Source organism: Microcaecilia unicolor, chromosome 4 (genome assembly GCF_901765095.1).
Source record: "Microcaecilia unicolor chromosome 4, aMicUni1.1, whole genome shotgun sequence".
Lineage (NCBI taxonomy): Eukaryota > Metazoa > Chordata > Amphibia > Gymnophiona > Siphonopidae > Microcaecilia > Microcaecilia unicolor.
In genome coordinates this window covers 129,078,462-129,222,640 of record NC_044034.1, presented here as the reverse complement: position 1 = coordinate 129,222,640, position 144,179 = coordinate 129,078,462, and the positions used below count along the sequence as shown (strand labels likewise).

Genomic DNA, 144,179 nt, shown 5'->3' with positions numbered 1-144,179 from the left:
TAGGATGTACTTTTCATGAATTTTTGCTCACGTAGGCAGCTAGTACTGACAAAACCACTGCAGACCTAAAAAGACTGCAGCTGGTATATGTTTAAGTAGGGAAGATAGCATGTGTCATGTTAATTTCACAATTCCAAAACTGAAAATTGTGCCATTATGTTGCATGACATCTTTATTCACCTTCTCCTGCAAAAGCTGCAGGGTGGAAACTAGAATGTGAAACTACAATATTCAGCTGAAATATCAACAACACCTTTCAATCCAAAGCAGAAGAATCATCTGAGAAAGATGCAATTCAGTCAGATATAATACACATAGGTCATGATTCACCCAATTTGAAACCAGAAAAAAAGCCATGGCAAACAGCTATTTAGAAAGAATGAACAGCCAGCTCATTTTCAAAGAGAAGCTGTTCTGGGACCCTTGGCTTCCCTTTGAAAATGCAACCAGCAAGCAATTTTGCAATGAATGTCATGCACTTCCAGCACTTCCACTTCTGTAACCGATTCTTACCCTTTCGTAAGGAGGAAAAGTATGAGCATTGTGTACAGCAATTATAGCTACGTCATGCAAGGTTCCACGTTAGGAGTTACGGACCAAGAAAGGGATCTGGGTGTCGTCGTCGATAATACACTGAAACCTTCTGCTCAGTGTGTTGCTGTGGCTAGGAAAGCAAATAGAATGTTGGGTATTATTAGGAAAGGTATGGAAAACAGGTGTGAGGATGTTATAATGCCGTTGTATCGCTCCATGGTGCAACCGCAACTTGAGTATTGTGTTCAATTCTGGTCGCCGCATCTCAAGAAAGATATAGTAGAATTGGAAAAGGTGCAGAGAAGGGCGACTAAAATGATAGCGGGGATGGGACGACTTCCCTATGAAGAAAGATTAAGGAGGCTAGGGCTATTCAGCTTGGAGAAGAGACGGCTGAGGGGAGATATGATAGAGGTATATAAAATAATGAGTGGAGTGGAACAGGTGGATGTAAAGCGTCTGTTCACGCTTTCCAAAAATACTAGGACTAGGGAGCATGCGATGAAACTACAGTGTAGTAAATTTAAAACAAATCGGAGAAAGTTTTTCGTCACCCAACGTATAAACTCTGGAATTCGTTGCTGGAGAAAGTAGTGAAGGTGGTTAGCTTAGCAGAGTTTAAAAAGGGGTTGGACGGTTTCCTAAAGGACAAGTCCAAAAACCGCTACTAAATGGACTTGGGAAAAATCCACAATTCCAGGAATAACATGTATAGAATGTTTGTACGTTTGAGAAGCTTGCCAGGTGCCCTTGGCCTGGATTGGCAGCTGTCGTGGACAGGATGCTGGGCTCGATGGACCCTTGGTCTTTTCCCAGTATGGCATTACTTATGTACTTATGTATCTGTGATGTGGATGGGCAACAGTAAAAGCTGTATGGTCTCTATCTGCTGTCATTTTCTATAGGGTCAATACTTAACCCATGGCAGTCAGCGTTTTTTTAAAACACTGGCTACTTTGAGTTTTTCTATACCAGAATATTCTGCACTGAGCCACAACAGGCTACCAACACTAAATATCTAGGTATTAGGAAGCCACTGGGAGTTACCTGTGTACCACTGATAATCAGCAGAAGTACGCGGACAGTTACCCCATTAACTTCAGACAAGCTGTTTTTCTGTCCTCTAATTAATTGTATAGGTAACTGGGTATCACCCCAGAATATCAGTGGTGGCCAGATAACTTACAGCTTCGCCCAGACTCCATCTCCAGACCACCCTGCACTACCAAGATACTGCCAAAGTAGTCTGCCCAGATTTTAGGTACGTAAACATAAGCACATAAATGTTGCCATACTGGGACAGACTGAAGGTCCATCAAGCCCAGTACCCTGTTTCCAACAGTGCCAATCCAGGTCACGAATTCCTGGCAAGATCCAAAAAGAGTAAAACAGATTTTATGCTGCTTATCTTACATTGAGTGGAGTTAGCTGCATTGTTTGGCAGTATCTTAGAAAAAAGCAGTGGATTTTCCCAAATCCAGCATAATGGTTTATGGGCTTTTCTTATAGGAAATTATCCAAATCTTTTTAAACCCTGCTAAGCTAATGGCTTTTACCATATTATCTGGCAATGAACTCAAGAGTTTAATTACACGTTGAGTGCCACTGAAAATTTGGGTTAGACCTTGTCAGCATGATATAACCAGTAAGGAGCCCTCCTACCCAATTAAGGGGAATTTTTACTAAAGATTAGTATATGTCATTTGCAGCAGAGCCCATAGAAATACATGGATCCTGTGGCAGATAACATGCACTAATCTTTAGTAAAAGTCCCCTTTAATGATGTTGAATATTTATTTATTTAATACATTTATACCCCACATTTTCCCGCTAGTTGCAGACTCAATGTGGCTTACACAAAACTGTAGGGAAGGCTACAGTACAGAAAAGTACAATTAAACAATGTAAAAGTAGGATAGTACATAAGTACATAAGTATTGCCATACTGGGAAAGACCAAAGGTCCATTGAGCCCAGCATCCTGTTTGGTCTATGGACTTTTCCTTTAGGAAGCCGTCCAAACCTTTTTTAAACTCAGCTAAGCTAACCGCCTTTACCATATTCTCTGGGAACAAATTCCAGAGTTTAATTTCACGTTGAGTGAAGAAACATTTTCACCGATTTGTTTTAAATTTACTACATTGTAGCTTCATCGCGTGCCCCCTAGTCCTAGTATTTTTTGGAAAGCGTTAACAAACGCTTCACATCTACCCGTTTAACTCCACTCATTATTTTATAGACCTCTATCATATCTCCCCTCAGCCGCCTTTTCTCCAAGCTTAAGAGCCCTAGCCGCTTTAGCCTTTCCTCATAGGGAACTCGTCCCATCCCCTTTATCACTTTCATCGCCCTTCTCTGCACCTTTTCTAATTCCACTATATCTTTTTTGAGATGCAGCGACAAGAATTGAACACAATATTTGAGGTGCGGTCACACCATGGAGCAATACAAAGGCATTATAATATCCTCATTTTTGCTTTCCATTCCTTTCATATTTGCTTTCTTAGCCGCAGCAGCACACTGTGCAGAAGGTTTCAACGTATCATCAACAAAGATCCCTTTCATGGTCCGTGACTCCTAACGTGGAACCTTGCATGACGTAGCTATAATTCGGGTTCCTCTTTCCCACATGCATCACTTTGCACTTGCTCACATTAAACGTCATCTGCCATTTAGACGCCCAGTCTCCCAGTCTCGTAAGGTCCTCTTGTAATTTTTCACAATCCTCCCGCGATTTAACGACTTTGAGTAACTTTGTGCCATCAGCAAATATAATTACCTCACTAGTTACTCCCATCTCTAGGTTATTTATAAATATGTTAAAAAGCAGCAGTCCCAGCACAGACCTCTGGGGAACCCCACTAACTACCCTTCTCCATAGAGAATATTGACCATTTAACCCTACTCTCTGTTTTTAATCTTTTAACCAGTTTTTAATCCACAATAGAACACATTATTTATTTATTTGTTACATTTGTATCCCACATTTTCCTACCTATTTGCAGGCTCAATGTAGCTTACATAGTACCGTAGCAGAGTTCCACGGTTCCGGTCTGAACAAATACGTGATAATATGCACAAGTACAAGGTGTGATTGTGGTAGAGTATGGTCCTATCCCATGACTCTCCAATTTCCTCTGGAGTCTTTCATGAGGTACTTTGTCAAACGCCTTCTGAAAATCCAGATACACAATACCAACCGACTCACCTTTGTCCACATGTTTGTTCACCCCTTCACAGAAATGTAGTAGATTGGTGAAGCAAGATTTCCCTTCAATAAATCCATGTTGACTTTGTCTCATTAATCCATGCTTTTGAATATGCTCTGTAATTTTGTTCTTAATAATAGTCTCTACCATTTTGCCTGGCACCGATGTCAGACTCACCGGTCTATAATTTCCCGGATCTCCTCTGGAACCTTTTTTAAAAATCGGCATTACATTGGCCACCCTCCAATCTTCCGGTACCACAGTGTTATGTTCCTCACCTGGTTCCAGGCCAGTGCGGCCGAGTTGCTGGCGAGGCGTGGTCCGGCAGAGATAGCTGGCTATCTTTGTGGTGTTTCTCCAGGATAGGTCGGCCATCTTGGGATGGGCATCTCAGCTTATGGCGGCCATCTTGGGGTTGGCCGGCTGCAGGAAGGAAGCCCATATTTGGGCGGTGTGCTTCTCTGCTGATGGGGGCAGCCATCTTGGATCAGCTGCACATGTTTGAGACTGATTCCTATACTATTTAAAGCCCTGCCTCCAGTCCTTCATTGCTTCGGCCTCAATTATGTTTGAGGTCCACGCCGGTGCTCCTTATCTTCAGTTCCAGTGTTCCCAGACCTCGCTTGTTTTGCTGCCTGCCTTGACCTTGGACTATTTTTGACTACTCTTTGCCCTACGGATTTACCTGGCTTTTGGACAGTGTCTGTTTGCCTGCCTGTCTGGTCAGTGGTCGTGCAACCCCGCCAGTTCCAGAAGTCCTGGTGGCTGCCCGAACCTGGGGGCTCAACGCCCAGGGAACGGCGGTCGCTCCCCAGGTGAAGCTAGGGGTTGTCTGGCTGCCTGACCGAGTGCGGTGTCACTCCATCCTAGCCGTGCTCAGTCGGGGCACAAGGGCTCACATTCCTCCAGTCATAACAGTAGGCCAAAGCCATGAGCTCGCCAGACAATACCGAGCGTTCCAACCTGGCTCAGGTGCTACACCAGCAGCAGGCTCAAATCACTCGCTTGTCCAGTGCATTGCAGGAGGTCTGCAATCAGATTCCAGTGCTCCAGCAGCAGGCAGTCCCGGATCCTCTGGCCCCTGGGACGGGGTCGTCCGCCGCCCGACTACGGGTTCCAGAGCCGCCTCGTTTTGATGGTACCCCCGCAGCGTGCCGGGGGTTCCTGAATCAATGTCAGATCTTGTTCGAACTACAACCTGAGGCCTTCCCATCTGACAGGATTAAAGTGACTTACCTCATCTCTCTACTGACTGGTCCCGCGCTGGCGTGGGCATCCCCGCTGTGGGAACAGCAGAATCCGGTCCTGGCGAATCTAAAGGAGTTCTTGCGGCAGTTCCGGATGGTGTTCGACATGCCTGGCCGGCCTTCTTCAGCCTCGGGGGAGCTGCTGCGGATTCAGCAGGGCTCCGGATCAGTCGGGGCGTACGCCATCCGGTTCTGCACTCTGGCCGCGGAGCTCCGGTGGAACCAGGAGACGTTGACGGCCATTTTCTGGCAGGGGTTGAACAGCCAAATAAAGGATGAATTGGCATGCCGAGAGATTCCTGCTACTTTGGACGGCCTTATTGCACTCTGCACGAGGGTCGACATCCGGTTCCAGGAGCGAGCCCAGAAGAGGGCCACGCTGCGGGTGGTGCAGAGATCCAGAGGCCTGCCCCGTCATCCAGAACTGCCTGGGTCCCGTGAGGAGGGTTCGGAAGGAACCATGATAATGGCCGGCCATCGTCTGTCCAAGAAGGAGAGGGTCCACCGTCTCTAGAATCGGCTATGTCTGCATTGTGGGCAGGACGGCCATTTCACGCGTACCTACCCAAACAAGTCTGGGAGGTGGGAAAACGCTCTGGTCCAAGCCCTATGAAGGGGGTGGCTCTGAGCTGGTTGTCTGCCCTTCCTGACCAGTTGCTCTCCATTCCTGTACTACTCCAAGGTGAAGGAGGCCAGGTTCATGCTGAGGCATTACTGGACTCCGGGGCCGGAGGAAATTTTATCGATGCTGAGTTCCTGTCCCAGCTGGGTGGCTCCACTGTGCCCTGCCAACCAAAGCGCCGAGTGACCTCCATCCAGGGGGATAGTCTTCCCCGGACCACCACCAGCATCACCGTGCCCATGCTTTTGCAGGTAGGGGTACTACATCAGGAAGACATTCAGTTCCTGGTCCTCACCCGAGCCATTCATCCGGTGATTTTGGGACTGCCCTGGCTCCATCTACCCGCTCCAGTGATCGACTGGTCCACCGGTGAGATCAGGCAATGGGGTGCCCGGTGTGTCAAGCAATGCCTACAGCAAGTCAAGTCTCCCCTGTCGCTCTTCTCGGCTCAGCTTCAGACCCCGCCGAAAGAGCTGCCTGGGCTGCCTAGGGACTATCAGGACTTTTGCGATGTATTCAGTGCCCGGGCAGCTGACACGCTGCCTCCGCATCGGTCATTCGACTGTGCCATAGACCTCCTGTCAGGAACCGATCCTCCCCAGGGGCGTCTTTACACCCTATCCCGTGAAGAGTCCTGCGCCATGAGGGAGTATATCCAAGAGAATCTCCTCAAGGGGTTTATCCGAGCTTCTACGTCGCCGGCAGGAGCTGGGTTCTTCTTTGTATCAAAGAAGGACGGGTCTCTCCGTCCCTGCATTGACTACCGGGGGTTGAACAAGATCACGGTGAAGAACCGGTACCCGCTTCCACTCATCCCGGAGTTGTTTGACCGTCTTCAGGGGGCCAAGATTTCCACCAAGCTGGATTTGCGCGGAGCCTACAACCTGGTGCAGATCCGGGAGGGAGATGAGTGGAAGACGGCTTTCAACACACATGAGGGACACTTTGAATACCGGGTAATGCCGTTTGGCCTCTGCAATGCCCCTGCGGTATTTCAAAATTTTGTGAACTTCATTTTTCAGGATCTACTTTACACTTCTGTAATCGTGTATCTAGATGACATTTTGATTTTCTCTCCCTCACTGCCCAGCATGTGCCCCACGTCCGCACAGTACTTCAGCGCCTCCGGGAGCATCGGCTATATGCCAAATTAGAGAAATGCTTGTTGCACCAGCAGAGTTTTCCGTTCCTGGGGTATATCGTGTCCTCCACCGGATTGCAAATGGATCCTGGGAAATTGACTGCAATCCACGACTGGCCGGCTCCCCAGGGCCTGTGGGCCTTGCAGAGGTTCCTGGGGTTCGCCAACTACTACCGGCAGTTCATCAAGGACTACTCCCTCATCACGGTTCCCCTAATGGCCCTCACAAGGAAGGGCACTGATGTCAATGCCAGAGGCAGTTGCTGCATTTACTACCCTTATGAAAGCGTTTCTTTCTCCACCACGCATCCGCAGTCCGGATCACACCCAGCCCTTCCTGGTGGAAGTGGACGCCTCAGCCTTGGGGGCATCCTGGACTCGAAGCTGCAGGGAGGAAAGCTATTCTTCTTGCTGTCCTGGAAGCATTTCGGACCAGAGGACAACTCCTGGGAACCAGCAACCAATGTCCATGCTCCAGACCTGGTCCGTGAGTACCATTCTCATCACCGTACTCGGCCCGGGCCATGGAGAAGGGGGAGGCTTTTGGGGGGGATACTGTTACATTCCTCACCTGGTTCCAGGCCGGCACACCCGAGTCGCTGGCAAGGCGCGGTCCGGCAGAGATAGCCGGCTATCTTGGTGGTGTTTCTCCAGGATAGGTCGGCCATCTTGGGATGGGCATCTCAGCTTATGGCGGCCATCTTGGGGTTGGCCGGCTACAGGAAGGAAGCCCATATTTGGGTGGTGTGCTTCTCTGCTGATGGGGGCAGCCATCTTGGATCAGCTGCACATGTTTGAGACTGATTCCTATACTATTTAAAGCCCTGCCTCCAGTCCTTCATTGCTTCGGCCTCAATTGTGTTTGAGGTCCACGCCGGTGCTCCTTATCTTCAGTTCCAGTGTTCCAGACCTCGGCTTGTTTCCCGGACCTCGCTTGTTTTGCTGCCTGCCTTGACCTTGGACTGTTTTTGATTACTCTTTGCCCTACGGATTTACCTGGCTTTTGGACTGTGTCTGTTTGCCTGCCTGTCTGGTCAGTGGTCGTGCAACCCCGCCGGTTCCAGAAGTCCTGGTGGTTGCCTGAACCTGGGGGCTCAACTCCCAGGGAATGGCGGTCACTCCCCAAGTGAAGCTAGGGGTTGTCTGGCTGCCTGACCGAGTGCGGTGTCACTCCATCCTAGCCGTGCTCAGTCGGGGCACAAGGGCTCACATTCCTCCAGTCATAACACATGGTTGATTTTAAGGATAAATTACATATTACTAACAATAGCTCTGCAAGCTCATTTTTCAGTTCTATCAGTACTCTGGGATGAATACCATCCGGTCCAGGAGATTTGCTACTCTTCAGTTTGTAGAACTGCCCCATTACATCCTCCAGGTTTACAGAGAATTCATTAAGTTTCTCCGACTCGTCAGCTTCGAATACCATTTCTGGCACCAGTATCCCACCCAAATCTTCCTCAGTGAAGACCGAAGCAAAGAATTCATTTAATCTCTCTGCTATAGCTTTGTCTTCCCAGATCACCCCTTTTACTCCTCAGTCATCTAGCGGTCCAACCGATTCTTTTGCCGGTTTCCTGCTTTTAATATACCTAAAAAAAATTTTACTATGTGTTTTTGCCTGCAACGCAATCTTTTTTTCAAAGTCCCTCTTAGCCTTCCTTATCAGTGCTTTGCATTTGACTTGACATTCCTTATGCTATTTCTTATTATTTTCAGTTGGTTCCTTCTTCCATTTTCTGAAGGATTTTCTTTTAGCTCTAATAGCTTCCGTCACCTCACTGTTTAACCACGCCGGCTGTCGTTTGGTCTTCCGTCCTCCTTTTTTAATAGGCGGAATATATTTGTCCTGGGCTTTCAGGATGGTGTTTTTGAACAGCATCCATGCCTGATGTAAATTTTTAACCCTCGCAGTTGCTCGTCTAAGTTTTTTTTTCACCGTTCTTCTCATTTTATCATAGTCTCCTTTTTTAAAGTTAAACGTTAACGTATTTGATTTCCTATGTATACTTACTTCAAAGCTAATATCAAATCCGATCATATTATGATCATTGATATCAAGCGGCCCCAGCACCATTACCTCCCGCACCAGATCATGTGCTCCACTAAGGACTAGGTCTAGAATTTTTCCTTTTCTCATCGGCTCCTGTACCAGCTGCTCCATAAAACTGTTCTTGATTTCATCAAGGAATTTTACCTCCCTAGCATGCCCCGATGTCACATTTACCCAGTCAATATCGGGATAATTGAAATCACCCATTATTATTGTGTTGCCCAGTTTGTTTGTGACCCTAATTTCCTTTAACATTTCTGCATCCGTCTGTTAATCCTGGCCAGGCAGACGGTAGTACACTCCTATCACTATCCTTTTCCCCTTTACACATGGAATTTCAATCCACAGTGATTCCAAGAAGTGTTTTCTTTCCTGCAGAATTTTCAATCTATTTGATTCAAGGCTCTCGTTAATATATAATGCTACCCCTCCATCAATTTGATCCACCCTGTCACTACGATATAATTTGTACCCCCGTATGACAGTGTCCCACTGGTTATCCTCTTTCCACCAGGTCTCAGAGATGCCTATTATATCTAATTTTTCATTTAGTGCAATATATTCTAACTCTCCCATCTTATTTCTTAGGCTCCTGGCATTCGCATATAGACATTTCAAACTATGTTTGTTGTTCCTATTTACATCATGCTTAGTACTTGACAGTATTAATTTGCAATCTTTTTTTTTATTTTTATTTAAGGACACCTGATCTACAACAGTCTCTTTTGCAACCTCACTATCGGGATACCCTATCTTCCCTGTTTTGGTGATATCTTTGAAAGATACCTTATCCTGAACCATGCGCTTTTGAGCGACTGTCGGCCTTCCCCCCATTTCTAGTTTAAAAGCTGCTATATCTCCTTTTTAAAAGCTGATGCCAGCAGCCCTTTCCCACCCTGGTTAAGGTGGAGCCCATCCTTTCAGAATAGGCTCCCCTTTCCCCCAGAAAGTTGCCAAGTTCCTAACAAATCTAAAACCCTCCTCCCTGCACCATTGTCTCATCCACGCATTGAGACTCCGGAGCTCTGCCGCTCTCTTGGGTCTTGCGCGTGGAACGGGTAGCATTTCAGAAAATGCTACCCTAGAGGATCTGGATTTGAGCTTTCTACCTAAGAGCCTAAATTTGGCTTCCAGAACCTCTCTCCCACATTTTCCTATGTCATTGGTACCCACATATACCAAGACAGCCAGCTCCTCCCCAGCACTATCTAAAATCCTATCTAGGTGACACGTGAGGTCCGCCACCTTTGCACCAGGCAAGCAAGTCACCAGGTGATCCTCACGTCCACCAGCCACCCAGCTATCTATATGCCTAATGATCGAATCACCACCTACAACAGCTGTCCTAACCTTTCCCTCCTGGGCAGCACTTGGAGACATATCCTTGGTGTGAGAGGATAGTAAATCTCCTGGTGTGCATGTCCTGGCTACAGGAGTACTTCCTACTTCACCAGGGTGACGCTGTCCTTCTAGGAGACCTCCCTTGTCCAAGGTAGCACAGGGGCTATCAGACTGGAGATGGGACTTCTCTACAACATCCCTGTAGGTCTCCTCTATGTACCTCTCTGTCTCCCTCAGTTCCACCAAGTCTGCTACTCTACCCTCAAGAGAATGGACATGTTCTCTGAGAGCTAGGAGCTCTTTGCATCGGGTACACACATATGACATCTCACCAACTGGGAGATAATCATACATGTGACACTCAATGCAAAAGACTGGATAGCATCCCTCTCGCTGCTGGACTGCTTACTCCATCTTAGTGTTTTTCAGTTTTTCAATCATTTAAAACTTGCTACAGTAATAAGGATATTAGCCTAATATAAAAATGTCTTTTAGTTTATATAGAGGCTCATTTTCAAAGCACTTAGCCTCCCAAAGTTCCATAGAAACCTATGGAACTTAGCCTCCCAAAGTGCTTTGAAAATATGCCTCATAGTATACTAGTAAAACAGGCCCGTTTCTGACACAAATGAAACGGGCGATAACAAGGTTTTCCTCGGAGTGTGTATGTTTGAGAGAGTATGTGTGAGAGTGACTGTGAGAGAGAGAGAGAGAGTGAATGTGCGAGTGTGTCTGTGAGAGAGAGAGTGTGTGTGTGAGAGTGAGAGTGTTCCCAGGGCCCCCCCCTTCCCAGTTCCAGTGTCACCCCTTCCTCCCTGTTCCAGGGTCATCATCGTCCCCCTCCTCCCCTCTTGTCCCCTCCCCTGAGTTCCAGACACCCTCCCACCCTGAGTTCAAGCCCCCCCCCCCCCCTAGAGAGAGTGACATGAAATCAACTCTGGCTAGTCCCCACACCACCGCAGCCCAACCCTGCACCTTATCACCTCCTGATCCAAAAGTTGTTTTTGTGGTTTGGATTTCTTTTACCTCGACAGCAGGTAGGCACAGTGATGGAGCCTGCAGTAGTGTAGGAGGTCCAAGATGAATACAGGCAAGGCAGAGCAGGCAGTATCAATGCCTGCAACACACAGGACAGGTTTTCTTCAGTCAAGAGGTGTGCTGCTGTAGCGACGGCCATTGTCTTTTCAGCTGGAGCTCAGCAGTGCTCCGAGGGCGGGAGGGTGGAGCGAGAGGGGTGGGAGGGTGGAGCGAGAGGGGCAGGAGGGCAGGACACGGCGTGAGAAACTGATCCAGGTGGCTCTGTCTTCAGATTAGCAGGGCTCTGAGGGCAGGAAGGCGGAGCGAGAGGGGCGGGAGGGTGGGACACGGCACGAGGAACTGAGCCAGGTGGCTGTTTTTTCATATCAGCAGGGCTCTGAGGTGGAGCGAGAGGGGCGGGAGGGCGGAGCGTGTCATTCACGTTCGGGTACACTGTTTGGGCTGTTTTTTCAGTCCATTGGTGTGCCTTGTGCTGCTTTCATGTGGTTGGTCAGTGTCGCTGGTGACGTACCAGGAAGTACTGACGTCAATTCATGAGATAGAGAGCACGAATGCCTCAAGGTTTAAGTGCCACGGAGTCAGCTTCAGAACATTGGATGTGCTTTTTATTATATAGGATTGTATGATTTATTTAGTGTTTCCTTCTCAGATGGTAATGAAATGTATTTAAAACTCTGTAAGAGCACTCCTTGCTTTTACCCTAATTACAATAACTGACTATAAATGAAGAGTTGACCTAGGGGTGGGCGGGAAGAGTAAACTAGATCCTGCAGTGCCTGCTAGATTCTGTTAATGCTGTGGTACAAAGTTTTTAAGACTAAGTAGAAAAGACTATGGAGATTAGTTGATAAAATTTAATTTTTATATTTTTATTTTGCTTAACAGTAACCTGCAATTCCTCCTTTAAATTCCAATCTTTAAGTTCCCAAAGCACAAAGCAAACTAGCGTTCACTTACCAGAGAAATGTCGTCTTCTCTCGGAACTTCTCAGAAAGAAAGTTCAGTGGGACCCAAATCGGGAGATGAGCGTCTTTCTCCCGTGGGTGCCCAAATCGGTATAATCGAAAGCCGATTTTGAGCGTTTCCAACTGCAATCCGTCGCAGAAACGGGTAACGTTGACGGGGATGTGTCGGAGGTGTGGTGAAGGCAGAACTGGGGCGTGGTTATCGGCCAAGGAGAGATGGGCGTCTTTAGCTGATAATCGAAAAAAAAGGCGTTTTTACCGCGATTTTGGGTCACTTTTTTTGGACCTTTTTTTTCACGAACAAGTCCCAAAAAAGTGCCCCAACTGACCAGATGACCACTGGAGGGAATCGGGGATGACCTCCCCGGACTCCCCCAGTGGTCACTAACCCCCTCCCACCAAAAAAAACCCACTTTACAAACTTTTTTCCCAGCCTGTATGCCAGCCTCAAATGCCGTACCCACCTCCATGACAGCAGAATGTGTTCTATCCTCTGACAGCCTTTCCTTGATTCTGATATGGCTCTCGGGTGAGTGTGACACCTTTTCTGTTAAGGGCACTGCAGAGTCACATCAGCAATGCATTGTGGTGGGTGTAGGATATTGGGCTCCGTGATTCCACTAGCTTGTGCCACATGCTCACGATGTTGGTAGTTGGTAGGCTTTACTCCCATGGTGCTTTTCCCTCTGCTGGGTCAGAGTGTGCCCTGTTTTGTTTCCGGTAGTCCATGAGGTAGTGGCCATTTTTGTAAGCCAGTTTTAGATCCCTTTCACGTGTTAGCCACGTTAGAGAACTTAGTTCTTCCCTTGAATGTGGCTGAAAAAGGGCATTGTACACCATTCTGCCAGCTCTGACCTACTGCTAATCTCAGTACCAGGGAGACTCGTTGCCAGTGGGGCACAACCTCTGATCTGCAGTTAACTGTGAGTAAGCGTGCTTATTCCAATAAAGGACGTTTTCGGAGAGATTAGTCTTCAGGTGTCAACTGGTATGCCAATGTTATATAGCAGCAACAAGTCCTAGAGGCCTGCGTGTATGCAGGTCCCTGGAGCACTTTTAGTGGGTACCACAGTGCACTTCAGGCAGGTGGACCCAGGCCCATCCCCCCCTACCTGTAACACTTGTGCTGGTAAATGGGAGGCCTCCAAAACCCACTGTACCCACGTAGGTGCCCCCTTCACCCCTAAGAGCTATGGTAGTGTTGTACATTTGTGGGTAGTGGGTTTTTGGGGAGGGGGTTGGGTGCTCAGCACCCGTGGTAAGGGAGCTATGCATGTGGGAGCGTTGTCTGAAGTCCACCGCACTGACCTCTAGGGTGCCCAGTTGGTGTCCTAGCATGTCGGGGGGGGGGGGGGGAGTGTACTATGAATCGTGGCCCCTCCCACGACCAAATGGCTCGGATTAGGACGTTTTTCAGCTGGGCGTTTTTAGTTTCCATTATCACTAAAAAAACAAATGCCCAGCTGAAAAACGTCCATTTTTTCAAAAATACGGTCTGTCCCGCCTCTTCACGTACCCGTTTTCGGACATAGACGCCCAAAGAGATAGGCGTTCGCGTTCAATTATGCCCCTCTAAGTGAGTCATTGTCTGGGAGTTTCAGGTAGATTGGCTTTGTTAAATCCAGCCTTTTTGATTGCTGTCAATATGCAGACTCTGTTCTTTGGAGAATGGTGGTGATGAAAATTCATCATATCATGCTACATATTAACTGCTCTGGAAGAACTGATTGGACTTTTTTTGCCCTACTCACTCCTCTATTATTCAGGAAGTAATGGAGTTGGGAAGGTTCAAAAAAGGGGAAAATAATATTCTGAAAGCATTCAATACATTTACAGGGAAATCTTAAGTGGAAAGAGGCACCCAGAAAGAGTTTCTTGGTGGATGGCCAGACACAATTTCTTTCTTGTGTTCTTCATTTACAGACATTAGGGATAACTATAAATCTTCCAACTCATAAAACCCTTATCACAGTTTTAAAGTATAGGCTTAGCATATGGTGACCATTGAGCAGCCCCCTCCAAGATATCCTCTTCAGAGCCCTCTGATACAGCCATCACATTGAAACAGACCTGAAAGACGTCTCCAGGCAATGAGTCCCTAGTGATCTTGCAGCTGTAAACTTCTTCCAATCCCTCCTGAAAGATAATAAATATGCTGCATTGGTAGCATTGAAACATCAGAGAGATTCAAATTCTCTATTAGAAACTTAGAGAACAACTCACTAGGAGACCAGGAAGGGTAGTTTTGATATGACGTTCAAATGGCGAAATAAACATTTATTGGAAAATGTTTAAAAATGCAATTCCATAATGGAAGCAATAAATAAACATGTTCCAATATTCAAAAACACACAGAAAAAGTTCAGGAGGACACACTGCAAATGCCATAGATGTTCTGAGATAAACATCTCCGCTAATCAAAAATACACAACACAAAATGCGCAAAGGTGTTACTAGTCCCCACATCAAGAAAACATCTGCAGCAATGGCAGCATGTTCTCTCCATGTGCAAAACATGCATGTATACCTCCTGCATGTGGAGGAACGTTTCTCAGTATGGATAGTCATGTCTCTTCAAAGGAAGCCTAGTTTCACTGTGCCAGAGATAGAGCTCCTGGTCCTCCCGTGCCTGACAAATACCTGCAACCCCCCCCCCCCCTCCACACACACACAACATCTCCATGAGGGTATGGAGATCCATTAGAGGTAGTCTGGCAAGGTGAGTGTGAAGTAGCCCCCCCCCCCCCCCCCCCCCCCCCCCAGGATCACAGCACCACTCATGTGCAAGCACCATGCATAGGCAGGGCCACATACAGTGAGGTGTCTTTGATGTTACAATACATGTTATTTACTTTTCATAAGAAATAATAATCCACACTAGAAAAAAGAGCACAACTGGGCCTTCAAGACTGAGACAACAGGAGTCCTTTATTAAGATAAGACCCGACACGGGCCGTGTTTCGGCGTCAACAACGCTTGCCTCAAGGGTCTAGGTTTAATTACGAGATATACAAGTAGGGAGTTCGATTCCCCACTTAGGAAATATATTTGGTAAAAACAAAACATCAGTCAATGCAGATAGTCACAGTAGAAACTCCTGAAAAACGCCGTCGGTTAATTAGAACCGCCAAAGGACTCCTGTCGTCTCAGTCTTGAAGGCCCAGTTGTGCTCTTTTTTTCTACTGTGTGCTGTTTGTGTATACTGTATACCCTCTCTTTTGGCTTTGTGCATATAAGAAATAATAATAAAATATTGGTGAAATTAGAATGTCCAAAATATCTAATGATAAGCAATTATGGGACCTCCCTCTACTAATCAGTCAATTCTGAACTGAGGGGCTACACATATCTGCCCCCCCTCCCACACCAGTATCCTGCCCCACACTTATATACTGATGGGATTTTTGGCAGCAGCTCACTAAAGTACATTGAGCCACTCAAACGTACACCTACTTTACCCCACTGCCTATCCCCACCTCCCAGCACCAATATACATGCTCCACATAAAGGCCACCACGCCATCCTGTGTCCTTATGACCACCTCAGCTCACACAGCACCTGTGCCTATGTACTGTATACCCACCCCTCAAGCCCCCCTCCCAAAATCTGGCTGTAGCCATCTGTCACAGGCTATGTAAAGAGCATTACATGCGTCTTAAAAGAATAATTATATATGTGATGCCAAGAAGGCCCGTCACCTGAACCCTGCTCCATCAAATCTTGTTTTGTAGAAGATTCAGCATACACAGGGTCCCTGAGACGGTCAGGCATCAGTACCGTAAGATATGGCGTGAAGATCCAGGCCTCATCCAATGCATGAGGGAGAGCCTCAGGGCCTGACATAAGTACCACTGACATTGGACCCCTGGAACAGCTCTGTTCTAGATCAAGGCCTGAGTATGCAGCTACTGTCATCACAGTGTGTCCCCAATCCCAAATCCACTAGAATGTGCTGCAGCCAAACCCAGACCTGGTATTGGACAGATTTTTATTGCATTTAACATTAGTGGTAAGTGAAGCAGACTTTGATCCTGGGGAACTGGGTTTGATTTCCACTGCAGCTCCTTGTAACTCTGGGCAAGTCACTTAACCTTCCATTTCCCCAGGTACAAATAAGTACCTGTATATACTATGTAAACTGCTTTGAATGTTGTTGCAAAAACCACAGAAAGGCAATGTATCAAGTTCCATTTCTCTTTCCCTTTATTTATTTTTCAGATACAATGTTCACACTTATTTCCATACAAAGGTCTCTGCCTACACTCTCTAAAATATGTGTACATTCCCTGATCTGCAAGGCTGACAACTGCTGTGATTGAAACACTCCTAGGCAAGCCATGGGAAAGGGAGACTGTAGAGCAAGGGGGGGGGGGGGGGGGGAAGATGTCCAAAGGCCCTCAGTGGACATATTCAAAGGAGCTCCTCCTTAATATCAAGTGCTCTACCAGAGGGCTGTCCAATTGAAAAGAATCCAATCTGCTCTGCATCACAAGAAGGCCCAGTTGGACTAAAACCTACCACCTCCATGATGTCACACCACACCCCAAACCATTATGCCATGCCTCCAGTAGAAAGAAACAGGGTGCCAGGGAATGTATAATGGGCTGCCTTAGCCAGCCATAGTCTTTAACCTTAGGTTGCTAACTCCAGCACCTGACACAGGTATAAGGTATATGGAAGTTACAACCTGGTTCCACACTGGGGAAGAGAAGGGGAAGCACACATGACTGCAGTCTCCTTTCCATTTTCCTCTCCCAGATCATGGCTGTAGGGCATCTGTGAGTGGGGCCTTTCCCGAGATGAGTCCTTGGGCCAGAAATGCTCCTGCCAGTTTCTTGGGGCACCCCGGCGCCTCAAGTGGAGAGGCGATGCCCAAGGAGTCTGTCTGAGAGACATGTGCAGGCACTGGCAGCAATGCCGGTACATCTCTCTCAGACAGGTTCCTTGGGCATCTCCTCACCACCTGAGGGGCTAAGGTACCCAAGTTACTGGCAGGATAGGGCTGACTGCCCATCTACATCACCATTTCACTCTGTAGCTATCTGTCCTCTGGGGGTTCACATTTTACATTACATTACAGGACACTTATACTCCACACATGCCTCATGAGTTCAGTGTGGCTTACATAGTAAAGAGACTGGGCATTCCCTGGTATAAATTACATCACTGAGACTATGTCATGTTAAAACAAACAATTTAATGAAAAGAGATGCCAAGAGTAATGCACAATTAGTAGCTTCCTAAAGTTGGCCTAATTAGCCTGACCACTAATATTGCAGTGAAGACTGTTCCAGAGATTGGCAGCCTGATATGCAAATGTGCTAAGATGATAGCTATTATATTTAATTCTCTTGGGATTAGGGAAATGAAACAATAAAAACTCCCTAGAGTCAAAATTGGAATGTCTAACAGACAGATAAATAAGAGAGGCCATATAATGGGGGGGCCAACTCACGTAAGATTAAAAAAAAAAAAAACCATGGAACACAGCTTAAATACTACACATGCCTGCATAGGCAACCAGTGTAACTGTACCAATAATGGAGTGACCCTCTCAAACTTTGGTACCTTATACAAGTGAGCTGTTGTATTCAACAAAGTTTAAATTCTCTTGATTATCTTATTTCTATTACCTATTTAGATTATATTACAATAGTCAACCTAGGACAGTACCAAAGTCTGAGCAATCAGTTTAAACATTTCAAGAGAAAAATTAGATCTTATTCACCTCAACTTCCAAAGTACCTTCAAACTCTGCTATCTCCTGAGCCTGATATTCAAATGTAAGGTATTTATCAAAAATCACACTTAATATTCTCAATTTAGACTCCAAAGGAAATGTTACGCCTTCAACATTTATGGCTTCCTCATTAGTAGAGTTAAAAGGAGAATTAAAAACCATAAACTTGGTTTTCTCCTTATTCAGTTTCAACTTATAAGTTGCTGCCCAGTCTTCTAATATTTCTAGTCCCTTCTTACTATGAGAGACTAAACCCAAAAGCTCTCCCCCAAAAGGGATAAACATTGTAATATCATCTACATAAATTAACAATTGGAAATTATGTCTAAAAACACATCTTAAGGGGGCCATCTTAAATCATCTTAAGTCTTAAGGGGGCCATTATCAAATTAAACAAAGTTGGTGATATAGGGCACCTTTGAGGAACTCTGCAACTTGGGGTCCACATATCAGATAGTACTCCTTTCATTTTCACACTATAGTTTCTACCCATCAAGAACCCACTAAACCACTCCAAAACTGAACCACCTATCCCACAGTGGTCCAGAATGACCAACAAAACCTCATGGTCCACCAGACTGAAAGCGCTTGACATATCGAATTGCATTAGTAGGACTCTATTATCCAGACTAACATCCTGCCTGACTTCCGCTGACAGTGTTACCAATACTGTCTCGGTGCTATAACCACTTGTAAAACCTGATTGAGAATCATGCAAAATATCATGCTGGTCTAGGTAAGTAGTCAGTTATTCCATGACCACACCCTCCATAACTTTAACCAACAAAGGTATGGATGCAACCAGCCTATAATTAGACACAACACCCAGTTATAATGTTGGATTTTTTGAAATGGGAGTCATTATTATATGTCCCTTTGCCTCTGGAAATCTATCCACACCCAACAAATTTGTTATTCCTTATATAAAGAGGTCAAAAATTCACAGGAAGCATTTTGTAGCAGATATGCTGGACAGACATCCAGTGAGCAATGGGACCTAAAATAATGATGTAGAAATGTTCTAAAGAGAGGAAGAAGTACTAGTGCTAGTGCTTCATTGTAACACAGCCACTGTGAACCATACAATATAGAACCTCAATCTACCAGTATTCTTAATGATATATGTTTACAGGTCTGCTGACCCCTGAGGCAGGATAACATGCCAAAACACAGATGTTGGGTCTTAGATTGGCTGAATCTATGACTACATTAAAAGTCCTAGAAATCTTGAACTTTTGAAGTCCTCATATCCTTTGCTTCACTTCTTTGCTGTTTGCTAACTAAACAGAGAGCAGGATGAGAAAGGATATCACAATTTCTGTCTACATGAACAACCTTAGACACACCATCCAGTTCTTGAATATAATCTAATGGACGTGCACAATGTGCATAATCCTATAACTATGCAACCCTTAGAGATCTGGTCTGTGGAATAGTGGGGGTTAATGGGGCTGGATGTTAGGTGACATAAGTATTTGTAGAAACCAGCATGCTGGGCCTATAGTCCAGCTCCATGATGGAGCCTGGAACAAAGTTCCCATCACAGTTGTCCCTTCACAAAGAGGATAGGTAGACCTATGCACTGTGGCCCCCAGGAAGGGGGCAGTAGCTACTAGTGTTGGCCACATTTGGCCTGCCCCACGCATTACCATGTCTGTGCCAATCAGCTAGCAGCAGGAGTCCAGTCCTATATATCCTCTACACCCTGCAGACCCACACCCATTTGCCAGACTGCATACAGCTAATCTTAGTAAAGGTTTGTTGTTTCACACTAGCCACCAGTGTGGTACCACCCAGCCGGTATTCCTAGGCAGTGCCTAGACTAAAGTTTACTCCCTGTTCATCATGTTGCTTTGCCCACAACCAGCATAGCTGAGGGCTTAGGAAGATGCACAAACGGCTTCTTCCTATACACATATTTACATATTTAAAACAACATATAAAATTACAGGTGAGGGAAGAGAAAACAGCTATATACAAATATGGGGAATATATAAATGGGGAGGGAAAGGAATTATTATACACATTTCTGTTGTTTCACAATAGTGACTAGTCAGGTACAAACCAGCAGGCTGCCTTTGCCATAGCACCCTTTCTCTCCACACCTCTGGTGACCCTTACCAGTTGCTCATCAGTCTCTTGCCCCTGCAATATACCTTCCAATTGTCATGCCATTCTTTTGAGTCATATCAGGCCGAGAAGAAGCTTTCTATATCCTGGTCTGGCCTCCCAACATTGGCAAACTGTGTGTCTCTTTCAGGTGGGATGTTAGCATTCTGTCTCCAGGACGAATGCTGCTCAGCAGGGGAGTCACAGGGCCAAAAGGTTGAGTGAAACTTTGCTCCCAAGATTGGAGCCCTGCCACAGCTCTGACATACCAGCTCCATCCTATTGAGGATCTGGCCATATATATATTGCATCATCATTGTTTGCCACATCAGCCCAGAGGTCCCTTCAGCAAAGGGAAGAGGGACATGGGTCTTCTTATATAAGCCTTGCACTTTGGCATCCAAAGAAAAGGTCAAATTCAAAATGATAATGAAAACCATAGCAAACAATAAGAGCTCCTATGCCACCATCTTGGCTCCTGCACATGTACATTGTTTACCAATGCAGGGAGCTACAGAGCTACCACCTTAACACATTTGCTCCTCAGATGGTCCAATCATCATATAGGATTTGATAAAATATATTTCATGCACTTTTGTGAATGTGTTAAATTGAAAAATGAAAGCCCATTGAAATGAAAGCATGCTATTCACATCCATGTAATGCCCTTAGCTTAATGCTAATCAATCATACTGTACCCCCATAGGCAATCATTTTCCAATATTGTATGTATAGATGTTATACTTTCTTACAAAATTACTATTTAACTAAAGTATCAGAAGATATTTTTCATTAACAATTCTAGTTCTGAAGAGTTGGCCAACAAACAGATGTACCTCATGCTCACTATCAACTGAATATAATATTTTATTACACAAGAAATGCTAAAAACAAGTCAGCTGCCACTCAAGAACATGATGAGTTTGTGCAGGGTAGCTCAAGTTGAGGCTTGGAGCTGCCATGCTGTGCCTTTCACAGCTGCTTACAATTCTGGTCATTAATAATCAGTAAATAAGACCTGCAGGTGGGCATATAAGGCATCCTGAGCCAAGAAGCTGTAGCTATGGCTTCTGTCTATAAGACTGGTAGCCAGGCTCATTTGCACATCTCTGCTTATGTTTTCATGCAAAAGTGCATCCCTACTTAGCATAGCTTAGGGGAGGTAGTTACAATACAGGGAATGCTAATTGCTGTAACCAACTGGCAGCAATGCTTGCAAAATGAAATGGCCTGTGACTGAACAGATGAGCAATTTTTATAGCCCTAAGTTGCAAGAAAAGGAATGTGTCAAATTAAAGGACTAGGCTCTTTAGTTTGAATCTTAAAGTCATTTAAATGACCTGTTAGGTTTTGCTCTATGATTATAAGCATGTACAGTAGGCTTACACTGAAACAGTTTTTAGGATCTCCTCCTGTGAAACTTCATTTCAGCAATTTTATCGGAGGATTAACCTGCACCAAATACCACATAGCAGGAATGAGCCTTTATTTTGGAATTAAATGAAAAATGCAACAATTTAGTCTTGTTTAATATCAAAATTAACTGAAAAAAATCAGCAAATTTGTTTTGTCTTTTTAAATGCCTGTTATTTGCAAATGATACAAGTTAAAATGAAATGTAATGAAATGAAAGCAAACAAATCTAAATGAAATTCTTTGGGGGAAAAAACTAGCACGAAAAGGAAAAAGATCTTTGAATATAACCTTACTACATAATCTACTTTGCTCACTGTCATGCAAGTACATGGGGAATGGTTTGCATCTCTTCAGTAGGTGATTTACAATTTCACATCAGATGTTTATTCAACAGAAAAGGCTTAGCCATCCAGCCTAAGTCAATCTAGCCTTTTATGATGTGTAAAAACCCATTGAATCCTTACCATTGAATATGTATTGCACAGTAAAGTAATGCTGTAGTCTGAAACAGTAGGCAGAAATGGACCAAACATTTCTTTCAGGAGCCATCTGTGGGAAGGTGTTTGAATGGATCATTCAGGTAGACTGAAATAGAGTCATCCAGAGTCTCCTGGAAGGAAAGAGACTTTACAGACAGCATAGAAGCTGTTATGTGCAGGCAAGAAAACTGCAAGACCCAAAAAGAGTTGGCTTATGTATTTTTGGAGAGGAAGAAGGTGAGTCTCAAGCTTTTCATTGCTATTTTCTCCTTTTTTTTCTTTCTTCTTCTTTTTTTTGGCCAATAGTAACCTTTTGTGACATTGCAAGATTAAAGGAATTTTGCATTATGTTATTTATGTACTTCTTTATGGAATTCTAGCCAATTTATCTAAAACAGTCCTAGGCAAGGAAAAATGAAACATCATTACCTATAACAGGGGACGTGAGACCATTCACTCTCCTTGCCCAACAACAATAAATAAGACAACAACATAGGTCAAGATAACAACATTTATTGGAAATACTGGGCCGGAGCTTCACCTGTTGGTGGAAACTTGCCTTACCTGAGCTATGAATAAGGATAACAAAACATCAATGGACCTCCCGCCATTCCCAGCTAGGAGGCCAACACAGTAACCAGACAAGAATATCCTTAAGTCCGCCATGCCAGCTAGAGCAAGGTACAGGCCTAGACCTCCAGCCCTGTAGTGCAAGCACAGACCTAATGTTGACCTTCAGGAGACTCACTAAGATGCGGTTGTGATCTAGTCGGTGGGAGGAGGTGCTAGTGTAGAGCACAAGCAGCCCACCTGCACCTGCCACTTGTTCTCTACACTAGCACCTCCTCCCACCGACTAGGTCACAGCCGCCTCTGGACGAGTCTCCTAGAGGTCAACATTAGGTCTGTGCTTGCACTACAGGGCTGGAGGTCTAGGCCTGTACCTTGCTCTAGCTGGCATGGCGGACTTAAGGATATTCTTGTCTGGTTACTGTGTTGGCCTCCTAGCTGGGAATGGCGGGAGGTCCACTGATGTTTTGTTATGCTTATTTATAGCACAAGCGGCAGGTGCAGGTGGGCCTGAGCTGTGCTGGTGATAGACTCTCTAAGTGGCTGCTGGGTAACCCCAGGCGAGTGGCTAGGTGTTTTGTGACCATGGGTATATTTTATACCACACTATTACTATAGTACACCATTGTGGTGTTATATATTCGATAAACATTCTTGATATCAAACAGAAAGAGATCAAAAGACAAGACACAACTCATGGAAACAAAAGGAGGGATAAAAGCATAGCACAACAATTTCAATTCAAAATACAATATATATATATATATTAATGAATAAAACAACCACAACACAATAGCATGGACTAAAAATGTTAAGGCACACAAATGAATGCACATCACTGGCAGGGCATGTTAATAAGGAGATTAGTTAATAATGTGCATAAAAGCCCAAATTCTATATATTGTGCCTGAAAAATTGGTACTGAATAAAAGCATGCTAAGTGTGATTCTATAAAGACTGTGCAACCTTTATAGAATTGTGCTTAGTGTAACTTTTCTGAGTCATGTTTTTGTGTGTCATGTTATCTGCCTAAAAGTCTGTGCTATTTATAGAACATGCCTACCTTTTTCTGCGATGTAAATAGAATCACCTAAATTTCTGTGCACTGTATATAAACTCATCAGTGCTGATTTGATGTCAGGGTGCAAAGTGTGATTAGCAAAAATGGCAGCCTAATTTTTCATATACTGGTGCTTATCAATATTGTTGAGATATCCCCCCACACCTTAGTTGAATACACTGTAAAACTACAAATCTTAAATCAGTGACATCATGTAGAGCCTCAAGCAAGTGATTTACAAGGGGTGCTACCAAGTCTAAGATTGCTCAAATGTTGTGCTATCCTATCTTTAATGGGTCTTTTTGTTTGGCCCAAATACCATTTGTCACAAGGATATTTGATCCCATATATGACCTGCTTAGTTATGCATTTCGTCTGTGTTAACAAATAATATTTTTTTACCAGTTTTAGGAATTATAATGTAATCTAACTACAGCGAATTTGCAATATACACAATGGCCACATCTATAATGTCCAATGTATTCTGTTACAGTAGCTACTTGATTTTTTAAATTCAATAATTCTCCCAAATTTCTTCCCCTAGTATATGCAAATCTTGGGATTCTTTCAAAACCTGAGTATAAAGATAATAATCTCCAATGTCTACATATAATTTTTTGAATCTGATTAACCTGTGAAAAATAAGGTAGCACACAGGTGATCCGTTGATTCTCTTGCTCTTTCAGTTTATTAAATAACCAATCTCTATGAGCACAATGTGCTCTCATGAAAGCTTTATGAATTACTCGCTTAGGATAACCCAACTCTAAAAAGTGTTGCTTCAATAATCTAGCTTAAGAAACAAAGGTACTGTGGCTTGAACATAACCGTTTCGCCCGCAGAAACTGTCCTGCTGGAATACTATCCCTCAGTCTCTGGGGGTGAAAGCTTCTTTAATGTAATAATGTATTCCTGTCTGTACATTTACAATATACTTGAGTATTGAATTGTCCTTGCTTGTGCATTATCCCCCGGATTCTATATAGCGTGCCTAGAGATCTGATCCGCGCCAAAATCTATGCATCTTCTATAACAATGCATGTAACTTAATTGGCTTAACAAGCTAATCAGCATTGATAATAGCACTTAACAAGCAATAAAAAGCATTAGTTGGCAATAATTAGAATTTACACACACAACTCGCTAAGCATGGCTATGGGAAGGAAATGGGCATTTATAGGCATTCCAAAATTTACATGCGCAGTTATAGAATGTGGCTCAGTGTGTGTAAATCTATATGCAAGAATTTAGGCCACGTTTTCATTGGCCTAAATGGATGCATGTAGTTTTAGGCACTGATTTACACCTAAACACATTCTGTATACTACACCCAACATTTTAACACCCAACAGAAAAGACTTAACAAGGATCTGGGGTTCCTAGCCCATTATAAACCATAAAGCTGTATGTCTCTGTTGATCACCCCACCCCTCACCTATCCACACCCATCCTGTTAGAATATCAATGATATGCTTTGATGTCCCCATGCATACTTCCTACCCACCCCCATCCTCCCACCCTGTCAGACTGTCATAGTAATGCTTGAATGTTTTCACTTATATACACTGTCAGCTAGCACATTTGCTTATTTCCGATCTGACGAAGAAGGGCAACCTTCGAAAGCTAATCAAGAAATGTATTGTTATGTCCAATAAAAAAAGGTATCATCTTATTTTCTTTTCCATGTTTTATTTTGTTTGATTTCTATTGATAACCTTAAGAGTGGACTAACACGGCTACCACACTCCTCTACTTAAGATGGAAGATACCGCATACAGCCGCATGAAAAAGCAAATGAACAAACGTTTGGAAAAAGAAACAAAAGTGAACAGTCATCTTTACTTTCTGACAATCTGCAAGAAGAATGACATCATTCCCAAAGGACTGAGGATCAAAAATCCTTTGGCTACTACTTACAATTCTGACTATGCAGAGAAACTCTGCAAACACACTAGTCAGAAACTAAGAAATGAACTTATACATCAACTCTACAAGAAAAAAAGAATAATACAAACCCAAAGGGATGTAATCATGAGGAACATGGAGGAATTACATCCACACCTTGTGAACCAACTTAAAGAGGACCTACATAACATCCAAGGAGAAAAACAATACATTGCTATCCGCAAAAAGGAAATAAAGCTATATTCTCTTCTTCAAAATCAAAGAGAGAGAAACTGCTTATCCTTGAATAGCTACAGCTCTGCAGAACCAACATCCCCAGACACCTTGGAGACACTTGGATACACATCTGAGGCATGTGAAAATCAGAGCCCAAACAAACCAGGGAATACTGATCACACCTTTACAGATGCAAACCAAATGGGGATAATAAACCTCTCGAACCATCAATTATCACAGCATGAGGTCTCCCTGCTCTCCAAAGGGCTCTCATTCTGCCCATCGAGGAAACTAGATGAAATCCAACTATACTCAGACCTAGAAGAATTCTTTAGAAAAATGCGCCTTAAAACATATTTCTATAATAAAGGGACACCAAACAGACCTGAATACAGTCTTAAACAAAAGAACACTTATTTCACCCCACAGGATGGACAAAACTACAAGCTGGATAATTACATAGAAAGTTTCAGACATAGGGTGAAATCCCATTTTTCCAACAAACAAAAGAAAATCCTGTACAATCTTACCCCACCAGAAAGAGCGGCCATAAGAACCCTACAAACTAACGAACGCATTATCATCAAACCCGCAGACAAAGGAGGCACAGTGGTAATTATGGACATACAAAAATACATTGAAGAGGGGCACAGACAGCTCTCAGACAATAAATACTACAGGAAACTAACTGAGGACCCCACACAGGATTACACAAAACAGCTGAAAGACCTTATCAAAACATTTCCTACACAAGCGCAACCTCACCTGAAGAAACTCATACCAAACCAGCCTGCTTTGGGCACATTCTACATGCTACCCAAGATCCACAAACTGGGAAACCCTGGCAGACCAATCATGTCAGGTATTGGCACACTCACGGAAGAAATATCTGGATTCATAGAGGGAATTCTGAAACCTCTCGTACACAAAACTAACAGCTTCATACAAGACACCACAGACTTTCTGAATAAATTGAAAAATATCAAGCAACTACCACCTAACACCCTTCTGGTCACGATGGATGTAGAATCACTATACAGCAACATTCCACATGCGGATGGCATAGCTGCATGTGGAAGACTCCTAAAAAAATCCACACTGGACCATCAATACTCACCAGAAACTATTACAAAATTAATCAAATTAATTTTAACTCACAACTACTTCCGCTTTAACAATGATATCTATCTACAAATAATGGGCACTGCAATGGGCACCAGGACAGCACCCCGATATGCCAACCTTTTTATGGCTGAGCTGGAAGAGACATTTCTGAATACACACCAGACCAAACCTCTAAAATACTACCGGTACATCGATGACATTTTTATGATTTGGACGGAGGGTGAAGAAACTCTGAAACAATTTTATTCTGCCTTCAATACATACCATCCTACAATCAGATTCAAAATTGACTACTCCCCAGAAAAAGTCAATTTTTTGGACACCACGGTCTCAATCAGTGATGGCTGTATACAAACATCTATATACAAGAAACCCACAGACAGATGCAGCTACCTCCACAACTCCAGTTTCCATCCTTCACATACAAAAAGATCCATCATTTACAGCCAAGCCACAAGATACCACCGTATCTGCTCTGACCCAGGGGACAGAGACAGACACCTTAAAAGCCTGACTGCATCCTTCAAACAGAAAGGCTACAACCCCAAAATAATCTCCAAGAATATTGCCTCCTCCCTCAAATCAACCAGGGAGAATCTGCTATAGTACAAGGAGAAAAAAATCCACAGACAGAATCCCCCTTGTAGTGACATACAATCCAGAGCTGGAAAAACTGAGAAAAATCATAAGAGATCTACAACCTATACTCCAGGAGGATGAATTACTGAAAGAGATATTCCCATCCCCACCAGTACTGGCCTTTCCGACAGCCACCCAACTTAAAACACAAGTTAATCAGAAGTAAACTTCCATCACAGACTGAAAAGGAACAGAAGGGCACACTTCCCTGTAATTTATCCAGTTGCAAACTATGCCAAAATATTTCACAGGACCCCAAAGTCATCCACAAAGGAAAGATATTCAACATAAAGGGATCTTTCACTTGCTCATCTTCCAATGTGGTATATATCATTCAGTGTAAAAAATGTAACGAAGGATGCTATATTGGAGAAACAGGCCAGATGCTTAAGACAAGATTCAATTTACATAGACATCACATGAACAATACTGGTGCCAGTAGGGTTCCCATACCTGTTGGTCAGCATTTTACAGGACCAGGACACTGTACCAGTGACTTCACAGTGAGAATCCTGAAAGGTAACTTTAAAACCATACAAGAACGTAAGACCTTTGAAGTCAGAATGATTGAATATTTTAACACCCAACAGAAAGGACTTAACAAGGATCTGGGGTTCCTAGCCCATTATAAACCATAAAGCTGTATGTCTCTGTTGATCACCCTCCCCTCACCTATCCACACCCATCCTGTTAGAATATCAATGATATGCTTTGATGTCCCCATGCATACTTCCTACCCACCCCCCTCCTCCCACCCTGTCAGACTGTCATAGTAATGCTTGAATGTTTTCACTTATATACACTGTCAGCTAGCACATTTGCTTATTTCCGATCTGAGGAAGAAGGGCAACCTTCGAAAGCTAATCAAGAAATGTATTAAGTTATGTCCAATAAAAAAGGTATCATCTTATTTTCTTTTCCATGTTTTATTTTGTTTGATTTCTATTGATAAGCTAAGCCCTTGATACTGTTCCTCATGAATAACTTTAGCAGCTTGAAGATGGGTCCCAAGTGGTAAACTGAATCAGAAATTGGTTGATTGATAGGTGACAGAGGATTGTGGTAATAAATGGAATTTGGTTAAAAGAAAGAAAGGTGAGTAGTGGGTTGCCTCAGGGATCTGTCCTGGCTATGATTCTGTTAAATATATTTGTGAGCAACAGCACACCCCCATGCTGCCTGCACCCAGGGCAGACTGTCCCCACCACTCCACCCTTGGTACGCTACTGCTACTTTGTGAAATTTTTATTGACTTCTGATGCAAGCGAGAGCGTCAAAACATGGGCCATGTTGGGTCCTGATAAAGTTTAGCTTCCACATTCTCTCCCTCCAGCTGTTTTACCTGAGGAGCCACTTCACTGTTTGGTTTGTTGTACCCGGGGTCGCTGATTCCCTCTGGTCTTCTGATACCTGATATGTAAAAAACAAACATGATATATGAAGGAAATTGAAGAACTTGAGGTTTCAGAAATTTCCCTAAATAGATTCTCACATGTTCCAATAAGGAATCATTGCTTCAAATAAATAGATGTAATAATGCTTGTATTTTAGGGAGCACATATATCACAGGCACCCTAGGAAAAGCAGAATTCAAAAATTCTAACTCATGCAAACTTAAACACTCCTGCTTCTTTTGCTGCCGACTCCTTAATCTGGTCCTTCAACTTGCCAGTAGGTTCAGAGTTCAATGACAAATAACACTCTTTATTGGATAATTGTTGGAGTACTTCTGCTCTCCCTTATTCATAAGTACTACTGTTTTTTCCACTCTCTGTATGACAATCATTTCCATACTTGAATGCTTTCCAGATTTGTATATGGAAGACTTTGGATAGATCATTCACCTTTTTTTGGAATGGATTCAAGTATTAAAACATTACATAAATGATTTTTTATTTAACTGAGGTCAGGAACTCAACAGCAGTTGATACCTTTCCAGCATTGGTTAAATGAGGCGTACAAATCACATCATAAGTCATCTCAAACGTATAACCTTTTTGGATGTTAAGATTTAGTAGAATTGAAACAGATTTAGGACATCAAGTTTTTTTCAAAGCCTACAGATAGGAATATTTGGTTGCAGAACACTGATTTTCATCCAAGGAAGTTAAAAGACTAGCTTCAAATTTTCTCAATTCTTCCATTTCAGAAGAATTTGCTCCTTTACAAATGATTATAGAGAACAAGTGGGATATCTAAGGATAAAATTGCTAGAAGGGCATTGGGATTACTATGAGATGAATTAAAAAAAATTCTATGCTTCAATTAATATGGGAATAATAATATAACATTTGAAACAAAATGAAAGTACAAAATTAAGTATTTAGAATTTTAAAAGTACATAATCAAGAGGGATTTTTTTTAATTAAATGTGTTTATTTATTTACTTAGGGGCCATTTTACTAAAGGTCACTAAGCCCTTAAAGCCCTGTTAGCATATGAGAGCAAGCTATTGCGAAACCTGAAAGTATTTTGCAGTATTTTGCCTGATATAGGGATCATTTTACTAAGGCACGCAATTCCTATAGGCGTCATATCATTTACTACATTCTAATTGTTAGCGTGCCTTAGTAAAAGGACCCCTTTCAGGCTTATTTTCGAAAGAGAAGGGTGCCCATCTTCCGAAACAAATCGGGAGATGGGCGTCCTTCTCTCGGGGTTGCCCAAATTGGTATAATCGAAAGCTGATTTTGGGCGTCCTCAACTGCTTTCTGTCGCAGGGAAGACCAAAGTTCACGAGGGTGTGTCGGCACCGTAGCGAAGGCGGGACTGGGGCGTGATTAAGAGATGGGCGTCCTCGGCCGGTAATGAAAAAAAGAAGGGCGTCCCTGACGAGCACTTGGCCGACTTTACTTGGTCCATTTTTTCTTGCAACCAAACCGTGAAAAGGTGCCCGAACTGACCAGATTACCACCGGAGGGAATCAGGAATGACCTTACTCCTCCAGTGGTCACCAACCCCCTCCCACCCTAATAAAAAACTTTAAAAATATTTTTTGCCAGCCTCTATGCCAGCCTCAAATGTCATAACCAGCTCCATGACAGCAGTATGCAGGTCCCTGGAGCAGTTTTAGTGGGTGCAGTGCACTTCAGGCAGGCGGACCCAGGCCCATCCCCCCTACCTGTTACACTTGTGGTGGTAAATGTGAACCCTCCAAAACCCACCCGAAACCTGCTGGGATGGCCAAAGTTCCCAGGGGCGTGTCGGAAGGGTAGTGAAGGCGGGACAGGGGTGTGTGAGGGTGTGCTTAAGAAATGGGTGCCCTCGGCCAATAATGGAAAAAAGAAGGGCGTCCCTGGCGAGAATTTGGTTCACATTATTTGGTCCATTTTTTTCAGGTCCAAGTCCCCAAAAAGTGCCCGAACTGACCAGATGACCACCGGAGGGAATCGGGGATCACCTTCCCTGACTCCCCCAGTGGTCACTAACCCCCTTCCACCCTCAAAAAAACAACTTTAAAAATTTTTTGCTAGCTTCTATGCCAGCCTCAAATGTCATAACCAGCTCCATGACAGCAGTATGCAGGTCCCTGGAGCAGTTTTAGTGGGTGCAGTACACTTCAGGCAGGCGGACCCAGGCCCATCCCCCCCTACCTGTTACACTTGTGGTGGTAAATGTGAACCCTCCAAAACCCACCCGAAACCCACTGCATCCACATGTAGGTGCCCCCTTCACCTCTCAGGGCTATAGTAGTGGTGTACAGTTGTGGGGAGTGGGTTTTGGGGTTCAGCACCCAAGGTAAGGGAGCTATGTACCTGGGAGCAATTTGTGACGTCCACTGCAGTGCCCCCTAGGGTGCACGGTTGGTGTCCTGGAATGTGAGGGGGGGGCCAGTGCACTACAAATTCTGGCTCCTCCCAAGACCAAAGGGCTTGGATTTGGTCGTTTTTGAGGGTGGGCGTCCTCGGTTTCCATTATGGCTGAAAACTGGGGACGATCATCTCTAAGGGTGACCTAAATGTGGAGATTTGGGTGTCCCCGACCGTATTATCGAAACGAAAGATGGACGCCCATCTTGTTTCGATAATACGGGTTTCCCCGCCCTTCACGGGACCGTCCTGCGAGGACGCCCTCATGAAAACTTGGGCACCCTGTTCGATTATGCCCCTCCACATGTGTAAACCCCATGTTACTGTTTTTTTAAAGAATATTTTTCACAAGGGGCTTTCCTGCATTATCCAGCTAGCTTGTTATGCTTCTCGTGAACTAACTGGATAACACACTTAGGGGCCCTTTTACTAAGCCAGGAGGTGTTTCTGGGGGCGTAGAGTTAGTGTGCCTGCACTAATCAGATAGTGTGAGCACATTACCGCAGGCTACATGATTAGTACGAGAGTAACACGGGAGCCCTTGCTGCCTCTTAAATGTTAACGTACCTATAACGCTGCTTAATAAACAGGGCCCTCTAGTATATGTTATGAGTGCTTGAGGATGCTGGTGCAATATGATATATGCAGTGCTTTTTTTGTAGAAAAAAAGGTGCTGGTACTCATTATGGGCGGGGTCACCACATATGGCTCCACCCCTATGATAGCCACACCCACATTAACCACACCCCCTATACCAGCCATGGCGCATATAAACAGACATCATTGAAAATATTACAGTACTATAGGAGAAAAAAATAACGTGATTTTTTTTCATTATAAATAATCTCTGTAAGCTCTTACAGCTCCAGTATACCCAGTGCAAAATAAGGCAGCCAATGTAAATTCTCAAATTGGACATATTACAAACACTAAAATGAAAATAAAATGATTTTTGTCTACCTTTGTTGTCTGGTGACTGTTTTTCTTTCCATATTGGTCCCAGTCTGTGATTCTCCTTTCCTTTGTTTTCGCTTAACTCTTCTGTGCCATTTGTCATTTTTGTCTCCTTTTTCATTGCTTTCTTCAATATTTTTCAGGCTCTCTCTCTGTCCAGATTTAATTCATTCTTACTATCCATTCTTTAATTTCCTTCATCTACCTGTGGCTTTTCATCTTTTCCTCACCCTTGTTCTCCCCATGCCCCTTCCTCTTATTCTCCAGTCTTTCTCTATTCCCCTTTTCCATCCAGCAGCTCTGCTTTCTCTCCCCATCCTTCCAGTGTCTCCCCTATTTCTTTCTGCATTCTTCCATCCAGCGTCTTCCCTCTTTCTCTCCCTATCCTTCCGTTTTCCCTCTCTCTCTCCCCATCCTTCCGTTTTTCCCTCTCTCCACATCCTTCCATCTGTTTTTCCCCCTCTCTCTCCCCATCCTTCCATCTGTTTTCCCTCTCTCTTTCCCCATCCTTCCATCTGTTTTTCCCTCTCTCCCCATCCTTCCATCTGTTTTTCCCTCTCTCTCCCCATCCTTCCATCTGTTTTCCCCTCTCTCTCCCCAATCCTTCCCTCTGTTGTTTTCCCTCTTTCTCTCTCTCCCCATCCTTCCATCTGTTTTTCCCCTCTCTCCCCAATCCTTCCCTCTGTTGTTTTCCCTCTTTCTCTCTCTCCCCATCCTTCCATCTGTTTTTCCCCTCTCTCCCCAATCCTTCCATCTGTTTTTCCCTCTCTCTCCCCATCCTTCCATATGTTTTCCCTCTCTCTCCCCAATCCTTCCCTCTGTTGTTTTCCCTCTTTCTCTCTCTCCCCCCAATCCTTCCCTCTGTTGGTTTCCCTCTTTCTCTCTCTCCCCAATCCTTCCCTCTGTTGTTTTCCCTCTTTCTCTCTCTCCCCAATCCTTCCCTCTGTTGGTTTCCCTCTTTCTCTCTCTCCCCATCCTTCCATCTATTTTTCCCCTCTCTCCCCAATCCTTCCCTCTGTTTTTCCCCTCTCTCCCCAATCCTTCCATCGTTTTTTCCCTCTCTCCACATCCTTCCATCTGTTTTCCCCCTCTCTCTCCCCATCCTTCCATCTGTTTTCCCTCTCTCTTTCCCCATCCTTCCATCTGTTTTTCCCTCCCTCCCCAATCCTTCCATCTGTGTTTTTCCCTCTCTCTCTCCCAATCCTTCCATCTGTTTTTCCCCTCTCTCCCCATCCTTCCATCTGTTTTTCCCTCTCTCTCCCCATCCTTCCATCTGTTTTCCCCTCTCTGTCCCCAATCCTTCCCTCTGTTGTTTTCCCTCTTTCTCTCTCTCCCCATCCTTCCATCTATTTTTCCCCTCTCTCCCCAATCCTTCCCTCTGTTTTTCCCGTCTCTCCCCAATCCTTCCATCTGTTTTTCCCTCGCTCTCCCCATCCTTCCATCTGTTTTTCCCTCTCTCTCCCCATCCTTCCATCTGTTTTCCCCTCTCTCTCCCCAATCCTTCCCTCTGTTGGTTTCCCTCTTTCTCTCTCTCCCCAATCCTTCCCTCTGTTGGTTTCCCTCTCCCTGCCAAGTTTCCCGCGACCGGCGCGAAGTCGCGATGCACGCGGCACCAGCCCCTATTTCCGGCCGTTGCTGCTTCTCCTGTTGAGCAGCAGCGGCCGCTACACAAAGAAAAAGAAGATTAAAAAAAAAATTGAAACCTGGCTCAAACGCGGCACCCCAGCACTATAGACAGCCATTAGGCATTGGCTGTTGCACCGCAGCCGCTCCTCCTCTTGCCTCTACGTCACTGCCCCTGGAGGAAGACCCCGGAGGAGCGCAGTGATGTAGAGGCAAGAGGAGGAGCGGCTGCGGGGCAACAGCCAATGCCTAATGGCTGTCTACAGTACCGGGGTGCCGCGTTTCAGCCAGGTTTGAAGTTTTAAAAAAAATCTTTTTCTTTGTGTAGCGGCCGCTGCTGCTCAACAGGAGAAGCAGCAGCGGCCGGAAATGGGGGCTGGCACTACGTGCGGGACATGGACTCACGGGGCGGGGGGAGCAAAGAAAAAAAAAAAGGTGCCGGTACGCCGTACCGTTGCGTACCGGCACAAAAAAAGCACTGGATATATGGAACACAGGCATGTTGGGCCATTTGCTTATCAGTTCATAGGAACATAGAAACATGACGGCAGATAAAGGCCATATGACCCATCCAGTCTGCCCATCCTCTGTAACCCCTAATTCTTCCTGTTCCTAAGTGATCCCACATGCTTATTCCATGCCTTTTTAAATTCTGGAACAGTCCTCGACTCCACCACCTCCACCAGGAGGCCATTCCACGCCTCCACCACCCTTTCTGTGATAGAATACTTCCTTTGGTTACTCCTAAGCCTATTCCCTCTTATCTTTGTCATATGCCCCCTCATTCCAGAGCTCTCCTTCATTTGAAAAAGGCTCTCTTCCTGTACATGGATGCCCTTGAGATATTTAAACGTCTCTATTATGTCTCCTCTCTCCTTCCTCTCTTCCAGCGTATACATGTTGAGGTTCATAAGCCTGTCCCTATAATTTTTGCATTCAAGACTACTTACTAATATCGTAGCTGCCCTCTGGACCGACTCCATCCTGTTTATATCTTTCCGTAGGTGCGGTCTCCAGAACTGCATGCAGTACTCCAAATGAGGCCTCACCAGAGACTTATACAACGACACTATCACCTCCTTTTTCCTGCTGGTCATGCCTCTCTTTATGCACCCAAGCATCCTTCTGGCTTTGGCCGTCGCTTTTTCTACCAGTTTGAAAGCTTTAAGGTCGTCAGACACAATCACCCCTAAGTCCCGCTCTTCCTTCGCACACTGAAGCACTACACCCCCTATACTGTACCATTCCCTCGGATTTTGAATCCTGCTTGTGTCTGCTCTGTTTGTCTTCAGTTCCAGTCCCCTTCCTGCTTGTCTCTGCCCTGTTTGCTTTCATCTCCTGTTTCTGCCAAGCTTATTTGAGTATCCTTAATCCTGCTTGAGTATCCTGAATCCTGTTCCTGCCAAGCTTGTTTGAAAATCCTGAATCCTGCTTGAGTATCCTGAATTCTGTTCCAGTCAAACCAAGTCCCTTCCAGCATTTGGTTCCAGCCAAGCAAAGCCCATGCCTGCATTTGGTTCCAGTCCAGCCAAGCCAAGCCAAGTCCGTGCCAGCATTTGGTTTCAGTCCAGCCAAGCCAAGTTCGTTTCAGTATTTGATTCCAGCCAAGCCAAGTGCATCCTGAATCCTGTCCAGTCCTGTTTGGGGGGTTTTGCCTCCTGCTGCCGCCCGACGACAGTAGGCCAAGGGCTCAAGTTGTTCCAGAGTTTGTGCCTGTTTGTTTAAAGCCTGGGATCGTGACAGACAGCTGCAGATGTTAAGGTCAGGTCTACTAGAGAAGCATGCAGGTTCCCAGAGCAGTGTAGTGGTCGGTGCAGTACACAGTAGGGGATGCAGGTCCCTAACTCCCTCTACCTATAACACTTGTGGTGGAGACTGTGACCACTCCCAATACGACATTTCACTTGGTGATGGCTTACATATGTTCATTTTGAATTATATATAGCTTTATATCCCTGATACATTGTCACATGTCTGTTGTAGGATTCTTTTTCGCAAAGTGTCATCTGTCAAGGTGTGTGTTTCAATTGCGAGTTCAACAAATAGGTAATTTATATTATTATATTTTATTTATATTACCAATTGTAATTATTTATTCATTTATTTATTTGAATTCAAATTCGCACATAATTTATTTATTACACTAGCTGTTGAGCCCATTAAAACGGGCTAGTATGGGGTTTTTCCAAGGCCCCCTCCCCTTGCCGCTGCAGGGCCCCCCCCCCCGAGGTCGCCGTTACCGGTCCCCCCTCCACCCGGCCCGGGCCCTCTCTTCGCTATTGAACTTACATCGCCGAAACGCAGCACGCAGATCAGCAGAGATCCCGTCAGCCTTCCTTCTCTGCCTGTGTCCCGCCCTCGTGTGACGTAACGTCGGCGAGGGCGGGACACAGGCAGGGAAGGAAGGCCGACGGGAGCTCAGCTGATCTGCCTGCTGCGTGTCGGCGATGTAAGTTCAATACCGAAGAGAGTGCTCGGGCCGGGTGGAGGGGTGGTGGCGGCGACTCCGGGTGGGGGGAGCGTTAGCGACGTTGGCGGTTCCCTCCCTCCCCTTTGCGCAGTTTCCCTCTCTGTCCCGCTCCCGTCATCACGTATTGACACGGGGGCGGGACAGAGAGGGAAGTCTCTACTGCACATTTGCGGGTGAGTACGGTCACTCGCCATTTATATGTTTGATTTTGTCTATAAACAATATATATAAAAATAATTTAAAAAATCTAATCTTTGAATTAGGTTAGTTTAATAAAGAATACATATATACATTTTTCAATCGTTTAAGATTTGGATACTTGTTTATGATTTATATATTTTTTTCTCTTTTTTCAATTTATGTTTTTATTTTTTATAATCTTCAGCAATAATATTTTTCTTATTTTCTTTTTTGTATTTTTTTTACATCTTTTCCTTTTAATTTTCTATTATTATTTATTTTATATTCTTTAGATATTTAAGTGGAGATTACATGATCATACAGATATTTATTAGGTACATGTCAAATTTACTTCAAATATAAACGCAGCATATATTTCATTGGCATTTTAATTTATTTTTATATGTACAATATATAATTAAATTATTGACTTCATTATTATAACATGTATTTTATTTGTATTCTGTTTATTAATGTGTGTGTTTATATACTTATAAAATTTCGTAATATCATTTTGATATTTTAATTCATTTTTTATGTATTAGATTGCATTATAATGGTGTTCTATGATTTTCAGCCGAGTATGAAATTATGGTTATGGGAGCGTGCCAGGTGCCCTTGACCTGGATTGGCCACTGTCGGTGACAGGATGCTGGGCTAGATGGACCTTTGGTCTTTCCCAGTATGGCACTACTTATGTAAAATACCAGCTGTACCTAAGTTGTTTATAGACTCAAAACCGGCCACCACACTTCTTTACTTGGAAGAAGGCAGAGTTCAAAATCTGAAATCTGAGATATTAAGTGTGGTAATACTTGCATTTGCACTGCAAAAACAGAGGCAGCAAAGTTTAAAGGAAAACTGCTTTTTTTTTTTAGGCGGAGGGGGTGGAAGTTTGTATTTTCGCGTCGGCATTGAACAACATGAGTCTGTTAAGAAGGATACCCTCCCTGCTTCTTTGTGAACGATTACCGCAAACTGGGGGCAAACGGGACGGGATCCCGCTGTATCCGGTGTTTACACCGTCCCCCGCAAACTGTAACGAAAAACACATCCCCATCATCAGCAAACTTTCCCATATCCGGTTTACTATGTGCATCGGTGCTTCCCCCTGACCACCAGTCAAGGAGATGCGCTACGACGAGATTTGAAAAGCGAGTTTCCAGCCGCCGGCAAATTGGTTTGTCCCAGCTGGCGCGCCGTAGCCAGGATCTGTGGCGGTGCTCTCTCTGCTGCTGCTAAGTACATAAGACGTTACTGCGTTTTGGGGCACATAATAGTAGAGCGGCCGGTGATGGCCCAGAGCATTCAGAATGTTACACTGTCTCTCACACTGCCCATCACGTGCCATATCTGTCTGGGCAAGGTAAGAGTATGAATGTGCGTACGTCACGAGCTAACGATTGTCTCGCCTGCCTGCATGTTATGAAGGTCGGGTTGTTGTACAGGAGTCAGACGCGGGAAACCGGTATCTGGTGATGGTGTCGCTTCGGCGGAGCTTTATTAGCGTGAAAATGGTTGTTTAGTTTATGTAGGGAATGTAGTCCATTCTCTTACTTTTAAATCTTATGTGTGCGTGTTTGTCAATTTTTGGAGTAGATCCGGTAGCTCGCATACGATAAATCGCTTTAGCAGCCCAGTCATCTGATTGGTTCTGTTCAATCGAACAAGAAAGGGGTGCAAGGTTCTGGCCCGATTTCCCTTATACGCACCACATGTGTTTTGTTTTTTTTTGCCAGAGGAACGGCTCTTAGGAACAAGCTAATCTTGTACCCATGCAGGGTCTAATGTTGGGCCTACACATTTATATATGAAGATCAAATCTCCGAGGGCTTGCACTGATTGGCCTGGCATGTTTTCTTGTTTTGACGTTTTGCTTATGAATGTTGAAGCCAGTGAGCATATAGGTAGATGACAGGCATAGGTAACAGCTCTGCGGGTTTTTGAGCACCCCCCCCCCCCCCCGAAGTACTAAATCGAACTTGACCTCAAAATTGTATTTGAAATTTCAGTGAAGCATTGAAGAATGGCCTTATAAGGCGGTTTCCTGTAACCTTTTTAAAAAATATATAAAAGGAGAGTCACTGTATAGAGATCAATAATCAGTAAAATTCACTTGTCTAACGTAAATTGATCCCAGTATTTATTTTTCATTTCGATGAACAAAAATGTTTTGGTTCAGATATAGCTAGATGACTTTTTATCTGCAAAATTAATAATCTTAGCACTATGTATGTATATATTGCATAAATGTATTGTAATAGCTAATTCTAGGTATAATGGTGTGTGTGTGTATATATATATATATATATATATATATATATATATATATATATATATATATATATATATAACATCAGTATGTAATCAAAACAAATTAAAATGAAATAAGTGCAAATCAAAATAGATGGGGTGCATGACTGCATGGAATTCGAAAAAGGCTTTGAGGTAACCTTCATGGAAGTGCAAGGTGGAGGTTAGTGGTGTGGTTTCTTCAGGTTTCCAAGAAAGCACTGGCTAGTAACCTAAATATCAGTGAACTTTTGGAGGCTGGATGTTTCTGGATAGTATGTTTTGCTACCTTTATTTAGATTTTGCTCACACCTTTTTCAGTAGTAACTCAAGATGAGTTACATTCAGGTACACTGGATATTTCTCTGTCCCTGGAGGGCTCACAATCTAAGTTTGTACCTGAGGCAATGGAGGGTTAAGTGATTTGCCCGAGATCACAAGGAGCAGCAGTGGGATTTGAACCAGCCACCTCTGGATTGCAAGACTGGTACTGTAACCACTAGGCCACTCCTCAGCATTGGTAGCTGTGTTAATTATTAGAAAACTTAGAGTAGAATATGGAAGGGGGTCCTAGACATTGGGTTTACTGTTAGCATTCTCTGGAATATGGAATATAGATGATGGTTAAATAAAAAATCCAAGTTGAAATCGACATGGACAAGATGGTGGAGGCCAGTAGAAATTTTCTGCATGCTTGAGAGAGCTATAATTAGTGTTTGGGAAAGGGGTTGAAAGTCCAGGTAAAAAAAAAACATGGTGCTGGAGAGCTGGTGTTGAGTGGTGTATGGGAGTCTGTGCAGTCAGCTACTTCAAATGTAAGAATTAGAGAGAATGGATTGACCAATATGATTTTTATTTTTTTATCTGCAGTCACTGTTGATCAAACTGTGTGGGCCAGTTTCAACATTTAAAAATTAATATGACCCCAGATAGTGAAGAAAACAAAATAGCAACCTTCTCTCCTTCACCTCATTCTTCTGCTCCCACTTTTCTGAAGATTGATGGTAGCAGCAGTAATCACAGGGTACCATGCATTAGTGTGCACTCACAGATTCCACTGCTCTGCATGAATCTGAACAGGAAACCCAGCAGGAGAAGGGAGCAGGGGCTATGAACATTCACTGACTTGCAGGCCCCATTTGACTGCCAGTACTTGTCCTAGATTAGTGGCAATCCAGAGGGAAGAGAAGCAGTCTGGATGGTGGAACACGCTTTGACAGCAACTCCAATAGTTGGAAAGTAAGGACAGTGCTGGGCAGACTTCTGTGAACTTGTAAGTAAGGATAGTGCAGGGTAGACTTCTATGATTTATATCCCCAAAATGGCAAAGAAAACAGAATCAAGAATGGAAATTGTATAACAAAATCAAAGCATATGCTGTGTGAGACAGACTAGAGGGCAACCGAAACTGGGATTCTCGATATCTGATGAAATTTGCAGCTTGGTTTTGGCTGAAACTAAAACAGTATCACCCCCCCCCCCCCCCAGCAGATAGTGTGTCCCCTGGACCACCCCCTCCCCCTCCCACCACCTATAGGTTCTCCCAGGGCCTATCTTTTAAAAGCCCTGGTGGTCTAGTGACCTCTTTGGGGCAGCTGCTGCCCCGCCGGCTCTGCAGTGAAAATGACTGCTGCAACTTCTGTGACAGTATCCTGAGACTGCTGTGGAAGGTCCCAACAGCCATTTTGAATGCAAAGCCTGTGTGGGCAGGAGTGACGGGGGGATCGTTTCTACCCTGACCAGGCCGCTAGACCACCAGAGCTTCTAAGGTAGGCCCAGGGAAGGCCTATAGGTGGTGGGAGCGTGACGCTTAGTGGGTGGCTTTCTTTTGGGGAGGGGGTCCCTTTATGGTTTCGGACAAAACTGAGTGGCATATTTAGGCTACAGATTCGGTTTTGGTCTAAACGGAAAAGCCTGGTTTCATTTGCCCACTAGGTCGGTCTAATTGGCCTGTAGTTCCCAATCTCCTCCTTATCTCCGCTTCGCAGATTCTGGAGAAGCATTGAAAAAGTCAGACGGTGGAGCTGGCAGAATTTCCCAAAGTTCCTTCAGTACACTTGGATATATTTCCCGGATATATATCCCATTCAGCCTCTTTCTTGCTTTGTTCACTTTTAGTTTAGCTAGCACCATATGAACAGTCTTTTAAAAATTGTTCTAGGTCTACCACACTCCCTGTCCTATTTGCATTTGTTTTCTGCAGTCCTTCTTCTGACCCTTCATCTGAACATAGAACAGAAATATTTATTAAGCAGTTCCACCTTATCTTTATGAGCTTTTACATATTTTCTCCCCTTCACCCTTGAGTTTCAGAATTCCATTTTTTAGAAATTCCTCCTATCACTAGCATATCTTAAAAGAAAAAAAAAATAATTCCCCCCCCTCCTACATTTTACACCATTGGCTATTTTTTCATCCGTTTTGCATGTTTGCTTTCCTGAATATTTTACCTGCTTCTCTTAGCTTTTCCAGATATTGTTGCCTGTCTTTCTTTCTGCGATCTTGTAGTTTGTGAAGGCCTACCTCTTTTCCTTACCTTTTCAGCTACTGCTATTGAGAACCAAAGTGGCTTTATTTTCCTTGTACTTTTACTTTCCTTACAAAATGTTTTGCTTCTTTCAGTCTTTCCCACTTTCTTTACTTCCTCGGGCTGTTCCTATCCCTTCTCCAACTTCTTGAGATATTTCCCCAAGATTGTAAGCTCTTTTGAGCAGGGACTGTATTTTCTTCATGTTCAATTGTGAAGCGCTGCTTACGACTGGTAGCGCTATAGAAATGATTTGTAGTAGTAGTAATCTTGACAAAGTTAGTTTATTTGAACTCTAAAAGCTTCACTTTTGAATGAACCTTCTCCACACATGTTTTAATATTGAACCACAAGCAATGAAGTGGAAACTGGACCAATGACTCCAGGAAACTGTGTCTATGATGGTGTATGATGAACACACTGCAATGTAGTGCAACAGACGGCATGCCTGCAGGTCACTTTAAATATGGTGTCCAGGGCTGTAAAACATGTGAGATTACTGAACAAACCATCAATTTTCAAAATGCAGTTGATAAGACATATCATCTAAGACATCATACTACCTGTATAACCACTCATGTAATCTATGTGCTTAAATGTCCCTGCAATAAAATAGATGTAGGTTAAACAAAAAGAACTTTACACACGCATATCACTGAACAGAGTTCTTGTGTGACTAGACAATACCTTGGAGCACTGTTAGTACAACACTGTTTGATGCAAGCACATACTTTTGATGATTTCTCTTGTTTTGCTATCGATTGGATCATTTCTTTACAGTGCGATCGTTTGAGCTGGTTGGTTTAAATACTAGTGTACATTGGGGATGTTTTATGTGAATTTTTCCACGCACTTTTGGTATGTTCTTTGGAATGCCAACTAAAAATCCATTACAGTAATCAAATGAAGGACAAACTACGCTTTGCACCACTGTACAAAAATTATATACATTAATCAGATCTCTCGGTCTTCTAACTATTTTCAGTTTAAAAAAAGACTTGCTGTACTTTTAAAACTTTGGAATTTATTGCATGGGAACCATCTAACATAACTCCCACATTTCGAATGGTCTGCAATATTGGAGTGGAGATTTCCCCCACTGAAAATTGGGAAGTTGCATCTGTCACACACTGACTAGACAACAACAAAATCTGAGTTTTAGCCATGTTCAATTATGCAGCATAGAATGTTCAGTATTTCTCTGTCTCCCGGGCAGATGAATGAAGGGCTAACAGCCCTGTACCTAACCTGGTTGAGCTTTAACCACACTTTTGGGTTTTGTGCTCCTGAGCTAGTTTTATGCTAAGTCTCAGTTGAGTGTGGAGGTACCTATTTGGCTTGCTACCTGGGCTTGTTCTCCTAACCCAGTTTAATGCCTAGGTGTCAGTTGAGTTTGGGGTGCCTTCTGTGGCATAAGCTCCTATTAAAAAAAAAAATCAACAGCTGTTTTATGGAGTTGAGGTATATCTCAGAGAGGTCTGCATCTCCCCTCCCCCCACCTTACCATTAGACCAGACAGCCTGCATTTGGTGAGCCTGTTCTGATTTATTTCAGAGCTCTGGTGTTTGTGCTTCCTTATTAAGCTGTCACTGGTATCTAGCTTGACTTTTTCTCACAGCAGGGATTACTGACAGGAACCTTTGTTCTTCCAATTTTTATAAGCAGCTAAATGTTCCATGAGGCCGATATTCAGAGCGATTTAAGCAGGCTGGAGAGGCTCTGGCCCATTTAAATTGCCTGTCCCCGCCTGACTGCTGATATTTAGCTGCAGCAGCCTGCCTGCCCCAAATAGGCCCCCCGATTAACCGGGCAGTACTGCTGAATATCACCTCTGACTGGCCCCCCTGGTCAGGGGTGGGTTAGTGGGCGTGTTGGGAAGGATCCAGGGCTTATGCAGATGCTGGTGATATTCAGCTGATGCCCGCTTAAGCGGGTGAATTTAGGACGGCTCAAAAGCTGTTCTAAATTCAGCCACTTAAGCATATACAGGCCCCGGCTGAATATCAGGCTGGGACTCGCATAAGTATTCAAAAAATATTTTTAAATTTTTTAAACTCAAGTCCCCCCGAGCCTCCGACGCATCGCATCCCTTTCCCCTTCCCCTCCCACACAGTGGCCACAAGCCACTCCCCCTGCAAATGCCACCTGTCCCCACTCCAACACCCTCCTGGAGTCCATGTATGTTCCCCCAGGCCTAACTTAATTCCTGATGGTCCAATGGTGGTTGTTGGGGGTAGGAGCAGATGGCAGCCATTTTGCAAATGTGCAGCAAGGGGCAGGTGCAAGGGTGCTGCACTGCTGCCCCCAACGACCACCACTGGACTACCAGGGATTAAGATTGGCCCCGGGGGGGCCCTTCATGGACTCCGGGGAGGGGGGTTGGGGAGAGTGGCACCATTTGCGGGGGGGGGGGGGGTGGTGGCTTGTGGTAGAGAGGAAGGGATGTGATGCGTCAGGTGCTCAATGGGATTTCTATTTAAAAAATAAATAAAAAAAAACTTATATGGCTCTGGCCCGATAACTGGGACCACATAACGCTTATGTGAGCTCGGCTGAATATAATCTGGGCCTGCATAAGATGCTGCAGCAGCCTGCCTGCCCCAAATTGGCCCCCCGATTATTCAGTGCCGAGACATAGCCCGGCACTGAATATCGGGGGATAATTTAGCTGGCGACGATCAGCGTTTAAACAAACTGACCACCGCTGGCTGAATATTGGGGGGTATGTGACTTTAAGAAGCAAATATTTCTCTGTCTTATCTGGAGGATTAGCTACTTCTATTTGTGTGACATTAAATTTTCCTCAGTGTTCCAAGCTGTTACAATTTTTCCCGCCAAAATTATTTTTCCCGTTCTGTCAGCTGGTGCTTATTTTTTCAGGTGTCTCCTGGCCGTTTGATTCACAGTAAGCGATGCAGACATTTATTGCCTCTCCAAGGGCCTTGTTTACAAAGCCACACTAGTGTTTTAGTGCACTCTAAAATTAATGTGCACTAAACACTAGAGTCACCCATATGTTCCTATGGGCAACTTAGCATGTGCTAAACGCTAATCACTAGGGCGTGCTAAAAACGCTAACGCACCCTTCCATAGAGTCCCACAGATCTTGTGGGTTATGTCCCTCTTCCAGCAGGTGGAGATAGAGAACTTCAGAGGTTTGCTATATGTGGTCATGTGCAGCCAGCTCAACCGCGGCAGGTGGATGGTCATAACTGTGCAGCTCTGAATTGATCCAGCTCCTGGCATCACTCGGGCCCACTTGAGCCTAGATAGGGGTTGAGGTTCCCTGGTTTGGGATATTGGTGTACACCTTGTGGTGCCAGGTCCCCCCCCCCCCCCCCCCCCCCTCCATCCCAGCACCTCCTCTGTCCTCCTTGGGCTTGGTGCCCTGGTCTGTCTGGGTCCAGTGTTCTCTCTCCTGCCTCTACAAAAAAAAAAAGCTTTTAAAGAGAGCGGCTCTGCTGAGGTAAACTTGCAGGGGAAAGTTTAAAAAAATAAAAAGCCTGATGGAGGAGCACCGTGCTGTTCTATCAGGTCGGCTTGGGAGGGTGTGGGGGCAGTTTGTTTGGGCAGCACCGGTCTTCTTCATGTCGGCTCTGTCGAAAGCTTTGAAATGCTGCTTCCGGTGAGGGAGCCGGAGAGCAGCATCTGGGGAGTTCGAGACGTGTGTGCAGCAGGGTGCGCTGGAGAAACCGCTCCTCACTCCAGGTGCTAATCAGTCTGGGGTCGGTAAGGAAACGCCAGTTCCTGTTTTGGTGGGAATCTCGGGGTAGAGTCTGCCACGCGCGTTGGCAGGTGCCATCTTTGCTATCCTTCCGCGTTTGGCCCTGCACGTGGTGTTGGAGCAGCCTCCAACAGAGCAGGTTTCAGCTATGTCAGATCCCAGCTGGAGAGAGGACATCTTGGAGAGTTCTGGAGCCAAGGCTACTCCTTTCTCCCCAGAATTTGTGCTTCTCATACACAAAGCAGGAAAAACTCAGGGTGCTGATTATCTACTCTCCTTCCAGGGGCCTTCTTCCTCTTCTCAATCTTTTATGCCTATGCACCCTCAGGTGGAATTTTTGGACGTTGACGATGTGTCAGACATGGAGGATGCCCTCTCTTCTGGGGGCTCTCCGAGCAGGGAGACCTCAGGGTGCTGATTATCTACTCTCTACCCCGGGGCCGCCGCCTTCTTCTCAGGCTCTTATGCCTAAGCATCTAAGTTGCCAGTAGAGGGTGGTATGGTGCTTAAAGACCGACAGGACCATAAGCTGGAGTCTCCCTCAATCTTTCGTTTGAGGTGGCAGTTCTAAGTTTCCAGGCATCCATGTGTGGATAGTATGCAGCCCAGGCGTGTGTGTCGTGGTTTCAGAAAGCGGCAGTCATGGCACAACGTTGGATATGATTGCAGCATTGGGCAGTGGACATAGCCTCTAAACCCTGCCTGGCGAGGCTGCCATTCCAGGGGAAACTTCTCTTCAGGGAAGATCGGGAAAAGATTGTTAAAGCGCTGGGTGACTCCAAGGGGCAGCATCTGCTGGAAGATAAACCCAAGATAGCCTCGCGAACAGGCATGTCCTGCGCTCGGTTCAGGGAGGCAAGGCGCTACTGCCCTGGGTGTGCTGGATCCTTCCAGAAGTCTCGTTTTTCTCAGAAACTGCAGCTTATTTTCTGGAGAGTGCCATACCACAGCCTCAGTCCCTAGAACACAGCCCACAACCAGAGCTTCCAAAGGATGAGGCACTGGTCCATCCCCTAGCAGTTATCAGGGGACGGCTGTCTCAATTTTTGGGTTAATGGACCATGGTAACTTCTGACGAACGGGACTTGAAAGTCATCCGGGATGGCTACTCACTGGCACTGGTATTGCACCCACTGGTATTGTACAGTGGTGACATCTAGCTGCGTTGCACGGGATGGTACCAACCACCTTTGCACATTTGCAGCAACCATCTTGGTTGCATGGTGGCGGTGGCCACCTTTATTACACAATTGCAGCACTCCTCCTGATTGCTTCCCTGTAGCAGCAGCCACCTGTATTGTTCTCCTAAAGTAACTGCCGGTCTAGCTGTCCTACTACCATCATCTGTGTTGTGTTTAGTAGCAACAGTCACTGTTTGCCTACCTGCAATAACTGGCTTGTTCCATAGTTTCAACAACCACAGGTACTACTCAGCTTAAGCAGCCGCCTATTTTCCATACCTGCAAAAACCACCTGGGTTGCACAGTACTGGTATTTCATAGATGTGACAATCAACTGTGCTGTGTGGCTTTAATAGCCACATTTTTTCTTTTTCTTCTATAGTCGCCTACACATCCTAGCACTCCGGGTTATATAGCGTTATTCTAGTAACCAGCTGTGTAGCACAGCTGTCACCCTGTATGTGTAACTGCTACAACAGCAGCAGGTATGGCACCATCTGCCTGTATAGCACATTTCCAACTACTGTCTTTATGGCTCAGTTTTGGAAGCTGTGTGTGTGGCACAGTTTCAAACCTCCCTATCTGGCAACAGATATTCCTGCTGTTTGGATGAACATTTATGTAGCACCCAGACAGCAGCTGTTCATGTCATTGTAGGGCATCAGTCAGCATCCATACATATGTCAGCTATGGCAAGTGCATGTTATGTCATATTTCATGCAGCAGCCTCAGATATGCCTTCAGGTGCAGTATGCAAGTGTATGTCTTCACAGACAGCGGCCACCTGTATAGCACCAGTTAGCACATCTACCTTTATCACTCTGCCGCCTGTATGGCACCGGCCACCATAACTGCCTGTATTTCACCAGCCACTGCAGCTGCCTCTTAACTCCAGCTCTAGAATGGCCTAGATGTCTCCAGTTTTGGCAGTCATATCTATAGCTCTAGCTACTGTATCTACATGTATAACCTCTCTTGATGCATTTACTTATGGTGCATTGCTGTTTCAGTAGACTGCCTTTGCTGGTTTTGGTGGCTAACTAGGTGCCTCATATACTCTGCACAGCTATTTAGTACAGTTTTGTCGGTCTAGTGTCATTTATTAGAGAAAACCACTCAGGAAATGAAATGTGGTTTATTTGAACCCGGAATATATACTATTTTAAGGTAGCAGCACTATTTGATGGATTAAAGAGAACAGTATGTAGCAGAAAGACTAGACACTATCTTTTGAAGTGACGTAAATGAAGGCAACTCATTCATGATCCCGAACTTGAAAAGGGGTTTTCATTTAATATGTTGGTAGCATTTAGAAACTGTGCTCGTAACTTATCTATCTTCGATGTAAAGAAACTTGCTAAGATTTCTGCATCTGTACAAGATGTAGTTTCACCGATCTGCGGTCTTGTTGTTATTTGTTTTACTATAGCAAAAAGTTGTTGGTGAATTTGAAGCCTGTTGAATTTGTTTGGAATAGTGTGAAGTTTTTGCAATTCTAATCTGTTTTTAAGAAGTACCGTTGACATTGCTTACATTTATTTTGCAACTCTTCAGTTTTTCCTTTTTCCACTTCCATTCTGCCAGTCGCACCTGTTGTATACATAGTCTTAAACCCAGATGATACCATGGCTTGTACTTTTTAATCTGTGTGCTAATTATTTTTTTTTTATCACAATATCATCCAATGCTTTATAACATCATTCCAAGTTGTCACTTGCTCTTCCAATGAGGATGTTATAATGCCTTTGTATTGCACCATGGTGTGACCTCACCTCGAATATTGTGTTCAATTCTGGTCACCGTACCTCAAAAAAGATATAGTGGAATTAGAAAAGGTGCAGAGAAAGGCGACGAAAATGATAAAATGGATGGGACGACTTCCCTGTGAGGAAAGTTTGAAAAAGGTTTAGACGGCATCCTAAAGAAAAAGTCCATTGACCATTATTAAATGGACTTGGGGAGAATCCACTGTTTCTGGGATTAGCAGTATAGAATGTTTTTGGGGGATGTTGCCAGGTATTTGTGACCTGGATTGGCCACTGTTGGAAACAGGATACTGGGCTTGATGGACCTTTGGTCTTTGCTTTTCTCGTTTGTGCCTGAACAGCACCCGTAGCTGCCTTGTGATTCCTGCAGCTAAACTTCAGCTGCTGATGGGCTTTATTAACCACCTGGAAACTTCTGTGTTTGCCTTTGCATTGCCAAGGGTCGTCAAGTTAGTCGGTGTGCTGTTGCACGGTTTACCTAGCCTTGTTATGTGGGCTCTTGCCCTTCTGCTTTGTCTTGCTCTTGTCTCTTCTAGTCTTTCTGTTTGCCTTGTTCACTGTCTGTGGTCCCTGTTTGTGGCGGCTTGTCAGCCTTTAGTCTTGGTTCTGTTCTGTTCCCTGTGTGTGGAGCTCTGAGTGTCTGCAGTAGCCAGCATTGTTCCTAATTAGCTCTCTGCTGTGCAGGTGGTCTGCTTCTGTTCTACCCTGTCTGCTTTCAGCTTTCTTCCCTCTGTTTCGGACCTCTGCTTCTGCCAAGCTTGTGTGTATATCCTAAACCCCTGCTTCTGCCAAGCTTGTATGTACGCCCTGTCTGCCTAGTCTGTCTGTGAATCCTGATCCAGTCCAGCTCCATCCTGTAAGTCCTGCAGGCCGCCCGCACCCAGGGACTCAACCTCCGGGGAACGGTGGTCAGCGCAGGTGAAACCCGGAGCTGCTCCAGTCCTGTTTGCCTCCTGTTATCCCAGTCCTGTGGTTCCTGCATTGTCTGCCTACAGCTGCAGTTCCAGTCCTATCATTCTGGCCGTCCATTCCAGCTCCAGCCTTACTTGTTTGCCCAGTCCCAGCTGGGGGCCTTGCCTGCCGCTCCTTGGCAGTGGTCCAAGGGCTCACGTTCTAGTGACTGTTTATTTTGAATCTGAGAACTTGACAGAATACAAAGGCCATGAGCTCAGCAAGATCATGCTTCCAGCTTTTTTCCCCTGTTGGCAATCCGGGTCTTAGTCTGGTTGCAGCTCCTAGTTTGAAAGTCCGTCCTGACCCAGTTTCAGATCTTAATTGTTTAATGACGCTTTAGACCTACCGTGAGAAACTCTGTTCTGATCCGGCCTTGAGGTATACCCCCGAAGCGGTTGCTGAGAGAGAGTGTGTCAGGTGGCTTGTGTTCTGGATAAATCCAGTGTCTGCTATTGACTCGTCTATCACGCTCTTGGAGTACCGCGGCAGACTTTTTTCTTTGATCAAACCCTGCGGAATACTCCTGAAGCTGACGCTGAAAGAGGGCGTCTGGCCCGCCTGCCACCTTGGGAGCCCAGTCCGAGTTCCAGCCGAGATGCTGAGTCTAGTCTGAGTTCCAGTTCCAGCCGAGATGCTGAGTTCATTCAGAGTTCCAATTCCAGCCCAGATGCTCAGTTCACTCCGAGTTCCAGATCCAGCCAAGAGGCTGAGTCCAGACCGAGTCCCAGTTCCAGCCAAGAGGCTGAGTCCAGACCGAGTCCCAGTTCCAGCCTAGATGCTGAGCCTACACAGAGTTCCAGTTCCAGCCAAGTTGCTGAGTGTACTCCGAGTTCCCGTTTCAGCCAAGATGCTGAACTGAGTTCCCGTTTCAGCCAAGATGCTGAACCGAGTTCCAGTTCCAGCCAAGATGTTGAACCCATTCTGAGTTCCAGTTCTGAGAGCGTGACAGTTTGAGCCTTCCTCCCAGAACCAAGACACTCTAGACACCCTGTCTTCTCAGGTTTGAGCCTCTTCGCAGGTCACAGCTCGGCAGATGTTGAGGTTGCTGGGCTACATGGCTTCCACAGTTTGAGCCTTTTGAGCCTCTCGGCAGATGTTGAGGTTGCTGGGCCACACGGCTTCCACAGTTTGTGACTCCCATTACACACCTTCACATGAGATCAGCCCAATGGACCCTAGCCTCCCAGTGGTGCAAAGCCACGGAAAGTCTAGAAGATGTCGTTCAAGTGTTCCCAGACCTTGTTCACTCTCCAATTTGATTCTGGGGTTCCCATTCCAAATTCCTCACCCTCAAAAGGTGTATGACAACGGATGCATCTCTCCTAGGTTGGGGAGCTCATGTGGAGGGGGTTCACGTTCAAGGAGACTGGTCAGTCCAGGAAACAGGTCTTCAGATCAACCTTCTGGAACTTCGTGCGATCTGAAATGCTCTAAAGGCTTTCAGGGATCGGCTCTCCATCCAAATTGTACTCATTCAAACAGACAACCTGGTTGCAATGTATTGCACCAAGAAGCAGGGGGTCACTGTATCACGCTCTCTGTGTCAGGAGACTGTCCGGATGTGGCGCTAAGCTCACCAACATAGCTTGTTTCTTTGGGCCACTTATCTGGAGGGCAAAAACAGTCTGGCTGACAGACCGAGCAGGGTCATGTAACCACACAAGTGGTCTCTCAATATGGATGTTGCCCGTGAGATCTTCTGAGTGTGGATCACTTTGTCACGCACTTGAATCGCAGAGTCCCTCAGTTCTGCTTCAGGCTCATGACAAACTAGCGTCAGATGCCTTCCTTCTGCACTGGGGGACAGGTCTGCTGTGTTAGTATCCTCCTGTTCCTTTTGTGGGGAAGACTTTGCTGAAACTCAAACATGACCAGGGACCATGATCTTAATCGCGCCTTCCTGGCCTCTTCAGACCTGGTTCTGGCTTCTGGAGTTATCCTCCGAAGAACCGTGGAGATTGGAGTGTTTTCCGACCCTCATCACGCAGAACAAGGGATCTTTTCTACATCCCACCCTTCAGTCTCTGTCCTTCATGGCCTCGATGTTGAGAGCCTAGAATTTGCTTTTCTCGGTCTGTCAGAGGTTGTCTACTGGGTCTTGCTGGCTTCCAGGAAAGATTCCACTAAGAGGTGGTGTTCGTTCAAATGGAGGAGGTTTGCCATCTGGTGTGAGGGCAAGGCCCTAGATCCTGTTTACTGTCTTACACAGACCCTGCTTGACTACCTTCTGCACCTTTTCAAGTCTGGTCTTAAGACCAATTCTGTAAGGGTTCACCTCGGTACAATTAGTGCTTATCATCACTGTGTAGAGGGTAAGCCCATTTCTTGACAGCCTCTAGTTGTTCGCTTCATGAGAGGTTTGCTTTTGTCAAAGCCCCCTGTTAAATCTCCGCCTGTTCATGAGACCTCAATGTCATTCTCGCCAAGCTGACGAGAGCTCCCTTTGGGGCACTGAGATCCTGCCATCTGAAGTACTTGACCTGGAAGGTGATTTTCTTTGTGGCTGTTACTTCAGCTCATAGGGGCCAGTGAGCTCCAAGCTCTAGTAGTGGATGCACCTTATACAAACTTTCATCACACCAGAGTAGTCCTCTGTACACACCCTAAGTTCCTATCAAAGGTTGTGTTGGAGTTCCATCTCAACCAGTCTTTTGTCTTGCCAACATTCTTTCCCCAACCTCCATGCCCATTCTGGCAAGAGCACCTTACACACCTTGGACTTCAAACGAGCATTGTCCTATTACATGGAGTGGATAAGGCACCGCAGACAGTCTGCCCAGCGTTTTGTTTCTTTTGACCCCAACAGGATAGGGGTTTCCATCGGGGAAACGCACAATTTCTAATTGGCCGGCAGATTGCATTTCTTTCACTTATTCCCAGGCTGGGCTGTTCCTAGAGTGTTATGTCACTGCATAACAGGTAGAACGGGTAGATGTGAAGTGTCTGTTCACGCTTTCCAAAAATACTAGGACTAGGGGGCATGTGATGAAGCTACAATGCAGTAAATTTAAAATGAATCGGAGAATTTTTCTTCACTCAACGTGTAATTAAACTCTGGAATTCGTTGCCACAGAATGTGGTAAAGGCGGTTAGCTTAGCAGAGTTTAAAAAAAAAAAAAAGGTTTGGATGGCTTCCTAAAGGAAAAGTCCATAGACCGTTATTAAATGGACTTGGGGAAAATCCACTATTTCTGGGATAAGCAGTATAAAATGTTTTGTACATTTTGGGGATCTTGCCGGGTATTTGTGACCTGGATTGGCCACTGTTGGAAACAGGATGCTGGGCTAGATGGACCTTTGGTCTTTCCCAGTATGGCAATACTTATGTATTTATAACGTTGGAGCCATGGCCGCGTCAGTAGCCCACTTGCAGTCAGCCTCCATAGAAGAAATTTGCAATGCTGTGATGTAGTCTTCTGTCAACACATTCACATCTCATTACTGCCTCGAGCAAGATACCTGATGTGATAGTCTGATCGGGCAGATGGTGTTGCAGAATCAGCTTGGGGTCTAGAATCCAACTCTCTCTTCCCCCCCCCCCCCCCCCCCCCCCCAGGCCCATTTTATTCTGTTCCAGGCTGCACTTTTACTCAGTTTGTATATAGTTTCAGGTTAATCTGTGTTATGTCCTCACCATTGCGAGGCCCAATTGACCAAAGTTGGTTGCTTTCTGTGAGCCTGGATGGTAAGAATACCCCCTCCTGTGAGAATTAATGGCCTGTTTGTCCTCTGAGAAAGTGAAGATACTTACCTCACAAACCTTCCCAGTTCCCCCAGGAGTTGTCTTATTTTTATTTTTCTTGCTGTACTATTTAACTGCAGTATCTGTGCCCTTGAGGCGGGCAGGAATACACCCACACGTGCAGAGGAGCATGTCTTGCAGTCCGCAAAGCTCTTAAGGTTTATTATAAAGCCCTGACCGGGCAATGTGGTGCCGCGTTACCCACTTGTGAGAATATAAAGCCTGCTGTCCTCGGAGAATTCCTGCTACGGCTAAGTATCTTCACCTTTCTCACAGAATCTCTCAAGGCCACACATCTGACAAATGAGTCATTCCTGCACAAGTGGTCCATGGACAATGAAATCACTTGCAACAGTTTTCAAGAATGAGGCACCACCTTGATAGATCTGTGTGCCATTTCTCTCAACAAGAAGGTTCCTCAGTTCTGCTTCAGGGTGGAGACACATGGCAGACCATTTTGGATGCCTTCTTCATTGGATAGAGAATCTTCTGTAAGCATATCCTGACTCTCTTCTGAAACTCAGACAGGATTGAGGGACCATAGTTATCCTAGCCCGTATTGGCTGAGGCAAGTCTGATTCACTCATCGTAAGTCCAATGAGGCAAATGTTTTCCAGCACTAATCAGCTAAGAGCAAGGAACCCTATTACATCTAACGTCAGGTCTCTAGCCCTCAGAACTTGGATATTGAGAAATTAACAGTGGCTTCTGTGTTTTTCATAGGTTTTTCAGACCTCCAGAAGAGCTTAGGAAATCATATGGTTTTAAATGGAAGAGATTTGCTATCTGGTATGAGGGCGTGACCTTAGATCTCTTTTCTTGCCCATGTGAAATAATGCTTGAATACTTTTCAACCAATTAGCCAGTCTCAAGACCAATTCTTTTAGGGTCCACCATAGGGTAGTTGGAGCTTATCATAGTTGGTAAAAGGTTAAATCCATCTCTGCACAGCCTTTACTTGTTTGATTCATGCGGGGTTTGCTCCTATGGAAGTCTGCTATCAAGCAAGCCAGTGTCATGGGGCCTCAGTGTTCTTACCCAGCTGATGAAAGCTTCTTTTGAGTCACTGAAATACCTGCCGTCTGAAGTGCCTAACCTGGAAGATCTTATTTTTGGTGGCAGTTACTTCCACTTCTAGTATTAGTTTATTGTTAAGTTTGTTTGTTTGTTTGAGAACTTGTTATACAGTTCTTTCTCTAAAGTCAGAGCGGTGAACAGTCTAAAAACAAATAGGAAAAGAATGCCATCATTTTGATAGGACAGAACACAGGCAACACACTCATTTGAGAAGGATCCAGACTCTAGTAGTGGATCCATCTTGCACAAAATTTTCTAGCAATAAAGGCGTTTTGCATACCTATTCAACATGCCTTCCTAAGGTAGTGTTGGGTTTTTATCCTAACCAGTTGATTAGTCTTGCCAAGTTTTTCACTATTTCTTTATGGTCATGAGGCTTAGGGAACTGCATACTTTAGACTGTTGGAAAGCTTTGACTTTCAGTCTGAAGTGGAAAGTCCAGCCAGCTTTTTTATTTCATTTACCCTTAGCAGAATGAGGGCTGCCATTGGCAAGCACACACTGTTTAATTGTCTAGCAGTGTACATTTCCTTCACTTATGACCAGGCATGTCTGACTTTCTAGAGGGTCATGTAATAGCTCATAATTTCAGATCTATGGCAGCATCGGTAGCTCGACTGAAACCAGCATCCCTAGAAGAGGTTTGCAGAACATTTCTTAGACGTCGGTTCACCCATTCACTTTTCACTGCTGTCTAGGAAAGGACTATCAATGTGACGGTAGGTTTGGCTAGAGAATCATCCAGAATTTATTTAGGCTATAGAATCCAACTTAACCCCCAGCCCGTTTCTTTTAGTTTTAGGCTACTACCTGTGCCCCTCCCCCCAAATAAAAACCTTATAAATGAGGCTCATTGCCAGCTAAAAACAATTTGGATGCTTGTTGTTTTGAGAACAGCTGGGTTATTTTTTCCTCCCTTTGTTCCGTTGAGGGATGCAGTCCCTTATTTAAGGATTCACTATTCTACATGTCCTTGGAGAAAGGACATTTCTTTATCGTCTCCAAAGAATAAGTTCATACTTGTGGGTTGTGCCCATCTATCAGCAGGTCTGGAGATACAGAGTAAATTAGAACTTTGCCACATAAGGCTGCGCTGAACCAGATTACATTTCAGTATCTCTCTATCTCCAGCAGGCGACATAATCTCACTGTGCGGCTCTGTCTCAGGTTCCTGTGGTAGACTTCTGCTTAGAGAATTGCACGGGGACAGAAATTTTGCCCATCCCCACTGGAATCTATCCCGAAGTCTGTTCCCACTGGAATCTCCTCCATCCCTGCCCACCCTCTGTACTAAAATAGTTAATAACCCAACTTAACAGTAGCCCATGTTGCTAACTTCCCGTCTCAGTGCTTATGGTGATTTCAGTGTTATTACTTAAAACACGAAAAAGATGGGTAGGCTGGCCTGGCACTACACTTCCGTGGGAACCCCGCAGGACCTGTGTCCATCCCCACAAAGCTGGAGGGGATTCCCCTCAGGAACTGCGGGATTTTCGCTAACCCCAGTCCCGTGCAGCTTTCTACGATTTTCCTTTCTGAGGTTTCAATTTAGCTTCTGGGATAAAGGCTTTATATAGTGACCTGGTGGTGCCATGTCCTCCCCCCCCCCCCCCTCACTCCACCTCTCCCCTTTCCTCACCAATTCCGTCCTCAGGAGTCTCTGCTGGCTCCCTAGTCAAAGCAAGGCACAAGCTTTTGACTGAGGTCTTTATAATACTCACCTCGCAGGTCTGAAACAGCAAGCAGGTTGCAGCTCGGCAGATGTTGAGATTAATGGTGCGCATGGCCTCCACAGTGCATGTCGCTTCCATGGCACTTCTCCATTTGAAAGAGGCCCAATGGACCCTAACTTCCCAGTGGTCATAGGCAGCTGGGAGTCTAGCGGAAGTCATCCAGGTCCCTCCAGAGTTGAGTCATTCCTTTCTCTGGTGAACAGTTTGGTCGAATTTGACTGTGGGACTACCATTTTAAATTTCACCTCCTCAGAAGGTGTTAACAACAGATGCAACCAACTTGGGATGGTGAGTTCATGTAGATGGGCTTCATACCTGGAAGACATGGTCTTCTCGGGAAACAGCTTTCCGTATCAACCTTCTTGAGCTGAGGGCCATCTGGAGTGCTCTAAAGGCTTTCAAAGATCGACTACAGAACCAAATTATTCTGATTCAAACAGACGAAAGGTTCGCCAAGACTGGAACAAACACAATTTCTTTAATAAGTCGACTCGACTGCAAACAAGCCTTAGCCTTCTATCTGGAGCGGACTAAAGCCCGTAGAGAGTTGGTCTAGCTTTTTGTTTGTTTTGACAGAAACTGGATGGGGCTAGCCATCGGCACATGCACAATTTCTAATTGGCTAACAGATTGCATCTCCTTCACTTATGCCCAGGCTGGATTGACCCTTAGAGGGTCATGTTAATGTAGGGCACCCGCACAGGCACAATGGGACGCTGCTAGAAATTTCTACTAACATCTACTTGCTAGTCAGCATCCATACTGGGCTCCGTCAAATAACATCACCCATGCGTGAGAATACTTAGCCTGCTGTCCTCTGAGAACACCTGCTACAGGTTAGTAACTTCGCTATGTGTGGTGAGGCTTTTTCAAAAGTTCTAGAAAGTGCTGGGGGAAACCTGCCACATGGACTTTGTCAGAAGACGCCACCCATATATGAGGATCCTTATCCTGTTGTCCCCAGAGAATACTTTCTACAGCTGTTTTATTTTCTATTCCTTTTCCAATAATTCCTAACATTCTGTTTGTTTAAACGCCACCACACACTGAACAAAAGATGTATTATGCATAATGACATTTAGGTCTTTTTGACTCCTAATGTGTGGAACCTAGTAACGTTCACACTGGAAGAATAACCCAAATTATAGTGACATCACTTGACACTTATGTGTATTAAATTTCATCTGCTGTTTGGGTATCCATTCTTCCATCCTTGTAAAGTCCTCCTGCAATTTCTCAAACCCAGATCTACCCTTTTTTTTTTTTTTTTTTGCTATTGGCCAGTGCCTCCTGGATATATCGGATCATTCTTTTGGTAAGGAAATACTTTTTTGACTCCAATATACACTTGTCTAAGTTTTGTGAGGCTAAGTACTGTAGATATGAAGTAATGTGGGGAGACTATTTCTGGAGCCTTGTTTGGGACAGAAGCAGTGAGTTTCTTACTATGGGTGCTTTGCATATGGAAATAGGGTACAACATTTATTTTCTGGTATTTTTGTGGAGAAAAGGTAAGTAATTGGGGTTTGAATGATTCTAAGTTGAGGCTTATCTACAAAATCTTTGTATGTGTAATCTAGACTAGCAGATGATATCCATATATTTTCTTTTAAACTTTGTCCCCTATCAGGTGCGGCAGCCTGTCATCTGTGCCAACTACCATGTCTTCTGCTCCACTTGCATTGAACTGTGGCTGAAGAACAATAGTCAGTGTCCAGCCTGCAGGACTCCTATCACACCCGAGAATCCTTGCAAAGAGATCATAGGTGAGGGCTAGCTATATTCTGCACAGTACATAACACATGCAGATTATTTTTTAATATTTCAAAACCTGTATATCTTTGTGATTTGTTTTATTTAAAGAATGCATGAACTTATACATATATCAAACAGCACTGTTTCTGTGTCAGCCTGCTAGACCACTCCAGACCTGTGGGCTTTGTCCCCCTAGCAGCAGATGGGGGCAGAGACTTAGTATGGCATCAGTATGACAGTCGTGCAGCTAGGAACATTTCCAGTATTTCTTTGCATCCAGCTGATTGTGCAGGTGGACTGGTTCAGCTTTTGTTGTTTTGGTGTGTGTGTGTGGTTTTTTTTTTCTTCAGCTTTTGGGTCAGACTTCCCAAGCCTCATGATATAATTCTTTGGTTCTGTGGTTGAAGTCTCCCAGGATCTGAACCATTTCCAGGCTATTGGGAACAGGTCTGTTAGTTCCTCCGTGGTGGCCCAGAGCCTTAATCAAATGCCCCCCCCCTTTTTTTTTTTTTTCAACCATGCATCCAGCATAAAAAATTTTTGAATTGATTAACTGCTTAGAAACCAGTGATGGTGTGATTTGCAATATATAAAGTACATGAATAAATAATTAAAGCAGTGCGGCTAGTGCTGGTTCCCTTGACAGGAAATACAGTTTAAAAAAACAGGAATGGGAACAGAATGACAGGCTGAAGCCCAGCCATCTTGTTCAGCTTTGCTGAGGCAGGTGACATGCCTGTTGTAATTGTAATCCCATGCCTTGTTAGATGAATTACAGAAGCAGATGAGATCGCTAAAAACAGTAAAACTTGTATGGCGGATCATGTTCCCACACCTTAGGTAGTAACAGATTAGTAGCAATGTCACTAGCAGTTTCAGATGTCAAGATTTGTGGCATCCCTTTCATACGCCGTGACTGGAGTGGAACCTTTAATTTAGTTCTTTGGGCTCTGCAGAAGTCTCCTTTTGAGTTACTCTGGAAGGCATCCTTGAAAGACTTTACTCCTAAAGATAGCGCTCTTGGTGGCGGTTATGTTGGCACATAGAGTTTCAGAGGTTCAGACTCTTTCCCGGATTCCTTTCTTCTGAAAGTGGTATCACCTTTTATTTCAACCAATCAGTGGTGCTTCTGTCCTTTTGCACTGAGGATGAAAAGGCTCAGTATTCTTCCTTGAAGGTTCTCGATGTGTGTAGAGTCCTCATGAGATGTATCTGGAAGTCACGAATGAGTTTCATAAATAGGGCAGACTGTGCGTTTTGGTAAACAAAGGCTTGGCCTCATGGCTTCCAAGCCTACAATAGCTAGGTGGCTGAAGGAGACGTTATGTTGGCTTACTTGCTAGTGGGAAAGCAGGCTCCTCAGGCCTTGTGGGTACTTTTTATGAGGTGTACAGTGACATCTGAGATTACCTTACCGTCTGCAGCAGATATTTGCAAGGCTGTTGACACTTTGCCAAGCACTACAGGGTAAATATTACAGCATGCTAGGAAGCCATTTTTAAGGCTTCGATCCTCAGTGTGGCTGCACTCTGTACTCCAGATAAAGCAACCACATTATCTGAGGGTGGTAGCAGCTGATGGCTTATCCAGAGTTCTCCATTCCTTCTTGATGGAAGATGTTTGAGGCTGATAAGTGTTCCCAGGACAGGTTCCCCTCCAGGAGCTTCTCTTTAGCGTCTGGAGGTGTTTCTCCTGATGAAGACACTGCGTCCTTGGTACTTATGTATTAGGATTTATTTACCACTTTGTTTGAAGGAATTCACTCAAAATGGTGTGCAGCAAGAATCTGTCAAACATAAGCAACAGACAACTATAGCAGTAAAAACACTCAAATAACAGTACAAAGTATGGCACAGTATGCTACATTGCAGTGTCAACACAATGTGCAATAAAACCTTTAATGACAACATAGGGTGTAAGCAAAGATGGAGCATATAGGTAGATAAGATAGAGTAACAGGAGTAAGAAAATAAGGTACTAATTTAAAGAAGGTTGAAAATGAAGTCAGAAAGGTACTTGAATATTATCTTAGCTAGGGTAGGAGTAGATAAACATGTTCTACGATAGTGTGAGCAGCCAGTATCACTCCTTGTGTGTGTGTGAGTGAGACTAGCAAGTTAGTTACTTCTTCTTCCATTAAAGGCCTGGTTGAAGAGCCAAGCTTTTACATCCTTCCTGAAGTAGAGATAGCCTTGTATTATTAGGCAAAGCCTTTCAGTGATTGCACGGTGGGGGGCTATGCGGGTATCATATCATGTGATACCCTTTGGAGAGGATGTGTTTAGGGATACTCTTGGGAGGACCTTAGTGACCTTGCAAGAGTATAATCTTGTTCTTTAAGTACTCTGGGCCATTTCCTTTAAGGGTCTTTGAAAATCATACATAGACTTCTAAATTTGGCCTTGTGTTGTACTGGTATCCAGTGAAGTTTTTGCAAAAATGGTGTGATGTAGTCACGTCAATTATAACCTTCTATTAGTGTTGCTGTAGCATTCTGAATCAATTGAAGTTGATGCACACCCTTTGTAGTCAGACCAGTGTAGAGTGCATTACAGTAATCCACTCAATGTTATCATGGCATGCACAACTGAGACTAGGCTTGCCTTCTCAATTTAAGGAGAGAGGCTGCGTAGTTGTCGCAAATGATAGAAGCAGCTCTTGAAGGTTGCTTGGATTTGGGGGATCAGTGTAAGTGCTCAATGTAGCTGTATTCCAAGGTTCCTGACTTGGGATTTGAGGGGGAGTTTATTTGTTCCAAAAGAAATTTTGATGTCAGGTATGTGCCCACTTGTGTTAGGGACCTATAGATGCTCAGTTTTACTTGGGTTCAGGCAGAGTTTGCTGTTAGCCCATTCTTGAATTGATGATATTATTATTATTAGCCGAGATTGGGTGGAGCTTAGCCGAGACTGGGTGGCAGAGCCTGTGGCGGGAGGCGGGGATAGTGCTGGGCAGACTTATACGGTCTGTGCCAGAGCCGGTGGTGGGAGGCCGGGCTGGTGGGTGGAAGGCGGGGATAGTGCTGGGCAGACTTATACGGTCTGTGCCCTGAAGAGGACAGGTACAAATCAAAGTAGGGTATACACAAAAAGTAGCACATATGAGTTTATCTTGTTGGGCAGATTGGATGGACCATGCAGGTCTTTTTCTGCCGTCATTTACTATGTTACTATGTTTTGTATAGCGCTACCAGACGCACACAGCGCTGAACACTTGACAAAGAGACAGTCCCTACTCAAAAGAGCTTGTTTATTCAGGGCTGTGGGTAAGTAAGGTTCAGTGGGTATGAGTGGCTGCATGTCATCTGCATAGATGTAGAACTGGATGTCTATCGACCGAATCAGCTTGGCTAGTGGCTTGAGATAGATATTGAACAGAATAGATGACCATATTGATCCTTGTGGTACCCCACAGGTCAGTGTCCATGGTGGTGATTAGGTGCTACTAAACAGTATGGACTGTTGCTTGTCTGATAGAAAGGACAGACAAGTACTGTTCCACTGATACCTGTTTCTGCCAGTCATACTAGCATGATATTGTGATCCACAGTGTCAAAAACTGCTGAGAAATATAGCAGTACTAACACTGAGGCAATTCCCCCGTCTCAGTTTCTGTGAAGATCTTCTAGTAGGGATACAAGGACAGTTTCTGTTCCATAATTGGGTCTGAATCCAGATAGACATGGATCTAGCCAGTTTCTTTCTTGATCACAGATTGTTCTATAAGTTTTCCTAGAATGAGATATTAGATACTGGCTGGTATCTTTCAAGTTTGTTTTGAGATCTTGCCAGGTACTTGTAACCTGGATTGGCCACTGTTGGAAACAGGATGCTGGGCTAGATGGACCTTCGGTCTGATCCAGTATGGCAATACTTATGTACTTACAAGTTTATCCTGGTCAGGGTAGTTCTTCTTTAACAAAGGACACACCACTGCCCTTTTTAATGCTGTTGGTAGTTGCCCATTAGATTTTTGTGGTGCCTTCTATGAGGCCCCTGCTTACTTGCTGCAATATCTTTGATGGGCAGGGGTCGATGGAGCAAGTAGTTGGTCAGAGGTCTCTTAAGATTTTGTAAAGGTCTTCCTCTGCTATTGGGTTAAGAGTCCCATATGTCTGTGTTAAGAAGGGTCGAGTTTGTGCGCGCCTGGTTAGCTGATTTGAGAATTGGTGGTACTGCCTGTAAATCCTGGTAGAGACTTTTAATTTTGTTAGCAAAGTATGCAGCAAAATCACTGCAGTTCAGAAATTTGACTGGGCAGGGTGGTTCTGTTGTGGGGATTGCAGTAGGCTGTTTACTATGCTGAACAGGTGCTTGTTTGAATTGTTTTTTGTCGTGATAGGGATGTTATTTCAATACTGCTATCCCGGTATTTTGGGATATCAATCTCTTTGTAGAATGCCAAGTGACCCTTTTTATGGGTTGGAGAATTGATCACCTATGTGAATTCTAGTTCTGCCATCATGTCCATGTCTAGGAAAACAGCTCTGGTGGTATCTAGGGTTCAGTGTGTAGTTTGAAATCTCCTATAATCACCATCCTAGAGTAATTCAGGTTCACTTGTGTAATTAGATCAAGTTCTTGCACAGATAATGTGCTGTTAGTATACTTTGAGCAGCCAGATTGTTTTCTCCCCTTCAACTGGATTAAGAGATTCTGATTAATTTAATTGGGTAATGATGATTCTGCTCAGCTTGATTGTATCCCGAATTGGGACTGCTACCCCTTTACCCTGACTTCCAGGTCTTGGTTGATATTGGATGTTGAAACTTGTTGGGCATAGTTGGGCCAGTGGTAAACCCCCACTTCCTTGTCATCAAGCAGATGAAGCCATTACGTATGGGTTGTGTCCATCAACCAGCAGGGGGAGATAGAGAGCACTCAACTTTTCACAGTGCCTCATGGCCAGCCAGCTCCACTGCCTCTTCAGTATTCTCTATCTCCCCAAGCAGGGTGGCTGCAGCTTCTTCGAGCTCCATCAAAAATCTGCCTGGGGGTGGCTCCTGGCTTGCCAGTTGTTAGCCGGGGTGTTAGAGGCTATAGCAGCTTCACTTTGAAGGCACATAGGTCAGCCCTTTCCCTGCCTTACCCATGCCCCCGTGGATGTGGACATATTAGCTTGCTTTTCCCTGTCCTTTCCCACTCAGTGGATGCAGGCACATTGGTTCGCCTTTCCCCTGCCTTTCCCACTCATCTGAGCCTCCGGAGTTCTTACTACCTCTGCTTTCCTCACAGCGTTAAAAAAAAAAAAAAAAAAAATGGAACAGAGGTTTTCCTTTGATTCTTCTATGGGACCGGAGCTGTGATACTCGGTCCGGTGAGGTAAGAGTGTTTTCTAACTCCTCCGGGGTGGGCCTGCGATCGGGGCGTTTTTGGCGCGAAACCGCCATTTTGAATTTTCCTGCCGTTTTCGGCGATGGCTGCAGAGAATGTAAAGCACTGTTCCCGGTGTGGCAAGCGCAAATCAGCAGCGGGGCTCTGTAAATCATGCTGTACAGGTGTAAGAGCCGGCCCGAGCATGGCGAGCGATGATTCTTCCCGCTCAGAGCTGGCAGCGGACGCCATTTTGAATTCTCCGCATGGCGCGGCCTCCGTAGAGATGGGGAGCCCTGAGCCCGGGGGGGGGGGGGACCTCGAATTGAGGCTGTTCAGGGAGCGGCTAGCCCCGGGCGGGATCTGGGTGCCCAGGGCGAGTTTTTCTCCCCTGATTTTGTGGTGTTATTGCATAAAGCATACATGCTGAAAAGAGCTCTCCCTCAAGGGTTGTCTGAGGCCCCTTCTATTGTCCCCCCCCCCCCCCCCCCCCGGTGGATTCTGGCCTGGGACTGCCCTCTGAGGCTATTTTCCCTGATAATTGGCATAAAGAAAAGTGTAGAAGGGCTAATTCCCCTTCAGATTGTGGTGCACCTCCTTCCCCCCCCCCCCCCCCCGTGGTTGGGCTGTGAGGATTCAGAGAGTTCTGGCAGGCCTTCGTGGTCTGAGGAGCCAGAGTCGGGTGCAGAATTACCACAGGATCTGGATGATCCCTCCGCAGTGAGGATTTTCCACCGTGATGAGCTGCCAGCGCTTATTTCAGATGCCCTACAGGTCCTTTCTATTGAAGAGCCTGACAGTGGCACGGCCTCCTCTGTGAATCCTAGGATGGCTAGTACCAGAAAGCCTGCTCAAGCCTTTCCTTTGCATGACTCCATCCAAGAGCTTATTTCCGTTCAGTGGGCTGACCCCGAGGGACCTTTGAAAGTTTCTAGGGCTATGGGGCAATTATACCCTCTGCATGAGGAGCATTTGGCTCGCTTTGCAATGCCTAAAGTAGATGCCCTAGTCACTGCGGTGACAAAGAGAACTACCCTCCCTGTGGAAGGAGGAGTTGCCCTGAAGGATATACAAGACCGTAGGCTGGAAGCAGCACTTAAACGGTCCTTTGAAATTGCAGGTCTTACTGTTCGGGCGTCTGCATGCAGTTGTTATGCTGCTAGAGCCTGCCTGGCGTGGTTGCAACAGGCAGTGGAACAGGCCGGAGATGGAGCGGAGCCCTTCTCGGATGTGGCTCCGCGGCTGGAGTCGGCCTTGTCCTTTTTGGCTGATGCCCTTTATGATATTGTCAGAGCTTCAGCTAAACAAATGGCAGTAGCAGTGGTGGCTCGCTGTCTTATTTGGCTACGACATTGGGCAGTGGACATGGCCTCTAAGCAAAGGTTGGTGAAGTTGCCCTTTCAAGGCCGCCTCCTATTTGGTGAGGAGTTGGAAAAAAAAATTGTTAAAAGCCTGGGAGATCCTAAAGCCCAGCGCTTGCCCGAAGATAGGCCGAGGCCTTCCTCCAAGGGCCAGGAGGTCCACTCCTCTTATAGACCTCGCTTCCGTGAAGCTAGAAGGTACCACCCAGGGCGTTCTGCTGGGTTCACTTCTCGTGCCCGTTTTTCAGCAGAGGAACTCCTTTCGCTTGGACAAGCGTTCCGCAGCCACAGGCTCTAGGCCTGGAGTTCATGGGCGACCCTCTCAATGATGGTGCGCTGGCCCCCTCCTCGCTTCCTGTCATCGGAGGACGTCTTTCCCTCTTTGCCGAGGAGTGGGCCAATATTTCCTCAGATCAGTGGGTTCTGGACCTGATCAGAGATGGCACAGAATAGAATTCAATGCGCCAGTAAGAGACATGTTTCCATAGCGTCCCCAGATCAATCCAGAGACTTGTGGGTTATGCCCCTCCTCTAGCAGGTCAGATAGAGAGAACTCAGAAGTTTCCCTCTAGAGGGCATGTGCAGCCACAGTAACTTCAGTATTCTCTCTGTCTAGCAGGTAGAAGGAGCATACTGTGCAGCTCTGTGTTCCAAGGCTCCTATCCCGTTCCCTCGGGTGTGTTGAGCTATTGGTGGGGTTGAGGTGCTGAAGCACATTTGGGATGCACCTGGTGGTGCCAGGTCCCTACCCTTCTCCCCCAATCAGCCTGAAGATTTCCTGGACGTCCAGTGTGGGCTTTAACTGCGAGTCTCCTGCCTCTTAAAAAAAAAAAAATTCTCTTTAAAACGAGCCTCGCTCCCAGCTCTGCAGTTGTTTAGCACTGAGCAGCCTTCAGTTCAGCGTGCCTGCAGCGTGAGCAGAGCTAAGTCTGGGACGTAGTTAAGGCTGTGTTGAGATGTCTGTGCCGTCGGAGTCGGTTAAGCGCTGTTCGCGCTGTGGGACTTGTAAGTCGGCAGCAGGGGTTTGCGAGGCTTGTGCATCTTCTGTTACTAAGTCCAGGATGGATGTGGAGGACCGCGCCGTAGGCGCAGAGCCCTCGGGCGGCGAAGCGGTTTTGGCGGGAAAAGCGGGGCTCGGGTCGTCGCGGGCCTCCGCCGGCGCCATTTTCTCTCAGGGACTGGCAGGGCAGGAGAGTACTTCAGCGGGACTTGCGGCAGCCCATTCCGGCCCGGTTTCGGGGTCGGAGCCGTCTGCTTTCGCGGGCTTTTCTCCGGAGTTCGTTCTCATGCACGACGCGTTTTTGATGCGCGCGGAGGGCGAACGTCACCCGGCGGCCATCTTAGAGGGTCCGGTGCCCTCGTGCTTGCAGCTCCTTCAGAGGCCTTCCAAGAAGTCGCGGGTGGAGCTTCCGGAGCCCTGGAGTGAGGATTCAGGCCGCTCTGAGGGTGAGGAGGAACAGGGTTCAGGGGAGTCATGTACAGAGAATCTGCAGGAAGGAGAGCTCCCCGCGGCTGAGGGGGTTGATCCCACAGCGGCAAGACTCTTTAGAAGAGAAGAACTGCTTCCTTTAATAGTGCAGGAGTTGCAAGTTTTGAACCTGTCTGTGCCAGAACCCTCGGTACCGGTTGCGGTGAGTTCTTCAATAATGTCAGGTACTAAGGCCCCCCCCCCCCCCCCCCCCCCCCGAAGTCCTTTTATATCCATGAGGCCATGCAGGTGCTCATTCGGGCTCAATGGGACTTGCCTGAGGCTAGTCTGAGGGTGGCTCGTGCTATGAGTAAGCTGTGCCCGTTGTGGCAGGAAGATTTGGATTCCTTGAGGCTGCCGGTCGTGGATTCTTTGATTTTCAGCGGTGGCTATGAAGACCGCATTGCCCGTAGAGGGCGAGGCAGCCCTTAGGGACCCTCAAGAGAAAAAGCTCGAGGCTTCAGTTAAGTCTTCCTTTGAAGTAGCCGCTTTGACTTTACAGGCTTCGGTATGCGGTTCTTATGTGGCTAGAGCGTGCCTTTCGTGGGTCCAGAAGTCAACGTCCTCGGCTGAGCTAATTGAGGTCCTTCCCAGATTGGAGTCAGGGCTGGCATATTTGGCTGATCTTTTGTATGATATCCTTAGGGCTTCAGCCAAGGGGGTCTCGTTAGCAGTCTCAGCTAGGAGGTGGATTTGGGTCAAGTATTGGGCCGCGGATTTGCCTTCGAAGTCCCGGTTAGCTCGGTTGCCTTTCAAAGGTAGGCTACTGTTTGGTCAGGAGCTAGAACAGATTGTTAAGGATCTTGGTGAGTCCAAAGGGCGGCTTCCGGAGGAAAAGGCTAAGAACCAGGGGAAAGCCTTTCGGCCACGTTTTAAGGAGGCAAAGAAGTACAGGCCTGGTAGGCTCGGGGGGTTTGCAAGGCCCCGGTTTTCTCAGAAACAGCAACAGCCCTTTCGTCAGGAACGTAGAATCCCTCAGGCAGCTTCCAGCCTGGCATGATGGGGCCCTGGTCCAGCCCTCTCCGCCTATAGGAGGACGGCTGTCCAAGTTCGGGGAGGAATGGGCCAGGGTGACTACAGACGATTGGGTCCTGAGTATTATAAGAGATGGGTACAAACTGGAGTTTGCTTGCACTATAGGAGACAGCTTTCTCGAGTCTCCATGCAAGTCGGCGACAAAGGCTGCAGCGGTGAAGGCACCTTAGCAGAGCCTGGAGGCGGTAGTATTGGTACCGGCAGACGAAGTGGGACTGGGTCGCTACTCTATTTACTTTGTGGTGCCAAAGAAAGAAGGTACTTTCCGTCCAGTGTTGATCTCAAAGCGGTCAACAAAGCCCTAGCGGTACGTCACTTCAGAATGGAAACTCTTCGCTCGGTACTGGCAGTGGTGCAGCCAGGAGAGTTCATGACGGCCCTCGACCTGAAAGAAGCTTACTTGCATATTCCCATCTGGGGCCCCCATCAGAGATTTTTCAGGTTTGCGGTGTTGGGGCAGCATTTCCAATTCAGGGCCATGCCTTTCGGGCTGGCCACGGCCCCGCGCACGTTCTCCAAGGTAATGGTGGTCGTTGCAGCGTATTTGCGGATGAGAGGGTTGCAGGTTCATCCTTATCTCGACGATTGGTTGATCCGGGCGCCATCTTACGAGGAATGCGTGCAGGCCACTCAGCAGGTGGTAGATCTTCTGCAGTCTCTGGGTTGGGTTATCAATTTTCAAAAGAGTCATCTCGTACATACTCAGACGTTGGAGTACTTAGGTGTGCGCTTGGATACCGCTCAGGGCAGAGTTTTTCTTCCGACTCAGAGACAGTTCAAGATAGTCGAGCAGATTTCGTCCATTCTGCAGAATCCGGCCCCAAGGGCCTAGGATTATGTCCAGGTGCTGGGGTCAATGGCGGCGATGCTGGAGGTGGTGCCTTGGGCACGGAGTCATATGCGTCCTCTTCAATGGCATCTTCTCAGTCATTGGTCTCCGCTGTCCAAGGAGTATGCGGTTCTAGTTCCCTGGTCTCCGCAAGCTCGTTTTGCACTCCGATGGTGGCTCAAGGCGGAGAATTTACTTCAGGGAATGCCCCTGTACACGCCCGACTGGTGTGTAGTGACGACGGATGCCAGTCCGTCGGGTTGGGGGGCTCATTGTCTCGGACATTCGGCTCAAGGGATTTGGACCTTTTCGGAAGCAAAACTGCAGGTCAATCTTCTGGAGCTGCGAGCGATTTGACTGGCGCTGATGGCGTTCGAATGGTTGCTGGCGAAGAAGCCAGTGCGGGTCCTTTCCGACAATGCGACGGCAGTGGCTTATGTCAGTCGGCAGGGGGGGACGAGGAGTGCTCCACTGGCGAAAGAAGCGGCAGTACTGTGTCGTTGGACGGAGGTCCACCTTTCGCAACTGTCGGCAGCGCACATTGCAGGGGTCTTGAATGTACAGGCCGACTTTCTCAGCCGGAACCTCTTGGAGGCCGGAGAGTGGGAGCTGTCCCCGTCAGCCTTTCGGCAGATTTCGGATCGGTGGGACACGCCGGTGATGGATCTGATGGCTCGTCCTTCCAATGCCAAAGTGACTCGGTTTTTCAGCAGAACCAGAGAGGTCGGGTCCGAAGGGTTGGACGCTCTGCTTCAGCAGTGGCCGTTGGAACTTCTTTACGTCTTTGCTCCATGGCCGATGATCGGTCGGACGGTGGGCAGGATAGCTCGTCATCCGGGACCGGTGGTTCTGGTGGCCCAGGATTGGCCACGGTGTCCGTGGTATGCGGATATGATTCGTCTCCTCATCGACGACCCGTTCCATTTGAGTCATCTGCCGGAACCTCTGAGACAGGGTCCGGTAGTCATGCAGGATCACGCTCACTTTCGGCTTTCGGCCTGGCTATTGAGAGGTCGTGTCTGAGAGCTAAAGGTTACCCGGAGGAGGTGATTACCACGATATTGCATGCGCGTAAGCGATCTACTTCCACTGCGTATGCTAGAGTTTGGAGAACCTTTGTAGCCTGGTGTTCGGCGGCTGGGATTTCTCCGCAATCGGCTTCTCTGGGAGCTATTTTGTCGTTTTTGCAACCAGGCATGGACAAGCAGTTGTCACTTAACACATTGAAGGTGCAGGTTACGGCTTTGGCGTGTTTTAGGAACCGGTTGGGGACGCATTCCCTGGCCTCCCATCCAGATGTAGTGCGTTTTCTGCGCGGAGTTGGGCGTTTGAGGCCTCCGAGGGTACCGGTGGTGCCGGGGTGGAATTTCAATTTGGTACTTCTAGCGCTGCAGCGCCCTCCCTTTGAGCCTCTGAAGAAGGCATCTTTGAAGGATTTAACGTTAAAAACAGTGTTTCTTGTGGCTATGGCGTCCGCTAGGCGGATATCGGAAATTCAAGCACTCTCGTGCAGAGATCCCTTTCTTTGTTTTTTGGAGGCGGGAGTTTGTTAGAACAGTGCCGTCTTTTCTGCCTAAAGTGGTTTCTCGTTTTCATGTGAATCAAGAGGTAGTGTTGCCATCTTTCAAGCGGGAAGATTATCCTGAGGATTTTCGAGTTCTCTGGTATCTGGATGTTCGGAGGGCTCTTTTGGAGTATCTTGAAGTGACTAATGCGTTCAGGAAATCAGATCATTTCTTTGTTCTGTTTGCAGGAAGTAAGAAGGGCAGTATGGCATCGAAGGCGACCATTGCTCGATGGCTGAAGGAGGTCATTTCTTCCTCGTATCTGTTGATGGGGAAAATCTTCTCCACTGAACATAAGGGCACATTCCACAAGAGCTCAGGCGGCATCGTTGGCAGAGTCTCGACTGGTGCCGTGGGAAGACATTTCAAAGGCAGCGACTTGGTCGTCTCTGCATACATTCGCGAAGCATTACCGGATTGATGTAGCGGCGCGTCGGGAAGCGAATTTCGGGGCTTCAGTGTTGGCGGCCGGTGTAGGTCGGTCCCACCCTGATTGAAGTGTGCTTTGGTACATCCCACAAGTCTCTGGATTGATCTGGGGACGCTATGGAAGGAGAAATTATGTCTTACCTGATAATTTTCTTTCCATTAGTCCCTCAGATCAATCCAGAGGCCCCCCCCTGTTGCTCACCTACGTAATTTCAAATAAGATCAGGATATTAGCTACTGCGGTTCGTCTTTGTGATTTCAGATAAAGTCGGTATAATCAGATAGTTCCGTTTACGTTCTGGTTTGGGTTGAACGGTTGCTCGGTTAATGTGGATTTCAAGTTAAAAAAAAAAAAATTTCTAAGTGTATCTGAGGCAGCGTGGAGGAGTCTCCAGATTGAGGCTGCATTTACAGAGGCAAGAGACCATGATTCGGGCTTTTCATACTGCTTTGGTATCGTGTATACTGAAGTTACTGTGGCTGCACATGCCCTCTAGAGGGAAACTTCTGAGTTCTCTCTATCTAACCTGCTAGAGGAGGGACATAACCCACAAGTCTCTGGATTGATCTGAGGGACTTATGGAAAGAAAATTATCAGGTAAGACATAATTTCTCCTTGTGGAGTCCCGATGCGGTTCTACCGCCAAACGGGCGGCGGTAGAGGAGACTTTGCAAGGTCTGATTCAGTTAGGGGCCGTGTCCCTGGTACCTCCCGCCGAACACGGCTACGGCCGATACTCCATCTACTTTGTGGTGCTGCGAAAAGGTGGGTCTTTTCGCCCTATTCTGGACTTAAAAGAATGAAACAAGTCCCTGAGAGTGCGGCATTTCCACATGGAAACCCTGCGCTCCGTCATTGCTGCGGTACAGCCAGGAGAGTTTCTCACGTCTCTAGACCTGAAAGAAGCTTACTTGCACATACCAATTTGGCCCCCGCACCAGAAGTTTGAGGTTTGCGGTGTTGGGAAAACATTTCCAGTTCCGAGCCTTGCCTTTTGGCCTTGCCACAGCTCCCCGAACCTTTTCGAAGGTAATGGTGGTAGTAGCTGCTTTGCTCAGGCGAGAAGGTATCAGGGTTCACCCGTACCTAGACGACTGGCTCATCAGAGCAGACTCTGTAACAGAGAGCTATCAAGCTACAGCCAGAGTGGTCTCAGTACTTCAATCTCTAGGCTGGGTCGTCAATATGGGCAAAAGTCACCTGACCCCCTCGCAATCTCTAGAATATTTGGGGGCCAGGTTTGACACAGACTCGGGCTATGTATACCTAAGGCGGTGCAAGCTTCAGAATCAGGTCCGTCTGCTCCTGAGGATGCCCCGCCCGCGAGCTTGGGACATTGTCCAGCTGCTGGGATCGATGACAGCCACATTGGAAGTGGTGCCCTGGGCGACAGCGCACCTGAGACCTCTACAGTATTCCCTACTTCAAAGATGGTCTCCAGTTTCTCAGGATTATCAATGCAGACTTTCTTGGCTCCCTGCGGCCCGAGTCAGCATGGAGTGGTGGCTCTCAGACAGTATGCTGCGGCGAGGAATGCCGCTGGCACTCCCCGATTGGTGTCTAGTAGTGACAGATGCCAGCCTGAAGGGCTGGGGCGCACATTGCAAGGGGAAGCATGACCAGGGTCTATGGACACCCAAGGAGTCAGAGTGGTCCATCAACCGCCTGGAGTTGAAAGCGGTGTTTCAGGCGCTTCTGGCCTTTCAAGTGACCCTGGAAGGATTGGCTGTCAGAGTGATGTCGGACAACACGACAGCAGTGGCCTACATAAATCGACAAGGCGGCACTCAGTGCAGAGCACTGGCCGCGCAGGCCGAACAGATTTGCCACTGGGCCGAGCAGCATCTTCAGTTTCTGTTGGCAGCTCACACTGCAGGTCAAAGCAACGTGCAAGCCGATTATCTAAGCAGGCATCAGATCGATCCAGCAGAATGGGAACTAGCAGACGAAGTATTCCTGCAGATATGTGCCAAATGGGGCAAGCCCGTGATGGATCTTATGGCGACAAGTTCAAATGCCAAAGTCCCGTGCTTCTTCAGCAGACAGAGAGATCCTCGCTCGGCAGGGTTGGATGCCTTGACTCAGCCCTGGCCTCCGGGCCTACTATATGTGTTCCCTCCGTGGCCCTTGATAGGGCGCGTGCTCCTGCGGATTTGGCTGCACCCAGGAGAAGTGGTCCTCATCGCCCCGGATTGGTTACCAGGAGGCCTTGGTATGTGGACCTCCGACAGATGCTAGTGGAGGCTCCCCTTCCTTTACCTCTGGTACCGAACCTGTTGTCACAGGGCCCAGTAGCCATGGAGGACGCCTGCCGCTTTGGTCTTATGGCATGGCGATTGAGAGGGCGCAATTGAGGGACAAAGGCTATTCAAACACAGTCATTTCCACTCTCCTGCAGGCCCGCAAGCGTTCCACTTCCGTGGCTTATGCCAGGATTTGGCGCCAGGTTGAGTCTTGGTGTGCTTCAAAAGCGATCACACCCATGCGTGCTCCTGTCTCGCCGATTCTGGACTTTTTGCAGGATGGTGTACAAATAGGCTTGGCCTATAATTCCCTGCGGGTGCAAGTGGCAGCGTTGGCCTCCCTTCGTGGTAAGGTTGAAGGCGATTTTTTAGCTGCTCATCCAGATGTGGCACGGTTTTTTAGTGGGGTGCTTCGGCTCCGGCCTTCCGTGCGAGCACCCTGTCCAGCTTGGAACCTGGGGCTAGTTTTGAAGGCCCTGCTGGCTTCTCCTTTTGAGCCGCTTTGGCGAGTATCAGAGAAAGATTTGACACTAAAGGCCGTTTTTCTTGTGGCCATTACTTCGGCGAGACGGGTGTCAGAGCTCCAGGCGCTGTCCTGTAGAGACCCATTTCTGCAATTCTCAGAGTCCAGGGTCACGGTTCGGACCGTGCCTTCCTTCATGCCTAAGGTGGTTTCAGCATTTCACCTAAACCAGCCTATTTTCTTGCCCTCCTTTGATAAGGAGGAGTTTCCAGAATCTTTTGGGCAATTGCACCTGTTGGATGTGCGCTGGACTCTGCTGCAGTATCTGCGAGTTACTATCTCTTTCAGGATCTATGATCATCTGTTTGTTTTGCTATCAGGTCCTCACAGAGGGTCTCCAGCATCTAAAGCCACTATTGCCCGCTGGCTCAAAGAAACTATCTTTTCAGCTTATCTGCTTGCCGGCCGGTCTCTGCCTGTAGCCTTTAAGGCGCATTCTACCAGAGCAATTTCTTCCTCTTGGGCTGAAACTGGAGCACTCTCTCGTCAAGAGATGTGCAGTGCAGCAACATGGGCTTCTAAGCTCTCTTTTGCCCGACATTACAGGCTGGATGTGGCTGCTAGGAGGGATGCGCGTTTTGGAGCACAAGTGCTAGCGCGTGGTGTGACCTGTTCCCACCCTATATAGGGATTGCTTTGTTACATCCCATACGTAATGGCTTCATCTGCTTGATGACAAGGAAGGGAAAATTAGGTTCTTACCTTGGTAATTTTCTTTCCTTTAGTCATAGCAAATGAAGCCATGAGCCCTCCCTGTATGATTGTCTGTATGCTGTGAATCTGTTTCAGGTTCTGTTCTTGTTTCCTGCAGTTCCTTCCTTGGGAGAAAGTTGGAAAACAGTCTTCAGGATTCATGTTCACTTATAGGAGGATGAGTCCATTCCCTCCAGTTTATGTTTTGGAGGATGAGTTTATTCCCTCCAGGAGGTTGCGTGTATCCCCTCCAGTTATACAATAAGGAGGACAAGTTTATTCTCTCCAGGAGGGTGTGTTCATTTCCTCCTTTTGAGTTCATGCCCTTGTTAAGGGGCCATCGTTCGCTGTGAGGAAAGTTCATGTTATTCTCATTGCAGTTTGCCATACTGCTTAGGAAGCTTCAAATACTGAAGAGGCAGTGGAGCTGGCTGGCCATGAGGCACTGTGAAAAGTTGAGTGCTCTCTATCTCCCCCTGCTGGTTGATGGACACAACCCATACGTAATGGCTTCATCTGCTATGACTAAAGGAAAGAAAATTACCAAGGTAAGAACCTAATTTTCCCTTTCATCTAGCCACTTATTTAAATGTCAAGATGCTATTCATGGATGACGACATGGATCACTGAGGATTTCTTTCCAGTTGATCTGACAGTCACCAGTCCTGTAGTTCCCAAGGGTGGTCTGGGGGTAGCTTTCATATGGCAATGACTTTTAAGTACTGGTGTGTAGGTGTTTGACCTCTTGCACTTTTGTCTTCTCTTTGGTTTGTGGGGATTATAGCTTCCTCTCCCACGCACCACTGGGATCCCTGAGGTCTCTTGGTCAGCTGGGCAAATACATGTTTGTGTCAGAAGTTCCTTAGGAAATTTTCACTGTGTAGCACTGCAGTCTTAACACTCTGTGGATCAGCAGTCTTGCCAGTTGACAATGTAAGATTAAAGGCATTAAGTCAACAGGTTTGAGAAAACAGCCGTTTTAAAGTTGTACATTCAGACCTGGTCTGGGAGATTAAAGGCTTCCAGTAATAGAGAAACAAAGGACTGTACTTTGCACTTCTATGTGAATTTCTTTGGAGACTTAGGCCCCGATGTTCACAAGCAAATGTGGGCACTAGAGGCCATTAACGCCAGAATAGTGCCTGCATTTGCTACCGCTGAATGCCAAGAGCCGATGAAATAACAAGCTCGTCAGCTCTGAGCGCAGTGAGCTCGCAAATGCATTCTAAATGGGTCATCACCTATTCCTCCCCAGTGCACCAAACAAGGGTGCTTCTTCTGCTGCAAACCCTACACCAGCTCAGAGCTGGTGTTTAAGGTTGTGCCCAGCAGGGAAGGAATAGGGAGCCCTAACCTGTCAAACAGCCGTAGTGGTCCATTGGACCCCAGACCCCCCCCCCCCCCCCTCCCAAAAAAAAAAAAAGATAAAAATAAAATGATGATGGTCCAGTTGGACCTCTGGCCATGCCCCCCTCCCCCCATCCTGAAGACTAGCTCTGGTGGCCTGGCCTATCCCAACTCCCCTCCTACCTTGACAAAGGAGGAGGGACAGAGTCCTAGTCCCTCCTCCTGCTGGACGACCCATCAAAATGGTGGCACCCTGCCCTTCCTGGTGCATTCACCATATATGGGAGTTTCTCTTCCTTTATATGGTAGTTAAACCCCACCCAGTACATCATTTTGCTATATTGATGGTGCAGCCAGCAGGAGGAGGGACTAGGAATCTGCGAATGGGCGGAGGCCCATTTGCAACTGCTATCTGCAGCTCATGTAGCGGGACGTTTCAGTGTGCAGGCAGATTTTCTCAGCAGAACCTCATTGGATCCAACAGAATGGGAATTGTCCAGGACGGTTATACACAGTGGTATGCTGATAAATGTTTAACAGGCTCTCTCCCCGGTCCACCTCTGCACCTCCCAAATTGCAGAGCTGGTTATAGCCGGGGAGAAAGCATGGGTGGGGGGGGGGGGGGGGTAGTGCATTACTCCAGGAAAAAAAAATTTAATGATCCCAGGTTCCAATCGAATTCATGTTTAATGTGGGATAAAATGCCGTAAATAAATATAAACTTTTAATGTTGAGCACCTGATTCTCAAAGTGGACATATTCCAAACACCATAATGAAAATAAAATGATTTTTTCTACCTTTGTTGTCTGGTGACTTTGTTTTTCTAATCATGCTGGCCCACTCTCCGATTCTGCTGCTATCTGTCCTCTTAACTCCGTTTCCAGGGCTTCCTTTCCATTTATTTCTTTACTTTCTGCCTTTCTTCTTCATTTCTTGTCCTACATCCGTAAATAAAAGCTGGGTCCTCCGCAGACTTGACTGTCCAGTGGATCCAGCTTCTGCCTATTTTCTTCATCCATGTGCAGTTTTTCTCCTCTCTTCCTTTTCCCTCATCTCATCTTCTTCCTCACTCTTCCCTCCCCTCCATCCATGTCCAGCATTTCTTCTCTCTCCATTCCCTCTCCTCCATCCATGTCCAGTAACTCTCCTCTCCCCTGCCCCCATTCCAGCCATCCATATCCACCCAGCGATTCTCTCCGCTCCCCTGCCCCACCTCCAGCCATCCACACCCACCCAGCGATTTCTGTTCGCTCTCCTCCCCCCTCCAGCCATCCATACCCACCCAAAAATTCTCGCTCCCCTGCCTCCATCGCAGCAGCCGTAGTGAAAGCCCAACTCTAGCCTTCCCTTCGTTTCTTTCCTGTCAGTGTCCCGTCCTCGTGGAAAGCGGAAATGACGTCAGAAGAAGGCGGGACACTGACGGGAACGAAGGGAAGGCTAGAGACGGGCTTTAACTGCGGCTCCTGCCATGCTTACCTCACTGCCAGGTTGCGTCGCCCCTGGGAGCTGGCTCCCGCACACCACTGGTTATGCATCTCATCACAGCACTTTGGGGCACACTGACAACGGACCTGATGGTGACTTGCGCGAGAGCCAAAGTGGCATGGTTTTTCAGTCTCGGGAGGGGTTGAATGTTCTCCTGCAACCCTGACTGGTGGTAGAGTTATTGAACACCTTCCCTCATGGCTGTTGATGGGAAGGATCCTGTATCTGGGTGGAAATTATTCTGGTGGCTCTTGATTGGCCCAGACAGCTGTGGCATGCAGTTCTGGTTGGTTTGTTGGTAGGGGACCAGTTCCTGCTGCTTCTCAATCCGGACCTGCTCCATCAGGATCTCGTGCCCATGGAGGATCCCTCCTGCTTTGGTCTTATGGCCTCTCTCTTGAGAGAGTGAGATTGAGAAGGAAAGGTTATTTGGAGAGGGTTATCACTACTCTGCTTCAGACCTGCAAACATTTTACACTGGATGTGCCCGGGTCTGGAGAATTTTTGAGGCGTGGTGCTCAGCTCAAGGAGAGTCACCTATGATGACTTTTTTTATAGCAGATCCTGGCGTTTTTGCAGGAGGGACTGGCGTTCAATTTCCTTCATGTTCAGGTGGCAGCTCTTGCTTGTTACAGGGGTCGAATGGTGAACTCTTTCTTGGCTGCCCATCTAGACATCTGTTTTTTTGAAGGGGGTTAATAGGCTGAATCCTTCTTTGTGACCTCCATGTCCATATTGGGACCTTAATTTGGTTTTCAAGGCTTTGCAGCAGGCTACTTTTGAACCCTTGCGAAAGGCGTCAGTGAAGGATCTCACTCTTAAGATGACTATCTTGGTGGCGATGGCCTTGGCATGGTGTTTGTCTTGCTAGGATCCGTTCTTCTGGTTTTCAGAGTCCAGAGTTACCATATGGACGATTCTTCCTTCTTGCCGAAGGTGGTTTCTGCATTCCATCTGAATCCAACCATTGTCCTTCCCTTCTTTCACAGTGGAGGATTTAATGTGGGACTTTCTGGCTTGCAGTGTTTGGATGTCCACAGAGTGCTCCTTTGTTATCTGCAGGTGATGAATGAGTTTCGCAGGTCATACCATCTTTTTGTGCGATGTTGGGGCCACGGGAGGGGCTTGCAGCTTTCAAAGAGACCTTGGCGTGGTGGATTAAGGAGGCTATTTCATCAGCATATGTTCTCGCGGGCTGGCAGTCTCGGTGCCGTTACACGCACATTCTAGTCGGGCTTTGGCGACTTCCTGGGCGAAGTCTTGCATTTTTTCACAGAAAGACATCTATTAGGCAGCCACTTGGACCTCCCTTCATATCTTTTCTAAGCATTTTCAATTGGATATGGTGGCATGTTGGGGTTCCCAGTTTGATGCTACAGTCCTGTTTGGGGGGGACAGCGGGTTCCCCCCCCCCCCTTATATAGGGACTGCTTTGCTGCATTCCACTATTTATTGGCTTAATGTGCCGCAGATATGAAGGAAGGAAAAACTGTTCTAGCTGATGATTTTCTTTCCTTGTTTTTTTTTTAATATTTTTACAAAACTTTTTACAAGCCATACACTTGTTAAATAAACACAGCAGAAGCTAACATGCAATGAAGGAAACATCATATCACAAAAGTAAAGTCAGCTTTCTTAGACTACATTAATGGGATGTGTGGCCAAATCATAGGAGATTATCATAGGTAACAATTTTCTTTCCTTTAATTACAGTAGATGAATCCAGCATCCCACCTCTCTGCAGTGTTGTTTTTCTTATTATTATGGGGTAGGAGATGGACACGGCGTCCAAATGAAGCAATAGGAGAGCTATATCAAGTAGCTGATTGGCTGATACAGAGAACTGACTTCTGGGCACCTAGCCACGGCTGACCTGTGTTGGGGGATGCCCTGGGTTCTGGCTCAGGTGCTGCTCTGGTAGATGACATAATCAGTATCTGCGGAGCTACCTGCCTTAAATAACTGAATTCGGGTCAGTGATCTCTGTCTCCACCTGCTGGTAGATGGACACAACCACTAGTTCCTGAATTCATCTGCTTAAATTAAAGGAAAGAAAATTATCAGGTAAGACATAATTTTTCCATATGACCTAGTTTTTGCGTCTGTTCACTTTTGCTAGCCTCAGCCATGGTAACTTGTAGGTGGCTGTGACTTTAGAAATTGGTCAGCTGATGCCATTTCTAAGGCACACAGTAAACTCCCCTGCTCTATGATGGGGATCTGTAGCAGGTTAAGTGGTCCTCTAGGATCTACAGGGAAGATTCAGCCTAGAGACCGAGGCTGTCCCTGTTTCTGTGAGAAAAGTTCTTGCCTTTTCAGGTGCACAGAGAGGCCAGCTTTTTTGAGAGGAGAGGGGGCAAGGAGGTCCTATAGCTCAGGCTCCTTCCCTTCTATCAGCCTTGCCAGAGAGGCCAAGGGCTACTGATGAGTTTCAACAGGTCCCCTCTGCAGTGCAAACTGGCGAGAGGCAGGCTTTGCCTGTTTCACTGGGTGTTGACTAGGGTTACCATATGGCTCCAGAAAAAGGAGGACGGATTGAGCCAGCCGGGTTTTATTTCCATTGCTTTCAATGGAAGTAATTGAGCCAGCCGGGTTTTTCTTCCATTGCTTTCAATGGAAAGCAATGGAAGTAAAACCCGGCTAGCTCAATCCGTCCTCCTTTTTCTGGAGCCATATGGTAACCCTAGTGTTGACCCTCATCTCCAATTAATGAGTCCTGGAGGTAGTTCAGTAGGGCTTTGCGATTGAGTTTGTAGAACCCATTTCAGATGCCTTTATTGTGTGGCCCTGTGGGGGCAGGGCCCAGGAAATTCATAGTAAGGGAGACCTTGCATCATCTGCTCGCTCTGGGAGCCATCAAGCCAGTGCTGCCACAGGAGTGTAGATAGGGCCATATTCAATTTATTTTTTTATGCCTAAGAAAGGGGGGATCTCTTTAGCCAATTCTGGATCTCAAAGGGGTCATTGCTTCCTCAGGTCTAAATTTACTACTACTTCTAATTATTTCTATAGCACTACTAAATGTATGCTGCACTGTACACTGGTACTGTCCCTAGAGGGCTCACAGTCTAATTTTTTGCAGTCTTAAGTTTTTATACCTGGGGCAGTGGAGGATTAAGTGACTTGCCCAAGGTCACAAGGAGCTAACCAAGAGTGCACAAACTCGCCTCCTCCTCCTGACACAGACATATGGGACTCTTTTTGCCCAATAGCAGAGGAGTGCATTGACAAAATCTTAAGAGACCTTCAACCAACTACCTGCTCCCTCGACCCCTGCCCATCAAAGATAGTGCAGCAGGTGAGCAGGGGCCTCTTAGAAGACACCACAAAATTGTGAACTCCTCTCTTTCTAATTGGCAACTACCAACATCATTAAAAAGGGCAGTGGTTCGTCCTTTGCTAAAGAAGAACAAACTTGAAAATTATCGACCAGTATCCAACATTCCATTTTTAGGAAATCTTGTAGAACAAACAGTCTGTGATCAACTCAGTGATTGGCTGGAAGACAGAAACTTGCTAGATGCTAGTCAATCTGGATTCAGACCTGGTTATGGAGCAGAAACAATCCTTGTATCCCTACTGGTTGATCCTCACAGAATGAATACTCTGATTTTTATTTTTTCTTCAGAATGGGTCCTAAAAAGAAGCTTTTCTTTTAAAAAGGACACATCTGTATGGCTGAAAGAGGCTTTCTGAACTGCAAAAAGATTTCCATGACACAAAAACTGCCTCTAAACAGATTTGATTTAAGTGACCTGTAAATGAGCAATGGCCATAAAAATGCATGTCTGTGGCATTCAGAGTGTGACTGATAACCTTGAACATTTTGGATTGTCAACCGCTATTGCTTTATCCTGTTTAGGGGAAATGTTGTTAGTGCTTATAAAGAAAAAAAAAAACAGAAATCTGATTGGCATCGAGAGACCTTTTGAGCATTTTGAGGCCATATAGGGATTGTTCAAGGAGGAAGAAGGATCAAATCTGCCCTTCAAGCCTGTGTGGCATTATCTGACACTAGAAAGAAATGACTTGAACCTCTGGTGATCTTTGTGGATTGGTTTTGATATTCCCACAGTGATTTCTATTTTAAGAATTTTACATTGTAGGACAACTGCTAATTGTAAAGTTAACAGTGTTTGGAGAGCCATAAAGTTCCCTAATTGGCTACAGTACTGAGCATCAATGGCCTAAGATGCATAACTTAATGTAAATAGAAAGTTCTATTTGAAGCAATGTTTTTGGTTGCTTTCCAAGCCACTAAAAGTACCTTAAAATGTATTCTCTTAGTTTAATTGCTTAACTTTAGCAGTATTGCTCTCATGTTTGGCCATCTCCCAGAATTGGTGACCTTGGGGCAAGTTTTTACATTCCCTTCCCTCATGGTAGGTGAATGCTGTTGGACAGGATGCTGGGCTCGATGGACCCTTGGTCTTTTCCCAGTGTGGCATTACTTATGTTGTTATTGCACCTTGAATTTTTGTAAGTTATTTAATGTACAGTTTGCATTGTAAGTGAATAATGGTATTTAAAAAAAAAAAGTGCCACAGTAAGTTTCTTTAAATTTCTTGTATACTAAATGTAAATAAGAACATATAATATGACATGCTGTTAATAAGAACATTTCCTGTTACTTACTGCAGGTGGAACAGGTGAAAATGAATGTATAATTAGCCATCCAGTCAGAAAACATCTTCGTAAGACAAGGCTTGAACTCCTTCACAAAGAATATGAGGTAATACCTTTGAACAATAATGTCTACTAACTTTGCAACTGGTTATTAAGTGGTGACAAATTTTGTAGGACATTCTGATCCAACATTTAAGCAGAATTGAGTATACCTTCAACAAGTTCTACTGCACAGAACAGACCCAAAAATTGAAGCAGCGGAAATAACTAAACTAAATATATCAGTACTTCATATTTTATAAACATTAAGATCAACACGCATGTAAAAAGAACAGGCCATTAATAAGAATTAGTAACCTGGCATGTCTCAGCATAAATGACTGCATGCAGTTGTCGTGTAACCAGGCTGCAGCAATGGATAGGGATGCACAGGAACCTGGGGGGAAGAAAAAGAAAAAAAGCATCAGGAGAAGACAAATGATTTGTTTTTCTTTAGTATCTAGCTACATTATTCTACACAAGTGGATGTTAACCCCTTCTACCAGCAGATCAAGGTAGAGAATAAAGCTGAGCATTACCAGTTACCTTATCTGTATTTATCTGGTGGTGTTTCCTGGGTAGATCCAGTATTTTCTGTACCTCAGCAAATGGTAGGCCATTCTGGCTGGTGCTCCTAGTCCCTGGCCTAGCTTCCCGCTCTGTTGGCTGTGGCTGTACAGCTTAGTTGAGCCTAAGGGTCACCCCCTCAGCTTATCCAGTCCCTACCTGACCTGGTTGAGCGCGGATCTTGGCTCTGTTGCCTCCAGTTGCGCTTCATAGTGTCCACTTGGTGAGGTCCTCATCCCCCTCCCTTCCTTGCCTTCTGGCCCTGTTTGGATGCAATCTTTCTGGGCTCCTATGCAGCTACCAGGCCTAGTAAAAAAAAAAAATCCTAATTGGCTTTGCCTGGCATTAACTTTATTCCCTGGTGCAAGGCATAAAGCTGTTCCTCAAAAATGTGAAAGTTGGCAGATCAGCACATCTGTTGGCTCTGTCTCCTGTGAATGGGCCATTTTTGACTTCAGAAGTGACCCGGTGGGGGTGGGGAGTGCCAGAGCTGCTACTGCTTCTGCCTTGGCGGGAATGGCAGCCATGTTGCCTGAGTTTCTTTTCTCCTGCTGCTGTTTCTCAGCAGCATGATTATCCACAGCCCCCTTTGTGGCTCTGGGTTGGAGTATGAGGCCTCGCCTTCCCACCCACCGTGGGCCCACTTACAGGGGGATCCCAATGATGCTCTGGATGCAGGCTGCGACAAATTTTCATGAAATCTAGGAGCCAGCAGCTGAGACCGCTCTTGCGTCTCCTTTCTCATCCCTCCAACGTTGTCCACAGTGAAATTTTGTTTTTGGGAGGTTGGGAGAAGGTGGGTGGAATCCCCTACTAAACCAGCAGTAGCTCTTTCAGAAAACTTATTACTAGGGCTCTTTTCTTATGCTGTGAACCTGGGCAAAGAAACTTTAGTAAATCAGTACCTTAAGGTGCCTTTGCAAGGCACTGTTCAAAACAGAAAAAAAACCCCAGAAAGGAAAGGTAAATACTCAACAAAAATGAGAGAGAGAAACCAGCCCCTAAACAACCGAGACTATTTAACATGTGTAGCAGAGTCCTATATGGATTCCTATATATATTAGGGTTATACATCAGTTAAAATTTTGTAATCGCATAAAGTGCTCCCGCCTTACATTTCCTCCTCTACAGTGCAATATATAGCAGAGGCATTCCTATCTTGTTGGCCATCTGGGGTGGAATCGCTGCTGACACCCCCCCCTCAACGCGTCACCCACCCTGGCATGGCACACCCCTTACCTTTCCTCCTAGCAGGGCAGACTGCCCCCCCCCCCCCCCCCCGCCCCACCCTTGGTTCTCTACTGATAGCAGATGTAAATTCTCAAAACTAACATTTCAATTACTCAACTAAAAATAAAATAATTTATCTTACTTTTGTTGTCTGGTGATTTTATCTTTCTAATTACCTCATTCCCTGTCTCTGGTTCGTTTTCCTTGTGCTACCAGCGCAGTTCTTTGCTCTGAACTCTGTTTCTAGGGCCTCCTGTCCATTCACTATTTCTTTAGCTTCCCCTCCTTCATTTCCTGCCCTAAATCCATTTTTCTTTCTCCTTCTCAAATCTACCTTGTCTCTCTTCTTTCCCCTCTCCTTGCCCTCCTCTCTAGGGGCACCATTTCCTCCCTTCCCTTGCCCTTTCACCTCCTTCCAATTGCCCTTCTTTCTAGGGGCACCATCTCCTCTCTTCCCTCCCCCTGCCCTCCTCTTCAGGGGCACCATTTCCTCCAGTCTCTCTTCCCTCACCTCCCCTTGTCCTTTTCTCCAGGGGCACCATCTCTTTCCCTCCCTCTCCCTCTCTCTGCCAGCCCATTTTCTGCATTCCGGAACCCTCCTCTCCAGCCCACTGTGGCCCACATATCTCCCTCTCTCTGCCAGCACCTTTTTCTGACCACCGTTGTTGTGGTCCACATCTGTCCTCTGCACTTTTTTCTGACCCCCCCCCCCCCCCCAATCCACATCTCTCCCTCTGTCCTTCTTTCTCCCAGTATCTCTGACCTGCAGCGCTGAAGGCATGCTGCTTCTTTGTATCTTCCCACCCGGAAACATGAAGTTCTGTTAGAGGAGGCGGGACGCTACAGAGTGTGGCTTGGAGTGGATGAGCGAAGCAGCATTCCTTCAGTGCTGCAGCAGTGAGAGAAGCAGCAGAAAAGTTTTTTGCACAGTCTGGAGGAATGCTGGTTGAGGGCATTATTAATCTTACTCTTCGCTGTATCATTATTGGTGCTTCTTTTGAAGTGTTTTGCTTTGGAGCAGTTGGATTTTCATAGAATTCAGTGTACTAAAGCTGTTTTACTTAATGAGATGTTTAAGAGAAATTATTAACACACAATTTTTGGGGTGGTACATATTAATTAAAGTTAGAAAAAGTAATAAACAATAAACAATAAGACATTGCACATTACCACTTCAAATTATAGGGGGCATGGTGATGTATAGAGTGTTCATGTGAGCCGTTGTGAAGGTAAGCCTATCTCTGGACTACGTTTAGTTGTTCGATTTATGAGAGGTTTGCTTTTGTCAAAGCCCCCTGTCAAACCTCCACCGCTTCAGTGTTATTCTCACCCAGCTGATGAAAGCTCCTTTTGAGCCACTGAATTCCTGCCATCCTGAAGTACTTGACCTGGAAGGTCTTTTTCTTGGTGGCTGTTACTTCAGCTCGTAGGGTCTGTGAGCTTCAGACCTTAGTAGTGGATGCATCTTATACTAAGTTTCATCACAACAGGGTAATCCTCTGCGCGCACCTGAAGGTGGTGTCTTGCCAACATTCTTTCCCCGACCCCATGCCCATTCTAGCGAAAGCAGCTTGCACACCTTGGACTGCAAGAGAGCGTTGGCCTTTTACATGGAGCAGTAGAGACCTGTATGGCCGGGGGTGAGTGGGTGGAGATCTGTGTGGCTGGGGGGAGGGGTGCTTTAAAGAATTTCTTGACTACTAAGGGTGCCGTGAACTGAAAATTTTGGGAACCACTGTTCTATTGTAAAATTGTTAGTTTTTACTTTTAAGAACAAAAAAATACCATTTTTTCCTAACAAGATTCCATTTGTATTTTAGGATGAAATAGAATCTTTGGAGAGAGAAGTGGAGGAGCTAAAAGGGAAGAACCTTTCTTTAGAATCACAACTGAGCATTGTTCTGGATCCTGTGAACTTAACTGAAAAAGGAAAAGGGGCAGAAGCTGAGAACATCAGAGAAGGCAAATGTGACTTTAAAACTCTGGAGGAATTGAACAAAAAATTTCAGGCAGCTAGTGATATGTCCATAAAACTAAAAGAAGATGTGGAGAAACTGAAGGAGGTAATTGTGCACAGTCTTCTGCATAACTGTAAAGCAGTGTTGTATGTGCAGACCATCTGTCGAACAGGCTTTTATGGTATTTCCTAGGCTATAGAGGATCTAGCAGAAAATAACTGGAAATCAAATAGCCATTGGCATACCTCATTGCAGCCCCTACCAGCCTTGAAGGTATATTGAAGCCTTGTCCATCATTAGAAATATAATCATTTCCCTGTTATTTCTACTCTTATCAGGTACATTAACAGCTGTCTTCTGTAATAATTTTGGCACAAAGCCAGTATGTCAGTGTCTCTTTGGTACCGCCACAGCTGATCCTGGAGAACCATGCCCTGCCTGTTGGCCTCACCTTGATATCGATTTCCTGCCAGGCATTGGAGACGGTGCTTCTCTTTAGCCCATATGAGGGAGGAAGCTCCTTTGGAGCCCAGTAGAAGACCTGGTCCTCGGCATTTTCGCCCAGATTTTGGCCATGCATCCATTGGTCTGAGGCAGGCACAGCTTAAAAGTTCTTTAATGGTTCCCTCGCTGAAAAAGCGGGATCCCAGATCCAAAATGTGTATAGTATGGCAGCAATTTTTGGACCCGGAACCCCTCTTTTTCAGCGAGGGAACCATTGAAGTTCTAAGCTGAGACCTTGATTTACAGCATGACTGCAAGTTTTAGCCAGTCGCAGTAGATCATAGATACCCTATTTCTTCTTTTACTAATGAGATATTGTATTATGCAAGCTCACTCTTACGTTCTAACATAGTAGACTGATGTTATCAGAGTTTTGAGCTGTGCTTATTAATCTCTTTAACCAAGTTGTGATGCTTTGATCTCTGGTTGATTTTATATTATACATAATCCCCTGTTGATATAATGCCTCTTTATATATAATACTAGTAGAAAAGGCCCGTTTCATGCACAAATAAAACGGGCACTAGCAAGGTTTTCCTCGGAGAGTGTGTGTGAGAGTGACTGTGTGAGAAAGAGAGAGTGAATTTGCGAGTGTGTGTGACAGAGTGAGTGAGACTGTGTGTGTCTGTGAGAGAGAGTGTGTGTGCCTGGGGTCCCTCCCTCCCACCCAGTTCCAGGGTCGTCCCCCCCCCCCCCTTCCTCCTTGCTCCAGGGTCGTCTTCCCCTTTTTTTTTAGTTTTTGTACAGGTGGTGCATTCCCCCCCTCCCCGCTCGTCCCCTCCTCCAAACTCCAGACCCCCTCCCACCCAGTTCCAGACCCCTCCCTCCCTGCCTCCGATTTGCAGACCCCCCTGTCGCGACCCTCTCGAGCCCCCCTTCCTGCCGCCAAACCTCCCCCGCCGCCGTCACGTACCTGTGCTGGCGGGGGACCCCAACCCCCGCCACCTGAAGTCCAGTTCTCAGCCGCACAGCGTGGAGTTGTGGAGGAATGATAAAGTTGGAATCAGTTTGTGTTCGTGCGTCTGACGTTTGACGCACACACACAAACAGATTCCAACTTGATCACGTTCAGTGACATCAGCTGGGTCTTTGGAGCCCAACGAAGAAAGTTACGGACGCAGGCAGCCAGGTTCATAGTGAGTATTATTATGTAAGATATATATAAGATATATATATATATATATATATTAGGACACATTACCACTGTAAGGAACCTATTTTCACAGTGTTCCCTTTTTCTGTGCCTTTAAGAGTGTTGTGACAGGTGGATTCCTGTTTCCTCTTTACACTTTTTTTTCCCCACAGTATAGTCTGCACAGGATTGGTTCCCTTCAAATTATATTATATATACCATATGTATTTCCCTTTTACACTTTCTCTTTCACAGCATAACCTGCACAGGTTTGGCTTCCTTCACATCATAATATCTATACCATATGGATTTCAAATCAGATTGATTCCTTCTATGTCACATATTATGACACTTGATTAACCACTGTGTTAAAGATATTTTAGACACTGATTAGGGTGTCATCATTTATACATGCATGTACACGTTTCATGATGAACGATCTTATCACTTCTTAAATGTGCATGTATACATCTGACAGTGTTTCTCATTTGCGTTTTCCTGACTATATGAATGTCTTAACGCCTATGTTTACTAAGGTTAACACGCATTAAACGCTAATACACCCATATAAATGTATAGGTGCGTTAGTGTTTAGCGCACCTTAGTAAACATATCTGTAATTTTCTAAAGGTATGATGTTTAGCACTTCTGTATATGGCACATTTTTACTGTGTTTTTTCTTAATGGATACCAGCTTTTGTTGACGCTTTTATTAATTATTTTTTATGTATTATGATATTTTTGTGTGTGTTTTTTTACATATGTTCCAATGATGTTTTATCATATTTACATCTTATGATCCTTATTAAAACATCAAGAGAGAGATTAGAAATAATCAAAGGTGACATCAATAATAGAAATGATAAACTTGGAAGGCCACAGTTTTGACATATATGTAGTATCTTTGAATTCAAAATTAGAGAATTTTAGGAGCGATATTAGGAAAATCAAATATGACAAATATAGAAGAGATGGAGACTACCGTAGAGGTAGTATTTATCCATGGGCAGTACCTAGCAAGAAAGACCTACAATAGACGGATGGTCAGTTACAAACATAAGGACTTTTCAGAAAAGGGTGTGGTGAATAACCAAGAAGGAACATCTAATCATATCCCCGAAAGGGCACATAAAAGAACACGCAACGATTCTGATGAATTATTTATTTCACCATTTTCCAACTCCATTAATAATGCAATGATTATTTCAGAAAAGGAGACTGAACTCGCTACAACCTTTTTATACAAGATTTGGCATACGAGAACCAAAAGAAGAAACAGAGAGGGACTATTACACTCCACACAGCATGGAGTACAGAGACAGAGAATATCATCCCTACTGCAGGATGGCGTTTCGAGGGAGAGGACTGTCTTGTCCGACTCACTTTATTCATTTTTCTGAGGCATGGTTCCTTCCTTTCTTCTGAAAATGGTATCATTTCATCTCAACCAATCTGTGGAGCTGCTGTCCTTTCACAGAGAAGACAAAGAAGCTCAGTATTCTTCCTTGAAGCTTCTTGATGTGTGTAGAGTCCTCATTAGGTATCCTGAAGTCACGAATGAGTTTCACAAAACAGACAGTTTGTGTTTTTTTGGTAAACGGAGACTTGGCCTTATGGCTTCCAGGCCCACGAATTACTAGAGGGCTGAAGGAGTCCTTTCCTTTTCCAGCCCTTTCCAGACTCATACGCAGCAGACAAAAGGCCCTTTCTGCCCCGCTTTTGCAGGGACATGGCAGAGGAAATGGCCTTGCTATCGCTGCTTGAGGGGACGCAATAGAGGAAACTTCAGGCACAGGCAGCTCCTTGTGACTCTGGGCAAGTCACTTAACCCTCCATTGCCCAGGTACAAATAAGTACCTGTATATGTAAGCCGCTTTGAGCCTGCCATGAGTGGGAAAGTGCGGGGCACAAATGTAAAAAAAAAAAAAAAAAAAAAAAAGAAACAGCCTTGCTATCGCTGCTTGCGGAGACACGGCAGAGGATACCTTGTTATTGCTTGTGGGGATGTGGCAGAGGGATCAGCCTTGCTATCGCTGCTTGTGGCAGAGGGATCAGCCTTGCTATCACTGCTTGGAAATGGGAAAAAAAGCAAAAAAGACACGTATTGTCATTAAAAGAGAAAATTAATATTGCGGAGAAATTAAGAAAGGGAGTGTCGGGGAAAACTTTGGCAGAAGAATATGGTGTAGGAACATCAACAATACCTGCCATAAAAAGACAGTGATGCTATTGTAAACTACATCTTAGTTTTTGAAAAAGATGAAGGGATTTGTTCCAGAAAAACTACGAAAATATTGAAAAGGTAGATAAAATCTTTGGTTCCTGCAAAAAAGATCCTTGGGCCACCTGATTTCTGGGCCACTATTAGCCAAAAAGGTAATGTTTTTCAATAAGCAGCTTCAAAGGGATTCAGACTTTAAAGCCAGCACTGGATGACTTCGAAATTTCAAGCACCGCCACGGAATAAGGCAAATTGAAATCCATGGTGAGAAACTGTCTGCAAATTTGCCAGCAGCTAATGACTTTGTTCTTCAATTTAATGACCTTATCAAGAACTATGACCCTGATTATGTTTATAATGCAGACGAAACCGGTCTGAATTGGAAATCACTCTCCAGTAAATCACTGGTAAGTCATAAGGCGCAATCTGCTCCTGTATTCAAGTCATCTAAAGAAAGTGTCACACTGTTTGCTGGAGGAAATGCAACTGGCAGTCCTAAGTTGAAGATATTGCTGATTGGTAAATCTAAAAATCCTCTGGCATTCAAAAACATACATAACCTTCTGTGTTGTACAGAAGCCAAAAAAAAGTATGGATGAGCTGCGAGATTTTCCTTGACTGGTACGATGCTTATTTCATACCGGAGGTAAAAAGATTTCAGCTTCACACAGGAAAACAAGGAGATGTCATTTTATTGTTGGACAATGCACCTTCACATTCTACTAGAGCAAGAGGAAGGCAGATTCAGAGTGCTTTTTTTGCCACCAAATGTGACATCTTTAATGCAGCCAATGGATCAAGGAGTTATTGTTTCATTGAAACGACTTTACAGGAAACTACTAAAAAAAACCCCTTATTTTGGCTGACACAGAAACTGAAGGTGGCATGATCCAGTTCATAAGAGAACTGAACATAAAAGATTCTTCCTACATGATTGCTGACGCTTGGAATCATGTTAAAAACCAAATCCTGAAAACCGTGGAACATAATTCTAAACAAACCAGAAGGACCCAGATAGGGAGAAGAAGAAGATGATCTTGAAAACATTACCAGAGATCTTGTACAGGTTCCTGGTTGCCCTGATTGTGATGTTTAGAATGTCAGCGTATGGATATGCAGTGATGAAAATGATCCAGGGTATCAGATTATAACAGATGATAAAATCATGGAATCAGTATAGGACAAGGAATAAGAAGAATCAGGAAATGATGTTGATCACCAGGTTGATGCTGATGCAGGACTGACACATGCAGAAGCCTTTGTTTAAATGCAGCAATGGCTTGGCAGGAAAAGCAGGAAGAAAGCCATGAATCCAGCTCCTTTTTCTGAAAAGACGATGGGGTCCTTTTACTAAGGTGCACTGAAAAATGGCGTGCAATAGTGTTAAATCACTTGTGCGGCGCTATCCGCTGATGTTCAGTGGTACTTGACCAATTAGTACCGCTGAATATCAGCACTAACAGCCAAACTGAAAACCAGCTATTTTGTAGGCTTCCCAGGAGTGGAGTTGTCACTTAAGTGGTTAAATGCCAATTTTCAGCACTTAACCGCTTAAGTTAACTGGACAAGTTAGACCGCATAAAACACAGTCCTATCTTTACGGAGTTCACCTTCGGCGGTTAAATGCTGAATATCGCATTTAACTGGATAAGAGAGAGAGAGCCAGCCAGCCTCATAAACCCAGATATTCAATGCCGGTGCCTGGATGTTGCCCAGTATTGAATGTCCAAAAATAAAGCCATCACCAGCTGAATATCTACCCCTTAGAAAACATAGGTGCTAGTCCAAATTTTTAGGTGCAAGAGAGAAAATATTTTTCCTTGGATTTTTTTCCATCTTTTCTCTCTTTTCATAGGTTTGTTGTTGTTTGTTTTTTTTTTAACTTATTTTGTTTACTTTTTTTCTGTATTGCTCTTACTCAAGGTAAACTCTCTCACCAGTTTATTTCTTTCTCTTCTCCTCCTCCTCCAATTACACTGCTTTTTTTTTTGTTTGTTTGTTTCATGTCCTCTGTTATCCATGGTTATTGCATCCCCTGCTTTATTGAAGATATAACAATTGCAGTATCTGAATTTGGATTATTTTTCTGTGGATAAAAAAAGTATCAACTGCAAAGAATCCATATGCATCATTGTGCCTTTATTTTTAGTGCCAACTATTTGGAATAGTTTACCTTATCATAGACTAGAGTTCAGTTACAAAAGATTCAAATCAGGCTTGAATACATTTTTTTAAGCAGTCCTGCAGGAATTCCTACTGATAATAGTTTACCTAGAATCTTTTATTTTGGCTAAGATGTGCATATCGGGGGCTTAGGACATTTAGGCACACTTGTTCTATTCTATATGTCTGTTCTGTCCACTTTCTTTTCCTGATATGACATGGTTTAACCTGTTTGTAATCTATAAGAAATTTTGTAACCTACTTGTAATTTATATATAATCTTTTTTAGCTTTTCTATTCTAAGCTGTGTGCTTTCTTCTAGCCTATTTTGATATTGGCATTCCTTTCTTTTTATTTTTAATTCTTGTACACCGCCTTGATTGTGAAAGGCGGTATATCAAGTCTGCAATGAACATAAACATATCTTGTCTTCTAGCTGACATAAGGGCCCTTTTCCTCATCTACATTAAAAAGAAAAGGTGCTTAACACATCCTTATGCAGGCCTTTCCCATGCGCTAAGCCCATTTTTAGCACGACCATCAAGGGCTTTTTTCTGTTTCTTTAATGTATGGTTGTGCATTATAGCCGTTTATCACGTGAGCACTTACTGCATCCTGTTTAGGTGGTGCTAAAGTCACCTGTATTATGGACATGCTAACCAGTTAATGCGGTGGTAATGTCAGCACCCTAGCTGAGTAGTGCATTCATACCCATTATCTACCCCTGACAAGTCCCATTCAAAATAAATAAATACTGTATGCTTAGTACACAGAGATGGCAAAACTAATGTGGAACGCTTTAGTGGCCATTAAAAAGCGAAAGACAGTGGTGGTTGATGATTCTGTTCTGAGGGGTATTGAGGTGCCCATCTGCTGATCACACATGATGTCCAGGGAGGTGTGCTGTCTGCTTGATGCCAAGATTCAAGATGTAGCAGAAAGATTGTATATGAAGCCTACTGACCACTATCTTATTCTTCTCATCCATGTTGGCACAAATGATACCGCTAGGTATCCTACTGATCTTATCAGTCGTGACTTCATGACTCCGGTTCAGAGGGTGAAGCACCTAGGTGCATAGGTGATGTCCTCATCGATCCTTCCTATTGAAGGTAAAGGCCAAATGAAGGAAACTCGTATCCTTGAGCTAAATGTGTGGCTGCATGATCGGTGCCAGTGCAAGTGCTTCGTTTTCCTAGACCATGGGATGATTTTCCAGGAGCTGCTGAGCAGTGATGATGTCCATCTTTCAAGGAAGGGACAAAGTGTCTTCGGTAACAGACTGACTAAAGGACTGAAGAGGGCTTTAAACTAGATTCACTGGGGGTAGGTGAGAAAAGCCCCAAAGTCATTAATAACCCTCAGGAAGGTAAGACATCCAATACCCTTATAGACAGCAGAAAAAGAGTAACATCTGGAGAGCCTTGTATACCAGTGCCCGTAGTTTGAAAAACAAATTTCTAGACCTAGAGGCTGCAATGATAAAAGCCGACTTGGATTTAATGGCAGTCAAGGAGACGTGGTTCAAGGAGAACCATGAATGGGATATAGTTATACCTGGCTATAATCTATTAGGAAGGACAGGGTAGGAAAAAGGGGTGGAGGAGTGACATACGTTAAGAATAATATTAAATGGACAGGACTACAGGACATATGGAGTAAGGAAGAAGCACTGTGGGTTAAGCTGGTAAGAGGGAAAGGAAAATGTATTTACATTGGTATAATATACAGGTCACCTTCACAGAAGAAATGGACAGAGACTTATTTGAAGACATCCACAAGATAACTAGGAAAGGGGAAATACTACTGATAGGTGATTTTAATATGCTGAACGTTGACTTGGGGCTTCCCTGCTACAGGGACATCTAGAGGCAAATGGATCTTGGAGGTACAGGAATTCAGCAGTGGGTAGTGGAACCAATGCAAGATGGAGCTGTTCTAAACCTGTTGCTGACAAACTGGGAGAATGTTTCTGATTTTACAGTGGGAGATCATTTGCCACCTAGTGATCACCAAATGGTGTGGTTCAATATTAAAACAGAGGAGGAGAGAACTTATTAAAGATTAAAAGTCCTACATTTCAAAAGAATTAACTTTGCCGAGGTGGGGGAATTTCTCAAGGAAGAGTTAGTTGGATGGGACCAACTGAAGAATGTAGGACAGCAGTGGGCAAAACTGAAATGAACTATTTTTTTAAAGGTGACAAACCTTTATGTTAGAAAATTACGTATAAGTAAGGGGAAAAGAAGGCCACTCTGGTTCTCAAACATAGTAGCAGAAAAGGTAAGGGAAACCTTCATACATTACAGGATGACTCAGAAAGAGGAAGACAGGCAAAAATACCTCAAAGCTAAGAGAAGCTGGAAAAGCTGTCAGGAAATTGAAGAGGCATAAGTACATAAGCACTGCCACGCTGGGAAAAGACCAAAGGTCCATCATGCCTAGCACTCTGTCTCCAACAGCGGCCAATCCAGGCTCCAAGAACCTGGCAAAAACCCAAAATTTAATAATAATGGACTTTTCCTTCAGGAATCTGTCCAGACCCCCTTTAAACTCAGCAAGACCAGCTGCCGTCACTACCTTCTCTGGGAATGAGTTCCAGAGTCTAACCACGCGCTGAGTAAAGAAAAACTTTCTCCGTTTTGTTTTAAACCTACCACATTCTAATTTCATCTTGTGTCCCCTGGTTCTGTTATTGTTAGGAAGCGTAAACAAACGCTTCACATCTGTCCGCTCTACCCCACTCATTATTTTGTAGACCTCTATCATATCACCCCTCAGCCGCCTTTTCTCAAGGCTAAAGAGTCCTAACCTTCTTACCCTCTCCTCATAAGGTAGTTGTCCCATCCCTTTTATAATTTTCGTTGCCCTTCTCTGCACCTTCTCCAATTCCTTTATATCTTTTTTTTTGAGACGAGGTGACCAGAACTGAACACAATACTACAGGTGCGGTCGCACCATGGAGCGATATAATGGCATTATAACATCCTCATGCTTGTTTTCCATCCCTTTTCTAATAATACTCAACATTCTGTTCGCCTTCTTAGCCGCCGCAGCACATTGAGCTGAAGATTTCAAAGTCCTATCCACGATGACTCCCAGATCCCTTTCTTGGTCCGTAACTCCTAAAGCGGAACCTTGCATGACGTAGCCGTAATTCGGGTTCCTCCTTACCACATGCATCACTTTGCACTTGTCAACATTGTACTTCATCTGCCATTTGGATGCCCAATCCCCCAGTCTCACAAGGTCCTCTTGTAATCTTTCTCCTCCCGCGACGAGACGACCCTGGATAACTTTGTGTCCTCTGTGAATTTAATTACCTCACTAGTTACTCCCATCTCAAGGTCATTTATAAATATGTTAAAAAGCAGCGGTCCCAGCACAGACCCCTGGGGGACCCCACTAACTACCCTTTTCCATCGAGAATAATGACCATTCAACCCTACTCTCTGCTTCCTATCTTTTAACCAGCTCTTAATCCATAATAATACAGTGCCTCCGATCACATGACTCTCCAGTTTCCTTTGGAGTCTTTCATGAGGCACTTTGTCAAACACCTTCTGAAAATCTAGATATACAATATCCACCGGCTCCCCTTTGTCCATATGCTTGTTCACCCCCTTGAAAAAATGCAATAGATTTGTGAGGCAAGACTTCTGTTCACTAAATCCATGCTGACTTTGTCTCAATAGCCCATGCTTTTGTATGTGCTCTGTAATTTTATTCTTAATAATAGCCTCCACCATTTTTCCTGGCACCGACGTCAGACTCATCGGTCTATAATTTCCCAGATCTCCTCTGGAGGAAAAGATAGCCGATACAGTAAAATTGGGGGAGAAGATATTTTTCAGATATGTAAGTGACAGGTGGAAGTGCCATAATAGCATTGTGAGGCTCAAAGCTGAGGGGAAGGAATATGTAGAAGCTGATAAGGATAAAGCTGAACTTAGCAGTTATTACTGTTCTGTGTTCACAGATGAAAGGCTGGGGGTAGGACTGCAGGAAACAAATGCTAATGGGGATGGATGGTAGACCGGGATCGATTCTCAGAAGACTGTATTTGTGAGGACGTAGCTAATTAAAAGTAGACAAAGCGATGTGGCCTGATGGGATGCATCTGAGGGTACTAAAGGAATTTGGAGAAGTTAGTGGAGGAGGAGTGGCCTAGTGATTAGGGTGGTGGACTTTGGTCCTGAGGAACTGAGTTCAATTCCCACTTCAGGCACAGGCAGCTCCTTGTGACTCTGGGCAAGTCACTTAACCCTCCATTGCCTCATGTAAGCCGCATTGAGCCTGCCATGAGTGGGAAAGCGCGGGGTACAAATGTAACAAAAATAAAATAAATGGCGCCTTCGCTTTCTAAACTCTTCAATGCTTCCTTCAAGTCTGTAGTGGTCCCAGAGGACTGGAGAAGGTTGTGTGTGGTCCCTCTGCACAAGAGCAGAAGTAAGGAGGAGGTTGGGAATTACAGACCTGTCAGTCTGACCTCGATTGTAAGTAAACTAATGGAAATGGTTCTAAAGCGGAGGATTGTGATGTTTCTAGAATCAAATGGACTGCAGGATCCAAGGCAGCATGGCTTCACTAGAGGCAGGTCATGTCAGATAAATCTGATTGATTTCTTTGACTGGGTGACCAAACAGTTGGACATTGGAGGGGGCCCTAGATGTGGTATACTTGGTTATTAGAAAGCCTTTGACACAGTTGTGCACAAGCAACTTGATAAATAAACTGAATGCCCTCGGTATAGGACCTGATTGGGTTAAAAATTGATTCAATGGAAGGAGACGGAGGGTAGTGGTAAATTGAGCTTGCTCTGAGGAAAGGGATGTTATCAGTTGTGTTCTGCAGGGTTCGGTCCTCAGGCCGTCTCCTTTTTAACATCTTTGTGAGTGATACTGCAGAAGGACTGTCTGGTAAGGTTTGTCTCTTTGCAAATGATACCAAACTCTGTAGTAGGGTGGACACCCTGGAGGGTGTGGATAGCGTGAGGAAGGATCTAGCGAAGAGTTTAATTACACATTGTGTGAAGAAATATTTTCTCTGATTTGTTTTAAATTTACTACTTTGTAGCTTCACAGAAAAAAGGCTGTCCTAACTTTATGCGCTGAGTTAACCAGACAGCGGTCTGAATATTGTCCATTGCCCAATTAACTTCCAAGTCACCGCATATACCCAGGTATTCAGTGCTAGGAGCCATTCTTGCCCTAGCATTGAATATCTGGGGTTAGTTCAGCCCACAGCATACAAGCCACTTATCTCTGTGGGCTGAATATTACCCTCATTGTTCCCAGTTTGTACATTCTAGTTTATCAAGAAACATGTACTTATTTAGTTTATCCCTTTGTTCCATGGGACAAAACGAGTTTCAGTTAAACAAGATGTCATAGTAAGAACTTATAATTCTGGAGGTATATTCTGGGCTTCACAAATTTTTCTCAACACTGTATTTAACGAAACATGGATTAACAGGGCTGACTGTTGTAATGAAAAACTACAATTTAATCTGACTTCTGAATTTTAAAAGTGATGAGTTAAGCAAGATTTCAGTTTTTGTTATGCATTTATTATAAAAGGTATGAGAAAACTAATATATTTTGTGGTGAATTAATCTGGAGGAATTATTTTGTGTTTAATCAGAAGATTCTTATTCTAGTTCAAACAAGAAGAAACCATTTCCCATTAGTTTTGCTGATGCTTGCATATTTGACCAACGGGAAGGAAAAAGAACATGGAAGTTATATCCCTTTAACAGCGTTCTGTACTTTTGGCATGATTATCTCCCTAGGTAGCAGACTGACAGCACGTTCATGGGAATTTGAATAAAAAAAAAATGCTTGTTCTTTATTTACTGTTTTGCTATTGCTAGTGGTAATTTAAAGTAATATTCCTGTCTGTGAGCATGTGCTTTCTGAATCTGTTTCTTTAGAAAGCAAAATAGATCCCTTTATATAATGCAGTTATTTTTCTGGATGTAATTATAGATGTTTCACTTTCTTTGATAGGCAAATAAGAAACTGAGAATTGAAAACAGTGCCTTTGTGCGAGAGAATTTGCGACTAAAGGCTGAAGTAGATAGCAGATCACCCCAAAAGTATGTAAAACGTTTGAGTGATGGCAATGAACTCATTGCATGTATTTTGCCATCTCGTATTAATTATGTTGATGTTTCTTGACTTGTGTATATGTTAGCAAGGTTCTGTTTATTCTCGGAGAACAACAGGCATAATATTATTACACTAGTAAAAAAAGGCTCGCTTCTGACACAAATGAAATGGGCGCTAGCAAGGTTTTCCTCGGAGTGTGTATGTTTGAGAGAGTGACTGTGAGAGAGAATGAATGTGTGAGTGTGTGTGTGTGACAGTGAGTGTGAGTGCGAGTGTGTCTGAGTGTGTATGTGTGAGAATGAGAGTGTGTGCAAGTGTGAGAGTGTGTTTCACACAGAGTGTGCGTGTGAGAGAGAGAGTGTGTGTGTGTGAGACACAGAGTGTAAGAGAGTATGTGTGCGATACACAGACTCTCTGTGAGACCGAGAGTGTTTGAGAGTGACTGTGTGACACATAGAGAGTGAATGTGATACAGTGTGAGACATAGAGTGTGAGAGAGGTTTGCAGGTTTCCTCTGTATGGGGATGAGCGATGCTCCGATGCCTCACCTTTGCTGCTAATATGCTGTGGTGGGGGGGGGGGAGTTGACTGAGAGAGAGTGTGTGTGTGTGAAAGAGAGAGGTTTGCAGGTTTGCTCTGTATGGGGATCAGCGATGCTGCAATGCCTCACCTTTGCTGCTAATATGCTGGGGGGGGGGGGGGGGAGTTTGGCTGACAGAGAGAGAGTGTATGTGTGTGTGCTTCAAGGTCAATTCCCCCCTTTTCCCATCAGGTGCCTCATACTAACTGTGTGTTTTCCTTTTTGCTGGGTTACCTGTTTTCGCCAGTCTTCCTATTTCGATCAGCTGTTAGTGTCCTCTTCACTGCAAAGTGGGCGGTGAGGGTGGGGGAGTTTGGCTGGCAGAGAGAGTGCCTGCTTGAGCTGTTTCATTGCCCCAGGGCACTCCTTCTGAGCCAGTCAAGCTGCCTGAGACTGTTGTGGATTGCTTTATCTCTCCTGCCGCTGTGTTTGTTTCCTTCTCTTGACGTCGCGTTAGCTGTTCTCCGATGGTGGGGCTATGAGAGCGAGTGTGATTCCCCTGGATCATGTTGCTTTCTTTTGGTTGGTTAGTGTCGATGCTGATGTACCAGGAAGTGCACGAATGCCTCAAGGTTTTTGTCCACGCAGCCAGCTTCAGAACGTTGGAGGTGCTTTTTATTATATAGGATGTGGGTGACATTATTCATGGAGGGCCGGTGTGGGCATTCCATAGTGCACAGTCACTTTACAACTTGGGGCAGTGTCCGCACTGTGCATGCGTGAGTGTCTTCCTGCTTGAGCGCAGGACTAACAGTTTATCTTTTCCCTTGTTTGAAATATTTTTTTTTTATCTTCAACCTAATGATGACCCCACTAGCCAAGTCCTTATCCAACCATGGCCTCAACCCTTTCATCTACGCAGACGATGTCACAATATACATTCCTTATAAACATGATATGACCGAAATCTCCAATGAAATCAAGCTCAGCTTGAACATCATGGACTCGTGGGCAATTGCATTTCAACTAAAACTCAATACAGAAAAAACACACTGTCTCATCCTCTCATCCCAATACGATACAAACAAACAAACCCACAAGCATAAACACCCCAGGTTATATCCTTCCTATCTCAGACAGCCTGAAAATTCTCGGCATTACAATCGACCGTAGCCTCGCTCTAGAAAATCATGCGACATCTACAACTAAGAAGATGTTCCATTCAATGTGGGAACTGAAACGCGTGAAACCATTCTTCCCGAGGGATACATTTCACAACCTGATACAATCAACGGTACTAAGCCATGTAGACTATTGCAACGGAATCTATGCGGGATGTAAAGAACAAATCATAAAGAAACTTCAGACCGCTCGAAACACAGCAGCCAAGCTTATATTTGGAAAAACACGATTCGAAAGCGCCAAACCCCTCCGAGAAAAACTGCAGTGGCTCCCAATCAAAGAACGTATTTCTTTCAAAATCTGCACCCTGGTTCATAAAATTATCTACGGTGAAGCCCCGGGATACATGATAGACCTCATAGACCTACCAACCAAAAGCACAACAAAATCAGCATGAACATACCTAAATCTCCACTACCCAAACTGCAAAGGACTCAAATACAAATCAACTTATGCATCCAGCTTTTCCTACATAAGCACACAACTATGGAACGCATTACCAAAAGCCGTGAAAACAACGTATGACCACGTAAACCTCCGGAAATCACTAAAAACTAACCTGTTCAAAAAGGCATACCTTACTGACCCAACTAAATGCCTGAACCCTGCAACACAAGCGAAACCAAAGAGAGTGATGGACATAACACAACTCCTCCTCTCTACAATTCCCTATTGTGTCTTTTACACACGAACCTTATTCTACCACTACATCACTTTGTAATTGCTCATACCGGAATTGGTGATCGCCTTTACGGTACTATGTAAGCCGCATTGAGCCTGCAAATTAGGTGGGAAAATGTGGAATGTAACAAATAAAAATCTGTTTTTTTTTCTTGCATTAGTTTGTTCAATGTATTCATTTTTTAAATTGTTTTTCATTTTTTGGGCTTTGGGACCTCTGAGCCCTTCTTTTGCCTGGGAAATATTGACCATTTTCGGGTACGCAACTACTCGAGCTCCCTGGGCCATAGAGCCTATCGACCATGTATCAGCTGTTTTCCCCTCCTTGTCATTGAATATGCCAAGTGGCTTTAAGAAGTGTATTCGATGCAAACACTGTTGTGTTTAGTGCTTTGTCTTGAGCACTGGAACATACAGTGTAGCCTCTGCCCACACATGTAAGTAAGAACCCTTAAAACCCACAGAGTCCAGCATGAAAAACGTTTTGGTTCAGCATCCACTTCAAGCATGGCAGGGTATTCGGCACATGACAGAGAACTAGCATTGGCGTCAGCATCAACATCGGGTGCCCCGACTCACATTGAGACGGTCTGACTTCAGACTTGGTACCAGGACGGAGTAATGACTTTACATCCTCTTCGGCAGTGTAATGCTTCAAGGGACCTGCTGCGTAAAAAACCTAAGGCACGTTGTGATCATTCTCCCTCCAGGCATTCTGCCAACACCTCCCCTGCGTTGATACAGGAAGTGTCCATGCCATAGTGACCACTCTCCTTTCCTCCTGCTAATGTCTCATCAAGAGCCTTTGAGATCTCCTGTGCCTGCACAGGCTATAATTCAGGCTTCGCCCACACCATTTTCTCAGCTGGTACCAACGCCTACTTTACAGGAGGAAATCCGAGCTATGCTCAAGGAGGAGCTCTGCATTCATAGTCTATATAGGCTTATAGGGTGCTTGTGCCAGACTTGGCCCAGCCTGCCGATACATCGGAGAGACAGTCATGGGAGAGGTCCTGCATCCGAGATCGGCACTGGACATCGGGGGCAGCATAAATCTGACCAACAAATGCGTCTGTGTCGGCAGAAGAACTCTCTCCAGCCTTGGAGACTCATCTGCCTTGACAGACCTTGATACAGAGCCAACACTAGTCAACACTCGCTTCCACGTACTTCCCAAGAACAGCACTTCGCAGAGTCAAACTCGGACCTTTCCTGGGAGACAGATCAGGACCTATCAGCTGAGGAGTCCTATGGTATCCCATCTGATCCTTCTCCACCACCCAAGAGACATAGGTGTCTTTGAGAAAGTATATGCCCTCTTGATCTGTGAGACTTAAACAAGTTTCTACTCAAAGAAACCTTTTGCATGGTTTCCCTAGGATCACTGCTTCCCATGAATACAACTCAACGATTGGCGTTGCTGTCTAGATTTAAAGGAGGCATACATGCACATATCTGTTCTCCCTGCACACAGAAAATTATTTTGCTTCTGCTGTGGGATTCTGTATTATGAATACAAGGTCTTAACATTCAGATTTGCTTCGTCTCCTCGAGTCGATAATGCTAGCTGCAGCCCTTCACAGGTGGGGCATGTACTGATCTTTGACATTGGAGCAGCAAGTGAACTCTGTAGTCAAACAAGTGTTCTTCACTCTTGGGAAACTTAAGCGTATCCAGCCTTATTTCCCTAGAGAGGTATTCCGCTACCTAGTTCAGTCCCTAGTTATAAGTCGTCTCGATTTCTGCAACAGTACCTATGGGGGATGCACATCCACGCTACTAAAGAAATTGCAAACTGCTCAGAACACAGCAGCTCGACTCATCTTCGGCAAATCGAGATTTGAAAGTTCAAGCCCATTACGCGAGAGGTTGCATTGGCTTCCTGTGAAGGACCGTATCATTTTCAAGATCTGCACATTGGTGCACAAAATCATCTATGGAGATGCTCCTGCTTACATGGACACTCTAATTAACTTGCCGCCCAGGAACTCCCGCAAGTCAGCTCGCACGTATCTCAATCTCCACTATCCAGCTCTTAGTGGCCTCAAGTATAAGACTGTCTATGCTTCCTCTTTTTCTTATCTTAGCACTCAATCCTGGAACGGACTGCCCCAAGTGGTCAAATTCACCCCAGATCACCCGACCTTTAAGAAGCGGCTCAAGACCTTCCTTTTTGGTAGAGCATATGCTGTGGGCCCTCCTAGTGTTACATCCCTCTGAGCCACGGCAGCCACATCGACAAATTGTCACCTTCCCCTCTCTCCCTCTCTCTCCTGTTGTTCCTCTTTCCCTTCTCTGACGCTAATTCCTGTATTTTGTATTAATGTTGTTTAATAGACTATTGTACGCCACATTCAGCCTGTCCATGGGCGGGAATAATGGGGGATATAAATGCCATAAATAAATAAATATACATCTTACCTACCTCGACGACTGGTTAATCAAGGCAACTTCCCAGGAGTTGGCACACACCTCCATTCTGTCTGCCATAAGCTCCTAGAACTCCTCAAATTTGTGATAATTACCTCAAATCACATCGTTAACCGGTTCAGACCTTAAGAGTTCATAGGGGCTCTCCTCTATACTACTCAGGGCAGAGACTTCCTTCCTCAGCTGCGAACAAACATACTGCATCTCACCACTCAAAGTGTTCAGATCCACCCCAATATCTGCTTGTCAGATGCTCCGCCTATTCGGTCACTTGGCTTAAACAGTCTATGTAACACCATTGGCTTGACTCCACTTCCGAATTCCTTAGTGGAGCTCTCCTCTCAGTGGTCCCAAGTCACAAGATTGCTCTCAGCCCAAATTTGAGTTACTCCACAGTTATACCACTCTCTACAGTGGTGGATGGTATCCCAGAATCTCACCCAGGGTCTTCTGTTTCTATCCTACTACTACTATTTAGCATTTCTTTCTCCGAGGACAAGCAGGCTGCTTGTTCTCACTGATGGGTGACGTCCACGGCAGCCCCCTCAATCGGAATCTTCACTAGCAAAGGCCTTTGCTAGTCCTCGCGCGCCCATGCGCACCGCGCATGCGTGGCTGTCTTCCCGCCCGAACCGGCTCGTGTTCGTCAGTCTTCTTTTCTCCGCGCTCTGGACGGTTGTGTTTCCGTTTCGTGCCCCGTAAAAGTCGACCTCGCGCGTCGTTTTCGACTCGTTTCGCTTCAAAAGTGTTGGAAAAAACCTCTTTTGGCTTTTTCCCTTCCTCTAGTTCGAGTTTTTCACCCCGGTAACTTTTCTTTCGTCGTCGGGGTAGGCCTCAGTTAGGCCCCGGTCGAAATTTCCTTCCCGCTTTTTCTGCTGGTGCCAAATTTCGCCATTTCGTCTTTTGATCTCGCCGGCGTGATTTTTCCGCCCATGACATCGAAGCCTTCCAGCGGCTTCAAGAAGTGCACCCAGTGCGCCCGGGTAATCTCGCTCACTGACAGGCACGCTTCGTGTCTTCGGTGTCTGGGGGCCGGGCATCGCCCTCAGGCCTGTAGTCTGTGTTCCCTTTTACAGAAGCGGACTCAGGTAGCGAGGTTGGCCCAGTGGAACTTTTTGTTCTCGGGCTCTTCGTCAGCATCGGCACCGGGGGTATCGAGTGCATCGACGTCTGCAGCGTCCAGACCTTCATCCTCGGCGGCCAGTGCATCGAGTGCATCGAGGCATCGACCCTCTGCATCGGCGCCGAGACATCGGGTGACTGCATCGACGTCGGTGGTACCGGGACCTCGTCTGCTGATGTCGTCTGACGGTGGTGCTTCGTCTGGAGTGCAGGTGAGAGCTGTCCACTCCCCTGCTGGTGGCGGTGAGCCTTCGGGTGGGTCTCCCCCTACCCTGAGGGCTCCTGCGGTACAGCCCCCCCGAGATCGACCCTCTTCGGTCTCGGCCCCGAGGAAGAGACGGCTGGATTCTACGTCCTCCTCGTCGGTGCCGGGAAGCGCCGGTGACGTGCTTCGCAAAAAATCTAAGAAGCATCGACACCGGTCCCCTTCCCGTGTCGGCACCGAGAGCTCTGGGTCGCCGAGGGAGTCGGCACCCAGCAGGCATCGGCACCGAGAGGACCGCTCACCCTCTGTTCAGGAGGTGTCGATGCGCTCCACTCTGGACAGCCCGGAACAGCCTCCACGCCCGGAACAGGTTCTGACGTCGACGCCTGCATCGACCTCCATGCCTTTCTCTGCAGCCGCTCTGAACGAGAGCCTCCGGGCCGTTCTCCCAGAGATTCTGGGAGAGCTGTTGCGCCCTACCCCTCCGGTACCGGCGGTGCTTGCGCCACCGGTACCGTCGAGCGTGGCGCCGGCTGGCCCATCGCCCGAGGTGAGGTCCCCGGCGTCGGTGCCGCGTGCGGTACCGGCTGCTGTCACTTCCCAGGAAGGCTCCCCGACTACGTCGGCGGAGGGAGCTTCGCCGATGCGGGCGAGGGAGTCTACCTCTCGACGCCCCCATCGTGGACGTGGCTCCACGGAGTCGAGTCGGGCACGGTTGCAGACACAGGTCCGTGAACTTGTGTCTGACACCGAGGGTGAGGCCTCGTGGGAAGAGGAAGAAGAACCCAGATATTTCTCTGACGAGGAGTCTGAGGGTCTCCCTTCCGATCCCACTCCCTCTCCTGAAAGACAGCTTTCCCCTCCTGAGAGTCTGTCTTTTGCTTCCTTTGTCCGGGAGATGTCTACGGCCATCCCCTTCCCGGTGGTTGTGGAGGACGAGCCCAGGGCTGAAATGTTTGAGCTCCTGGACTATCCTTCTCCACCTAAGGAAGCGTCCACTGTTCCCTTGCACCATGTTCTAAAAAAGACATTGCTTGCGAACTGGACCAAGCCTTTAACTAATCCCCACATCCCCAAGAAGATCGAGTCCCAGTACCGGATCCATGGGGACCCAGATCTGATGCGCACCCAGTTGCCTCATGATTCTGGAGTTGTGGATCTGGCCCTAAAGAAGGCTAAGAGTTCTAGGGAGCATGCTTCGGCGCCCCCGGGCAAGGACTCTAGAACCTTAGACTCCTTTGGGAGGAAGGCCTACCATTCTTCTATGCTCGTGGCCAAAATTCAGTCTTACCAGCTCTACACGAGCATACACATGCGGAACAATGTGCGGCAGTTGGCGGGCTTGGTTGATGCGCTCCCCCCTGAGCAAGCCAAGCCATTTCAGGAGGTGGTCAGGCAGCTGAAGGCGTGCAGAAAATTCCTGGCCAGAGAGGTGTATGACACCTTTGATGTTGCGTCCAGGGCCGCTGCTCAAGGTGTGGTGATGCGCAGGCTCTCATGGCTGCGTGCCTCCGACCTGGAGAATAGAATCCAGCAGCGGATTGCGGACTCGCCTTGCCGTGCGGATAACATTTTTGGAGAGAAAGTCGAACAGGTGGTAGAGCAGCTCCACCAGCGGGACACCGCATTCGACAAGTTCTCCCGCCGGCAGCCTTCAGCCTCTACCTCTACAGGTAGAAGATTTTTTGGGGGAAGGAAGACTGTTCCCTACTCTTCTGGCAAGCGTAGGTACAATCCTCCTTCTCGACAGCCTGCGGCCCAGGCTAAGCCCCAGCGCGCTCGCTCTCGTCAGCAGCATGCGCCTCAGCAAGGGCCCTCGGCTCCCCAGCAAAAGCAAGGGACGAGCTTTTGACTGGCTCCAGCAGAGCATAGCCGACATCCAAGTATCAGTGCCGGGCGACCTGCCAGTCGGAGGGAGGTTGAAAGCTTTTCACCAAAGGTGGCCTCTCATAACCTCCGATCAGTGGGTTCTCCAAATAGTCCGGCAAGGATACACCCTCAATTTGGCCTCAAAACCTCCAAATTGTCCACCGGGAGCTCAGTCTTACAGCTTCCAGCACAAGCAGGTACTTGCAGAGGAACTCTCCGCCCTTCTCAGCGCCAATGCGGTCGAGCCCGTGCCATCCGGGCAAGAAGGGCTGGGATTCTATTCCAGGTACTTCCTTGTGGAAAAGAAAACAGGGGGGATGCGTCCCATCCTAGACCTAAGGGCCCTGAACAAATATCTCGTAAAAGAAAAGTTCAGGATGCTTTCCCTGGGCACCCTCCTTCCCATGATTCAGGAAAACGATTGGCTATGCTCTCTGGACTTGAAGGATGCCTACACACACATCCCGATACTGCCAGCTCACAGGCAGTATCTGCGATTTCAGCTGGGCACACGTCACTTCCAGTACTGTGTGCTACCCTTTGGGCTCGCCTCTGCGCCCAGGGTGTTCACAAAGTGCTTAGCTGTAGTAGCAGCGGCACTTCGCAGGCTGGGGGTGCACGTGTTCCCATATCTCGATGATTGGCTGGTGAAGAACACATCCGAGGCAGGAGCCCTGCAGTCCATGCAGATGACTATTCGCCTCCTGGAGCTACTGGGGTTTGTGATAAATTATCCAAAGTCCCATCTTCTCCCAGTGCAGAGACTCGAATTCATAGGAGCTCTGCTGGATTCTTGGACGGCTCGCGCCTATCTCCCAGAGACGAGAGCCAACAACTTGTTGTCCCTCGTCTCGCGGGTGCGAGCGTCCCAGTAGATCACAGCTCGGCAGATGTTGAGATTGCTGGGCCACATGGCCTCCACAGTTCATGTGACTCCCATGGCCCGCCTTCACATGAGATCTGCTCAATGGACCCTAGCTTCCCAGTGGTTTCAGGCTGCTGGGGATCTAGAAGACGTAATCCACCTGTCCACGAGTTTTCTCGAATCCCTGTATTGGTGGACGATTTGGTCCAATTTGACTCTGGGACGCCCTTTCCAAATTCCTCAGCCACAAAAAGTGCTGACCACGGATGCGTCTCTCCTGGGGTGGGGAGCTCATGTCGATGGGCTTCACACCCAAGGAAGCTGGTCCCTCCAAGAACGCGATCTGCAGATCAATCTTCTGGAGTTGCGAGCGATCTGGAACGCTCTGAAGGCTTTCAGAGATCGGCTGTCCCACCAAATTATCCAAATTCAGACAGACAACCAGGTTGCCATGTACTACGTCAACAAGCAGGGGGGCACCGGATCTCGCCCCCTGTGTCAGGAAGCCGTCAGCATGTGGCTCTGGGCTCGCCGTCACGGCATGGTGCTCCAAGCCACATATCTGGCAGGCGTAAACAACAGTCTGGCCGACAGGTTGAGCAGGATTATGCAACCTCACGAGTGGTCGCTCAATTCCCGTGTAGTGCGCCAGATCTTCCAGGTGTGGGGCACCCCCTTGGTAGACCTCTTCGCATCTCGAGCCAACCACAAAGTCCCTCAGTTCTGTTCCAGGCTTCAGGCCCACGGCAGACTGGCATCGGATGCCTTCCTCCTGGATTGGGGGGAGGGTCTGCTGTATGCTTATCCTCCCATACCTCTGGTGGGGAAGACTTTGTTGAAACTCAAGCAAGACCGAGGCACCATGATTCTGATTGCTCCTTTTTGGCTGTGTCAGATCTGGTTCCCTCTTCTTCTGGAGTTGTCCTCCGAAGAACCGTGGAGATTGGAGTGTTTTCCGACCCTAATCACGCAGGACGAAGGGGCGCTTCTGCATCCCAACCTCCTGTCCCTGGCTCTCACGGCCTGGATGTTGAGAGCGTAGACTTTGCCTCTTTGGGCCTGTCAGAGGGTGTCTCCTGTATCTTGCTTGCTTTCAGGAAAGATTCCACCAAGAGGAGTTACTTCTTTCTGTGGAGGAGGTTTGCCGTCTGGTGTGACAGCAAGGCCCTAGATCCTCGCTCTTGTCCTACACAGACCCTGCTTGAATACCTTCTGCACTTGTCTGAGTCTGGTCTCAAGACCAACTCTGTAAGGGTTCACCTTAGTGCAATCAGTGCATACCATTACTGTGTGGAAGGTAAGCCGATCTCAGGACAGCCTTTAGTTGTTCGCTTCATGAGAGGTTTGCTTTTGTCAAAGCCCCCTGTCAAGCCTCCTACAGTGTCATGGGATCTCAATGTCGTTCTCACCCAGCTGATGAAACCTCCTTTTGAGCCACTGAATTCCTGCCATCTGAAGTACTTGACCTGGAAGGTCATTTTCTTGGTGGCAGTTACTTCAGCTCGTAGAGTCAGTGAGCTTCAGGCCCTGGTAGCCCAGGCCCCTTACACCAAATTTCATCATAACAGAGTAGTCCTCCGCACTCACCCTAAGTTCTTGCCAAAGGTCGTGTCGGAGTTCCATCTGAACCAGTCAATTGTCTTGCCAACATTCTTTCCCCGTCCTCATTCCTGCCCTGCTGAACATCAGCTGCACACATTGGACTGCAAGAGAGCATTGGCCTTCTACCTGGAGCGGACACAGCCCAACAGACAGTCCGCCCAATTGTTTGTTTCTTTTGATCCCAATAGGAGGGGAGTGGCTGTGGGGAAACGCACCATATCCAATTGGCTAGCAGATTGCATTTCCTTCACTTACGCCCAGGCGGGGCTGGCTCTTGAGGGTCATGTCACGGCTCATAATGTTAGAGCCATGGCTGCGTCGGTAGCCCACTTGAAGTCAGCCACCATTGAAGAGATCTGCAAAGCTGCGACGTGGTCATCTGTCCACACATTCACATCTCATTACTGCCTGCAGCAGGATACCCGACGCGACAGTCGGTTCGGGCAGTCAGTTCTTCAGAACCTGTTTGGGCTTTAGGATCTAACTCCACCCCCCGAGGGCCCTGTTTGTTCTGTTCCAGGCTGCACTCTCAGTTAGTTGGTAATTTTTTAGGTCAATCTCAGTTATGTCCTCGCCGTTGCGAGGCCCAATTGACCATGGTTGTTGTTTTGAGTGAGCCTGGGGGCTAGGGATACCCCATCAGTGAGAAGAAGCAGCCTGCTTGTCCTCGGAGAAAGCGAATGCTACATACCTGTAGAAGGTATTCTCCGAGGACAGCAGGCTGATTGTTCTCACAAACCCGCCCGCCTCCCCTTTGGAGTTGTGTCTTCCCTTGTCTTTGTCTTGCTACATACGGGACTGACGAACACGAGCCGGTTCGGGCGGGAAGACGGCCGCGCATGCGCGGTGCGCATGGGCGCGCGAGGACTAGCAAAGGCCTTTGCTAGTGAAGATTCCGATTGAGGGGGCTGCCGTGGACGTCACCCATCAGTGAGAACAATCAGCCTGCTGTCCTCGGAGAATACCTTCTACAGGTATGTAGCATTCGCTATAGCGCTACAAGGCGTACGCAGCGCTGCTATCACAAGGTCCTCACAAAGGATGCTTCCATTTTAGGTTGGGATGGTAACCTTAATGGTCTCTACACACAGGGTTCTTGGTCCCCACAGAAGAAACAACATCATATCATCCTCCTGGAATTGCGAGCAGTCTGGAACACGTCAAAACTTTCCAATACCATATTCTCGATCAGGTAACATTCATTCACACAGACAACCAGGTTGACATGTATTACCTGAACAAACAAGAAGAAACAGATTCTTACAACCTCTGTTGGCAAGCAATCCAGGTATAGACTTGGGGGCGCCTTATCAAAACATCTGTATAAGAGCTGTTTACCTAGCCAGCAAACAGAATGCTGTGGCAAACAAATTGAGCAGAGTCCTTCAACCTGACAAATGGTCCCTCAGAATCTCTGTAGTTTGTCAAATATTCCAACAGTGGGGGACCCCAGCGTTAGATCTCTTTGCTTCTTCTCCAGAACAGCAAGCTTCCCTGCTTTTGTTCCAGGATATATGCTTCCAACTGTACAGACCCAGATGCCTTCTTGCTCCACTGGGGAATGGACCTTCTATATGTATTTCCCCCACCACCTACCTCTCATAGGGAAAACTTTTCTCAAACTACATTGAGACCAAGGGACCATGATTCTAATTGCTCCCTACTGGCCATGTCAAATCTGATTCCCTCTTCTTCTAGAGTTATCATCCAGAGAACCATTGAAGTTAGATCCTTTTCCAAACCTAATAACACAGAACAAGGGGACCCTCACTCTCTAGGCCTGACAGATTGGTTCCTGACTACATAGGTTTACGTTTCTTAAACCTTCCTGATGAAGTCTTTAGGATACTCCTAGCTTCTTGGAAACCTTCTACACAGAAATGTTACCATCTGGTGTGCATCCAGTGCACTCGATCTTGCTAGGAGCTCTCTGACTACCCTTATGGAATATCTCCTCTATCTTTTGCATTCTGGCCTCAAAACTAACTCAGGCAGAGTACACTTGAGTGCCATTAGCACATTTCACTTCAGAGTTGATAATAAACCAGTTTCTGTTCATCCCTTGACAATAAGATTCATGAAAGGTGTATTTCTTACCAAACCTCCTATCAAACCACTGCCTGTGGTTTGGGATCTCACTGTCATTCTCATAGCTCTCATGAAATCCTCTGTTTGAACAACTTTGTTCATGTTCTATGACGTTCCTCACACATAAGGTAGTGTTCTTAATAGCTCACTTCTGCCAGAAGAGTAAGCAAACTTCAGGCACTTGTGGCAGACACACCTTACACCACTTTCTACCATGAAGGGGTTGTACTTCGAAACTACCCCAAATTCCTCACTAAAGTGGTATGAAAACATGATGGCAGATAAGAGCCAAATGGCTCATCCAGTCTGCCCATCCATAGCAACCACTATATCCTCCTTTCCCTAAGAGATCCGACATGCCTGTCCCATGCTTTCTTAAATTTAGACACAGTCCTAGTCTCCACCACCTCCACTGGGATGCAGCTCCACGCATCCATCACCTTTTCCGTGAAAAATTATCCTTAGATTACTCTTGTGCCTATAACCTCTTAACTTCATCCTATGCCCTCTCATTCCAGAGTTTTCCTTCATGAAAGAGGATCACCTCTTGTACATTAATGCTACAGGGGTATTTAAATGTCTCTTATCATATCCCCTCTCTCCCACCTTTCTTCCAAAGTATACATATTGAGAGCCCAAGTCTGTCCCCATATCCTTTATGAAAGAGACCACTGACCAATTTTGTAGCCACCCTCTGGACTGACTCCATCCTGTTTGTATCTTTTTATAGGTGCAGTCTCCAGAATTGCACACCGTATTCTAAATGGGGCCTCATCGTATACAAGGGCACTATCACCTCTCTTTTTTTTTTCTCTGCTGGCCATTGCTCTCCCTGTGCACCTGAGCATCCTTCTGGCTTTGACCGTCACCTTTTCTATCTATTTGGCCACCTTGAGATCATCAGACAGTCACCCCCAAGTTTCACTCTTCTTTTGTACACAGAAATACTTCACCCCCTATACTATACCTTTCCCTTGGTGTTTTGCAACCTAATTGTATGACCCTGGCATTTATTTAGCATTAAATCTGAGTCGCCAATTGCTGGACTGTTTTTTCAAGCTTCGCCAGGTACCTCCGCATGCTATCCACACCCTCTGGGGTGTCTACCCTATTACAAAGTTTGTTATCATCTGCAAAGAGACAAACCTTACCAGACAGTCTTTCTGCAATATCAGTCAAAAAGATGTTAAAAAGAGCCAGCCCAAGGACTGATCCCTGTGGTACACCACTGATAAAATCCTTTTTCTTGAAGCAAACTTCACTTACCACTACCCTCGGTCTCCTTTCACTTAACTAGTTTTTAACCCAATTAGTTACTTTAGTGCCCATATTGAGGGCATTCAGTTTATTTATCAGTTGCCTGTGCAGAACATGTCAAAGGTTTTGCTAAAATTCAAGTACACCACATCTAGCACCCTTCCCATATTCAACTATTTGATCACCCAGTGAAAGAAATCAATCAGAGTTGTCTGTCAAGACCTGCCCCTAGTGAAACCATGCTGCCTCTGGTCCTGCAATACATTCAGTTCTAGAAACCTCAAAATCCTCTGCTTTAGAAGTGTTTCCGTTAGATTACTTACCACCAAGGTCAAACTAAAATGTCTGTAATTCCCAACCTCCTCCTTACTTGCACTACAGTGCAGAGAGACTACATCTGTCCTCTGGTCCTCCAGGACCACTTCAGACTCTAAGGAAGCACTGAAGAAGTCAGACAGTAGAGCTGCCAGAACTTCCCGGAGTTCTTTGACTGTCCTCAAATGTATCCCATCAGGCCCTATCGCTTTTGTCTGTTTTTTTTAGGTTAGCTAGCTCCTCACAAACAGTCTTCTGAGACTCGGTCCTGTTCTACCAAACATCCATTCCCATTATCATTTGTTTTCTGTGGTCCTTCGCAGCCTTTCATCCATGATCATAGAACAGAAATAATTGTTAAGCAGTTTTATCCTTATCAACTTCTACATATTCCTCCCCTTCCCTTCACCGTTGAGCCTCACTATGCCATTTTGGCACTTCCTCCTTTCACTTACATGAATCTAAAAAAAAATCTTTTCCCCCATTTTTACTGTACTGTCTATCTTTTCTTCCATTTATATCTTTGCTTTCCTGACAGTTTCTCTTAGCTTTTCTAGGTATTTTTGCCTGTCTTCCTCTTTCTGGGTCGTCTTGTAACTTATGAAGACAAACCTTTTTTTTCCCTTACCTTTTCAGCTACTACATTTGACAACCAAAGCAGCCGTCTCTTTCTCTTACTTTTACATACTTTTCTAACATGAAGGTTTGTCACCATTAACAGAGCTCCTTTCAGTTTTGCCCACTGCTGTTCTACTTCCCATCCATCTTGACAAAGTTAGTTCTTTTGAAGTCAAGAACCTTCAGTCTTGAATAAGTCCTCTCCTTATGTGTCTTAATATTGAACCACACTATCCGGTGATTGCTAGATGCCAAATGATCACCCACCGTAACATCAGAAACACTCTCCACGTTTGTAAGCACCAGGTCCAGAATAGCTTCATTCCACGTGGGTTCCATTACCAACTGCTGGAACAATTCTTACTATAGAGAATCCCAGATCCCCTTGCTTATAGACGACCCTGCAGTAAGGACACCCCAATTAATGTCTAGCATATTAAAATCACCTATCAGTAGTACTTCCTCTTTCATAGCTATCTTGTGAATGTCTTCAAGTAAATCTCTGTCCATGTCTTCTAATTGTAAATACTTTTTCTGTTCCCTCTTTCAGGATTAACCCACAGTGCTTCCTCCTTACCCCATATGCCCTGCAATCCTGTCACTTCAATATTATTCCTAACATATAATATCCTCAACCCTTTTTTTTCTTACCCTGTCTTTCCTGAATAGGTTATAGCCAGGAATAACTATATCCCAGTCATAATTCTCCGTGAACCACATCTTCCTGACCGCTACTAAATACAAGTCGGCTTCTACTGTTACCGCATCTAGATCCAGAAATTTGTTTACCATACTACGGGTATTGGTATACAAAGCTTTTCAGATATTGCTCTTTTTTCCGTTTCTATAAAAGTATTAGATATCTTACATTCTTGAGAGTTGTTAAGGACTTTGGGGCTTTTTTCACCCATCCCCAGCAAATCTAGTTTAAAGCCCTCTTTAGTATGTTAGCCAGTATGGAACACACTTTTTTCCCTTCTTTGGTAGATGGGACACAATCTCTGCTCAGTATACAGTGGGGGAAATAAGTATTTGATCCCTTGCTGATTTTGTAAGTTTGCCCACTGACAAAGACATGAGCAGCCCATAATTGAAGGGTAGGTTATTGGTAACAGTGAGAGATAGCACATCACAAATTAAATCCGGAAAATCACATTGTGGAAAGTATATGAATTTATTTGCATTCTGCAGAGGGAAATAAGTATTTGATCCCCCACCAACCAGTAAGAGATCTGGCCCCTACAGACCAGGTAGATGCTCCAAATCAACTCGTTACCTGCATGACAGACAGCTGTCGGCAATGGTCACCTGTATGAAAGACACCTGTCCACAGACTCAGTGAATCAGTCAGACTCTAACCTCTACAAAATGGCCAAGAGCAAGGAGCTGTCTAAGGATGTCAGGGACAAGATCATACACCTGCACAAGGCTGGAATGGGCTACAAAACCATCAGTAAGACGCTGGGCGAGAAGGAGACAACTGTTGGTGCCATAGTAAGAAAATGGAAGAAGTACAAAATGACTGTCAATCGACAAAGATCTGGGGCTCCACGCAAAATCTCACCTCGTGGGGTATCCTTGATCATAAGGAAGGTTAGAAATCAGCCTACAACTACAAGGGGGGAACTTGTCAATGATCTCAAGGCAGCTGGGACCACTGTCACCACGAAAACCATTGGTAACACATTACGACATAACGGATTGCAATCCTGCAGTGCCCGCAAGGTCCCCCTGCTCCGGAAGGCACATGTGACGGCCCGTCTGAAGTTTGCCAGTGAACACCTGGATGATGCCGAGAGTGATTGGGAGAAGGTGCTGTGGTCAGATGAGACAAAAATTGAGCTCTTTGGCATGAACTCAACTCGCCGTGTTTGGAGGAAGAGAAATGCTGCCTATGACCCAAAGAACACCGTCCCCACTGTCAAGCATGGAGGTGGAAATGTTATGTTTTGGGGGTGTTTCTCTGCTAAGGGCACAGGACTACTTCACCGCATCAATGGGAGAATGGATGGGGCCATGTACCGTACAATTCTGAGTGACAACCTCCTTCCCTCCGCCAGGGCCTTAAAAATGGGTCGTGGCTGGGTCTTCCAGCATGACAATGACCCAAAACATACAGCCAAGGCAACAAAGGAGTGGCTCAGGAAGAAGCACATTAGGGTCATGGAGTGGCCTAGCCAGTCACCAGACCTTAATCCCATTGAAAACTTATGGAGGGAGCTGAAGCTGCGAGTTGCCAAGCGACAGCCCAGAACTCTTAATGATTTAGAGATGATCTGCAAAGAGGAGTGGACCAAAATTCCTCCTGACATGTGTGCAAACCTCATCATCAACTACAGAAGACGTCTGACCGCTGTGCTTGCCAACAAGGGTTTTGCCACCAAGTATTAGGTCTTGTTTGCCAGAGGGATTAAATACTTATTTCCCTCTGCAGAATGCAAATAAATTCATATACTTTCCACAATGTGATTTTCCGGATTTAATTTGTGATGTGCTATCTCTCACTGTTACCAATAACCTACCCTTCAATTATGGGCTGCTCATGTCTTTGTCAGTGGGCAAACTTACAAAATCAGCAAGGGATCAAATACTTATTTCCCCCACTGTATATATATGTATATATATATAGATATAGATAGATATAACATAGTAACATAGTAGATGATGGCAGAAAAAGACCTGCATGGTCCATCCAGTCTGCCCAACAAGATAAACTCATATGTGTTACTTTTTGTGTATACCCTACTTTGATTTGTACCTGTCCTTTTCAGGGCACAGACCATATAAGTCTGCCCAGCACTATCCCCGCCTCCCACCACCGGCTCTGGCACAGACCTTATAAGTCTGCTCAGCACTATCCCCGCCTCCCACCACCGGCTCTGCCACCCAATCTCGGCTAAGCTCCTGAGGATCCATTCCTTCTGAACAGGATTCCTTTGTTTATCCCACGCATGTTTGAATTCCGTTATCGTTTTCATTTCCACCACCTCCCGCGGGAGGGCATTCCAAGCATCCACTACTCTCTCCTTGAAAAAATACTTCCTGACATTTTTCTTGAATCTGCCCCCCTTCAATCTCATTTCATGTCCTCTCGTTCTACCGCCTTCGCATCTCCAGAAAAGGTTCGTTTGCGAATTAATACCTTTCAAATATTTGAACGTCTGTATCATATCACCCGTTTCTCCTTTCCTACAGAGTATACATGTTTAGGTCCGCAAGTCTCTCCTCATACATCTTGTAACGCAAATCCCATACCATTCTCGTAGCTTTTCTTTGCCTTCTTCAATTCTTTTTACATCCTTAGCAATATACGGCCTTCAAAACTGAACACAATACTCCAGGTGGGGCCTCACCAACGACTTATACAGGGGCATCAACACCCCCTTTCTTCTGCTGGTCACACCTCTCTCTATACAGCCTAACAACCTTCTAGCTACGGCCACCACCTTGTCACACTGTTTCGTTGCCTTCAAATCCTCAGATACTATCACCCCCTCTCCCCGTCCGTACTTATCAGACTCTCCCCACCTAACACATACGTCTCCGGTGGATTCCTATTCCCTAATTGCATCACTTTGCATTTCTTCGCATTGAATTTTAATTGCCAAACCTTAGACCATTCTTCTAGCTTCCTCAGATCCTTTTTCATGTTTTCCACTCCCTCCCGGGTGTCCACTCTGTTACAGATCTTTGTATCATCCGCAAATAGGCAAACTTTACCTTCTATATATAAATAGATATATAGATATAGACACTTTCCCTGTGATTCTGTATGTCGTGCCAAGATTTCTGCATAGAAATCAAAGTGTATTCCTTAATGCACATAACTTAATTAGTTAACAAGCTATTCAGTGCTAATAATTGGATGTTAGCAACCAATTATCAGCACTGATTGGCATTAATTAGAATGTGCATTCGCTATTTGCTAAGTGTATTCTGTAACGTGGTGTGTGTAAATATGTTTCATAGTTGAAAAGTAGGCATGGTTATGGGCATAATTTCTAAAATCTATGCGCATTGTTATAGAATACACCCACTCTGCACATAATTTAGGCATCGAGATCTGCACCAGGTTTTACTTGGCATAATTGACTGCAACTACATTTAGTTGTGTAGACCGGTGCTCGACGTATTCTATAACCCACCTGGAAATTTAGACTTATTCTATAAAGTACACCTAAATTAAAGCAAACTTTATATAATACGCCCAAGCGAATTTAATTTTAGCGCAGATTTTTTTTAGTCGTGAGTATATAGAATCTAGTTCTTAGTGTAGATCATTGCTTGTGTGTTGACAGTAATCTTCACCATTGCTTTAGATTTAAAGTTGTAGCAATGCAGATTCTGAGATATAGCTGATTATAAGAAGTGGTTTGTGGTGAATTCATTTGAAACTGTTTAAAAGGCTTGCCAGTAAGAATAGATCAGGATCAGTGCTTTTTTAATCATTATTGATTTTTTTTTTTTCTAATTTCAGATTTGGCAGATTTACAGTGGCTGCACTACAGTCCAAAATAGATCAGAACGAACGTGAAACCAGTCGCTTGAAAAAAGCTCTAGAAAGAAGTGATAAATACATAGAGGAGCTAGAGTTGCAGGTTACACAGCTGAAGAGGGTAACAGGGATAAAAACCAGCATAGATTCTGCTTGTAAAGTCTCTGTTATAACTGAAGATCAGGGGTCTGAAGGCAGTCAAGATGCTTCATTGCTGAAAAATCCAGAGGAGAATACAGAGGAAACCATTCTAACTGTCAGCCAAAGTCCAGATCACCCTGAAAATCCCCCATCAATTTGTATAATGCAAGATAATCATCTGTATTCAGATTCTTCTAGTCCGGAAAGCTCAAATGGCTCTCGTGGTTCAATGGACAAAGAACATTTCTGTGATCATCAGGAGACACTGTTGAATACAACTGGAACAGCTACAAGTGCCTGTTTGGAAAAAGAATGGGAAGATAAACTTGAAGTCTATACACCATGTAAAGATAAAGAGTTCTGTGAGGTTCCATCTCCAGATACTCCTTCTGTGTCTCTTAGTTCCCTCTGTTTGAACCCCACTGGCCAGAAAAATAACCCTCATGGCAAACCTTCAACATACCTAAGAAAACTAATGTTTGAAGACCCCCACTCTGAAGAAAATGTGGATGGCAGCATAATTATGGAAGGACATAAAACATGTTCTAGCAGTTCAAAGAAATTGTCAGTGGAGCCAGTATTCTGGAACAGTGATCAGACTAATTATGACCCTGTTTTGCATTTTGAACCTTCAGAACAAAATTCATTGACTCCTCAGCCTGGGAAGTCATCAACAAAGTCCATTGACAAAGAAGGCCAAAATGTATTTAAAAGGTTACCAGCTGTAGGTGATCTTGAAGGAAATCGTACAAGAACATCCAGTGAAGCATCTATGGATGCCGCCTACCTTGATAAAATTAGTGAGTTGGATTCCATGATGTCTGAATCTGAAAGCAGCAAGAGCCCTCATAGTTCAAGGTCTGCTGATCTGGATGGTGCAACAAAGGTGACACAGTGCACTGTATTTATAAATAAATCAGACGATGATATGAAAGATGCAGCCAAAAAGACCATTATAAAATATTCTCATGTCAATGACCGGCTGCTAATTGAGAAAGAATGGAAACCAGTTACTTTACCAGCCCCTTCTCCTTGTAATGTAGACATGAATGAACATTTTTCTTTCCTTATAGATGATGATGCAGAAACTAATAAAATCAAGATCCCAAATAGTTGCTTTCAAAATGAAAAGTCTTCTCCTATTTTTTTCTTCTGCAACTCAAAAAAATTATTCAAGGATCCAAAGTCTGAGGCCTCAATTTTTAATATCTCTGCAGAGGAGCTTAACCTTCAAAATCGACTCCAGTCTCCCTGGCCTGCTAATTCTATCCTTGAAAATGAAAATAGGAATAGTAGTCATTCAACAAAAAGAAAAATGGAAAGCAGTGTTTCTAGTGATAGTCCATTAAAATCTTCAAAAAACTGAATTTTGACTTATTTACCATTTAAATGGCTGCAGTGTGTTAATCTACACTCACATGAAGAAATGAATGCTCTATCTCTGTGTTTTTTTCTTGAATAAACTTTTATCTCATTGGTGATTAAATAAAAACTGAATGGAGGTAAAAAGTACCTTCTCTGCACACATTTTTTTCTCTGTCATATGTTACTGATATTTTATATTTGGGAGTCTCCCAAAATATAGCATATGTGCCAGATGCTGTCCATGGATCTAATTTTTCTAGCCCTTTGTATTTTCCATGCCCATAGCTGATTCTGGCCAATAGAGGGTGTGTATACTTTTTTTTTCATTCACAGCAATGCTGGCAGGGTTCCTGTACTCCTATCAACCAACAGTGATGATATAACAGCAAACTTACTAAACTCTGATGGGGACAGCCCCTTCCCTTGTACACACACAGGCTGGCCCTCTTAATAATGCTAAATGTTCTATATGGCTGTCTCTTAAAGTTTATGAACCTCTTTTACATAATGTCCTATTGTGCATTCCAAACTGATCATCTTGAAACTTCCTATTGTGCATTCCAAACTGATCATCTTGAAACTTTAATTCTGTTTGAACATAAGACCGTGATCTCTGTATCCAGTGATGCAGTATTCTCATACTGCTACTGCATGCTGCATGTTTCCTAAATGCTTTTCTTGGTTAAAACAGGAAATGGAAATCAGAAGTATCATCCGTTTCTTGTCTTTGCATTTTTTTAGATTGCGTATACAAACAGGTCATAAGTTAATAATACGGAAGATAATTCATTTTTTTGAGTGAAGCGCTGACATAAAATTGAAAGCTTGGTCTTTTTATTTTGAGAAACATGACATAAGTATATTAAATCTTATATCTTCATAACTTTGCTCTGAAAAATAGTTCTGATGTTGCTACCATTACCCTTATCTTTGTACCTTGATAGATGTTCCTGTGAAACATATTATGTATTTTTATTTACTGTACACCTAGTCCTTATGGAATTTCTGACCAGTTTTATATTTTGGGTGTATGTTAACCATACATCTTAACGTAATCATATGCTTGGCTTGGGTACTATTTTAAAATGTGTTCTTTTGCCTTTTTCTACATGAGTTAAATAAAATGATATATGCACAATAACTCTGACTATATATATATAGCCAGAGTTATTGTGCATATATCATTTATTTAACTTGTGTAGAAAAAATATATAATTTTTTTCCTACACGCGTTAAATAAATGATATATGCGCAATATAGGTATGTGACTCCTAACTGAATATTGCCTGAGGCCTGCATAAGTGTTTCTGGTGAGGTTCCCCTTAATCAGACCCCCCCCCCCCCATTTTGAATCATATTGGAGGGGATTAGGAGGGAGGGATGACCTTTGTACAGCAGTACTGGCAGCTACCCAGAAACCATGTGGATGCCATTCAGTAATCAGCACTAGCACCCACCTAGCTAGATTGCCAAAATTAAGGCAGCTTTTTATGGGTCCTAAGGGTTGCTTAGCTATGCAAGCACTGGAACTTGCATAACTTCCTGCTCCTCCCTGAATGACTCTGCCTCTGAAATGTCCAGTTTGTGCAGATATTGAACAGCACTAACCACAAAACATGATTTAAGCGGGCTCCTGCCCTCTTAAAATGCTTTGAATATCGGGCCCTTAGCACCTCAATGTAAGCACCATTTCTCCGAGGACTAACAGGCCAGTTGTATTCTCGCATCTGAGTGACATCCAACGGAGCCCGGTGCGAATGCTGACTAGTGAGATGATTGCAGACATTTTTAGCAGCATCCCACCATGTATGAACTGATACCATCTCACCTGACACATCATTGGTCCTTCAGTCTTCATTTTTCTGAGTAGGAAGAACACATCTTTGTGTTCTTCTCACAGTGCGTTACAGTACCTTCCTGTGCAGGTAATTTTGTCCCTTTCACAATTCTTTTATCTTTAAACTTTATTTTGTTTGTTGTGTTTTCCTTTCAGTTTTTTAGTGTTTTCAACTCCTCTAGTTTTTTTTCTTGTTTGCAATTTACTAGGCTCACTTAAGCCGGAGCACCAATCTCAGTTTGAACGCTGCCCCTTTTTACGGGTCACAGTTGCGGAGTTTAATTTGGACGTGATACTTTTTTAAATGTTTGAAAAGAATCCCCAGTGGCTTCAAGAGGTGCGCCCAATGAAGTCAGGTGATTTTTTTGTGACTGACCTTCACTCATGGTGCATCAGATGTCATGAACCTAACTTTTGTTCTTTCTGTTTGAAAATGTAGTTGAGGACATAGGACGTGGTAGGCTCAGTAGGAGAAACTTGTTGGCTCCTCAAAGGACGGTCCATCGACATGCATCAGAAACGTCAACCTCGAAGTCTGCTCAGATTTTGACTATTTATCTACCTACCCAAACTTCCTATACCGCCTTAACTAGCTAGCATACCAAAGCGGTTTACAATTCTAAAAATTACAATATATAAGTATGAGAAAGGAACTACAATAAAAATAGGAAAGAATAGCCATCCATTCACACAATCATACCACAGAATAGACGAGGGAAAAGGAAAGTATATGAAATAAGAAAGACTAAGTTCAGGGAAATAGGGAGGGGAAAGGCAAGACCAGCAAAATGTCTAAAGACTACATGGGGAGGAACCAGTGGAGTCTGCAACAAAAAAGGCCTAAGTTAAATTATAAGTTTAGCGAAAAATCCAAGACTATGTCAGGTTTGAACTTTTTTTGAACGGCAATTATGCGCAAATTTCTAGGGGGAAAGAATTCCTGAAGAAAGGGGCTGTAAAGTAGAAAGCACGATGCCTAGTGGATTGTAGTAAAGCTTGTTTAGGGCCAGGAAGGACCAGACGATAGTTGTATGTTGAACCGAGGTGGGCAGGAGAATAAAGAATAGTGTAATTAGCTAGATATTGTGGGTACCCAATACTGAATGCTTTGAATGTTAATGTTAAAAGTTTATGGATGATTCTCTGTCAGATAGGAAGCCAGTGGTGCTCCTGAAGTAAAGGGGAAACATGATCATATTTTCTTGCAAGACACAATAATCTGATTGCTATGTTTTGCAAACATTGTAATCTGGCACTGTACTGGTATTGAGGAGGTCTCCACCTTTCTCAACATCGGGCACTGAAAGTAGAACACAAGACCGGTCAGCACTGGACCCGACACCGAGAGCGCATACAGGTTCGATGTTCTTGTCAGCATAGAAAGACCACGACGCTGAGTGTTGGGTGAAACCCAAGAAGCATAAGCATAGGTCCTCTTTGATGCACAGTGCCCGGGCATCACCTGCAGGAACTCTCCCCATCTTGGTAGAGATGTCATGTGGAAGTCTCATAGCAGCCAGATTCCCACTTCCAGTTCGGCACTGCCTTTTTCAATGCCTTCATTCAATTAGGTGTACCGAACCATGCTCGAGGAAGAGCTGACAGAGATACTACAGTTGCACTTCACTTGGGCATTGTGGATACTTATGCCAACTCCGGATCAGCCACAGATTCTTCCTGCTGCACCTACCATACCTGTGGAGACATCCTCGGCACCTGTGCCTTGAAGTGATGACATCGGTTCATGCTGTACTGCTCAACATCAGGTGAGGAAGTTTCTTCAGAGTCTGAGGGTAGGACTGTATCTCTGCACCCTTTGGGGTGTGGACATGGTTCCACTGAGCCAGAGCAGGCACAGACTCGCTTATTCCAGTCTTCAGTACAGTGAAGTCTGATTGGGATTGTTCATGGGACTCAGAAGAAAACCTTCATTACTTCTCAAAGATCCTCACCTGCTTAAGAGAGATGTAAATCTGCACCTGAGGGTCTCTTTCATCACTGGTTTTATAAGTTGGAGATGGAGGAGAAGCCCAAGGCAAAGATGTTATCTGTTCTGGACTATGAGTCACCTCTTAAAGAAGGAGACAGTGCCATTGCACCCTATCCTTAAAGATACACTGAAGAAGAACTAGGAATCTTGCCTCTCAGTTCAGGTTGTATCTAAGAAGGTGGATAAACTGTATTGTATCCAGAAGGCTCCCAGATTCAAGACGGCACAACTGCCCTCTGGTTGTCGAATCTGCCCTCAAACAAGCTAGGAGCTCCAGGACTCATGCCTCAGGTAGAGAAGCTTGGACACTAGACTCGTTTGGGAGGAAGGTTTACCAGGCCTCTATACTTATTGCCTCATCTAGTCCTACCAGCTCCACATGAGCCTTTACTTGAAATCTTTGCTATGCAGTAGACTAAGTCTTGCCAATTCTATCCCTCAGGAGCAGGCTGCAGAGCTTCACAAGTTGGCCAGTAAGCAGCTGGAATGCAGAAAGTATCTGGCCAGGGGCACTTAGGATTCTTTTCATATTGCATCCAGACACTGCGCCATGGGTGTGGGAATGTACAGACTTTCATGGCTGCATGTCTGTGACCTAGAAGCAGCAGTTCAGGAGAGGTTGGTGGATGTATCTTGCCAAGGAGACAGTCTTTTGGAGACAGGGTGAAGGAGGAAGATGACCTCATAAAGAAGCATAATGATACCATCCAGTCTGTCTCATCAACCTTCAGCTGCAGTCTCTTCTGTTAGGTTTTCAAGTGGGCTTTGATGGTGACCCTACTACTCTCAAAGGTTGTTTTCTGCTGCCACCTTGCTCTGCCTAGTAGCCCCAGGTCCAACACTCTTAGCCTTGCCACTCCCATGCTCAGAAGTTCCAGCCGGGTCCCTAGTCAAAGCAAAGGACAAGCTTTTGACTGCCTCCAGGAGAGCATAGCCATAGTCCAAGTAACCATCCCGGATGGCGTACCAGTAGGGGGGCTGAATTTTGTTTCAGCAAAGATGGCCCCTTGTAACCTCCTACCAGAGGGTTCATCAAATAGTCCATCTCGGTTACACCCTGCATTGGTGTCAAAGACCTCCAAAGTGCCCACTGAGAGCATCGTTCATCAGCTCTCTGGACTTAAAGGATGCCTATACCCTCATTTAACTACTTCCCATTCACAGGAAGTATCTCAGATTCCAAATAGGGAAACACCACCACCAGTATCGCGTTCTGCCATTTGGCCTTTCATCAGCTCCCATGACATTCACCAGGTCTAGCAGTAGTTGAAGCGTGTTTGCGCAGAGTGGGAGTATATGTGTTTCCTTATCTGGACGATGAGCTGATCCAAGAGCAAATCTCAGGAGGGAGCAACAGAGTTAATGCACGTGACTGTTCAGCTGTTGGATATCCTAGGGTTTGTGATAAACTACTCCAGGTCCCACCTTCTCCCAGTTCAGCGATTGCAGTATATAGGAGCCCTGATTGATACATTGCAGGCTTGGGCTTTTCTTCCCCAAGCAAGAGCAGAGGCCTTAACACTCGCCTCGCAGGTCCAAAGCAGCAAGCAGGCCACAGCTCAGCAAATGTTGAGAGTAATGGGCCACATGACCTCAACAGTGCATAGTCACTCCCATGGCACATCTCCATTTGCGAGAGACCCAGTGGACCCTAGCTTCCCATTGGTCTCAGATGACTGGGAATCTAGTAGATGTAATCTAAATTCCTTCAGAAGGGGAATCTTGTGGATGTAATCTAAATTCTTCCAGAATTGGCTCATACCCTTTTCTGTTGGGCAACTCGGTTGAATTTGACTGGGACTGCCATTCCAAATTCCACCTTCTCAGAAGGTGTTAACAGCAGATATATCCAACTTGGGATAGGGAGCTCATGTAGATTGTCTTCAAACTCAGTGTACCTGATCTGCTTAGGAAACAGCTTACTATATCAACTTCCTTGAGCTCAGGGCCATTTGGAATGCTCTAAAGACTTTCAGAGATTGGCTACAGAACCAAATTATTATTCAAACAGATAGGTTGCAGTGTTCTGTGTGAACAAGCAGGAGGGTATAGGACATAGACCACAAGATCTGAGGGTGGAGCATCCCCTCAGTGTATTTGTTTGCCACTCTTCCCAATAGCAAGGTCCCCCAGTTCTGTTCCAGGCTCAGATCACATGGCAGACTAGTATCATATAGTTTATTACACTTATACCACTCTACATTATTACAATATCAAAGTGGTTTACAATAACTTTATTAAAAAAAAAAATAAGAATAACCATATTGGGTCAGACCAATGGCCCATCTAGCCCAGTATCCGGTTTCCAACGGTGGCCAAAAGAAACCCAAATAGTAGAAATATTCCATGCTACCAATGTCGGGGCAAGCAGTGGCTTCCCCATGTCTGTCTCAATAGCAGACTGGACTTTTCTTTCAAGAAATTGTCCAAACCTTTTTTAAACCCATATACGCTAACCGCTGTTACTGCATCTTCCGGCAAAGAGTTCCAGAGCTTAACTGTTGAGTGAAACAATATTTCGTCCTTTTTGTTTTAAAAGTATTCCCATGCAACTTAATTGAGTGTCCCCTATTCTTTGTACTTTTTGAAAGAGTAAAAAATAGATTCACTTCTACTAATTCTACACCACTCAAGATTTTATAGCCCTCAGTCATCTTTTCTCAGCCATCTCTTATACAAGCTCAAGAATCCTAATCTCTTTAGCCTTTCCATATGAGGGAATTCTATCCCCTTTATCATTTTGGTTGCTCTTCTACCTTTTCTAATTCCGCTCTATCATTTTTTTTTAAAACAGCAACCAGAACTGAGCACAATACTGAAGGTGAGGTTGCACCATGGAGCAATACAGAGGCTTTATTTTATTTATTATCTCATTTGTACCCCACAGTTTCCCAACAGTGTCAGGCTCAATGTGGCTTACCATGCACCACAGAGGCAGATGCCAATGCAGTAAAATGGAGCTAATACAGCAGAAACCCTATAAGAGATACTGGGGAAGAGTAGGAAGGGACGGAAGAAGGGAAACTTTGAGGGAAGGGGGATGTCTCTAGATCGATGCGCTTCCAGCAGTGGAGACACATGAAGAGGTTGTGGGATAAGCACTTCCAAATAACATTGTCTTCAGAGATTTTCCTGAAAGTTAGATGATCTGTGATGGTTTTTATGGTCCTCGGCAAAGAATTCCAAAGCTGAGTGCCAATGAAAGAGAAGGAGGTAGCATGTGTGGACTTGTACTTGATGCTGTTGCATTTTGAATAATGAAGGGTAAGATATGAATGGGAAAGTCTGAATGTATTCCGAAGCAGTAGGATGATGAGATATATCATATAGCCAGGTACTTCACCATATAGGATTTTGTGAACTAGAGAGCAGAGTTTAAAGGTGATACGATCTTTGACAGGAAGCCAATGTAGTTTTTTTTGGAGGGGCATGGCACTCTCAAACTTGGACTTTCCACAAACCAATCTGGCTGCTGTATTTTGGGCCGTCTGCAGTTTCTTAATTACTTGCTGTTTACATCCAGCATACACTCCATTACAGTAATCCAAATGACATAGTATGATGGACTGAATGAGGTTGCGGAAGACCTCTCCAGGGAAATATGGCTTTATTCTTTTTCATCTCCACAGCGAGAAGAACATCTTCTTTGTGGTAGCGTTAACGTGTTGTTTGAGTGAAAGTGAGCGGTCAAGGGTGACTCCTAAAAATTTTGAGGCTATCTAGTATGGGAAGGTTTAAGGTGGGGGTGATTAATGTGGGAGGTCTGTACTTGTGCTGAGATAATAATAGTAGGCAGTGTGTTTTGTCAGCATTCAGCTTGAGTTTGAAAGAAGATGCCCAAAAGTACATGGTATTTAAACAGCAGTATCTCAGTCTTATTTACCGTCCTTTTCTAATAATTTCTAGCATCCTGTTTACTTTTTTTGGCCTCTGCCACACACTGAACAGAAGATTTTAGTGTGCTGTTTACAATGACACCTAGATCTTTTTCTTGTGTGCTGACCCTCTGGGTGGACCCTAGTAACAGGTAACTATGATTTGGATTGTTCTTCCCAATGTGCATCACTTTGCATGTGTCAACATTAAATTTCATCTGCTGGATGCCTGGTCTTCCAATTTCCTAAGGTCTTTCTGCAATTCTTTACAGTTCACATGTGTTTTAACAACCTTGAAGTTTTGTCATATGCAAATGTAATCACCTCAGCCGTCCTGATTTCCACTATTCATCCTCCTCCATTGTGAGAAATGGTCATTTAACCCTACCCTCTGTTTTTCTGTCCAAAAACCAATTCCTTTTTTTTTTTTTTTTTTATTATATTGTCTTTATTATTTTAAATGTAATTAACAAGGATACCCTTGTGTCAGAAATACAGGCAAGAAAATTTATACATAAGCATAACCATATCTTCAAAATTATTACAATGTAATCAATTATTTGAGGCGTCTATTAATGAAGAAAAATTCAGTATACAAATATAATAATTTAGCCTTTCTTAGACCCCATTATCTTGAGAGGGAGAAAAGAATTTAAAGAAGTTATTAGGAATAAGTAAAACAAACAAGGCTGCCTATACTCCAAGTCTATTTATACATTATCTCAGTTGTTTCAATTCCAGAAACGATTTTAGATGTTCCGGTAAAAAATATGTATATTTTGTTTGACCCAGCTTAACTATACATTTACAAGGATACGCCAAAAAGAAAGAACCCCCAATATCAATTGTCTTTTGTTTCAGAGCAAGAAACGCTTTCCTTTTTTGTTGAGTTTGTTTAGTTACATCTGGATAAATCCAGACTTTAGAGCCACAAAATTGGGCCTTCGTATTTCGAAAATATAGTCTTAAGATGGTATTATAGTCTTGCTCAAAAACCAGTGATACAATCAATGTAGCTCTGTCAATTATTGTGTCAGTAGATTGTTCCAAAATCTCAGATATATTCTGTAAGTCAGGAATATCTCTTTTTCCTGCACCTTTTAATTCTCCTCTAGGTCTAGGAATAAAGTAAAGTTTATTAACCGGGGGTATGGCCTCAAGAGGAATTCTTAATATTTCATTCAAATATCTTCGAAGTGTGTCCATCGGAGTTACCCCAGTTAAAATAGGAAAACTTAGGAAACGGAGATTAAGGCGTCTATTATAGTTTTCAATCTGTTCCACTCTCCTTCTAATATCTATATTATCTTTGACGACTACAGCTTTGAAATCTTTAATTGATTCCATTTCTTTTTGAAGAGTTGCTACTTGGTTTGAGAAATCTGCTTTCACAGATTCTACAGTTAGTTTTAAACCTTCCAAGTTTGTGCCAAGATTTCCTACATCACCTGAGGTCTTCTGAAGTGTAGAATCAATCCGGATTAACATCCCCCATACCGTTTCCAGAGTCACCTCCGTTTTCTTTGCTGAAGGAGTTCCAGCTCCCTCAGCAGGCCGCGTCACCTGTTGCGTGCCTGGATCCTCTCTGGTCTCCCCTACCGACACACTTCCGGAGTCAGTGGGGTTTCCCTCCAGGGCCGCTCTTGATGCTGGACACGGAGGTGCAGTTGAGAAAGATGGTGGAGACAGGGAGGTTTCTTCTCCCAGCGGGGACGCCGCTTCTCCCGGAATCCCCGCTATGGGGTCCTCTCCCTGCAAGTTCCTGGAGACGCCGGGGTAGAATCGCTCCAATGTCGGCTGTAGCGGCGAGGACGCTGAAGTAGGTAGAGGAACCGATCTCAGCGTTCCCTTTCTTTTAGAGTGTGGCATTTTGAGGAAATAATTTGTAGCTCAAAACCGATCAGAGCGTCTTCCCACCAAACCGGTCAGGCGGCCATCTTAGTTCCCTCTCAGACAAGACCAGCCCCAATTCCTAATCCACAACAGAATCTTACCTCCTATTCCATGACTTTTTAATTTTCTCAGGTGTCTCTTCATGAGGAACTTTGTCTAAAGCTTTTCTGAAAATCTAGATGCACTACATCAACCGACTCACATTTATTGACATGTTTATTCATGCCTTCAAAGAACCAAATTGGTGTGGAAAAAAGAACTACAATAAAATAGGAAAGTCAATGCAATTCAGACCATGCATTCTAAAAAGATATCACTTTAGTAAAAGCATTCAATCCCCCAAACATGCATCTGGAAATGCCACCTTAAACAAATGAGCTTTCAAAAGGTGCATGAAGCACTCTGACTTCAAAGTCAGAGGTTCTCTTAATCCAAAGATTCAGTGCCACCACATAAAAAGCCCTTGTATGTGTAACAACCAGTTGAGCCTCTTTAACCCCCTGTACTACCAAGCATAAGGCTTCCGAGGAACATAACTTTTCCCCAGCTCATAAGATTTTGCTGATGTCACTAGGGGCAGTAGTCCCTGCTCACAATATGCCTTATGCATCAAAACTAGTACTTCAAATTGTATTTGGAAGTACACAGGCAACCAGTGAAATTGGATGTAAAGTGGGGTTACTTGTGGGGGAGTAGCCTTGTGGTTAGTGCAGTGGACTTTGATCCTGGGGAACTGAGTTTGATTCCCACTGCAGCTCCTTGTGGGCTGGGCTTTGAATGTAGTTGCAAAAACCTCAGAAAGGCGGTATATCAAGTCCCATTTCCCTTTCCCTTTTCCCTTTCTACTTGAAGTATGAATTGCTGTACTTTGCAACGTTTGACGTTTTCTCAAACGATGTTGAGGTAAACCTATTAATGTTGTGTTACATAATCTGAGTCATAAAGCATACATAAAACATTGAACATTTGCCTTTCTCCATTGGGGGGGGGGGGGGGGGGTGAAGGTGTCTATATGCGTATCCTGCAATACCTCTTATAGAGAAGACTTGGCAGAAACTCAAGCATATTGGCCAAGTATTAACAACATTGTTTTAATCCTTAGATTTTACTGGCTTCCAGGAAAGTGTCCATTTAAAACTATTAACTCATTTAAGTGGTGGAGGTTTGCTGTCTGGTGTGAGGGCAAGTCCTTATCCCTTCACTTGTCCTACACAAAAACTGCTTGAATACCTCCTGTACCTGAGTCTAGGTTGAGAACCAGCTCTATAAGGGTTCATCTCGTTGCAATTAGTGCTTATCTCCGTGTGGGAGTAAGCCTATTTCTGTACAACCTTTAGTTGTTTGCTTCATAATAGGTTTAATGTTAACGAAGCCTCCTGTAAAACATCCAGCTGTATCATGGGATCTCATGGTTATCCTCACCCAGCTGATGAAAGCTTTTGAGCCACTTGATCCCTGTCATCTGAAGTATTTGTCCTGGAAAAGATTTGTTTTTGGTGGTGGTCACTTCAACTCGCAGACTGAACTTCAGGCTCTAGTAGTTTATTCGTCACACGCACCCTTAGTTCCTTCCTAAGCTATTGTTGAAGTTCCATCATAATCAGTCAGTCGTTCTGCCAACATTTTTCTCCATGCTTAGATTGCAAAAGAGTCTTAGCCTTATGTCGGGAGAGGACTAAAGCCCATAGACAGTCCACCCAACATGTTGTTTCTTTTGACCCAAACTAGATAGGGTTAGCCATCCCCAAATGCACGATTTCTAATTGGTTAGCAGATTGCATCTTCTTCACTTATGCCCAGGCTGGGCTGACTTTAGAGGGTCCTATTAAGGCTCATAATGGAAAAGCCATGGTGACATTTATTTATTTATTTGTTGCATTTGTATCCCACATTTTCCCACCTATTTGCAGGCTCAATGTAGCTTACAATGTTCCGCCCTGGCTATTGCCATGGCTGAGTAGAGATACAATTAATAATAATACAAGAATATGAGTACATAATGGAATAAAACATTAGTTATAACATCAGTAGCCCACTGGATGTCAGCCTCCATAGAGGAGATTTGCAAAGTGGTTTCTGTCCATACATGACACATCTTTTTACTGCCTTGAGCAGGATTCCCAGTGTGACAGTCTGTTCAGTCAGGCAGTCCTGAAGAATTTGTTTGGTGTCTAGAATCGAACTCCTCCCACCTAGACCCAGCTTTCTTCTGTTCCATGCTGCACCTTCCATAACTAGTATGTAAATAGTTTCAGGTTATTTGACTTTTAGTCCTCGATGTTACGAGTCCCTAGTAGCCTAGCATAAATGTTTTCGGTGAGCCTGATAACTAGGGATTCCTAGATGTGAGAATACAACTGGCCTGCTTGTCCTTGGAGAAAGTGAAGTTACTCACCTGTAGCAGATGTTCTCCGAAAACAGCTGCCAAGTATTCTCACATACCCTTCCACCTCCCCTTGGAGTTGTATTCTTTACATGACTAAGGGATCTGTGTATCGAGCAGCAGGGCACCAGTGTGTGCACGGTGGGACACTGCTATAAATTTCTATGACTAAGGGATCTGTGTATCGAGCAGCAGGGCACCAGTGTGTGCACGGTGGGACACTGCTATAAATTTCTACAGTCATCTTGCTAGTCAGCTTCTGCACTGAGCTCCATTGGATGGCGTTAGCCAGATGTGAGAATACTTGGCATGCTGTCCTTGGAGAACACTTGCTACAAGTAAATAACTTTGCTTTTTACACTGGTTATAGAATACTAGCACTTACATGCTATAAATGGTCAGTTGGGCATTAAGCAGTAGTCTATAACCTAATAACCTAGTAGTTCTTACCCTTTTTTTTTGTTTGTTTTCCGCACCTGTTTAACTGATCCTTTGCACCCACTTCCTAAGCCATTTGTCCACTCTTTAATTTGGTTGATAACTTTTTTAGTATTTCCAATTTAACATCTAGTGTAGATACTATTTCTCCTGCTGCTATGGCTTTAGCTACTTATTTTGAAGAAAAAGTGGCAACTATTCGTGAAAAGCTGATTATGGATATACCGAAATTACCGGTTGCATCCTATTTTATGCCTGATATTCCTGTGTATAGACTATGGTGTGAATTTTGTACCTATGACTACTGCAGACTTGAAATTGCTATTAAATAGCAATTTCAAGTCTGCAGTAGTCATAGGTACAAAATCTAAGTCTAACTGCAGCTTAGATCCATGTCCAGCTTATCTAATGATAGGTTAGACTATGGTGTGAAGTTTGTACCTATGACTACTGCAGATGTGAAATTGCTATTAAATAAATCTATTAAGTCTAACTGCAGTTTAGATCCATGTCCAGCTTATCTAATGATTGGTTAAACAATTTCTTGATAAGACTGCAGATTCCCTGAGAAAGGTGGAGAAATTGTTTTTGACACCCATTCCTAAAAATTCCAATGAGGACTTATCACAACCCAGTAACTATTGCCCAATAGCATCTATTCCATTGTTCACAAATATTATAGAGGGTTATGTTTCAAAACAGTTGGACAATTGTTTTTTTTTTTTTCTAAAATGGCTGCCGGATAGCAGACTCGGGAGCCGTTGGCTCTTGATACCATCGCCGCTGCGGTCCGTTGCCTGGCTGTGGTCTGGCCCGATCTTTTTGGTTGTGCCATCGTTGGCAACCGCGGAGCTTTGATTGTCGCCAGTTCCCCTGTCTTCGGGCGTTTCCCTTCTCGCCACTGGCGTCTGGCGGAGGTTTGGCGCAATTACATTGGGGCATGGTGGCAGCAGCGGGTGGGTGCAGACCAGCTCTGGATCACCCAGCGGGGTCCACCACTTTGCGGGTGGCTCATTTGGCCCACCGACTGCGGGCATCTGTCTGTTTCTCCAGGCTGCTGGCTTCAGCGCTGCGGGTCTCCCCCCCCCCCCCCCCCCCGGTGTTGGCCTGCTGCTCGGTCGATTGCTGGCCTTTGGACATTGCGGCGGTATCGTTGGGTCTTCTTAGAAAGTGCTGTCCTGCCGATTCCAACTGCGAAAACGGCCTGATTTGACAGTTTGTTGGCTTCCACTTTTCATTCAGCTGTTTATCGTTGAAGATGTCAGGGAGTGAGCGGGTCGTTGTGCTGGATGGCGTGGGAGCAGGAGTGGACGGATTTTTCATTCAGCTGTTTATCGTTGAAGATGTCAGGGAGTGAGCGGGTCGTTGTGCTAGATGGCGTGGGAGCAGGAGTGGACGGATAAAGGAGCGGATTTCAACTCCATTTCCATCATGCAAGGTCATTTTGGTGTGTCCAGTCCATTTACATCTCTTCCAGCCAAAAGAGGTTCAGCCTACTCCAAGGATTCAATATCTAACCTGAAGTCCTTCCTAACAACATATCTACAGATTATTTTAGACTCACTTATCCTTTCCCTGTTCTTCTATTCTGTCTAATTAAATTGTAACCATATCATCACTGATCTGGCGATAGCCTATCAGTACATTGTAAGCCACTTTAAGCATGCAAAACTGTGGGGAAAACGTGGGGTATAAATGTGCTAAATAAATAAATAATATATTACACTCAGTCCAGTTTGCGGAAGAATCATAGTATAGAACTGTGGTAGCTTCTATTGCTGCCCATTGCAAAGCTTTGCTGAGTCAGGGCCGCAGGACAATAGTAATACAGCTTGATTTGTCATGTACCTTTTGACCTGTTCGACTGTATCATCTTGCTGACCATGTTAAGCGATAGTGGCATTTATGGAAAAATGTGGAACTGGTTTAGAGGGTTTTTGTCTTCCTGAAGTTATAAAGTTCAGAAAGATGGAACTTTTCCTTGAGTTGGTGGCCTGACTACGGGGTCCCACAGGAATCATATTTATTTCCATTACTGTTGAATATTCACCTGCAGCCATTGGGTACTATCTTGAAAAAATTTTAAGTCCTATGTTACATGTGGATGACATTACTATATTATTCCCAGTTTCTGATGATTGGACATCCATGTTTTCTGATATAACTTCCTGTATACAAAGTATTGAACATTCTAAAAAAAAATAAAATTTCTATGGTTGGGGTCCATCAAATGTGATCAAAACTGCAAAAAGTGGAAAGAACACAAATATCCCACGAAGAGTCACAGGAAAAGGCAAGGAGTGGGAACAGAGTCAGTCTCTTCAAAATAAGCTAGAGATACTGGATGTAAATTTAGCTCTTTATTGGAGAGTGGCTACAGGGTATCATGTTTCGGCACACACTGTGGCTTTCTCAGGAGTCTACATAGATAAATGAATACAAATGTGAACAAATCAACATCTGTATTAAAAAAAAAAGTTCAGCGTATAGATAAAACGAGGATCAGAGCAAAAAGAATGAAAACATGTAAAAGAACATAAAAAACAGTACATTGTATATAAAAGATATATTTAAAAAATTACATTGTATAAAAATGCAGAAGAGCAAAAGAAGTAAAAATTAACAAGCAGAGTTGGAACATATAAGGAAACATATATCAAATATATTAAACATGTATCAAAGAAACCAAAATTATGGATAACATTATGGTAATGGGCAAATAATGTTTAAAAAATGTACTTACAAGGGGTCTAAAAAGTTAAGAATGGAAATGTACAAATGACCAGTATGGAAGAAGAAAGAGGAGAACTAGTGTAGGTGTACAATTTGAATGTTTATGTAACAAAAAAAATAGTGCTGAACATAGAGATGATCACAGAAAACTAGACTAATCTCATCTGTATGTAGAAGTACAGATCCACGGTGTTTAGATTCTGAGTAGCTGGCGATATGTTGGGAAAAGAAATATGGTAAATTAGAAAGAAAGGAAGTGTAGTAGACAGCACACAGAGGATGAACAGAGGTGAATGAAGAGTAGCATAATCCGTGAGGTGGCATGAATATTTTGCAGTATATTGTAGGACCATGAGGGATGTACGGGAACAGAAACGGGGATATGTAGGAAGATAGTGATGAGACTAAATGAAGAGACACATTAAAGGGGTTGCATACCTGACGCTGCAGTGTCCACATTTGAGGAGTCACTATGAGATATTGATGGGTCTGTTCTGGATTTTTCTTTTTTTTTCTCGTGTAGGCCACAACCACAGAATTATCATATTTCTCTATTGGCAATAATATTTTTACTTTTGAGTCCTATTCAAGAATTCCAGGTGTTGAGGTGGCTAGACTTTTGACTTTCTCTACTCAAATTGTGAAGTCCTTTTACAAGTTGAAGTTAAGATCAATTCGAAAGTATTTTGATACAGAGAAATTTAGATTGCTGGTGCAGGCAGTGATATTTGTTTTTGCCATTTTTTCCTGAGCAACACACACAAGAGTTCACAGAGTTTTTAACCGAAGGTCTTTTTTAAAACCAACCTAATGCTTGCAATATTGTTCTTAAGCAACAATTTTTACATCAGGATTCAATCAAGACTCCTGAGGCAGGCATGTGGCTGAAACACAGTACTGTGTTGAGTCTTCCATCAATAAACTTCATTTAAAATCCTACAGTTGTCACTTTCATCTCAGGAGCGCATGGTCTACTTCCCACTGTTTGCTTTACTTCTGTTGTGGGATTTCAGTGTTCTTCCTCTTTGACGGTTTTTCACTGTTTATATTGGCTGTTAATTTGTTAAAACATCGATCTTGTTCAGAATACTGTCGCTAGGTTAATATTTTCAGATACAAGCTTCAGCATCATTGTTGAAAAAACTTCATTGGTTGCCTATACAGGCTGGAGTACAGTTTAAACTTCATACTCTAGCCTATAAAATCATATATGGAAATGCCCTGGTATACTTGACTGACTGGGTAATATTTCTTTCAAATACAGTTAATAGCAGAACTCGCAGTCAAATGCTACTGTTTTCTTTCAGTGAAGCAAGTTAAACAACAGTGACTGTCTGACTCTTTGATACATTATCAGATAATGTCAGTGTGGAACTCGTTACCAATACAGATTATTTCATTTTTTTGAAAGGAAATTAAAACTTACAATTATGAAATGTATTTGATAAAAAAAGTATTTTCTGTAAATTTTGTATTTTCTTTGTAAATTCCTAGATTATTTGGTTATTTTGTTATTGTAATCTGTATTGAATTATGTTTTGGTATTGCGGAATAGAAGAACTGAATACCATAGCATAGCACTAGTGACACCTAACAGCTACATATGTGACTGTTAACTGCTAACATTGCTAACTGCTAATATGGTGCTAAAATTACAGTAGTACACAATTATTCTAACAATAACTATCCTAATAACCAGTGCCTTTTTTGTAAAAAAAAAAAAAAAAAGTGCCGGTAATCATTGTGGGCGGAGTCATCGCATATGACTCCACCTCTATTATAGCCACATCCACATTAGCCACGCCCCTTATACCAGCCATAGCGCATATAAACCGACATCATTGAAAATATTATACTAGTATAGGAGAAAAAAATAACGTGATTTTTTTCATTATAAATAATTTCTGTAAGCTGTTACAGCTCCAGTATACCCAGTGCAAAATAAGACAGCAGATGTAAATTCTCAAATTGGACATATTCCACACACTAAAATGAAAATAAAAGGATTTTTTTCTACCTTTGTTGTCTGGTGACTTTGTTTTTCTGATCATGCTGGCCCAGTATCCGATTCTGCTGCTATCTGTCCTCTTAACTCCGTTTCCAGGGCTTCCTTTCCATTTATTTCTTTACTTTCCGCCTTTCTTCTTCATTTCTTGCCCTACATCCATAAGTAAAAGTTGGGTCCTCTGCAGACTTGATGGTCCAGTGGATCCAGCTTCTGCCTATTTTCTACATCCATGTGTAGTTTTTCTCCTCTCTTCCTTTACCCTCACCTCATCTCCTTCCTAACTCTTCCCTCGCCTCCTTCCACCCACCCATGTCCAGCATTCTCTCTCTCTCTCTCCCCCTGCCCTCCCCTCCATCCACCCATGTCCAGCGGCCCTCCTGCCCTCCCCTGCCATCCACCTATGTCCAGAAACCCCCTCCCCTCTATCCCCCCATGCCCAGCGACCCTCCTTCCCCCCTGCCATCCACCAATGTCCAGAAACCCCCTCCCCTCTATCCCCCATGTCCAGCGACCCTCCTGTCCCCCCTGCCATCCACCTATGTTCAGAAACCCCCTCCCCTCTATCCACCCATGTCCAGCGACCCTCCTTCCCCCCTGCCATCCACGAATGTCCAGAAACCCCCTCCCCTCTATCCCCCCATGTCCAGCGACCCTCCTGTCCCCCCTGCCATCCACCAATGTCCAGAAACCCCCTCCCCTCTATCCACCCATGCCCAGCGACCCTCCTGTTCCCCCTGCCATCCCGCCATGTCCAGCGACCCTCCTGTCCCCCCTGCCATCCACCTATGTCCAGAAACCCCCTCCCCTCTATCCACCCATGTCCAGTGACCCTCCTGTCCCCCCTGCCATCCACCTATGTCCAGAAACCCCCTCCCCTCTATCCACCCATGCCATGTCCGGTGACCCTCCTGTTCCCCCTGCCATCCCAGATGCCAAACAATTTTCTCTTCCCTTACCTGCCCTCTCCTCCCCTCCCATCGATGTCCAGCAATTCTTTCTTCCCTGCCCTTCCCATCCTATGATTTCCAGCGATTTTCCTCTCTTCCCCTGCTCTCCCGTCTTCTCCCATGTCCAGCGCAGCGATTCTTCCCACAGCCCATCCTCCTCCCAGCGCGAACGCCGGTGCAGGTAACGAATCAGCGAGTGAGAGAAGCTGCCAGTGTCGGAGCTTCCCTCTGCGAGTCCCGCCTATGTTGTTACAACTTCCTGTTTCCGCATAGGCGGGATTGGCAGAGGGAAGCTTGACGCTGACAGCTTCTCTCACTCGCTGATTCGCTACCTGCACCGGCGTTCGCGCTGCTGCTCGCTCAGTCCGACGCTTGTCACTGACAACAGACCAAGTAAGTAGAGGGGGAGAAAAAGGTGCCGGTACGCCGTACCGTTGCGTACCAGCACAAAAAAAGCACTGCTAATAACTACCTTCACTCTGGAAAGTTTCAATAAACTGCCTCAGATTTCAAAACCCTTCTCTGCACCCCTTTGGGGGTACGAACATTACTTGTTAAGAACCCCTGCTAATGGGTTAGCATGTAACTTTGAGGGGACTTTAATAGGGGTAAGCACATGGATAGGTTATAGTTGGGTCCCACATTTACATGGGTAACTCACAAAATACTGTGAGTTACATACTAAGGTGCCATATTTAGGTGCATTATTTATGCCTGCTATTGATGTGTAAATGGGTGCGGCTAAATATTGGCACATAAATGCCAACTTAGGCTAGTATTCTGTACTGGAATCTGAGTGCCTAGATGTGGTTATGAAATTAGCACGCTGCATAGAATTACCCCTATAGTGTTTTGTTTCCTTCTTTATGCTCCTGACATTTCCCATTGCTGTAAGATTTACGTTTTGAAGGACACAAAAGCTGTTCTATTTTTCCATTTATTTATTATAGGAAGCTTGAATCATGTTGGTATTTTACTTAGAGACTGAATCTGCAGCAAAATCCACAGTTCAGTATCAGCCAGATCCAAAGCTGAAACTGAAAATGTGGTGCCTGTCTCCACCCCAACCCCCACCACCCTTCAGGCCTCCGCTGACCCTCTCTGAGCATCAATGGGCCCTCCCTGGGCCTACCTTAAGCCCTGGTGGTCTAGTGGCCCCTTCAGGGGAAGAAAATAACCTCACTCTCCTGCCCGGGGATGCTCCTGCTTGAAAATAGCTGCTAAGACGTTTTGTGGCAGCCTCGTGAGACCGCTGCGGAAGGTCCTGGCAGTGATATTGAAATTGGCACTGGCATAATCAAGAGTATCTCTTCAGGTATGTGTACGTTTTTTAAAGATGAAGAAGCAGTCTTTCTCCGAGGACAAGCAGGCCATTAATATTCTCAAATCTGAGTATCATCAGCCAACGGAGCCTGGTGCAGATGCTGCCTAGCTAATACAGCAAGTAAACAATTCTAGCAACATCCCACCGTATATGCATAGGTGTCTTCTTGCCTGACATGCGAGTGCAGGTTCCTTATTCTATATTCTTTTTCTGCAAAGCTGAGAGATCATGTCTTTATGATCTCCAGTGCATATTAACAGATATTTTTTGTGCCTTCCCGTGTGAGTTTTTTCTTCATTTTTCTTCATAAACTTTATTTTCAGTACCTTTCCCTTTTATTTTATTATATTTTCGGCTTTTGAAGTTTTCTTTTTCGTGCAGCTTGTTAGACCCCGCTTAGGCTTGAGTATCAACCTCAATTTGAGCCTTGCCCCTTTGTGATGTACCCTGTTGAGGAATTTAATTTAGTCATGACTCTTCTCGATGTGTTAAGAAGATTCCCCCCCCCCCCCCCCAGTGGCTTCAAAAGGTGTGCCCAGTGTAATCGGGTGATTTCTGCCACGGACCTGCAGAATTGGTGCATCAGGTGCCTTGGGTCTGACCACTAGCCTGATTCTTGTTCTCTCTGTTTACAAATGCAGCTGAGGACACAGATCACAGATGATGCATCAGCTCCAGCAGGAGAAACATTTTGGCTCCTTGGCCGTCATAATCAAGAGCATCTCTTCAGGTATGTGTAGATTTTTTTAAAGATGAGTAACCAGTCTCTTCTGGTTTGACACCGGCTCTTTCTCAGGCTGTCTCTGAACCAGCCCCCCCCCCCCCCCCCCCCCCCCATCCTTTGCCAAAGCCTGCTTTTGATGAATGGTACTGAGCCATGCTCAGGGAGGAACTTGCACAAATGTTTCAGCTGCAGACCACTCAGGCAGCAAGAGTGCTTACACCAGTTATGGTGCAGGCTCAGCTCCTCCCTGAGGACTCTAGTCTGCCTGTGGAGCGATATTGAATGCTGATACCTCAAGAGGTATTGACATCAACCCATGTGGTACCTCTCTGTACATCGCGAGAGGAAGCGCCCCTAAACTCTGAGAGTAAGGCTGTATCTCGGCACACTTTGGGGCATGGACATGTTTCCACTGAGCCATTACTCAGCTTAAAATATACATGTAATAAGCTATTAAGAGGGACTTTTTCGATATGATGTCTAAGTCTGACTTTGGACATTTTGCTCCAAACGTTCAGAATCCAGGTAGCAAATATAGTGATTTTTGAAAAGGCAAAATGTCATCTTTTTTTTTAATGGCCACTTACTAGATGTTTTTGTGTTCTGTGTTTTTATCTTTTTGGTTCATTTTTGGAAAAAAAATATTCAAAGAAAAAAATGCGTAAAATTAAGCTATTGGGATGTAGAAGGAGCTAGCATTCCTAGTAGACTGGCCACATAGACATCGCAGTAGAGCACTGGGCCACTGCAGTGAACTTCCTATAAAGGCTCCCAGGTACATACACATTGCTCCCTTACCTACTTATATGGTTGTGGAGGCAAAGGGCCCCAGCATAAAGCACAATATTAAGGAGTGTGTGTATGTGTGATAATTTGTGAATGTGTAATGGTTTGTGCATGTGCTCTATTGGGAAAGAGCATGCACTCTTTAATAACTGTATAACAAGGTGAGGTATATGGAATTGTAATACATGACACTATCTGACATTACAAGTCTGACACTGAATGCAGACTATAGCTGATCTCATCATTCATGCAGAGGAAGCCTCAGCCTTCTATCTATACAAGAGAACACTGCCAAGGGTGCCAATGTACCAGAATAACAATGTTATTAGTACTGACATCATGGCAAGACCAGTGAAGGACTATCAGGTGTTCCCTTGCAGCTGAAGAGGCACTCTGACAGGAAAACACTGCACATTGTTTATGAAACCTGTCTCCTGGTAAAGGTGAACCCCTTCAACATGGTGCCAGTGAGACAATATTGTGGCCCTTCAGAGTCACAACATTTAGGATAAACAAAGTTATTTGGTATTGACAACAACGATAGAATGCATGTTACTAACACAGCTGTAGCTTGTGATTTCTGTTTAAAAAGGCTATAGACCTAGGCAAAAGCTCCCTGCATGCCATCTGTTCTGAAGTGCTGTACCTGCTCCTCTGTGTGATTGACCTGACTGTGGAACACCTCTCCTACCTGCCAAGACTAGATTCCTGCCACGTACTGGTCATGGTCATCGGTGCTGTCTTCATTCAGGTTATAAGTGCTGTCATTGCACTTGAGTTGGGCACTGTTGAACTGGAAGCCTCTCTTAGGGTTCCATGTGTGTACATGTGTGTGCTTGCTTCAGTCTGAATAAAGAGTGTGTTATTATTCTTGCATCTCTTTCACTGTTTAGCATATGGGTTTTTTGATACAGGAGCATATTTTTATAATTGCTGTAGGTACCGTGTTGGTTCTGTTTAGTATTAGGACATTAGAGTTTAGAGCTATCAAACATATAAACGGCAAGTGACCGACTCACCTGCAAATGTGCAGTAGAGTCGGAACGCTGAGTGTGTAGAAGTCCAAGCCCCGCCTCCACCAGCAGTACCGCCCAATAGGGAGGAGAGCTTGGGCATGGGCGTGGAAATCGGAGGAGCAGGGAGGGAAGGAGGGGGTGGAACTGAGGGAAACATGCTGGGGGGAGGGCAGGGGAGAGATCAGGGTTGGTGGATGGGGGGAGACCATAGGAAAAAAAAAACTAGACCGTTGTTACGGGCTTAACGGCTGGTAGCTAAAAGGGAATGTAATTTACCTTCTGAACAGTAGATCACCTAGCACCAAAGGGGTATAGTGTTATGTTTTTCCATAGTTTATACTAAGGATAGCACTTACTGCACACAACACCACTTTACTAGCCCTTATGTCTACAAGTGTCACTTATATATAGGTACAATAGGTTTATGGGGGTGCTGACATATTCCACCACAAGTGTAACAGATAGAGTAGACTATGGGCCTGGTTCCCCTTCTCCATAGTGCATTGCACTGACCACTAGTTGACTCCAGGAACCTGCTTACTGCTTTAATAGGACTGGCTATAACATCTGACACTGTCATAGAGGCTAGTATGTACCATTTCTTTCACATCTTTGGGGTTGGGAGGGGGTCATTGGCCACTGGGGGAGTAAGGGGGGGGGGATCATCCCTTTGTTCCTTCAGTGGTCATTTAGGCCTAGGTCTAGCTCAAAACATCTTTGTTTTAGTCCTGGACATTTTTCTTTTGTTCCATTATGTTAGAAAAATGTCCAAGTGTTAGGAATGCCCACGTCTTGCCCTTAACATGCCGTCTTGTGATTTGAATGCAGTGTGGATACACAGCATAGAAAAACACTTAAGCACATTTCGAAAATAGTGATTTGAACGTTTTGGCAAAGAAAACGTCCAAATGCTGCTTTATTCCACTTTTTAAATGGTTTTCTCTTTTGAAAATGAGCCCCTAAGTGTAAGAGCAGGAGAAGACATGTTTATTCAAAACTCTAGTTAATCGGTGGGGCAAAATAAACCAGGGAGACTGATTGCACACTACCTGGCATACAGGAGCAGCGATGGTGACTCAAAAGATTCACAGATGATGCTTCAACAAGTAATAAAGTTTATTGATCCCCAGTCAAGACTTGACATGTCACGTTTCGGCCTACCTGGCCTGCCTCAGTATGTATAAATACCATATAGATGGCATATATTTATTTATTTAGCACATACCCCACATAAAGCCTCAAGTAAACAACATAGCTTATCAATTAGAGAGGCACTATGAGGAACGAGACACAAATCATGAATAAATGTCAAGAGAATGTGAACAACTGATGATAACTGGAGCAACAATATAAAACCAAAAACTGTATACAAAATGGTTCTTGGTAAGAAAAATGGTGCAATAGAAGAATGATCAATTAAATGTTTATAATTAATCAAAAGGAATAACAAGCTGAGGCTGCTGCTTGAAGTCTTGGCAGTCATTTTCAAGAAGTGGCAGTAGAGGGGAGTTCAGTGGCAGCGGACAGGAAAGAGTTGAGTTATTTCTTGCCCCAAAGAGTCCACTAGACCACCAGGACCAGGGCTGCAAGATAGGCCCGGGAGAGGAGGGAAGGGGACAAGCTGCTTATGGATGGGAAAGAAGAGAGAGAGGGCAAGCTATGTGTGGATGGAAAGGAGAGAAGATGGCAAGCTGTTCATGGATGGGAGAGGAGAGTGGGACATTCTATATATGGAGGGGGAGGGAAAAGGGGGAAATGCAGCACATGGATTGAAGGGGATAGAGAGGAGAGGGGGATTTGCTGCTCATTGATGGGAGGGAGAGGAAAGGGGAATATGCAGCTCATGCAGGTTTGTTTGTTTTTTTTGGAAATGTACATCTTTCCTAATCTTGTATTTAGACTACAGAAGAAAATGCATGTCTGTTACTTTTACTACTATTTTCACTGTTTCTAGAATCTGGCTTTCTTTGGGATCAAAGTGACTATGCAGCAGGGGTGAGGGCAGGGTGGTATTTTTTTTTGTTACATTTGTACCCCGCGCTTTCCCACTCATGGCAGGCTCAATGTGGCTTACACGGGGCAATGGAGGATTATGTGACTTGCCCAGAGTCACAAGGAGCTGCCTGTGCCTGAAGTGGGAATTGAACTCAGTTCTTCAGTCCCCATTTTTATTTTTTGTGTCCTCTTTTTTTTTTTTTTATCTCCGCAAATACGGTAATCCTACTCCATCCCCTCAACACAGGTTCAGTTTCAATGGCAAGTGAATGGTAAGGTGCTGCTGCACCTGCCCCTGGAACTGCCAGAGACCCAGCTCTTTGTGTCAGGGAAGATGGGGTCAGTAGCAGGAGGTCACTGTCCTCTTCCACCTGAGGCTGTTCGTGCTGCTCCTGGGGTGGCATAGGGAGGTTGGCATGAGCAGGAGGGGGGGATGTTGGGCCTTGGCTGCTTCATTTTCCACCTCCTCATCTTCTCTTCCCTCTTCCCCTTCTTCTTCTTCCTCCTCTACTTCCATTTCTTTCTCATCTCCTTCCTCTCCCTCTCTAGGGGCTGCTGGGCATGGCCCTGTGACAGCAGGTCCAGGGGGTAGTGCAGCTGGTGACTGAGCTATAAAGTGGGAAATATAGACATTGATTGCAGATTCACATTTGACCATTACCTAATCCAAGGTGGGCATTGTAGTTGGGAATTAACCATGGTATATGGGGATTAGGGGTGAACCTTTGCCTATTGGTTATACATTGCCACCTCCTGTTTACAGTAACCTGTTACAGTGTTCAGGTAGGGCAACAGCTCATTCAGCAGCTCCCTTCCTCTAGGATGAGTGAGAAGTAGAGAGGGATCCCGTGTTGTGTGCATTTGACACTGCAGTGTTTCTCAACTGCCTGCACCTCCAGTTGGTGTCACGCTAGTGCTGCCACAGATTCAGGCTCCGTTTCCTTAGATCTCTGTATGTAGACAAGGGTTGGGGAAGGGAGAGGTTGAGTGGCAGGTATATGACATATTTCACAATGCTACCTTGCTATTCATAGTGGGGCTTGGCTTTACAGTGTTAAATTACTTCTCCTGTCTCTACCTCCACATGCCACAATGTAGATTGCCATATTGATGTCTGTATATTTGCCTCATGACATGGAGGAAGAGGCTGTTGTGGTGGCTTCAGTGTTCTGATTTTAAAGACAAGACATATATGGCAAGGACAATCTTACACTCTGACATGTGGAAGGGTGGAGGAGGTAACCGAGTGGTTAGAACAGTTGACTTGCCATGAAGAGGTGGCCAGTTCAAATCCCACCAGTGGTACCGATCACCCTGAGCTTCTCATCTCATCCTCCACATCCACAGGTATATGATTAACATCAAATAGTACCTTGTCGTGCTGGAGTCACAGCTGACAGTACCTTGCTTGCATTGTGCACTGATTTCCCTAGGGAAGGAGGCTTGCTCATTGTAAGAGGCGCTGATGCAGCATGGAAGAGGTAGCCCAGTGGTTAAAACAGTTGATGTGACATTCAGGGTAGGCTAGTTCAAATCCCACCAGTGGTACCTAACACCCTGAGCTGTTCATCCTCCATTACTACAGGTACATGACTGACATGTGAACAGTGCTTTGTAGTGCTGCATCAGGAACTTTACTGTACCCTGTCTGTATTTTGCACTCACTTCCTTAGGGAGAGAGGCATGCTCATTACAGCATGCAATGAGTCTGAGCATCCTAACTTTGGGCCACCCTAGTCCCACCCATAACACACTTCCAACACCCCCCCCCCCCCACACACACACACACACTTGCTATTTGGATGAACTACAGTGCAAAACATTCAAATTCTGCCTTTTGAAAATCATGATTTGGATGTTTCAGCAGATGGACATTTTGTGGACATTTTGAGACATTCATTTGCTTTGAAAATGAGTGCCATGGCAACTATGTGTCTTTAAACAATACTGGCACAAATGCTGCAAAAACAGTGCCTAGATTGTGGATGTTGTTATTTACACCTACTTGGGTGCAGACTTAAATGTTATTACATGATTTATAAAATAAATGCGTAAATGATTACTCTATCTGTGGTCCACCTCAACTCCTCCCCTAAGTACACATATTGTACAAGTATATGCTGGCAAGAACTGCATATACTTTAAGGTGTGACCTAATTTTATGAGAGGACTTTTACCCCCCAAAAAAGGATTATAAAATAACCCTCTAAAAGACAAGAGTAAGGCAGAGTGCTGGCGTGCATGGAGGTATTTGTGACCTGGATTGGCCACTGTTGGAAACAGGATGCTGGGCTTGATGGACCTTTGGTCTGTCCCAGTATGACAATAGTACTTATGCACTAACATGGCGCCATGCACCTGAGCTCCCATGCCCTGGCTGGTTGGGGGGGGGGGGGGGAGGCAAGCTGTAATAGACAGCGAGCCTTGATGACCAAAAGGGGGCTTTCGTGCCAGGCTGGACTCCCTGCTGGAAAGGAGAGGCCAGAGATATGGGCTTAAAGCCCGCAGGATTACTGGGCGCACCCTCTTTGTCTCCAAGGACACTGGCGGAAGCAGCCTACCCTCCCACCCACCCCCTTGACTTATTTTCTCTTTTGTTTTACGAATGTTGCAGCTTGTAAGGGCAGGGCGGGAATACCCGGGCCTGGGTGATTGGAGAAGCGCTAATTCATCAGGTTGCAGTTTGGTGCAGATGGGTTCACTTCACCTGGGTTGAACGTACCTTGCTGGGTGGTGGGAGCATCCTGGGTACAGCATATAGTGCATTGGTCAGTCTTGCTTATGGTGATGTTAAACTGCAGTCCTGAAGATCTGTGAACCAGCTTGGCTTTCAGAATATCCCCTAAGGAACATATCAAGGAGGTTGTTTGTGTTTCTTTTCTTTTTTATTTATTTGACCCATGATAAGGGCAGTGCATGCAAATATCTCTCAGAACTTCACCACAAAGCCCCATTTTAGACAGAACTTATAAATAGGAACTGGGGACACCCAGGTCAGGCCATGTCAAGTTCTGCTAATATTTTAGAAAAATAAATCTGCTGAAATAGAACCTTTTCTAAAATATATGCAGGAATAGACATTATCCCCCAAATTCTATAAATGGCACTCAAAATCATGCTCACAAGTTTGGGCATGTGCCCATTTGCACATGGAATTTAATTGAATAACAAGCCAGTTAAAACCAACAATTTGATGCTAACAATTATTGGCGCTAATGGGTAACAATTTGAATTTATGCACACATCTTCTTAGTTAGAATTCTATAAAGATGTGAGTGTACATTTTTAAGTGTGCATCTGAAAAGGGTGCATGACCATGGAAGGAGAATGGTTTAGGTCACGGGCATTCACTTCAGACGTGCACAGTATTATAGAATATGGGAGATCCACATCTAATGTTAGGGGCCTTTTTACTAAGCAGCAGTAAGCCCAATGAGGC

At 45.1% G+C, this 144,179-nt stretch overlaps 1 protein-coding gene across 1 annotated transcript; it reads left to right on the top strand.

Moving 5' to 3' along the window:
• The first annotated feature begins 37,564 nt into the window (after positions 1-37,564).
• Positions 37,565-116,938, top strand: OBI1 (ORC ubiquitin ligase 1). The gene is made up of 6 exons (XM_030200622.1): positions 37,565-37,809; positions 57,070-57,205; positions 80,127-80,218; positions 83,769-84,011; positions 95,935-96,023; positions 115,268-116,938. The coding sequence occupies exons 1-6, from the start codon at positions 37,738-37,740 to the stop codon at positions 116,790-116,792; spliced, it is 2,157 nt and encodes a 718-aa protein (XP_030056482.1). The 5' UTR covers positions 37,565-37,737; the 3' UTR covers positions 116,793-116,938.
• The last annotated feature ends 27,241 nt before the right edge of the window (positions 116,939-144,179 follow it).

What these genes read in the sequence shown, in the direction of transcription:
- OBI1 (XM_030200622.1), top strand. Translation starts at nt 37,738, where the DNA reads ATGGCCCAGAGCATTCAGAATGTTACACTGTCTCTCACACTGCCCATC. An exon ending in TCCTTCACAAAGAATATGAG is followed by an intron (nt 80,219 to 83,768) that starts GTAATACCTTTG and finishes TTTGTATTTTAG; the next exon opens with GATGAAATAGAATCTTTGGA. An exon ending in GATAGCAGATCACCCCAAAA is followed by an intron (nt 96,024 to 115,267) that starts GTATGTAAAACG and finishes TTCTAATTTCAG; the next exon opens with ATTTGGCAGATTTACAGTGG.